The following is a 144,179-nucleotide window of genomic DNA, read 5'->3' on the forward strand; positions in this document are numbered from 1 at the left end:
CAGTCACAGACAACTCTGGGATTGCGGCATTCATCTCGCTTTACAGGCCAAGGGAGCCGGCATTTGTCTGCAGACTGTTTTTCTGGGTCATGTGGCCAGCATTACTAAGCCGCTTCTGGCGAAACCAGAGCAGCACACAGAAATGCCATTTACCTTCCCGCCGGAGAGGTACCTATTTATCTACTTGTACTTTTTGGCGTGCTTTCAAACTACTAGGTGGGCAGGAGCTGGGACAGAGCAATGGGAGCTCACCCCGTCATGGGGATTCAAACCGCCGACCTTCTGATCAGCAAGCCCAAGAGGCTTAGTGGTTTAGACCACAGCACCTTCCTTGTGTAGCAACCCATGAAAGACCATTAAAAGCACAGGGGTGCGTTTCCATCTTAATGTTGCTGAATATCACCTTTCCCAGCTCAGCCCCAGTTTAGGGAGTTTTACAACAAATCATTTAGTGGGTGTTTGAGGCTGAGCACATGCTGTAGCTTTAAAACGCATTAAAAACACCATATCCCTCAAAGAAACTTGGGCACTGTAGTTTGTGAAGGGTTGCTGGGAAGTGTGACTCTGTGAGGGGTAAACGAAATACAGTGCCCATAATTATTTGAGGGAAATAGTTTGTTTGGAATGTGCTTTAAAGGTATATTGCACATGCAGCCTGACTCTCTAAATCGGAGGTTGGAAAATAGTGGTCCTGAAGATGCTGCTGAGGTACAGTTACCCTCAACATTGACCATTGGCCATACAGTGGTACCTCAGGTTACAGACACTTCAGGTTACAGACGCTTCAGGTTACAGACTCCGCTAACCCAGAAATAGTACCTCGGGTTAAGAACTTTGCTTCAGGATGAGAACAGAAATCGCGTGGCAGCAGGAGGCCCCATTAGCTAAAGTGGTACCTCATGTGAAGAACAGTTTCAGGTTAAGAACGGACCTCCGGAACGAATTAAGTTCTTAACCTGAGGTACCACTGTACTGGATGGGGCTGATGGGATTTGGAGCCCAACAACATCTGAGGGAACCAGATTCAAACTCAAAGGAGCAGTCACTACTTGCTGCTGGTACACCTGAAACAGCAGGATCTGCATAAAAGAAGAAGAAAAGCCCTGAGAGATGGAGGGAACAGAAACAATGACAACTGGAAGCCTTTCTGCCACAGCCACATTTGGTATCACTTCAGAGCTTGGCAAACTTTCAATACTCAAATTCAATTTGGAAGTGTTAAGGCCAATTGTTCTTTTTTTAAAAAAAACACAACACAGTAAACTTCTCTCATTCTGAATCAGCATGATCAACATCAGTCCCTTTTCTTTCCCCAAATGAGGAAATGTTTGCTTGAGAATTTTAATGTCCTCCGATTTGTAGCTGCCCTAAGAACAATAGCATGGAATCTGTTCTCAGCAATAGAAGATAAAATGTCAAACTAAACACACAACGACCCTCCCTTGCAGGCGAGCTGAGAAATTAAGAGCCGACCCAACAAGTGGTTAGGCATGTTTGGGGTTTTTTTGTTCCCCACCCGCCACCTGTGGAAGCTCCAATTCTGTAAAAGGAAACGAAAAATTTCCCATCTTAATGGTAGATGCCTTATTGGGGGAGGGAGCTGTTTTGCTCCTGTGATTGACTGACTTTGACCAACTAGACCGAGCTGTAATTATGGGAAAACAATCAAATCTCTATGTGGAGTTGGTGGCAAACCTGTGTGGCCACTTCTTTGTGTTATAGCAGAACCTGTTTAGCAGCTTCAGTACCAGCGAACCTCCTTTCTGCTGCTGGGTTAAAGAAACGCAAACCTGTACAGCAAGTTTGACCGAAATGCAAAAAAAAAAAAAAAAAGGCTTATTGTCTGTGCAAATTTACCCACATTGCTCTCTCCTATCTCTGCCGTGTTCACAACCTCTCTTTTTTGTTTCTCTGTCATCATGACTAGATAGAGCGACAAAGTCACAGGTATCAAGGTGGGAAGGGGAGGGGAAGAGAGAGAAGACTGATGAAGAGAAGCTGATGTGAGTATTTGCTATTGAACCTAAGATGGGTTTTATCTAGTGACTTCCCTTGCTAGCATAGCATATGGCTTGGGAGGGGGGGGGAACCAGAACTGATGCTGGCATTGTGCCCATGTAATGCAAACGGATCCAGGAACTGAGGCTAATGCGTGTTCCACAAGGCACAGGCCATTGAAAATGAAATGTTGGTTTCGTTACCTGCTTGGATGGTCAATATACGCTAGATTTGTCTGAGTGGTTCTGTAGGGGTTCGAGAGATATTCGAAATCTGCTGGTATCAGACGTTGCTCATTGGTTTTGTCTATCTGTTCTTGCACAATGTTATCATCTGTCTGTCCGGCTGTCCACCGTTGGAAACAGGATAGTGGTCTAGGTGGGTCGATCTGACCCTGCAAGGTGATTTCTTCCTTTCTTATTTCTTGCGTATGCTTGGAGCACAGATATTCCTTGATCATGTTAAGGCGATCTTGCCCCTTTTAAGGCACCGAACTGCTTACTGGTTTTCTCATTCTGCTGGGAAACGGATACAAAAGTTTGCATGCTTTTAAATGAGTGGAAGTCGGCATTGAAAACAATATTGCACATCCTACACTGTGTGTCTGTAAATGGGGCAAAGTACGGGTGTGATGGAATGAGCCTTGCATGAAACCAATAGTCCATCCCCTCTTGCGTGCTTTTTCATAGAGTTGTCCGTCAGCCAGATGCTTCCAAGAAGCCCACAATAGGGCTCAAAGGCAACTGTCCCTCTCTCATTATTCCTCTGTCCCGGCAACAAAGGTAAACTGCCTCTGAACTTGGGAGCTTCATTGATGACCAAATAGCCAACTAATAGCAAAAAAAAACCTTTCTGTCAAAAGGATAAAGTGTTCAAGAATTAACATGAACAATCTGTTTCAGTCAAAATCAATTCTGATTTAGATTTTTAGATTTCAGAGTTTCTATAGCTCAGCTAACATGTGGCAGGGAGTAAGGGTTTTTTGAGTGCTGAACTCTTGGGGAATATGCGTTTATCAGACTCAAAGCACCTGTTTTTTAAAAAAATCACAGGAAGGGTTATAGTTCACTGGTGAAATGCATATTTTGCTTTCCAAAGGTCCCAGGTTCTGCCCCAGGTATCTTCAGGTAGAGCCGGGAAAGATACCTGGGCAGCTGTTGCCATTCAGTATAGACGAGTGTTTCTCAAACTTGGGTCCCCAGCTGTTGTTGGACTACAACTCCCATCATCCCTGACCGCTGGTACTGCTAGCTATGGATGATGGGAGTTGTAGTCCAACAACAGCTGGGGACCCAAGTTTGAGAAATACTGGCAGTGTAGACCATATTGCACTACACGGACCAATGGACTGATTTGATATAAGGCAGCTTCCTATGTGGAAAGGTTATGAATCAGTGGTAGGGCCCTTGCTTTGAATGCAGAAGGTCTCAATTTCAATTTTAGAGACCTCTCTCTAAAATTCTGACTTTGGCATGTCAGCTAACCTGTGTGCTCGATATCGTAATCCAAAGCTGTGGTGAACAGGATTGTTGCAAATCCATACTGGGAGAGGCTGTTCCTTGCAACCTATTTTGTTCTGTGCAGAAATAGCAGCGTCCCCAGTCAGCTGAAACTTCATTCATGGGCAGAAGGGCATGAGTCTTCTGCCAATCAGGATATGCCAAGCATCTGAAGCTGCCTTAGGTGGTGCAATGGGTCAGCGCCTCTGGTTGCTAACCAGAAGGCTGGTGGTTCGATCCCAGCCAGGGATGACTGGGCAGGAATCTTGCATTGCTTTTAAAAATTAAAATTTAAAATTTAAGGGTTTCTGCTAACATATAGAATAAGAGAACAAGAAGAACCCAAGTTTAAAGAAGATTGGAAAATATTTATTGAATATAGGGAGGAAAACTGTTTATTTGAAAACGCGGGCAGCATTGAGATAAATTCAACAGCGTAAATAAGTTTTGACAGACGTAATAATGGAATACTGAATGGCTTAGTTTATATAAAATATGCAGGGATTTATGTTTTGTAAAATGAACCATAGAGAGAGAAGAAGGGAAGTCACTGATATTTTAAATGAATATTTTAAAATGTAAAACAGAAAATTTAATAAAAATTATGGGGGGGGGAGATTCCTGCATTGAAGGGGGTTGGACTAGATGACTCTCAGAGTCCCTTCCAACTTTATTCTATGGTTCTAAGTCAGACCACTGGTCCATCTAGCCCAGTTCTGTCTACACTGAGAGTCAGCAGCTCTCCAAGAATTCGGGCAAGGCTCTTTCCTGCTCTGCTACCCAAGGGCCTTTTTAGTGGATGTAGCGCTGTGAGTTAAACCACAGAGCCTAGGGCTTGCCGATCAGAAGGTCAGCGGTTCGAATCCCCGTGATGGGGTGAGCTCCTGTTGCTCGGTCCCTGCTCCTGCCCACCTAGCAGTTCCAAAGCATACCAGTGCAAGTAGATAAATAGGTACCTCTCTGGTGGGAAGGTAAACGGCATTTCCGTGCGCTGCTCTGGTTCGCCAGAAGCGGCTTAGTCATGCTGGCCACATGACCCGGAAGCTGTACGCCGGCTCCCTCAGCCAATAAAGCGAGATGAGCGCCACAACCCCAGAGTCGGCCACGACTGGACGTAATGGTCAGGGATCCCTTTACCTTTACCTTTTACCTAGCCAACCAAACCATCCACACATAAAGCCCATGCTCCATACTGGAGCTAAAGACACACCCACACACTCAGTAGCAACTCATTTTCAGAGGCCAACTGTATCTTTATTCCATTTAGCTGCCATGGTCACGACAGTGAAACCATGCCCTTTGTTTCGAGGAAGGTGGTGCAGAGGCAGTGTGGTGTAGTGGTTAGAATGTTGGACTAGGACCTGGGAGACTAGGGTTCAAATCCCCATTCAGCCACAAAGCTGGCAGGGTGACCTAGGACCAGTCGCCCTCCTCCCCCAGCCGTAACCACCTCACAGGGTCGTTCCTCATGATAAGGGGGGAATCTTGTACACTTGGTTATACTCCTTGGGGGGGGGAGGTGGGGTATATATATATAATAAATTAAGAATTGACACAAGCTCTCCCCCTCAAGGCAGGTTATTTTGCCCTCTCCTTTATTCTGTCCCTTTCCGCTCATCTTCTGTGATCGCCGAGTTTAGATCCTGGGATGATAGCTCAGTTGGTAGAACAGGAGTCTCTTGGGGTCGTGGGTTCGAGCCCATGGGGCGAAAGATTCCTGCATTGCAGGGGTTTGGACTTGTTGTTGGTCCCTTCCAACTCTGCCGTTCTATGATTCTGTGATCCACCCTGTCCATCACTTTGGCTTGATCAGGGCTTGGTTTCAGAAGCAACCGGTCCTGCCGCATTGCGAGTGAGCATGAGTTTTTGGGATGAGGAGGCGGTGGCTCTTGCTGCTTACTCTTGTTCTGAGACTGGCCCTGCAGCTTTCTCTCTCCATCTTGCCTGCCTGGATATCGTTAAGGCAAAAGGGTTGCCCTAGCGCTATAGGCAGTGCCGAGAAAGAGAAAATGCACAGGGTGGGGACCCACGAAATGAGGCCGGTAGTCTCTGCTCTACCTGCTGGGTGACTACTTGGTGCAAGCTGCCTTGATCAACTGCCTCCGTGATGGTGTTGCAGCCAGCTAGCCATCTGCAGCGAGGCAGCTAATGCACATAGCAAGCCACATGCCATTAACCTCCTTTGCCCGTCCTCCTCATAAATAGTGTCAACGCCAACGAAACACCGGTAGGTATAGGAATTGGGCAGCGGACAGATTCAATTCCATCGGCATCTGTCAAATTCTCACCTCCTGCAACCGAAACACAGCCACCCTTCAAATTTCGCACTTATCCTAATTTTGCAAACAGTGTTGGATTGGTGCCAGGGAGTGCTGAATGTTTTCCAGTACACTAGGGAAACTCAAAGCAGCAAATAATTCTGATTGCCTTGCTAGAAATGCAGATTGTAGACAATTTGAGAAGGAGGATGTGTCTACATTTGTGCAAGTCTTTCAAAACAGCTACACACTGGGCAGGCACTACTTGCCCCGTTCACAAGAACAAACACAGCAGGGTAAACATTGATGCCCCGGGGTGTGATCCCACACTGCTGTGGCATTTGTTTTATTTATTATTGCATTTATGTCCTCCTTGTGCAATACATGGGTCTCCCCCTTCCCATCCTCACAACAACCCTGTGAGGTAGGTTAGGCGGAGAGCTAGGCCACTCAACACTAAACATCAGGAGAAACTTAGCCTGGAGAATGTTTAGCCTGGAGAAGAGGAGGTTAAGGGGTGATATGATAGCCATGTTCAAATATATAAAAGGATGTCACATAGAGGAGGGAGAAAGGTTGTTTTCTGCTGCTCCAGAGAAGCGGACACGGAGCAATGGATCCAAACTACAAGAAAGAAGATTCCACCTAAACATTAGGAAGAACTTCCTGACAGTAAGCGCTGTTTGACAGTGGAATTTGCTGCCAAGGAGTGTGTTGGAGTCTCCTTCTTTGGAGGTCTTTAAGCAGAGGCTTGACAACCATATGTCAGGAGTGCTCTGATGGTGTTTCCTGCTTGACAGGGGGTTGGACTCGATGGCCCTTGTGGTCTCTTCCAACTCTATGATTCTATGATTCTAACTTTCTGGAGATAAGAGCTGTTCAACAGTGGAACAGACTCCCTTGGAAGGGAGTGGACTCCCCTTCCTTGGAGGTTTTCAAGCAAAGGATAGATGGCCATCTGGGTCCCTCCCAAATCTACAATTCTATGATTCTACCCCCTGAGCTTCACGGCTGAGGATGGGTTTGAACCCAGGTCTCCCAGGTCCTAGTCCAAGACTCTAACCAATGCAGTGAACAACTGACATGGATGGTCTCTGTCTCCTATTATCACCTGGCTAGAACAACCAGGCAGGTAAGAAGCTGGTCCTGTCCATGTGAGTCACGCCTATACCATGGTGTCCCTGGGATAGCACAGTGTGAAAGTGGTTCACATACCCCAGTGGGAAGAGGGCCTTGATATGTATTCAGCCTCAGCTCTGGATCCTGCTAAACCAGAATCACTTGCGGTTGTAGCTTCTTCATTTGCATAGTCACAGAGCCAGGTTGCTTTGGCAAGCCTGCAACGTTCCTGTTTAAAAGGCCATTATTACTGGTCTTGTTCCACTGTTACTCTTCCTCCACAGTTCATGTCCTTATTGCCAATTAAAGGTGGTTGTGAACATTGAACCCTGTTGGGTGTTTTGTGCAAGAACGGTCCTATCAGGCAGTGTAACCTTTTTGAACTTGCTTTTTCCCTTTCTGCACAAAATCTCAGCTGGTTTATGTAAGAGGAGCAATAATGTGCTATACATGTGGGTTCCAAATCAGGTCAAGTTAAAATAGAAGGTAGACATGTTTGCCAAGCAGTAACAGCCCAATAAAAGTATAATGAACAAATTAAAGCATGCAAAATGAAAAGAAAGGGGGGGGGGAGCCATTATTAATAGCTCCTACAGAGCCACTAGGTAGAATACTTACTTGCCCATTCTCCCAACCCTCGAAAAACAGCCAGAAAGATAAGGAAGAGCTCAGAATATCCCTATGCTATTCTCACAGTCCATGTTTAAAAATAACATACCACTGGGGCGCTGCAGACTTTCCAACATTTCTCAGATAAAAATAGGGAGACCTTGAGCCAATTGCAACCTCTCCACAGACCCTACCTCACAGGATTGCTGTAAAGAAAAAATGTGCGAGGGAAGCAGTGGCGTAGCGTGGGTTGTCAGCACCCGGGGCAAGGCAAGTAATTTGCGCCCCCTAACCCGTGGATTTGTGCCCCCTAACCCTAACCCTAACCCCCCACGCTACGCCACTGGAGGGAAGGGGTTGTGTACAACACATTCCACAGATAAATGGAATGAAGTAAGATTCATGCTGTAAGCTACCTTGAGTCCCTGTCAGGGAAAGAAAGAAAGAAAGAAAGAAAGAAAGAAAGAAAGAAAGAAAGAAAGAAAGAAAGAATAGAAACTGTAAGAATGATCAGGAACAAACCAGGGAGTAAATCCTATTGAACTCAGAGGGACTTAGTGCTGAGTAAAAAATGCTTAGGATTGCAGTATAAGGCTTCACAGTCTTTACCCAGTTACCTAGGAATAAGCTCCATTGAATACTTAACTCCCCACATTTTCTAAGAAATGGCTGGCTATTGCAACGTTGCAATTAAAGAATTTAAAGTGGTTTGGTGGCCTTTTCCTCCAAAATTATAGGAAGGGCTTCACCATTTCCTTCATTTGGTGTAAGGCTTTTATTTTCCATATAAACAGAACTCCCATATAAACAGAACTTTTTTTGCATCTACACCCACCCTACTTTTAATTGCTCTGCGAGACATGGGGGGGGAGGGGGGGAGGAAAACTGGGTCACTCCAGGATGAAATCAGAAACCAGGACAGGTTCTGTAATTCTGGGACTGTCCCTGGAAAATCAGGACACTTGGAGGGTCTGGCGCTGTGGACCATGCAACATTAGGGGCGATTTCAGAGGTGGAGCAGAGATTTGCCCACCTTAAAACCAGACTGTGCCAGCTGTCCCCATAAAGCAGCATGATTTGCCAATGTGTTCAGCGGCAAAAGTTTGTCTCCATGGAGTGGGGAGAGATTCTTTCGCCTGCACAGGAAGTTTCAGATAAAAGCAAAAGAACTCGCTGGGCTGGTATTTTGGTTCCGGATTTTATTTCTTTCTTTCTGGTCAGTTGGCAAGACTAAGGAGCTTGTAAATAATAAAAAAATGCACCCTTTATTTGTCCAGGGCAGCGAAAAGGATCATGCTTCAAAACTGGAACTTGCAGTTCTGTGTTCATTTGATTAAGCCACACCTCAGTCGCCTCTGCCCTCCAGGCAACCTGCGGTAGGGCATGGATGGTGGCATAGCCAGGAACCATTTCTTCCTGAGCCGTCACTGCATGCAAGACACGCCACAATGCATGTGCACACGTTTCGATACAGCCAGTGGCGTAGCGTGGGGAGTGCAGGGGGGGCCGGCCGCACCGGGCGCAACATCTAGGGGTTAGGGTTAGGGGGCGCAAATCCACGGGTTAGGGGGCGCAAATCCACGGGTTAGGGGGCACAAATTACTTGCCTTGCCCCGGGTGCTGACAACCCACGCTACGCCACTGGATACAGCTCACTTGGCGTACAGAGATTTGCGCAGCCGTTCCGAGGCATGGAGGACTTCACCTGAGCCAGAGCGCATGGTTAAGGTCTTAGGGACCCATTTTTCATGCTGAGACTCAGCCCTGGGCCAGCTTGGCCCTGCGGCCATGATTGCCCAGGGCCATGGGTGCCATTCAGCATGCATGGCCCTGGCACTGAAATTTGTGAGTGCCCGGCCCCTTCATGGGGAATGTTGTAGGTGCTTGGGCACCCAGGGCCCCAGAGAGTTGGCACTTATGGCTCTGGGGAAAACATGCAGGAAGACTAAAGGTGAGAGAGCTTTTCTGCCACTTTTGGGGAAAAGCGAATGATAATTTAGATGGTGATGGACCATCTCTGTTCTAAGAATGTACAGTACTCATACCCTCCAAGTGTCCAGATTTTCCAGCAAGCAGTCCTGGAATTACAAACGCCACCCCAGCTTCTGATCTGATCCCAGAATATCCCTATTTCCCCTGCCGGTGCTGCCAAGCTTACTGAGGAAGATGAGCTGGCAGTGGCGTAGCGTGGGTTGTCAGCACCCGGGGCAAGGCAAGTAATTTGCGCCCCCTAACCCATGGATTTGCGCCCCCTAACCCTAACCCCCAGATGTTGCGCCCGGTGCGGCCGGCCCCCCTGCATCCCCCACGCTACGCCACTGTGAGCTGGTGCTCGTCTTGAGTGATGGCAGTGGCAATGGCGGCTGCAAGATAGCACCCCGTTGCCTCTCCATGGCCACCACTGCCAGCCTCCTCTCTTGAGCAGCTCGTAGCAGCTGCTGGAGAGGATGTCACACCGGCTCTGAGGGGCAGGCAGAGGGCCGGGCTTGCCCTGGGTGGAAAGAAAGGGGGAGCGGAGCAAAGTGCAAGGAGTCTTGATTTTTTCTTTTAAAAAAGACATCCACGTCTAATCTTGCCCCTTTCTAAAACTTATTTATTGGTGTGCGGTTTTTTTGTAAATCTACCAAAGGATAAAATAAAATTGAGATGAAGGGGTTTTCTCAGGACGGTGGAGGATGTTTGAGCTGTGTCCTGTTGGTGTAGTAGTGAGATAGGAAGTACTTTGCATGGGGATGGGGGGGAATGGGGAGTCAAGGATGGTGTCAGGCTTTGGGAAAACAGCTTCCTCCCCCATGGCAGTAAATGAGAAGATCAAATGAAGGTACCGTCTTACCAATTAGATTCTTTAATAATCACAGTGAGAGAGAGAAGAACACATCTCCCTAGAAATGGCAGTGTTCCCAAGTAAGGCTCAGTTCCCCCCTTCTGTCCCTATCAATCTATGTCACTCCAACATCTTGTAATCTGAGCTTGTACCCTCTGCACTTTCTGTTCTAACACTTTCTCCATGTCTTTGGAGAAAGGGGTGAATGCTTTCCAGAGACTGTGAATCTGTTAGCTCTCTCTTTCTTCCAGTGTTTCCTCTCCTGGCTGTTCCCCAGCCAGTATTTCCCAGCTACTGCCTTCTGAACTGTGCCCCTCTGCAAACCACTGTTCCAAATCTATACTGTCCTCCTGCTCTTGGGAAGATTCAGGATCAGGGGGACAGAGTGGCTCCCACCATTCCTCCTCACTGCAGCCCTCCTCAGTATGGTCCCTGACATTCAGTTGGGGGGCAGCAGTGTAGTGTTGGTTGCTGCTGGAGTGACCCCCCAGAGCCAAGTGGAGCTGCGCTGAGCCCCCTGCCAGCCTGAGCAGAGCAGAGCTCAGCAGCTTGACACAGCCCTTGGCAGGCAGATAGGAGGACCGGTCTGGGCCACACTGGGGCACCTGCATGGGGGGCACCTGGTTCGCGCTCCCTCAAAAATTGACTGACACACACACACACAATGCTCCAGAAAGTTAGGAAACTCCCAGAACAGTATTTTGGGGGCAGGTAGGTAAGGTAAGAGGACACGGGTGGCACTGTGGGTTAAACCACAGAGCCTAGGACTTGCCAATCAGAAGGTCGGCGGTTCAAATCCCCGCCACAGGGTGAGCTCCCGTTGCTCGGTCCCTGCTCCTGCCAACCTAGCAGTTCAAAAGGACATCAAAGTGCGTGTAGATAAATAGGTACCGCTCCAGCAGGAAGGTAAATGGCGTTTCCGTGCGCTGCTCTGGTTCACCAGAAGCGGCTTAGTCATGCTGGCCACATGACCCAGAAGCTATACGCCGGCTCCCTCGGCCAATAAAGCAAGATAAGCGCCGCAACCTCAGAGTCGGCCACGACTGGACCTAATGGTCAGGGGTCCCTTTACCTTTATATATAGGGTGATTTGGGAGGCTGAGCTCAGCATCCTGGATCTTAATTATGCTGCTTAATGGTAAAGGGACCCCTGACCATTAGGTCCAGTCGTGGCCGACTCTGGGGTTGCGGCGCTCATCTTGCTTTATTGGCCGAGGGAGCCGGCGTACAGCTTCTGGGTCATGTGGCCAGCATGACGAACCAGAGCATCTCATGGAAATGCTGTTTACCTTCCCGCCGGAGTGGTACCTATTTATCTACTTGCACTTTGACGTGCTTTTGAACTGCTAGGTTGGCAGGAGCAGGGACCGAGCAACGGGAGCTCACCCCATCACGGGGATTCGTACTGCCAACCTTCTGATCGGCAAGTCCTAGGCTCTGTGGTTTAACCCACAGTGCCACCCGCGTCCCCTGTGGGCAAGTAGCGCAAGTGGAAATCCTTGCACAAACGAGACAACTCCGTTGGATGTAGCGCTAGGCAATGGCTTCGATCAATAGAGAAAACAGCTACAACTTCCCTTATGCATTGTTTTCTGCGAGCATTGGCGTTGGCACAGAACAAGTTTTAGAAAAACTTTTCATTTTTGCATTCTCCACTAGGAAAGGCCCATTTGGGCTTAGATGGTTAGCAAGGCAAAACATCCTGGCTTCCCCCCACCCCCACCCCCACCCCAGAAGTAACTTACTGCACCTATCAGACACCATTCTTATAAATTATGCTTAAGACAAAAGGCAACTCAATTAAGGACCTCATTATTTGCCTTGGGCCCAGAACTCATAAATAAATCCTCTTTATTTGCATGATCATTATATAAAATGGGGGGGGGGGGCACTGACCCGTCATCACTCAGGAGTGGTTGCAAGTTTATGAGGATATCATTGCAATTCATTTCCAGGGATAATTTGTTTCCCTGCCATTGATTATATGATCCTGTTATCTCGGTTTATAGAATGGAATATGCATCAGGCAAAACAGAGTAAGTGGGGCGGTACTTTGCCATGTCTAAGGGAGACACTTCTCGGTTTTCTGATACGTTCCAAAACAGAAAGCTATACCCTTGCTTTAGCAGGTATTTGTCCTCATTTGCACCACAGAACCTATCTATGTACTGCCTTAAGGTGTCTTGGTAGAGGTTTAACTACCTTCCCCTTGTCTCTTTTTGCCCTCACATTCCAACATGACCTTTGCACATGACCTTTGCTCCTCCAATGCTACCAATCCGGAATATCTCCTGTTTCCTTAAACTACTAGCTAAGTGATGGCTAAGTTTCGGTCAGAGGTCTTTCCCATCTCCTGCTAGCTAGTGCTTTCAACAATCAAATAGAAGAGCGTACGTCCACAACATACGTTCAAAGCATATTACTTCCCCTAAAGGATCCTGGGAACTAGAGATGACCCCTTGCAGAACTTCAGTTCCTTGTACCCTTAAACTACAGTTCCCAGGATTTGGGAGGGGTGAGAGCTGTGTGCTTTGAATCCATTGTATGGACTTTAGCCTAACTGCCAAGCAGGAAGGGTGAATTTTTAGGCAGGTGGGAACTGGAAGAAGGGAAAGATTAACCCTCTCCTCTCCACATACTGATCCCCACCACACCCAAGTGTGGTATGTTATGAAGTGTAGATAATGCGTGTGCAGATTAAATGAATGAAGTTCTTTCTTTTCTTTTCTTTTCTTTTCTTTTCTTTTCTTTTCTTTTCTTTTCTTTTCTTTTCTTTTCTTTTCTTTTCTTTTCTTTTGCAAGAGCACCACTTGGCTGACGAGAGTCATCCTTCCTGTTTAGCAACCGGCTATCAAATGACTTCTCTGGGTAACATAACACACCGCAATTTCATTCGGAAGCCAGAAAACTTCTCCGCTACGGCAAGATTAGGAAAGGCCTGGTGAAAATGCCACAAAAGCAATCCCTAGAGAATGCTTAACGGGCCTCTGAGTTGCTTGAGTGGTGTTGTTTGTGTCTGCATGTAGAAAACGTCAAGATCCTTTCCTAAAAGAAAAAGGAACAGCCCCTTGTTTTCAACTTACTAAACCTACAGATGCACGTGCTACCTTTAAGTGAGCCCCGGGTGTCAGGAGGGTGGTGCTCCGGGCACAGATATCAATGCAATTTGAGCTTCCTGGAAAGATTTGCCTTCATGAAAGCCTTTCTCATCAGAGCCTGCCAATGGTCCTGAATGGGACTTGCAAAGCCTCTGAAACTAATGACACCTTTGGAAAACCACCAGAGAAATAAAACACCACTTAAGGGTAATGATTAAGGCAGGTGTCCAAAGGACATATGTGCAAACGCGATACTTGCCTGTGAGAAACGGGAGGTTTAGAATGTAATCCCGCTTCTAGCCACACAAAGTTTATTTGGAGCCATTTTCCTGTTCACCTATGGTGAGCAAAAGTCTTTCTCTAGGGGACTAGGTAATGATGCCGTTTTTAAAATAGATTTTGATACAATCTGAGCACGGATGAGTTGCTTGTTTTTGTTTTTAAAATACTGCAGATGTGCTGCACCGGACGGAAATACATATAGGGAGGCAGCTGGGCCAGTAAACTTTGAGAGAGGGGGGATGGTGGTTAGGAGCCGTTGCTCACTTATTTACAAGACTGGCTGTGCTACGCCTTGTGGCTGCCATTTTGTGACATGCCTTGCCGCTAGAGCAGCCATTTTGTGCCTGATGCCCATGGCATTTCCTCAAAATTCCAAATGTGCTCATGGGCCCAGACAGGTTGTTGAAACATTCGCCTCCTGATTTTCCTAAGGCTCCACCTTCTTACTCCAGTCATATACCAGTTGGCAATTGCATATGCTGTTACCGAAGAAAGCTTAATGTGATAAGTCCAAGAGGTCGTTTCTAAGCAAGAAACCCATGAGAAACCTCATTTGTGAACAAAATGTGTGTGCCTAAACGGCCTCGGTCCTGTATACCTGAAGGAGCATCTCCACCCCTATCGTTCAGCCCAGCCACTGAGATCCAGCGCTGAGGGCCTTCTGGCAGTTCCCGCCCTGAGAGAAGTGAGGATACAGGGAACCAGGCAAAGGGCCTTCTCGGTAGTGGCACCCGCCCTGTGGAACGCCCTCCCTTCAGATGCCAAGGAAATAAACAGCTATCTGACTTTTAGAAGACATCTGAAAGCAGTCCTGTTTAGGGAAGTTTTTAATATTTAATGCTGTATTGTTTTTCACACTCGACTGGGAGCCACCCAGAGTGGCTGGGGAAACTCAGCCAGATGGGGGCAGGGTATAAATAATAAATTATTATTATTATTATTATTATTATTATTATTATTATTATTATTACATTTTTTTTAGCACAGAAAGAAGGGCCATGCACGTGTTTGTTGGGGGTGGGATTAGGCTTAATAAACTCTGATGCAATGAATTAGCCAGAAGTTTGATGGTTTGAGCCCACCCAAGGACAGCTGTGGACAGGATTCCTATATTGCAGGGGTTGGACTAGATGACCCTCGGGTCCCTTCAGTGCTGTCGGAGCTACATTATTAAAAACCCAATTTGACCCGTTTGATATTATTCATTACATTTATTCATGCTTTCATTATAGACTACAAACTGGATGGTAGAGAAAAAACTGAACAGGAAGCACCTGGTTTCACTTCTGCCCCGCCAAGTTGGGCGCACCCCCGAGACCACGCGGAGATCATGGCCGCAGAAAACTTTGCTGAATTCTTGAACAAACTGAAGGAATTGCATGAGAAGGAAGTCCAAGGTAAGAGAGGCATTTTAAAACAAGTTAAGGGAAAGGTCATTGCTTAATTCAGGAAGAGAAACATGGTCCGTAGAACTTCTGGTGAGGTAAGTACAGCAAGGTTGGGGAACTTCAGACGCAGGAGCCAAATTTAGCCCTTCATGCATGTTACAAATATTATGCCTGAATGTATCCTTTCGACTTGACAGCTCAGGGAAGATACTTAGCTTTAAAAATTACAGTGGGACCTCAGGTTAAGAACTTAATTCGTTCTGGAGCTCCGTTTTTAACCTGAAACTGTTCTTAACCTGAAGCACCACTTTAGCTAATGGGGCCTCCTGCTGCGGCCGCACCGCCGCTTCACAATTTCTGTTCTCATCCTGAAGCAAAGTTCTTAACCCGAGGTACTATTTCTGGGTTAGCGGAGTCTGTAACCTGAAGCGTCTGTAAGCAGAGGTATCACTGTATACAAAATCAACTGCTTTGCCAGTTTCCTCCATTCCAATGCTATTTTGGCCTTGGGAAAAGAAATCCTTTCCCTGCCACCTCCCCAAGTGTGAAGACATGTACAGTGGTACCTCGGGTTACATACGCTTCAGGTTACATACACCTCACGTTACAGACTCCGCTAACCCAGAAATAGTGCTTCAGGTTAAGAACTTTGCTTCATGATGAGAACAGAAATTGTGCTCCAGTGGCGCGGCAGCAGCAGGAGGCCCCATTAGCTAAAGTAGTGCTTCAGGTTAAGAACAGTTTCAGGTTAAGAACGGACCTCCGGAACAAATTGAGTACTTAACCTGAGGTACCACTGTATACACATCTCCTACTCCAGGAAATGCCCAGAGATGACAATTGCTGGGCTCATTGTTAGCCAAGGGAAGCCAAATCTCATCACCGGACTTGCCTCATGCTCCAGACATGCAAAGGAAGTTCTATTGTACTTTTGGGGGGTGGGTACTTGAGACATGCTTGCCTGTGCTCATCTTATACTTGGGTGTTGCCCTGACCCATCTGTCTAGGCTAATCTTGTGTAACCCTCCCCTTTCTGACGTTTCAGTGATGTAGCAATGATGTATTGATGCTGCTGTGCGAACTGTATTCTGGGATATGGTGGGAAAGTTTTAAAAGTCAATGTCGCCCCATGTTCAGGGTTCTTACTGCTGTTGAACCTGTTGCACAACAATAAAGGATCTAAGCCTACTGACTGCAGTTTTGCTCCAAATTGCTTGGCCGGAATTTCCTTCTTTTACTGACCACATGGACCCGTGGGGGACTTGGACCCCAACGGGCTGGGCTGTTGAGTAGTCTCTCAACCCATAATTTTCTTTACCGACATGCTTTGGGCTTATCATGTGACATTCACAGTGTCATGTGACATGAGGCGAGGATCCAGCGTCTCATGCAAACGTTCCTTTAACTCTTTCAGGCCTGCAAACGAAACTGAACGAGCTCACCAATGAGAGATGCCGGTGAGTGAAGCACATATTATGCTCTTTTTTGATGTGGCGACTGGGGCTAAGATGGACTTGAGGCCATTTCAGAAAATCTGGGGCCGGTTCACACAATATGGCCCCCCAAGACAATTGCCGTGGGAACACATTCACAGCTGTGGCTGGGTGCATACAAAATGGCGGGGAGAACATGGCTGCCACAGGTGCTTTGACAATTGGGAGCAGTTTTTCAGCGCCTGTTCCTTATGCGCTTTCTTCAACATGGATTATGCTACAAACTTCCATCAGTCTATTTGTCCACACAGCAAGCATGGGGTGGGGTGTCAGGATGGCCAAATGGTCTTGGGTGTTGCGTTTAGGTCCCTTTCACCCTCAGAGGTGCGGGTTTGAATCCCACTTCTGACAACAATTTGTTTGGGGTTGTAGCTCAGTGGCAGAAAGCCCCAGATTTAATCCCACATTTAAACCCTGCCAGTCAGTGTAAACCAGATGTGGGAAACATTTGGCCCTCCAGATCACTGGCAGGCAAACTAAGGCCCGGGGGCTGGATCCGGCCTAATCGTCTTCTAAATCTGGCCCTCAGACAGTTGGGGAATCAGCGTTTTTACATGAGTAGAATGTTTCCTTTTATTTAAAATGCATCTCTGGGTTATTGTGGGGCATAGGAATTTGTTCCTTTCCCCAAAAAAATATAGTCCAGCCCCCCACAAAGTCTGAGGGACAGTGGACCGGCCCCCTGCTGAAAAAGTTTGCTGACCCCTGCTCCAGATGTTGCTGAACTTCCATCAGTCACAGCAAGCATGGTCAATGGCCAAGGCTGTTGGGGATTGTAGTTCAGCAAAAGCTGGAGGGTCAAAGGTTCCCCAGCTATGAACAGTACTGAGCAAGCTGGATCAACGATGCGACCCTGCCTATAGTAGCTTACTATGTTGTTTAAGGGAGTGGGAATCTGCCGACCTTCTCATTTTGCTCTTTGTGCTGTCCCCGAATCAGAGACACCCAGAGAATTGAAGAGCTGTTCGCCAAAAACCACCAGCTACGAGAGCAACAGAAAGTCCTAAAAGAGAACGTGAAAGTGTTGGAAAACAGGTACAACAGGTGCTAGCTATGCCAACCCAGCTTTTTCTGCTGCCCACCAATGCCACTACCATCACCAGCCTCAATTGCCATCTGAGGATGCTTGAGAAATAAGATCACTGTGAATTCCAGTACGCACTTAACTGATCCCCATCTCCCAAACAGAGGTGTGGATTAGGCATGCGGCAGGTTCTCCATTCATGCTATGCAGTGGCGTAGCGTGGGTTGTCAGCACCCGGGGCAAGGCAAGTAATTTGCGCCCCCTAACCCCTAACCTGCCGCCGCTGCCAGCTTCTTCTTGCTGCTGCCTGGGCTGGGCTGGTGTGGTTCTCTCCTGCGCTCAGCGCTGCGCTGGGCGGCCGCTGCACTGTCCCTCCCCCAGATAGTCCCTCGCTCTCTCTCCGCACCGCACGCCTGGCACCCACCCCCTCCACTGTGGGCGGCGACCCAGCGGCTCGGATCGGATTCGCACAGCCAGCACTGCAGTGAGAGAGAGTGAGTGAGCCAGGTAGGGGCAGAGAGCTGCGAGTGCGAGCACGCGCCCCCCCCCCAGATGTTGCTCCCGGTGCGACTGGCCCCCCCTGCACCCCCCACGCTACGCCACTGATGCTATGCATAGTGATGTAGCACATTTTTTGTTTCCTTGACCTTTTGGCCTCACTTTGTAAAAGGTTTCTGTTTCTCTTTATTTCTCTTTTCTCTCTGTATTCAGGGTATACACACTTTCCCAGATGGGTGATACTTGGTGCATCTTAGATAGCGGCCTATAGCCCATGAGTCCAAAAAACACCCTCTTTATTTATATTCTCATACCAAGCCATAGTAATAGTCGTACCTTGGATCTCAAACGCCTTGGGCTCCCGAACAAATTGACTCCTGAACAATCGAAACCCAGAATTGAGTGTTCTGGTTTTCGAATGATTTTCAGAAACCGAACGTCTGGCGCGGCTTCCTGCAGCCAATCGGAAGCTGTGCTTTGGTTTTCGAATGGTTCCAGGAGTCGAATGGACTGTACTGATTAAAGTGTAAATATAAATGGACCCTGCTTCCACTTTGAACAGTATTTCAGTATTCAGATTACATTTACAGTGGTACCTCGGGTTGAGAACTTAATTCGTTCCGGAGGTCCATTCTTGACCTGAAAATGTTCTTAACCTGAAGCACCACTTTAGCTAATGGGGCCTCCCGCTGCCGCCGCATCACCACCACACAATTTCTCTTCTCATCCTGAAGCAAAGTTCTTAACCCGAGGTACTATTTCTGGGTTAGTGGAGTCTGTAACCTGAAGCGTCTGTAACCTGAAGCGTCTGTAACCTGAGGTACCACTGTATAAGCGCAATAAAGTCTACAAATAGACTTAAGAATCTTCTTTTCAAACATAGCATGCAGTCTTCTGTAATATATATATAACACTATTTTTTCCTTTACAGAGTTCTTTTTTTTTTAATAATCTGTAATTGAAACAAATGACTCCATTCCTTGGATCCACATTCCATTTTTCTTCATTCATCTCACCCTTATTCAATTGATCCTATTTTCCCTTTAAAAGGCCAAACCGTTTTATATATTGCTGGAACTGCTCTGCCAGATTCCTGGCATTTTATTTTTTTAAAAAAAAACGCCAATAAACCCATACCAGTCTACACAAAACTTGCCCATCTTTCTTTGACTCCCTCGGGGCTGTTTTTGGAGAATTCTCCCCTCAGATTTCTTTGCACCTCTGAAAACCTCAACGCTCGCAAATGGTGCTGGGGGGGGGGTTTCTTTCATAAGCAATGGCACTCACAGCCCAAACATTTATTCATTTTTTTTATTTTATTGCATTTATGTGCCGCCTTTTCCTCTAGGGAGCTCAAGATGGAATACACGGTTCTCCCCTTCCTCATTTAATCCCCTCCACAACCCGGAGAGGTAGGCTAGGCTGAGAGGCAGTGACTGGCCCAAAGTCACCCATTGAACTTCATGGCCAAGTGGCGATTTGAGCCCTGGTCTCCTGGGTCTTAGTCCTGTCAGGAGTTCAACCTACACTCGAGTAGGACCCTGGTGGAGACACATGCCCAACTGGCATGTTCTCTCCCTCCTGGTCGATCGTTCGGGAGCTTCATAAGCTTTCTTCAGCCCAAACTTCACAGCGACCGATGCCAACAGACACCGGCACACTTAGGGATCTGCAGAGTCTTCACAGTTTGCGTAACAGACCTCAGCAACTCAGCATTTTGGCTAATCTACTTTATAATACATATAAATACACATGGAGCACTGCAACATGGCTCTCTCTCTCTCTAGCATCAGACAGCAAAGAGAAAAAGAACAAAGGACAATAGTCCCACTTCACGGAACACAGTAACACAAACATCCTGTCTCCGTCACTTCCCACTTTGTTGAGTCAAAACATACACTGTCATGTGATAGACAAAAATCCCATGACTGCAATCATGGAGCAGGAATTCTAACAAGTCCAACACTCTAACCACTGATCCACACTGGCTCTCATTGGAAATCAGAAACTTTGAAAATAGAAGGAATGACTAAGTGTGAAGGGGGGGGGGTATCTCTTTCAGGCCATCCTTCCAGGACAGCCTCTCTGCTCTAAAGATGTGACTTTCTCGTGCCTTTTATTATATGCAGTGTTTGTGTAAGGCAATAAAAGCATTTTGGGAAACGATATATAACGAACTGAAAAAGATTTTAGTAACACTTGTAATGTAAGGAAAATTATGGGCAAGATGGAAAGATACAAAACATGGATTGTGGAATAATATGCAGTTAAGAGGGTGTACAATAGAAACCACTGAGGGGAAGGTGGGAAGTCCAGAGATCTGGAGAAATCTCTAAATATGGATATGTAATTTGGATTGTTATAAACTAATACAGTAGTACCTCAGGTTAAGTACTTAATTCGTTCCAGAGGTCCATTCTTAACCTGACACTGTTCTTAACCTGAAGCACCACTTTAGCTAATGGGGCCTCCCGCTGCTGCTGCACCACTAGAGCACAATTTCTGTTCTCATCCTGAAGCAAAGTTCTTAACCTGAAGCACTATTTCTGGGTTAGCGGAGTCTGTAACCTGAAGCGTATGTAACCCGAGGTACCACTGTATTTGTAAAATCAAATAAAAATTATTACAGAAAAATAAAAATCAAGATGTGACGTTCTCCTTGTCTCTGAATTACTTTTTAAAGGTTGCGAGCTGGTCTCTGCGACAGATGCCAAGTGACCCAGGAGCTTGCAAAGAAGAAGCAACGCGAGTTTGGCAAGGCCCATTTCCAGAGCCTTCAGCACATCTTCATCCTCAGTAAGCGCCGAGGAAATCTGGTGTCTCCTCCCTCACAGTCAGAGAGAGCGATACATGGGAGTCAGATCCCTCTCTCTTTATTTAGTAAAGAATGGGTGGGACATTGTCCTTGAAGCTCAAGTAAGGGGGTGCAACACCGGGAGATGGTTGCAAAATGCCACCTGTGTATGCCCACTTCTGAGGGTTAGAAATCAGAGAATGCGTCCGGCTTCACCTAATACAGAAACCTCTTCCTCTTCCTCCATTACAGGTAATGAAATGAACAAGGTGAGAGAGGAAAACAAGAGCCTGAAAGAAGAAATTAAGAGGCTCTGCGGCACAGAGTAAGTTCTTCACAACACACACACACACACACACACACACACACACATATATATATATATATATATATATATATATATATATATAATATATATATCAATACATTACAAAAGCTATACACACTTGACATTACATTACATATATTACATACAAAACATACACCACATATCTCACCTTCACCACCCCTTCCACCTACCTACCAACAAAGACACCGACATACTGTGGTTATTGACTTCCAACCAGTCTCATTGTGTAATTTTGTCAATCTTTAATCTATGCGCATTACATATTGGTTATTATGTTTATCCTGTATGATGATTACTTCCTTTCTCTCGTCTAACTTTTCTCTTCTTTTTCTCTCGTCTAACTCCTCTATTTATTAGATTTAGTTATACTTCTGTCAGGAGATTTGAGTTTTCTATATAGGTTTTGAGAGAATCATTAAATATTGACCAATCCTTGTTAACTCTTTGTGTGGTGTTTCCTCTTAATCTCCCATACAATTTTGCGAGCTGTGAGTATTCAATCATTTTTTTCTAACCAGTCAGTTTTCGTGGGAATGTTGTTACTTTTCCAGTTTTTGGCTATTAGTGTCCTCGCTATGGTGGTCACGTACATAAATATAGGTCAGGCAGTTTTTGTAACTTCTCGTGACATAATACCAAGTAAAAATGCCTCAGGTTTTTTGTTGAATGAAAATTTAAACATTTTTAAAAATTTCATTATAAAAAACCTCCCAGAATTCTCTTATTTTCTTGCACTCCCACCACATGTGGATAAACGTGTCTATTCCTTCTTTACACCTCCAACAAGTAGTTGTGTTCTTCTTATATATCTTTGCCAATTTGACCAGGGTTAAATACCACCTGTATTGCATTTTCAGTACGTTTTCTCTTAAATTATAACACAGAGTGAATCATCTTCACAACACATTTAAAGCAGTATCATATCACTTTGAAAGAGTTGTAGCTTCTCCCCAAGAAGCCCAGACACAGCTCCCTCCTTGCAATGTGTCCATTTATTAAATAAATAAAACAATAGCTCATGCCTCTGCACCATGAACCTATCACCAGGCCATGACGACAGAAGATTTCACCCAAAGTCCATTAGAGTTAGCTGAACAGCATTATAGAGCACAGAAGTGCATTTTTATTTTTATTTTTGCAGAGAACCTCTGCTATTGAAGGTAACCATAGCTACCAGCAGGTGGAGCTTTTGTATAACTTACGTCTAGACTAAGGAATTCCTGGGAACTGCAGTGATGGGAATGAGACGAGAAGTTTGACTAGCTGCCATTTCCGTTGTGTCCCTGTTTTTTCTTGCAATGGATAATTCTGAACAGTTATCGTAAGCTGCCTTGTTGAGGAGAGATGATAACTGCTGAAAAGTGGGCTTTAAATGTTATAGGTAAAGATTAAGACTTGTTGTTGTTTAGTCGTGTCCGACTCTTTGTGACCCCGTGGACCAGAGCACACCAGGCACTCCTGTCTTCCACTGCCTCCCGCACTTTGGTCATGCTGGTAGCTTCGAGAACACTGTCCAACCATCTCGTCCTCTGTCGTCCCCTTCTCCTTGTGCCCTCCATCTTTCCCAACATCAGGGTCTTTTCCAGGGAGTCTACTCTTCTCATGAGGTGGCCAAAGTACTGGAGTCTCAGCTTCAGGATCTGTCCTTCCAGTGAGCACTCAGGGCTGATTTCCATAAGAATGGAGAGGTTTGATCTTCTTGCAGTCCATGGGACTCTCAAGAGTCTCCTCCAGCACCATAATTCCAAAGCATCAATTCTTCGGCGATTACGATTAAGACAGGCATCCCCAAATTTGGCCCTCCAGATGTTTTGGGACTCTGATTCCCATCATCCTGATCACTGGATCCTGTTAGCTAGGGATGATGGGAGTTGTAGTCCCAAAACATCTGGAGGGCCGAGTTTGGAGATGCCTGGAATAAGAGGATTCTAGCGTTCACTCCTCATGCAAATGGAGCAATTCAGTCAGGTGCCCACATCCCTGCTGTAGTTTCTTTTTTCATTCTTTTCCTTTGTGTTTCCACAGGGACAGACAGAAGCCTCTGAGAGGGTCGTCAAGAGAAGGGAGCTCCAACCCCAACTCCCCGCTGCCCTTGATCTCCACACAGAGCAGGAAATCCAGCGCTGAGAAATCCACAAGCCGAGAAGCAGAAGACGAGTATGACGAACCGTTCGGCCGTCCGCTGGCAGGAGGCATGTTCTCCTGGGGCTGGCCCCAGTTTGGTCTGTGGCAGGGCTAGGGAACCCTTTTAGGCCCAGGGCAGAATTGCCCTCGTAGGCAACCTCCTGAGGTGCTCAGCGGTGGGGGCTGGCGCCCATTGGAACTGGTAGAGAATAAGGCAGAGAGGTCAACAGTAAGTGGAGTCAAAGCAATGACAGACAGATAATTATTATTACAGTGGTACCTCAGGTTACATACGCTTCAGGTTACATACGCTTCAGGTTACAGACTCCTTTAACCCAGACATAGTGCTTCAGGTTAAGAACTTTGCTTCAGGATGAGAACAGAAATCGTGCTCTGGCGGCATGGCAGCAGCAGGAGGCCCCATTAGCTAAAGTGGTGCTTCAGGTTAAGAACAGTTTCAGGTTAAGTACGGACCTCTGGAACGAATTAAGTACTTAACCCGAGGTACCACTGTATTATTATTATTATTATTATTATTATTATTATCTGGCTGGGTTTCCCCAGGCACTCTTAGTGGTTCCCAACAGAATATTAAAAACACGATAAAATATCAAATGTCAAAAATTTTCCTAAACAGGGTTGCCTTCAGATGTCTTCTAAAAGTCAGATAGCTATTTATTTTCTGGACATCTGATGGGAGGGTGTTCCACAGGGCAGGCGCCACCACCGAGAAGGCCCTCTTCCTGGTTCCCTGTAGCTTCACTTCTCGCATTGAGGGAACCACCAGAAAGCCCTCGGAGCTGGACCTCAGTGTCCGGGCAGAACGATGGGGGTGGAGACGCTCCTTCAGGTATACTGAGCAGACTCATTCTCATTTTGTCTCCATCCTCTTCCCTGCTGAGGTCTTTAAGGGCAACACTAAGCCTGGGGGAGAATAAGTTGGCGGCCACTGATGGCCCCTAGACTGCATGTCAGTAAGAAGGCAGGCAGGCAGGGGCTGGTTGAGGATGGTGGGGCAATGTGCCATTTGCCCTCATGAACCAGCCTCCACTGAGCACTGCTCAGGCCCTGCTTGTAGACTTCCTGTGGACATCTTGTTGGCCACCATGAAAACAGATTGCTGGACTAGATGGACCTTTGGACTTAGGTTCTTAAGTTCTGAGGGCAACAGACCAGAGTTGGATGGGTCCTCTGCGTTCAAATACATGGCCCACGTTGGGCAAAAGCTTCTGGCATTGCAGAGGGCTGAACTAGAAGGCCCTCGTGGTCGCTTCCAACTCAAGATTCTATGATTCTTTGAAACATCTGATCCTCTCTTTCCTTCTTCCAGATCAGTCTCCAGGACAGAGAAGCTCCCCAAGTAGCAGGGTCTCTCCGAACATCCTTCTCCAGGGAGAACGTGCTGTGGAGATGGTAAGCATTTCCCTAGCTAACTTGTTATTCTCTATCTTTCCGAAACCAGAAGAAAGAGGAAGGCAATGGATGAAGCAAGGCTGTTGAGACCCATTTGAAGGGGACGGGCCTGTTTCCAACTCCAGAGGCCTTGACAGCTGTTGTAAACAAAATTTACCCTTTTTCCCTTATCCAAGAGCCCGTATAGAGTTCTTACGTGGGTTCCCTATTGATAGGAGAAAATAACAGAGGCCAACCAGAGAATATTTAAAACAAAGCAGCTAGTAAGCCTGATCTTTATTGATCTGTTGCAACAGGGTGCTCCCCTCACACGCAGGAGAAAGGAGAAGGACCCAGAACAAAGGTGTGCCTGCCCTTATATAGACAATTAAAATTCCCTGTCCTGGAGCTCAAGACCACCCCTCCATACATCATACATACGTCACAGAAGGGGTGTAACCCAAGACCAACCCCCACAAACCTACATCACAGAAAAGGTGATCTACAACAGAAATCTGAATGTTGTTGTTTTTCCTGTCTGCCAGGTTATCTGATAATGCCTTATCTGATTGACTTTCCTGGTAGTCTGTCACCCTTTGAGATGGTGATTTCCCAATTCCTGAGACAATGGGAAAGTTCCCTCACCCCTTCCCTCCTTGCAGAGCAAACATTTGGTCAGTTCGGGAGTCAAAATGGTTTCAGGTCAGTCTTCCTGTGCTGACCTATGTACATGCTTGGTTGGTACATTTATGAACATTTATTATATATATATAAGACCTTAAATTTTATTATTACACAGCCTCATGCTACTTTTTTAGCCTGGAATGTGGGATCGGACTTGCAAAGCGGTGCAGCATGAGGAGAAAAATGCACCCTAAAAAAAAAATTGCACCCAGGGCCAGGGCCCCCCTCACCCCTCCTACACCTCTGGCCCTGCCTTTTGAAAATGTTAAACGACACTTTCCCACTCCCTACAGCCTCCTCTTTTTGCCTCCTTCCCCCAGACAATGCAGGCTTGAAATAATGTGAGGAAGCCTTTCTCCTCTTCCTGTCTCCCCTCTGTTATTAGCATTCTTCTCAGAGGATAGCTAACCAGTTGCACGGAACAATTGCGTTACGGAGGCCTGGCTCGAGACCCTGCTCTCAGGAAAGGGATTGCCCAGGAAGTCCCGTCGCACCCCCTGCGAGTGAAACGCCCCCACCCCCAGCATCTGATCGAATTCCCAGCTTTGAAGCGTAAGTAAGAACTCAAGAAATGGCCTCGGTCCAGTATACCTAAAGGAGCATCTCCACCCCCATTGTTCTACCCAGACACTGAGGTCCAGTGCAAAGGGCCTTCTGGTGGTTCCCTTGCTGCGAGAAGTGAGGTTACAGGGAACCAGGCAGAGGGCCTTCTCGGTAGTGGCGCCCGCCCTGTGGAATGCCCTCCCATCAGATGTCAAAGAGAACTACAACTACCAGACTTTTAGACGACATCTGAAGGCAGCCTGTTTAGGGAAACTTTTAATGTTTGATGCATTAGGTAAAGGTAAAGGGACCCCTGACCATTAGGTCCAGTCGTGGCCGACTCTGGGGTTGCGGGGATCATCTCGCTTTACTGGCCGAGGGAGCTGGCGTACAGCTTCCAGGTCATGTGGCCAGCATGACTAAGCCGCTTCTGGCGAACCAGAGCAGCGCACGGAAACGCTGTTTACCTTCCCGCCGGAGCGGTACCTATTTATCTACTTGCACTTTGACGTGCTTTCAAACTGCTAGGTTGGCAGGAGCAGGGACTGAGCAATGGGAGCTCACCCCGTCGTGGGGATTCGAACTGCCGACCTTCTGATTGGCAAGTCCTAGGCTCTGTGGTTTAACCCACAGCGCCACCCTCGCCCCATTGTTTGATGCATTACTTTATTTTAATATTTTGTTGGAAGCCGCCCAGAGTGGCTGGGGAAACCCAGCCAGATGGGCAGGGTATAAATAATAAATTATTATTATTATTATTATTATTATTATTATTATTATTATTATTATTATTATTATTATTAGCAGTCTAGGGTGTGTGAGCTACAAGGGCCTGCCTGGTCTCTCCAAGAATATCCCAGGCCTCTCCCTTGCATTTTCAGCTTTCATCTGAAAGGGTGGGAAAACAAGTTTCTAGACCCTTTGATTTTGGTGGCATACAGAAAAAGTGATCACCAGGGTAAAGAGGGAAACATCCTTGCCACTGGCTTGCAGAGGGAGAAAAGAAGGACAAATCACCATGTGAAACAGCTTTTAGATCTAGATTCCAGTATCGCTACAGCCCACACATCTTATTGAAGTGCTTGCAATGGGATGTGTGCAGTGTGTTGAAACGTGACCAGTGAATTCAGGTCCCACACAGGTAATGTAACTGGTTTATTATCAGGGGTTATATACAGATTTCTGGCATGGCTTCTATTACAGGCCTGCAGCAGGATTTCTCCCAGGACAAAACAAAGGTGAGAGAGGAGTCGGGAAACTAGATGTTGTTAAAGGAACAATGCGCTGTAAGTTCAGTACATCTGAACGTAGCATAGCATGGTGAATCAGGAGCACTTAGATGATGGCTTCACCACCTTGACCTTCTGTCCAGGTTGACCAAAACAAAGTCACTCACTATGGAGTCTAGAGTCATAGAATTGTAGAATTGGAAAGGACCCAAAGCATCATCTAGTCCAATCCCCAGCAGTGCAAGATAATAAATGGAAAGTGAGCACCCAGCTGGAATGCAGCCTGAGCCATTTGAAATTACGGTTTCCAATATAGCACTAAAACTCTTGTTCTGTCAGTGCAAGGGTTGCTGTTTGTGCAATGGAACGTTCTCCCCCATACACCCCCTAAAGCTGTTTAGGGGTTCTCCCAACTGTCTGTAGCAGATTTGGGAAGTGGGGTACATGTGGGTTTGGTGCCCGTGGAGAAAGTAGAAGAGGGGAAGTCTCATTGCATAACCAGAAGTCCTTCCACTAAAGGGACACGTTAGGGCTGGCTCTGTGATGAGACAGAGGGAAGCAGCTGCCTCAGGCAGCAGGTGCTAAGGGGCAGGGAGCAGGGAGAGCTGTGGGTATCATGCTTTGTACCCCCTACACTACCTGGCTGCCCTCAAGCACGGTGGAAGATACTTTCCTTTCACCAGTATTGAGGTAAGACTCAGCTGCCAATCCAATTGGCTTCTGTATGTGCCTTGGGGAAGGGCACCATCTTGTCTTTCGCCTCAGGCAGCAAAACGCCTTGATCCGGCCCTGACAATAGTAGAATACTACCCTGCGACTCTTGGCAGATTTTTGAGTAGTGTTGATGATGACAGTCATGCTTTATTTCAGTTATTTAAGAGCCAGCAAATCGGACTGCCAGGAACTTGCTTCATCTTACAAGGCTCTGAAGTTTGCCGCCAGAAAGGAGCAATCCTGCCTCCCCGGCCAACACTTTGCCTTGCACCATCTTGGGCTCCAGAGTAACTCCAACAGCAGGGAAAGTGGTTTCCCTCACCGCTTACTAATGGCCAGAGAGGCAGAAGGCAGAATGAAGTCACAAGATGACTGGGAAGACCAAGCTGCCATCTTTGATCTTCCAGGCGCTATGGTGTACATGAAGGACCGCCATTTGGAGAATAGACTCCAGTTTCTTAATCATCAAGAGAAGCTCCGTTATTTATTGATGCAACAGCAGGAATGCAATGCCAAGATGGAAGACGGCTTAGATCGCACCGAGCGTCGATCGCCTTCCCCACTGCTGAGGGCAGGCAAGGAGTGCAAAAAGGAAAGGTCCAGTTCGGGAGACTCTAGTGAGGGAACGCTAGGGCGATTTCTTTTGATCGACAGGGAGGAACTGGAGCAAGCAGAGAAGGCAGAAGTCATGAGGGAGTATCTCACAGAAGTACCCCTAGACCTATCAGATTATGGAAGAGGAAGAGAGAAACTGAAGGCAGCCAACTGGCAACCATCCTCAGGGGAGGAGGAGCCTGGAAGTCCGATTAAAAGGTCAGCTGAAGACCCCATCCTTCATAAAAGTGATTTGTCCACCTGGCTCCACGCAGCTGAACGTCTCCACAGGGGCAAAGAGTCAGAGCAGCTCAGTGTGGGAGCCAAGGAGAACCTCGCAGCATCTCTGGTAAGAGAAACTGCTCCAAGAGTTCATGTGTTGGGCTGTTTCTGAACTGTCACTTCTGTTTATAAACAAAACCATTTTCCATTTACTGTTTTTTATGCCACTTTTATCCTTTGCAATATTTTTGCCCTCCTACCAGTCCTATGACCTAGGACAACAGTTAGGCAAGAGCCTCTTTGATTTGCACAGCAGCAAATCACCTTGTTCACCATTGAGGATGGATGGATGGATGGATGGATGGATGGATGGATGGATGGATGGATGGATGGATTTATATGCCACTTAATGCCAAAACAGGCTTCTGAGTGTTTACAAGTATAGAAACCAATTGCATAAGAATTAAAACATATGCATCCATAAATAATATGCAACAATCAAATGGCACAACAAAATACTTGCCAGCCAATCCTACTCCTGTATTGTACATATGTGTGAATACACTTGTCCCTGCATGGGCTCCTCACCTTGAAACAAGCGGGTATACATCTGGTGGAGAGTCAGCTGCCTCAAGGCCTTCTTGCCCCCAGTCCTCCACACATTTTACCTGTTTAGTATATCTGCAAAGGGCTAGGACGAATGTGGCATGCAGATGTTTTGCACATTATGTGTTTAAAGTGTAGATGGCATAGTCACATCTTTAAATACTCACATGAACAGTCAGACCCAATCAGAGTCCCACAATATGTGTGCAAAGATGCTGAAAGATGTGGCTACATCATCCACACTTCATGGGTCCTCTTCAGGAAACATCTGTCTGCTGCATCAGTCATGTCACCTTTGACTGAACATGAGCATCATTCAGTTCATATGTGCTCGTGGGAGCTGTATCCAATGTTAAAAGCAGACCTATTGAGATTAATGGGTGTGACTAACTAAGGTCCATGAATTTCAGTGGGTCTTGTCTGAGCTGGACACAACTTATGGTTCACATTCTGTGAATGCTTACAGTGATGCTTGTGTTTATCAGGACTTGAACACAGGTCTCATGAACATACGAAGCTACCTTACACTGTCAGCATATATAGCCAAGTAGTGTATATTCTGATTCACTGCAGTTCTCCAACACTTAAGAGAGGGGTCACTCCAGCCCCACCAAGGTGCCTTTTGGTGAAAAATGAACCCCAGACCTCCTACATGCAAGATTTGTGCTCTACCACTCAATTACATCCCTTCTCCATCTCATCAAGAAGGAAGGCTAGTCATGTGTGATGTTCCATGGAGGCTGTTTTGGTCCATGGAGATACCACCAAGCATAGCTGATCACCCCAGCTGTGCTGGAGGTGGGTAAGCAGGGGAACATAAGATCAGCGCCTTGGAGAGGTGTCCTGTAGCTGAGGCAGGACATACATGTGGACTCAGAAGTGTCCTGGAGCAACTAACAGGTCTTGATAGGCTAGGCTAGCTATTCATTGACTAGAGATCCCTCCTTGTGCACTACAGCTCCACATATGACAGTCCATGAAATACACCTGTCTCCTTACAGCTGCAGATATTGGAGGAATCTGCCTTTGAGGATTCCTGATCTGTGGCCATGATGGAGGCTGGGTGTTATTGGTGTGAGTGTGTTTGTGTTGAACTGCTATATTTCTGGCCACAAACATCTGTCTGGGCCTTCTGCAGATCTCTTCACTACAAGAACTTCCCACGTGCAAGCCGGCATCTTGCGACGCCACAGCCGATTCAGAGACAAAGGTGCCTTTTGAAGCGCAGAAGCAGAAAATGGACCAGCCAGGTAACCTGCACTTTCAGAGAGACAGTGATAGGGAACAACATTTCTCTAGGTAGGTTGTAGGGTTTTTCTAAGTTAGCAGGCCCCAGATGCATGAAACACGCCCTCATCTTTTCAGACAGACAGACACCAACAACAACATCGTCACCATGATTTGCTCGCTGGGAGATTAGACGGTGTTAACTATTTAAAGGTAAAGGGGTAAAGGGACCCCTGACCATTAGGTCCAGTCATGACCGACTCTGGGCTTGCGGCGCGCATCTCGCTTTATTGGCCGAGGGAGCCGGCGTACAGCTTCCGGGTCATGTGGCCAGCATGACTAAGCTGCTTCTGGTGAACCAGAGCAGCGCACGGAAATGCCGTTTACCTTCCCGTTGGAGTGGTACCTATTTATCTACTTGCACTTTGACATGCTTTCAAACTGCTAGGTTGGCAGGAGCTGGGACCAAGCAACGGGAGCTCACCCCATCGCGGGGATTCAAACCGCCAACCTTCTGATCAGCAAATCCTAGGCTCTGTGGTTTAACCCACAGCGCCACCCGCGTCCCTGTTAACTATTTAGTTAGCATTTAATTTCAACTTTGTTTGTGAGGACACTTTGTTTGTGAGGACACTGGATGAGGTTGCATCAAAGCAAGTGTTAACCTACACTTTGCCATGCATTTTCCGAACACTTTCCTTATCGCCAAAAATCTGGTCTTTTGGGGGAAGTGGGTTTACTGCCCAATACCTCCAAATCAACTGTAACTGCCCAACCTGAATTTGCCTGTATGTGACTGAATCCCACCCAAAAATAGAGACAAACTGGAAGTGCCATTAGCCTTTAAGGTGCCAGAAGACTCTATTTCTGTGGTTGCTGTAACAGGCTGACACAGCTACCATTTCTTTCAGCAAGAAATTTAGACATCCCTTGTTGACCAAACCACTCTTACATCAAACTGCACTCCAAAACTTGAGAAACATTTCCCCTAATGGTTATAATTAATCCTCTCAGTAGCAACATCTAAGTTCTGTGGCTTCCAAAGAAACTTCTATTGCTCAACCGGTAGTTTCACTCCTTATATCCAGGACAACTGCATTGTTTGAACACACTGTGCCTCCAATTTAAGTAAACTTTGATTATAACAGACAGTAGGTCTTTGTGCTCAACCGAAACCTCCAGCACCCTGTAAGGCCTTTCGGACAGCAAGACCAGAAACTTCTCACTTTAGCCTGTGGCCATATCAACCCAAGCAAGCCCCACCTGCTCAAATTATTTGTTCACCTAGATCAGTATTGTCTGCTGTGATTGACAGCAGCTCTCCAAAGTCTCAGGCATTTGCCTCCTGGTCTTTTTACCTGGAGATTCAGATATTTAACCTGCGACTTCCTGCATGCAGACCATGTACTTAACCAGTGAGATATGTACACACGATAGGAAGTTGCAAAGGGAATGATCCCTGATTCAAGACAATGAGGAAATCACAAGCTTTTCCTAATTATAGCCCCCACAGGAAAATCCCCATTTTTAAAATTTTCTCTACATCTGTGATGACTAGAAACTTGACTCTTCCCATCTCCTTCTCAGTGCTTCAGTAAGATGGTTGGTTGGCTCTCCTATCGTATGAGGGGGGAAAGCCCTATTCCTATATCAACAACAACAGCAAAAGTCACATCCATAATACCAACTTTACTGGCTGAGCTGGAAAGTAGAGTTGGCCTGTATGGCTTGATTTTGGGAAGCTCTAGCCCAGACCAGAGAATCAGGATTTTTGTGCTAATGGGAAAGTTTTTGTTTTGTTTTTTAAAGGCAGCTGTGTGCTGATTTGCATATAAGGAGATCAAATCAAGGGAGACGGATCTCTCAATTGATTGACATCTGGGTGGGGTGGGAACAGACACACAGAGAGGTTTTGTTTGCTTGTCATTTGAATATTGGTGTGGCTCCTCGTCTGGAAACTGCAAGTCCTCCAACAGCTGATCTTTCATCTGCCATTGTTTCCTTTAGGTAACAGAGATTCTGAGTCGGTCAATGAAGAATCTGACGAGCCCAATACATCTGATAGCGAGGTTTGTTCCCTTTTGTGTATTTGCTCATCATCCCACACATACACCTGTCTGCCCCGTCCCCCCAACACATACACCAAGTAGAGTCTACCTTCTGGCTAGGCACAAGCCATTCTCAGTATGGGAATCGTTTAGGAGGCAACTGGGCAACACTGGGTTTACTTGGCCGAATGTGCCCACCTGTCATTCAGCTGATTTCACAATGACTATTTTTCGCTTGCACAGTTTGAAATCAAACTGTGCAGGCAAGGCACAGTGTAATGCAAGACCCAAGGAATCAGCTGTTGTTGGCGCTTGCAAAGTACCGTACTTTTCTGTGTACAAGACTAGGGTTTTTTTACTAAAAAATTAATGTTTAAAAAGGGGAGTAGTCTTATACACAGGGGCAATCTCCTCCATTTTCTTAATTTTGAGTCCCCCAAAATAGGGGGACATCTTATACACAGTGGCATGTTGTGCAAAGAAAAATACGGTACATCAAAGCAGCTAGACTGATGACTTTGATTGGCCGCCAAGACCATATAACACCAGTTCTGGAAGAACTACATTGGCTCCCAGTACATTTCCAAGCTCAATTCAAGGTGTTGGTGCTGATCTTTAAAGCACTAAATGGCCTCAGCCCTGTATACCTGAAGGAGTGTCTCCATCCCCATCGTTCAGCCTGGACACTGAGGTCCAGCTCTGAGGGCCTTCTGGCAGTTCCCTCACTGCGAGAAGTGAGGTTACAGGAAACCAGGTAGAGGGCCTTCTCGGCGCCCGCCCTGTGGAACACCCTCCCACCAGATGTTAAGGAAATAACTATCTGCCTGAAGGCAGCCCTGTTTAGGGAAGTTTTTAATGTTTGATGTGTTTGTGTTTTTAATATTCTGTTGGGAATATTCCCTTCTGTTGGGAGTATAAATAATTATATTATATTATTATTATTATTATTATTATTATTATTATTATTATTATTATTATTATTATCACATGGCTTTGAAGCCACTCCTGATCTGCAAACCCCTTTTCCTTTTGGTCCAGCCATGCCTTTACCAAGCCTGGTGTCATATATGACGTTAGGTTGAAGGCTGGTGGGTGTGTCTTAGCCAAAACAGCTCCATGGTTTAAATGGGGAGGTCTGGTGGGTCTGATTAAGCCCACAAACAAGAGATTCCCCACTTCTGAGAACCTTTGGCAATGCTAATCAAACCTTATGCTCTCAACTAAGTCGAGAAACCACTAGAGAAAGGGGGCTCCATGTGGTGTGCCAGGATCCTGCTCCAACGTCGCATGTGGGCAGACAAGTGTAGTAGAGACAAAGTGGGCAGCTCATGAGATGCATGGCCTTATGAGATCCAGCTGGGCTGCAAGCTGGCCCAATCATTAGGCAGAGTGAAGCAACTGCCTCAGGTGGAAGATTCTGATGGACATTAGAGTATTTTCCTCAAGGCATTCCTGCCGAGCCCCTTGTCCATTCCCCTGAGCTGGAGGACAGAGATTTGTGCCGCATCTGACCTGCCCTGTGCCCCCTATGCTAGCCAGCTGGCATCAGCTGCAATTGGCGACACTGCCCCATTGCCAGTTTTCCAGTCAGATTCATCTGCCAGCCCAGCTGGCTTCTGTATGTGCAATGGGGAGCACCAAACGTTTGCCCTCTGCCCCAGGCAGCAGAATGTATTCGGCTGTCCCTGCTAAATCAGTCCCACCAATCACTAAAAGGAAGACTTGCAACAGACACATCCCAAAATGAAATGCTGGTGCCATGGTTAAAATACAGGAGGTGATGGCAGATGAAGGTGATGGACTATATGGAACTGGCGGAAATGACTGGCAGAATCCGAGATCAGGGAGAAGAGTCGGTGGAAGAAGATTGGAAGAAATTTAAAGACTATCTTCAGAAATATTGTAAAATTAATGAATGTTAGAATGATGCTGGATAGAAATTAAGTGATCTTTAGCTGTAATGTTATAAGAGAATACAAGAAAATGGTTATTAACAGGTAAAAACTTAATGTTATGACATTTTAAAATTGAAGATTAAGATGATTGAAGAGGGGAGGGATTTGCTGAATGAAAAATTTGAATTGGAATACAGAGAAAGGAGGCGTAAGGAGGTCCGGGAAATAAGCAAATGAAAATATGTGATGGAAAGACTGAATTGTTTTTAACTATTTTTATTTTGTATTTTTTCTGTTTTTTCCCCCCTTTTATGTTTGGTAACTTTTTTGAAAATCTCAATAAATATCTTTTTAAAAAAAATACAGGAGGTGAAAGCTGGAAGGAATGGAAGCTGTCTTTCCAAAGCTGAGTTTCTCAATTGGTAGAGCATGAGACTAAATCTCAAGGCTGTGGGTTCGAGCCCCACATTGGGCAAAAGATGCCTGCATTGCAGGGGGCTGGAATAGATGATCCTCGTGGTCCCTTCCAACTCTATTATTCAAGTTATGACCTTAATCCTAATATAGCCAGGATAGCCAACTAGCACGGCCAATGGTAAGGGCATCACTCTGGCTAATCCTACACTGTTCACCTAGAACGACCTATGAAAGGACTTGACTTTAATCCAAAATGAGCTGTGTTTGACTTGTAGGCAGGGTTGAAAGAGCGTCTTGTTTGCGGAATACAGAAGGAGGAAAAGAATTTTTCCGATCAGACCTGATTTTTGAGTGCAAAACTTGAGCACAACTGAAGGAAGAAAGGTTGGGTTCCCAAATGCTACGGGACATTTAACTTGCACATCTGAAACTCATGTCTGAATAATTTCCCCCTAATAGGTGATTGGCACTTGTGATGATGAAAGCCTCCAAGCGGCTCCCGTGAAAGAAAAATATTGTTGCACAACTGAGATCACCCAGAGATCGCAAAAGAAGCGGAAAAGGGGACACGATTCGCCGACAAAGGGTACAAACAGGGGGTTCAGAATCATGTATTGTGAGATACAGTCATACCGCAGGTTACAGATGCTTCATGTTGCATTTTTTCGGGTTACGGACCGCCAAAACCCGGAAGTACCAGAACAGGTTACTTCCGGATTTCGGTGGTTGCGCAGGAGCACTAAATCACGCTTTGCACATGCTCCGAAGCACCGAATTGCAACCCACAGATGTGCAGGTGTGGGTTGCAAACGCTGCAGGTTGCGAATGTGCATCCCGCATGGATCACGTTCGCAACCCGAGCATCCACTGTATACTATTTTTCATGTCTTACATAACACTGCACCTGTTTACTTAGGCCACATTCACATTTAAATTGCCTATGTTGCCACTTGTTACATTGTTCGGAGACCCCTATGCCCCTCACAGAGCTATGATTTCCAGAGTAGTTTAGCAATCCATCCCTCTTCACAGAGCTATCTCTGAGAATTGTAGCTCGGGGGGGGGGGGGGGATTTGGGCTTCCTAAGAACTCTCAGCGCCTTTAACAGCTCCCAGAATTCTTGGGGGGAAGACAGTTTAAAATGGCACCATTGTGCTTTAAATGGATGTGGCCCTTGTCCACTGAACTTTGTTTGTTCCGGTGGCTCATTTGAGAAAAGAAAGAACTAACTTTTCCTATGCACAGGCCAGGCACTCTCTTCTGCTCTCTGAATTCCAGGCTATGCAAATGTTTGTTCACAGTGATACAGTCCGCTGTGATAAGGCACGCAGCAGGGAGGACTCCAGAGTCTTGGGGGCCAGGCTGGCTTTCTGGCAAAGGGTTAGCCCAAGCCAACCTGGGAGGGAGAAGAGAGTAGGAGAAAGGCTTTGCAACACGTAAATTGAATAGGTGCACTAGGTACACAGTTCAGTGTTTGCTTAGCCTTTCCGGAGAAATGTTATTGACTTGCAGGGAATGCATTTTCACAAACGGTGTTTATTGTTAAGCCCCATTCCCTGTAGAGGGGGAAACCTCTTAACAATGGAATGTGTTGTGCTGGCGTTTCCTGCAGGTGACAAAGTAGGAAATGGATAAAGGTTGGGCACTTGAAAAAGGGCGGAGGGAACAACCAACAACCCTCCCTTCCTCTTCACAGTTTAAATACTTTTCTCCACCTCCAAAGCACTACCACTGGCTCTGTTTGTGCAGTCAAAAAGTGTGTGCTTGGCTGTGTGTGTATGCGTGTGAGTTAGAGAGAGCAATGTTGACCAAGCATGTGAGAGAGATATTGTTGTTGGCAAGGCAAAAGGGCTTGTTTGACAAGCTTCCGTTCCTATCGCATTGCCTTTCTGACAGGTCTGATGAACCTGGATACAAAATGTCGACAGCTCCTTTTTCTTGTTCTGTCAAAAGGCTCGGCCTTTCCCTGCAAAGCGCTGAGCTCAGAAGGGGTTAAAATTGCAAAGGGCAAGACAATGAATGGTAGGCAGTGGCAGCAGGGGTGGGGTGGACACTGGTATTTTCAAATACCAGTGCTTGCAAATCTAATCCAGGCCTGCAAGCAGCTGCCCATCTGCCTTTACATTACCGCTCTCAAAGGTAATAGGGGAACACGGGTGGCGCTGTGGTCTAAACCACTGAGCCTCTTGGGCTTGCCAATCATAAGGTCGGCAATTCAAATCTGCACAACAGGATGAACTCCCATTGCTCTGTCCCAGCTTCTGCCAACCTAGCAGTTCGAAAGCATACCAGTGCAAGTAGATAAATAGGTACCACTGCGGCGGGAAGGTAAACAGTGTTCCTGTGCGCTCTGGTTTCCATCACAGTGTTCCATTGTACCAGCAATGGTTTAGTCCTGCTGGCCACATGACCCGGAAAGCTGTCTTTAGACAAACGCCAGCTCCCTCGGCCTGCAAGCAAGATGAGCGCCGCACCCCAAAGTCGCCTTTGGCTGGACTTAACCGTCCAGGGGTCCTTTACCTTTTTTTTTTTTTACTGCTCTCAATGCAGCAGGTTCCTGAACTGCTGAATCCAGTGTCTGTGACCAGGATTAGGATTTAGGACAGAATTCTGCCCCAGCTTTTACAGAGCCTGCATCAGGGGCAAGGATAGCCATTTGTAAAACTGAAATTATTGCAACAGGGAAGGATGGGATGGAACGCAAGTCCAGCACCAACAATCAGTCAGGTTGGGCACTGGCCAAGGACTCAGGGGCTTGGAAGGGCCCCCAACCAAGCTGTGTCACCATTCATCACTCTCATTGTCTGTTTTGTGGACGCTGGACGTCGTCTCCCCCCCCCCCAGCTCACAGAGGCCCCTTAGACTTGGCTCCCTCTCCCTGTTTTGTTTTGTTTTGTTTTGTTTTGTTTTGTTTTGTTTTGTTTTGTTGACGGTGGCTCATCTTCGGCACTGTGCCAAAAGTGCCATGAAATCTGGCCCTCGTGCAACCAAGTCATAGACAGGTAGCTGCTCATTTGTGTGGCTCTTAACATGGGAACTGGGCAAAACGTTTTCAGGAAACCCGATCTTTAGACTCCACAAGCTGCTTCAACCAATACTTCTTCCCAGGGATTGGGAATGGTAGCTGTCTAAGGGAATGGGGGTCACCTAACATCTCCCAGCACCCTTAATGAACTACAGTTCCCAGGATTCTTTGGGGGAAGCCAACGACTCTTTAAAGTGGTACAATGCTGTTTTAAGTGTAGATGGTGAATAGGGCCTAAGTTGGATTTCACACTTGGTGATCTATTGCAATCGCTCTCCTGATCTACCTTCAGCCCACCTCTTCTATATGAGGTGCCAGACACTGAAACAAAACTTGCCCAGTTCGTTATCCCAGAATGCACTGCAAACCTGCTAACGCCTTTGTCTGTTTTGTTCTTCACAGCCTTTAAGAAGCCTGTTCAAGGCAGGCGTAATGGCAAAGCAGCCCAGATCCTAGCTGACATGCAAGAAGATCTAAAAGAAGCAGCAAACTGCAGCCCTGCTTCCAGCCACAATGAAGATGAAGAGACATAGCCCGAATGTGCTTTCTTGCTGGAGCAGATCCTACCACTTGAACCAGTGTCAGATATTTCTGCTGTGATATGAAGCCCTTCAGTGGCCAGTTATTCTCATTGACATCAACCAGGACAGCTCAAGCCTGCTCAGGCGCCATTGCTTCACATCCCTGACCGACAAGTGAATTCATGTGGACTAGTACGGTAACTTACTGACAGTCAAGGCACTCTGGAGAGCTTTACAAAATTCTTTGGTTAATTCTCTCGAGATTTGGGCAGTGAGGTGGTTTGTTCTGCTCGGCTATTCTGTGGTTCCTTTTGTCCAGGTCTTGCCAGTTCTCTGGCATTCAACCAGATTGGCCCTGCCATACCTTCGCTGTGATTGATTAAGTGTTGCATCAAGAGACAACTGCAATGTAAGGACAGAGAGACTATGTTCTGCATGCAGGGGGTCCCAAATTCAGTCCCTTGCAATACCAGTTAGAATGATCAGGTCCTGGGGAATACTCTTGCCTGATATTTTGGAGGGCTACTGCAAACCAGAGACGACAACAGTGAGCTACAGCAGACCTGGCAGCTTTCGGTGACTTGCAAAACATGGTGTTTTGTTGCTTCCACGGCCAATACAAGACATCCCTATGGGACCGTTGTCTTTCCTTCCTTTTATAAAATCAGCAACTCTGCAGGGGCCTGGACATCCAATGTCCTGTAGCCTGTGGGTCCACAAGGGAGGGCTGTAGATCAGTGCCAGAGCAACTACTCTGAATCCAAAAGCTTCCAGGTTCAATTTCCAGCCTCTCCAGGTGAGACTGGGAAGACCTTTGCCTGAAATACTAGACACCTGCTGCAATGCAGTGTAGACAATGCTAAACTGGATGGACCAATGTTCTGACTTCCTAGTCATACTCACCAACTGTATGTATTTTCCCAGGACATTCCTGGAATTATAGAATCCATCCCGGCTTCTGATTAAATCCCGGAATGTCCCGGGGATAAGCTGGTGCTTGCAGCCAGCGTTGGCACTTGTAGCAGTGTTGCTGACCCGCATGGCAGCCTGACACCAAAAGACATGCGTCCCGATTTTCTTCAGGGGAATGTTTGAAGGTAGGCTAGGTATCTGTCAGGCATCATTGGTGCGCTGCAAATGCCACCAAAAGCACAGGGTAAACAGCGGCCGGCAGAATAAGGTCGTCCTGCGAGGTGCAAGATAAGAATAAATGGGCTGAACTTTGACAGCAGCTTTCCTTCGTCAAAAGGGTGTATTGGGCCAAGATGGTGAAAGCATGGTTTGACTAGTCCTGGAGCACTTCCCAAAGTGCATCTTAAGATGGTGCTTATTTCAGATATTGTTGCACCTGTGATCCCCTTACACACACATCGGAAGATTCAGCAAGGAGAGGGCTCTAGCTATTGCACATGGCTGATGGGGAAGTCTGAAGGACCAGCGATAAGAAGCAATATCTGCTAGCCACATCCTCATGGTTGCCAGTCTGAAGTAGTCTCAGGGCCAGAAATGAGGGTAGCTTTTGATCTACATCAGTTTTGCAGGTGGTGGGTTCTGGTGACAAGGAAGCTATCACACCTTTGAAGTTAATAGGGGGAAAGGTAAAGGGATCCCTGACCATTAGGTCCAGTCGTCACCGACTCTGGGGTTGCGGCGCTCATCTCGCTCTATAGGCTGAGGGAGCTGGCGTTTGTCCACAGACAGCTTCCAGGTCATGTGGCCAGCATGACTAAGCCGCTTCTAGCGAACCAGAGCAGCGCACGGAAACGCCGTTTACCTTCCAGCCAGAGTGGTACCTATTTATCTACTTGCACTTTGATGTGCTTTCGAACTGCTAGGTTGGCAGGAGCAGGGACCGAGCAACGGGAGCTCACCCCATCGCGGGGATTCGAGGGGAAAGGTGCCACACACTAAACAAAAACTTCTGGATCTTGATATGCACAGCGTACAAAAAACACCTACGTATCGCCAAGTACCCAGTTTGATTGTACATAAATGCTACATTGATTAAACCACTGCATAGTTTACCCTAAAATAAGTGATCTTATTTTATGTGAGCTTTGTGTTAAGGATTTGGGGGGGGGGAGGTTATAGCAGCTGCTCTCCATATTTCAGGGGTGAACAACATGGGAGCTGACTGCAGACTTCCTGTTCAGGGCCATTAAAACTAAAAACTAAAAGAGATTGTGAAGAGCTTCAAAAGGGCCTCTCCAAACTGAGCAAATGGGCAATAAAATGGCCCAGTTCAGTGTAAGCAGCGGTCAAGTGATGCTTGTGGTGGCAATAAATCTTAATTTCACATATACACACATGGGGAATGAGCAGGCAGTGACTGACCAGCGACGAGACCTTCAGGTCGGAGTGGATAGCTCCGTGAAGATGTTGATCCAGTGTACAGCAACTATTTTTAAAAAGGTAAATTGCATTCTAGGAATTCCATGTGCGCTGTTCTACTCACCACTCCCTCAATATAGCAGAGTTGGAAAGGAGCAACTGAAATGTGATCAAGGGGCTGGAGTGCCCCCTGACCCATGTGAGAGAAGGTTGTGACATTTGAGACTTTTTAGTTAGGACAAAAACCAAGTAAGAGGTGAAATGATAGACATTTACAAAATTATACCTGGCTTGGAGAACATGGACTGGGTTTTTCTCTCTCTCCCTCTCTCATGACTCTAGAACTCATAGACATCCAGTGAAGCTAATTGTTGGAATATTTAGGATAGATGAAAGAAAATACTTCTTCACACAATCCAGAGCCCGATCTGAAAGGAAAATTTTTGGGCTCAATGAGTTGAAGAGGACCTGATCTGGGATGACCTTTAAAGGTAAAGGTAAAGGGACCCCTGACCATTAGGTCCGGTTGTGACCGACTCTGGGGTTGCGGCGCTCATCTCGCTTTATTAGCCGGTGTACAGCTTCCGGGTCATGTGGCCAGCATGACTAAGCCGCTTCTGGCGAACCAGAGCAGCGCACGGAAACGCCGTTTACATTCCCGCCAGAGTGGTACCTATTTATCTACTTGCACTTTGATGTGCTTTCGAACTGCTAGGTTGGCAGGAGCAGGGACCGAGCAACGGGAGCTCACCCCGTCGCGGGGATTCGAACCGCTGACCTTCTGATCTGCAAGTCCTAGGCTCTGTGGTTTAACCCACAGCACCACCTGCGTCCCTTTGTCAACCAAAGGATGACCTTTGGCTGGCTGCAAATTAATTGAACATTTGGGGGGGGGGTCATTTGCACGGGAAGTTAGTTGGCTCCTCTTCCATCACACATCTATGCATATAAATTAGCATGGGCAAATGTTATGCACATTTGTGTTCATGAGTCCATGCCCTGAATATTTACATACCGAGCAAATGACTCTGGTGCCCAGAACACAACTCATATACAGAATACTCACAAATGATGTGGATAACACAGGCCTTTGTCGATGGGATTCCAAAACATATTGGCAGCTTAAATGTCAAAGTTAGACAGAGGACAACAAGGTGGCCAAGCTGTAACCATTGCTGGCACTTAGCCTTCGGTTCACACTGACCTTGGGAAGGTCATTCATATCCTGTTGTTCCTGAACCACATCGCCAAACAGAGTCCAGATACTGTCAATTGCTGTGTCAGAGATCATGTTTTCCCACAAGTACAGTTCTTGGTAGTGCCCTGTCCATCACTTCATCTGCTTGCTGTAATCTGTGATGATCTTTCCGGACAAAGGTTTTCAGCAGTGCAGTTTCCCTTGACGGGTTGGTCCAAAGGTTTTCTCCATGCCTTCGTACATTTTGCGAGTGTTGCCCGCGTCAGCAGCGAGTTGGGTGCTCTGACGCAGCTTTAGCCATTAGTCGCTGGCACATGTGGAAATGGTGGGGGCACTGAATCCGTTGTCATTTTTCAAAGGGCCCTTGCCTCTTTTGGTCTGTGCCTGCCACCTAGTGGATACAGAATGGTACTTCTAAGGTTGGCATGTGTCCTCACATAGGAGGGACACTAGCAACACCTTTATCACCTTATGAAACACACACACACACACACACACACACCAGACTTGCAAAATCAGGTTACTAAATGCAGGTTTTGTGAGTGATATCCAGATGCTCCAAACTCAGTGGCCTGGTTTCTCCCAAATCCCCAATTCCCGGCACAGAGGAAGTATGAGATGTTGCTACCTTTCTTTAGTGTGCTCAATAATTTTATGTGCTCCACGGTTCTAGAGGTTCTGCTAAACATGATCAGAAGGGACCAGCTGGTTAAAGGGGTACAGGTCAGAGCTAAACAGTACAAATTGAGAGCATTTGCAGATGACTTGGTACTTACATTACAAGAGCCAGACACTAGTACTAAAAGAGTTTTAGAACTAATTCAAGAGTTTGGTCAAGTTGCAGGATTCAAACTGAACAAACTAAAAACTAAGGTATTAGAGAAAAATTTAACAGCTACTGAAAGGGAGAGGTTCCAGAATGAAACAGGTTTAACTGTGGTTAAGAAAGTGAAATACTTGGGGATTAACATGACAGCTAAAAATGTGAACTTATTTAAAGATAATTATGAGAAATGCTGGGTAGAAGTAAAAAAAGATTTAGAAATATGGTCAAATTTGAAGCTTTCACTGCTAGGCCGCATTGATGTGATTAAAATGAATGTATTGCCTAGAATGTTGTTTTTGTTTCAAACATTGCAAATTGTGGACAAGATGGATTGTTTCAAGAAGTGGCAGAAATATATTTCGAAATTTGTCTGGCAGGGCAAGAAATCTAGAATAAAATTTAAGATTTTAACTGATGCAAAGGAAAAGGGGGATTTGCCCTGCCAGACTTTAAACTTTACTATGAATCAGCAGCATTCTGCTGGTTGAAAGACTGGCTGCTTCTTGAGAACACAGACATTTTGGACCTAGAAGGTTTTAACAACATTTTTGGGTGGCATGCATATTTATGGTATGACAAGGTCAAAGCTCACAAAGCTTTTAAAAATCATATTGTCAGGAAAGCATTATATATATGTTTGGATTAAATATAAAGACTTGTTGGAAAATAAAACCCCAAGGTGGTTGTCGCCAATGGAGGCAAAGGCTGTGGAAAAAACTCAATATGGAGGCCAAATGGCCGAAATATTGGGAAATTTTGGAACAAGAAGGGGACAAACTGAAATTGCAGAGTTTTGAGAAATTAAAAGATAAAGTCCGAGATTGGCTTCATTATCATCAAATAATGGAGGTTTACAAGTTGGACAGGAAAATTGGCTTCCAGGTGGAAAAATCAAAATTAGAAACAGAACTGTTAGAACCTAATACTAAGAACTTGTCAAGAATGTATAACTTGCTGTTGAAATGGAATACACAAGATGAAACAGTGAAATCAGCCATGATAAAGTGGGCACAAGATATTGGTCATAACATTATGTTTGCTGACTGGGAACAGTTGTGGACCACCGGTATGAAATTTACGGCATGTAATGCCTTAAAGGAAAATATTATGAAAATGATTTATAGGTGGTACATGACCCCAGTCAAGCTTGCAAAAATTTACCACTTGTCTGATAATAAATGTTGGAAATGTAAAGAAACGGAAGGTACTTTTTTCATAATTTGTGAAACTTTACTAAATTTTTTTTAAAAAAATAATAATTTTATGTGCTCCAATTGTGACACCACCAGCCTAAAACATGAGGCATTTGGGTGTCCACTGTATTGAAGAATTACCTTCACAAATGGGCTCTGCAAAGTGCAGTTCTCGGATAGGTTTCCTGGAACAGAAGTCAAAGCAAAGGCATCCTTAGTTTTCAAACTGCGGTGTCATGTTTTTTTTTTAAGTTACAGGTAGGTAGCCGTGTTGGTACAGTGTGCATACTGTAGATAGTTTTCACTCAGGTCCACATATGCAAATAAGGGGTTGAAAATGACGTTCAGTGATTGGATAGTTACAGAAAGTGGTTACTGTTGCGTTGTAGTGGAGCGCTATATAAGCAGGCTGGCTGAACCATTCAGTTCAGTTCTGTTCTGGGCCTGTGAATAAATAAGAGCTGTTTGAAGAATCGCTGTGTCGTCTGATATTTTCACCCACATCTTAACAGTAGGCCTCTGAATACCAGTTGCTGGAGGGGAGAATTCCTACATTCCTGCCTCTCAAGCGCCTTCAGAGATCCAGCATGACTCTTATGTTCAGAGTCACCTGATGAACCCCAGCCATCTCATTTTCATGGTTGGGACTCTCCTCATCAGTACAGTGGTACCTCTGGTTAAGAACTTAATTCGTTCCAGAGGTCTATTCTTAACCTGAAACTGTTCTTAACCTGAGATACCACTTTAGCTAATGGGGCCTCCCGTGCCGCCGGCCCGCGATTTCTGTTCTCATCCTGAAGTAAAGTTCTTAACCTGAGGTACTACTTCCGGGTTAGCAGAGTCTGTAACCCGAAGCGTTTGTAACCTGAGGTACCACTGTACACACACCCTTAGGTTCATTTCTTTGTTCTACCACCACTGGGACATGCAAAAGCTCCTTCCTCTCATTTCTGGTTCTTCTTTCTTTGGAAATACTTGTCGTCCCCTTTGACTCCTTTGTAATCTCTCCTTTCTTAATTCACCATGGGCGATGCTCTTTTGCCTTATACCTGCTTCAGTCAATGTCAGGGGTTAGCAAACTTTTTCAGCAGGGGGCTGATCCACTGTCCCCCAGACCTTGTGGGGGGCTGGACTATATGGGGGGTATGAACCAATTCCTATGCCCCACAAATAACCCAGAGATGCATTTTAAATAAAAGGACACATTCTACTCATGTAAATACACGCTGATTCCTGGACCATCAGCAGGCCAGATTGAGAAGGCAATTGGGCCAGATTCGGCCCCTGGGCCGTAGTTTGCCTACCCATGGTCAATGCCTTGCTCCTGTCTCTTGTTACTTTCCCTGGTTTTTGCCTGACTCTGTTTGTTTCTCTGCCTCAGTTTCATGCTCTCTCTTCTCAACGCTCGTTCTTCCTTGCCAGCCTCCTGTCCTACCTTCAAGCACATGCTTTCTTTCACTCTTCTTCTCTTCTTCACAGGCTTCTGTTCGTCCACATTCCCTCTGCCTCTTTCGCTCTCACTTCATCTCCTGTACAGTCGTGACCGACTCTGGGGTTGCGGCGCTCATCTCGCTCTATAGGCCGAGGGAACCGGTGTACAGCTTCTAGGTCATGTGGCCAGCATGACTAAGCCGCTTCTGGTGAACCAGAGCAGTGCACGGAAACACCGTTTACCTTCCCGCCAGAGCAGTACCTATTTATCTATTTGCACTTTGACGTGCTTTTGAACTGCTTGGTTGGCAGGAGCAGGGACCGAGCAACAGGAGCTCACCCCGTCGTGGGGATTCAAACCACCAACCTTCTGATTGGCAAGTCCTAGGCTCTGTGGTTTAACCCACAGCGCCACCCGCGTCCCTTACAGTCATACCTGTACAGTCATACCTCAGGATAAATATGCTTCAGGATAAGTATTTTTGGGTTGCGTCCGCAACGACCCGGAAGTAACGGAGCGTGTTACTTCCAGGTTTCTCTGCTTGCGCATGCACAGACAGTCAAAATGACGTCACGCGCATGCGCGGAAGCAGCGAAACGCAACCTGTGCACGCACAGACATGCAGTCGCATCTTAAGTTCTATTCAGGATGCGAACAGGACCCCGGAACGGATCCCATTCGCATCCCGAGGTACCACTGTATGTCGGTTTCTCTTTCTCAGTGGCAGGTGTAGTGACAGATTCAGAAGTCCAAGCCACACCCCTTCTAAGATTATACAATTACCTTGTGATAATAATAATAATAATAATAATAATAATAATAATAATAATAATATACTCAATAACAGGAAATGAGGTACCACAAGATAGAGATAAAATGTTTCTATATGCAGCTGCAGCAGCCAGGTTACTACTTGCAAAGAATTGGAAAGGAAAGGAAATTACATACTGTACTGGATTTAGGGGTTGCTCGTGCGTAAGTTGCCGCCGCTGCTGGCGAGGTTACCTGGTTAGACCCTTTCTGACTGAACAGCCTCCAGCATCGTGACTGTCTCAGTCGCTGGCAGAATCCGTCAGTGGGCGTTTCTTGAACTTCTTCCAGCACAAAAGTTCTTTGACGCCAAGTCTCCTCCTACTCTCCCTGCGCGGAAGCCTTCTGCGCAGGGAGGGTGTGGGCAGCGGAGGACCCGTGCTCTCCCCACTGGTCTCCGGCGAGGAGTCTTGGAGCCTCCTCTCCGATTCCCCCATCTGCCCCCCTTCTCTACTGGTGTTACGCTGATTTCCTTCCCCAGCGGATGGGCTGCCTCTCTCCCTACTGGGACCCTCTCCGCCATCCCTCTGGAGCCTTCCCTCCGCCTCTAGCTCCGATGGCAGTTCCCTGACAGATACCCACAAAAGAGGATTGGTTATATAAATTATCTGAATTTATAGAATTGGCAAAATTAACTGCAGCAATAAGATAACAAACAAATCAGAAATTAAGGTCACAACGGATATGGTTTGAAGAATATATGAGTAAACACCTGCTCTAAAGATAGCATGCTGATATGCTTAGACTAAGCTGTAAAGCTGACCTAGAAAAAATAACAGTTTAGTAAGAGAAGTAAGGTAGAGATACATGAATTGCAATGTAAATAAGAACTTTAACATAACAAAGATGGCGAGCATTGGCGGAGGGAAGCCACATGAGTGTATTATTATTTACCTATTTTATGTATTTTTCTTTTTCCCTTACCTTTTTTTTGTTTTGTTTGTAAGTGTATGTACATTACTGTTTTGTAGGTATGTCTAAATAAAATAAATATATATAAATATAAAAGAAAAAAGCAATAATAATAATAATAATAGATTCATTGCCACTATCACTGGTTATATCAAGACTGGATTACTGCAGTGCTTTCCACTTGAGGCTTCTTTTGTTCTTTATCTGGAAGCTGCAGTTAGTGCAGAATGCTGCAGCACGATTGCTGACAGGAGTGAGGTCTTGTCAGCATCAGGAATGCCAGCTTGGCCCTGTGAGTGTGGGTGCCTGGGGTTGTGGGTGCCATGCAGCCGAAATTTGTGAGTGCCAGGCCCTTTCATGGGGAATTTTGTGGGTGCTCGAGCCCCCAGGGAGCCGGCACCTATGGACAGCATATAATGCCCGTGCTCACCAATTTGCAACCAGTAAATAATAATAAACTATTCATGCCAATCTCCAAGTATGTGTTTCAGTTAGATCTACTGTTTTCTGGGCACATGCATTTGGAGTTTTCAAACATCTTCTGTCAGAGTGACATTCTGCTAGGGATGCAACTTAACTCATTAACTTTTCCTTTCTTACCTACACGGGCTTTTCCAGACAATCCAACAATCCCAGGTCATGTGATATCATGTCATGTGATGCACCCTTCACACATGCTACACGATATCCAGTCCCCACATCGCCCAGGGACAGCAACCCTGGAAAATTCAGGTTGCGTAAAAACCTAGTTTGTCATCCTTGGGAGAAAAGCAACGACAAACCTAGACAGCATCCTAAAAAGCAGAGATATCATCTTGCCAACAAAGGTCCGTATATTTAAAGCCATGGTTTTCCCAGTAGTGATATATGAAAGTGAGAGCTGGACCATAAAGAAGGCTGATTGCCAAAGAATTGATGTTTTTGAATTATGGTGCTGGAGGAGACTCTTGAGAGTCCCATGGACTGCAAGAAGATCAAACCTCTCCATTCTTAAGGAAATCAGCCCTGAGTGCTCACTGGAAGGACAGATCCTGAAGCTGAGGCTCCAATACTTTGGCCACCTCATGAGAAGAGAAGACTCCCTGGAAAAGACCCTGATGTTGGGAAAGATGGAGGGCACAAGGAGAAGGGGACGACAGAGGACGAGATGGCCGGACAGTGTTCTCGAAGCTACGAACATGAGTTTGACCAAACTGCGGGAGGCAGTGGAAGACAGAAGTGCCTGGCGTACTCTGGTCCATGGGGTCACGAAGAGTCAGACACGACTAAACGACTAAACAACAACAACATAGTTGACCGGAAGCTCTTATGTAACAAACCCACTTCTCCAAAAGATTGGATCTTTTTTGTGATAAGGGGTGACAGGAAAATGCACTGGAAAGTAATGGATGGTGCTTGCTTTGTCATGTCATCTAACAATCTGCAAACAAATCAACTGAATGTTTAATAAACAGGTTGTCTGTGTATCTGCAATGGCTACTAGGTCCAGAGTTCAAGAACAGAAAAGCAACAGAGCCATTTTTATTTTTCTGATTGCCAATGAAGCAGAATGCTGGAAGATTTGGGACAGATAAAAGAAATAACTTCTTCACACAATCCAGAGCCTGATCTGTAGGAATAATAATTTTTATTTCTCTGATGGCTGGAGGTACAATGACTGTGCAGAATTCTTTAAAAAGGAAGATCAATATGTGTATAGCAGCCAGGCTGTTCAGTCATCGCTACCTTGGAAAGAGAGGAAGATGCTAATATGTGACTAAGTTATTTCACCACCACCGAGCTATAGTTTCTCCCCGAGGGTTTGTGCTCCACAATTAAGCAAGCAAACAGCGATGCATTTCTGAAAACTGGTTTCTGTACTGATTTGGAAAATGTATTTCCTTAGCCCCTCACTCTCTGACCTCTCATTGTTTTCCTCTCCTTCCTTCTATGTGACCACGACCACCCACCAAAAAAAGCCCTGCAACTCCTTTGACGATGAGTCACATACAACGGCTTCTGCAGCATGTGGAGAAGAGGGATGTTTTTGATTCATTCGTTCATATCCGTGCTGTATGCCCGTTTCATTAAGAGGATGCATCGCTCTCCGCAGTCTGGAGGGGCATGATTAAATCAATCAGCTCAGTCTTTCTTAAACGCTTAATGTCATAATAAAACTCTGAGTCATTTCCCAAGGCATATAAGCTATTGGCACCATACATGCTGCTGTGTTCATTGGCATTTTCCTTCTCTGGAGCGTGGTACGGAGCCTTTTACAATCACAGAATCACAGAATTGTAGAGTTTGAAGGGAACCCAAGGGTCATCTAGTCCAACCCCCTGCAATGCAGGAAATCTCAACTAAAGCATCCATTTTTAATTAATATTTTATTAGGTTTTATCAGTAAAAAAATTCAGAAAGAATACAAAAACAGAAAAATACAAAGTCAAAATACAAAAATACAAACATTAAGCACAAAAAAGAAGAAAAAAGAAAAACACATAAAGAAAAAAGCAAAACTCCCTCTTTTTTAACTCATCTTTAGTTAACTTATTTTCCTGACTTCCTCACACCTCCCTTTTTTGTATCCCTTTTTTAAAGTTGGTTCAGCAAGTTCATATCCAATTTAGTTTATCTATTATCAATCCCATCTTACATTTTACCTTATTGCTAGATCCCCTTCAATTCATTTCAACGTCATCAACATTCAAAAATTTTACAATGTTTCTGTAAATAAGTTTTAAATTTCCTCCAATCTTCTTCCACCGACTCTTCTCCCTGGTCTCATATTCTGCCAGTCATTTCCGCCATCTCCATATAGTCTATTACGTAGTTGCATCTGCCATTCTTCCAGAGTGGGTAAATCTTATGTCTTCCAGTGCTTTGCGATAAGAATTCTTGCTGCTGCTGTAGCATACATAAAGAAAGTTCTATCCTTCTTTAACACCGATTGGCCGACTATGCCCAAGAGGAAGGCCTCTGGTTTCTTCAGGAAGGTATATTTAAATACCTTCTTCATTTCATTATAGATCATTTCCCAGAAAGCCTTAATCCTTGGGCACGCTCAACTAAAGCATCCAAGGCAGGTCGCCATCCAGCATCTGCTTAAAAAACTCCAAGGAAATCCATTCCGCTGTTGAACAGCTTTTACTGCCAGAAATTCTTCCATTGGTTTGGATCCTAGTGTCTGTAGCAAGAGAAAACAAGCTCGTTTTCTGATCTGGCCACAGTGATCCACGCGACGGTCACCTCCAGACTTGATTATTGTAACTCGCTCTATGCAGGGCTGCCCTTGAAGCTGACCCAGAAACTCCAGCGGGTGCAGAATGCCCCGGCGAGGCTCCTTACGGGGTCCTTGCCGCAGGATCGCATTCATCCAGTACTTTACCAACTGCACTGGCTCCCGGTGGAGTGCAGGGTCAGGTTTAAGGTGCTGGTTTTGACTTTTAAAGCCCTATGCCGCCTAGGACCCACGTACCTATGGGACCACCTCTCCTGGTATGCCCCGCGGAGGACCTTAAGGTCCACAAATGACAACATTTTGGAGGTCCCAGGTCGCAAGGTGGTTAGATTGGTCTCAACTAGGGCCAGGGCCTTTTCAGTACTGGCCCCGGCTTGGTGGAAAGCTCTATCACAAGAGATTAGGGCCCTGTGGGACTTGCTATCTTTCCGCAGGGCCTGCGAGACAGAGCTGTTCCGCCTGGCCTTTGGTTTCGACTCAGTGTGACCCTTGTGTTTCCCTCCCCTTATGGTTTTGATCTATGGGCTACTTTTAAAAAGAGGCTGCATCTTAAATTGCATTTTAACCTGTATTTTAAATTGGTTTCCCCCCTCCCATTATGTTTTTAGTGTGATTTTATTGGTGTTAGCCGCCCTGAGCCCAGCTCTGGCAGGGGAGGGCGGGGTATAAATAAATTTTATTATTATTATTATTATTATTATTATTATTATTATTATTATTTCCTCTTCCATGAGACAGCCCTTGAGATATTTGAAGATGGCTATCATATCTCCCCAGTCTCCACTTTTCCAGGCTAAACATAATCAACTCTGGCTTGGTTTCCAGACACTGATCATCTTGGTTGCCCTCCTTTGCACACGTTCAAGCTTGTCAATATCCTTCGTATGTTGTGATGCCCAGAACTGGACACAGTATTCCCTTGATGTGGAATTATACTTCTGTTGATGCAGCCTATAATCGCATTTGGGTTTCCCCCCTGCTGTATCACACTGTTGACTGCAATGCTTGTGGTCTATTAAGACACCCAGATCTTCTGAAGGCTTGCACCTGTGCTCATTGAGAAATTTGCCTTTATCTCTTCCTCCCAAGGCTGGCCTGCTCATGAGTTGGACTGATGCAGCCACCTCGGGCAGCAGGAATCCTGTTGGGGCTTCTCACCAGAAGCCACTGTTGTGCAGCCCTAGTAAGACACACTCCAGCAGCCAGGAGGTGGCGGGATGAGGTGGCCCCTGTCTCCTCTTAATGTAAGGGTGAGGAACCTCAGGCCACTAGGCCTCCCTATTTGGCCTGCCCACCTGCCCTATAAAAAGGTAAAGGGAACCCTGACCATTAGGTCCAGTTGTGACCGACTCTGGGGTTGCGGCACTCATCTCGCTTTATTGGCCGAGGGAGCCGGTGTACAGCTTCCGGGTCATGTGGCCAGCATGACTAAGCTGCTTCTGGCGAAACCAGAGCAGTGCACGGAAACGCCATTTACCTTCCCGCCGGAGCGGTACCTATTTATCTACTTGCACTTTGACGTGCTTTCGAACTGCTAGGTTGGCAGGAGTAGGGACTGAGCAACGGGAGCTCACCCCATCGCAGCGATTCGAACCGCCGACCTTCTGATCGGCAAGTCCTAGGCTCTGTGGTTTAACCCACAACGCCACCTGCGTCCCTTTACCTGATGTCAAAATGGTAAAGGCAAAACAGAGCTGAAAGCGGGGTTGCAAAACTCTGTCCACAGGGCATGTCAAGAGTCAACAATCAGCTGATACAGTAGTTGGGCCTTCCATGCACAATGCTATGCAAAAATGGATCCCCTGCCATCATTGTGACACCAGGTGATTGACAGGAGAGTGGTCCTGTCCAACTCTCAAATGTGACCTGCAGGGGCGGGACCCAGATCCACCAGTCGGATCCAGCTCCTTATGCCACCCTAGGAGTAGTGGCAAAGCCACCTATGTTTATAAGAACCTTGCATTTAGAACTCTTCATTCTCACAACTGTCCTCACAAATAATGAAGAAGGCAGATAAAGGCAACGTTCATGAGTCTCTAGCTCCCGCCCTTTCTGTTTTCCCAACAACGCTCTTCCCCATTTTATTTGCCCTGTGAGGTAGGTTAGGTTGAGAGTGAGTGACTGGGCCACGCTCAAAAAAAGAAGGCATCCAAGTATGGAATTTTTGCCCTGGTGTGCCTCAGGGCACTATTTTGTCCCCTGTGCCATTTAGCAGCTGTATGTGGGGGATTTGGAGCAAAATGTCGTCCTCATGGCGACGGCACTCGGCTCTTCTTCTCCATAATATCTGAAGCAGGTGTGGTCATGCACGCCCTGCAGGAAGTGGATGAAGGGCCTATAAACTGAGTTTAAATCCTTTGTTGTTGTTGTTGTTTAGTCGTTTAGTCATGTCCGACTCTTTGTGATCCCATGGACCAGAGCACGCCAGGCCCTCCTGTCTTCCACTGCCTCCCGCAGTTTGGTCAAACTCATGTTAGTAGCTTTGAGAACACTGTCCAACCATCTCGTCCTCTCTCATCCTCTTCTCCTTGTGCCCTCCATCTTTCCCAACATCAGGGTCTTTTAAAGGGAGTCTTCTCTTCTCATGAGGTGGCCAAAGTATTGGAGCCTCAGCTTCAGGATCTGTCCTTCCAGTGAGCACTCAGGGCTGATTTCCTTCAGAATGGATAGGGTTGATCTGCTTGCAGTCCATGGGACTCTCAAGAGTCTCCCATAATTAAAAAAGCATCAATTCTTCTTTATGGTTCAGCTCTCACTTCCATACGTTACTACTGGGAAAACCATAGCTTTAACTGATCACTGCCTTGCCGTGGCGAAGGGGCTTGAATAACTCAGAGAAGCTATGAGATATGCCGTGCAGTTTAAATCCTGGAAAGGCATAATCCCTGTGGGTATCTGGAGGATAGATCGCCTTACCTGTATTGGATGGGGTTGCACTCCTTCTAAAGGAACAGGTGCATAGTCCGGGGTGCTCTTTGATCTATCATTATTGTTGGAGGCCTGATGAGCTCAGTGATCAGGCTACAGCAGTTCCTGGACTAGGATAACCTGGCCACCAATGTTTCAGCCATTGGTAACTCCAATATATGATTTCTGCAATGTTCTCCCTGCTCTTAATGTTGGCCTGGAAGCTGCAGTTGGCACAGGATGATGCAGGTAAGCTGTTGACTGGAGGAGCCTACCAACTTCGCATGGCACAACCAGTGAAGGAGCTGCAGTCCACCTTTCCAGTGTGGTGTACTGGTTAAGAGCAGTGGACTCGTAATCTGGTGAACCGGGTTCGATTCCCTGCTCCTCCACATGCAGCTGCTGGGTGACCTTGGGCCAGTCACACTTCTCTGAAGTCTCTCAGCCCCACTCATCTCACAGAGTGTTTGTTGTGGGGGAGGAAGGGAAAGGAGAATGTTAGCCGCTTTGAGACTCCTTAGGGTAGTGATAAAGCGGGATATCAAATCCAAACTCTTCTTCTTCTTCTTTCCACTGGTGGTAAGAGCCCCATGGTCTCCCCTATGGCGCATTACCTTAGGACCACAGCCAGCGCAGCTGCTGGTTGCGCTGGCTTAACAATGGACACTGTGTGTATTTTATGTGTATCTTAATGATCACAAGTCATGGGGTCGTGGAGAACGTTTATATGAACTTAACAGTGCTTAGGTTAGGTTTTTTTCAGCTGCTCTTCTGTTAATGCTGTTAGTATTATTTTAGATTATAAACGCCATATTGATATGCTAACCATATAATATGGATTTTGCTCTAATGGTGATGTTCAGCTTATTTTTCAGCTGCTGTTTTGTTAATAGTGTTTAGCTGTGATTATTTTTTGTTGTTGCTTTGTTAACAGTGTCATATAGATGGTTTCATTTTAAATTGTAATTGTGTCATTGATTATTTGTTCATTATTTCATACAATTCAAGCTGCCTCTGCAAGGGCACGAGGAGAAGGGGACGACAGAGGACGAGATGGTTGGATAGTGTTCTGGAAGCTACCAGCATGAGTTTGACCAAACTGCGGGAGGGTTTTGCGCGAAAAGTGGTTGCTGCTTGTAGTTATTTAATTGCAGTGTTTCATTAGCTGGTGTCTTGAGCAGCAACCTCTGGAAACAAAGGGCTAAAAACCGGCGCTGCTCTCCCAAATTATCTGGTTCCTTTTAACTTTGTATTTCAGCCGGTTGACTAAAATCCCTTATTTTGGCTGCTGATCCCTTATTTTCGAGGCTGCTGGTCCCTTATTTTCCAATCTGTAAGTTGACAGCTATGCTCTAGGATTCATTTGCACTAAAAACGGCACAGAAATACAATAAACCAAACCAAACCCAGCGATACATCTGCAGCGCCGCCGGCTTTCCCCCTCCCGCCCCTGATTCAACAAGGATAAGAAAGAGGAAAAACCCCACGATCCTCCATGAGGACTAGCCTCGTCCCCTCGCCCTGCCCATTAATAAACGCAGGTCCCGGAACCCGGCGCGCTTTAGGACCCGGCCGGCTACGTTCGGCAAGAGGGAGGAAGAGGCGGAGCCGAGGGAGAAAGAAAAACGCTTTTGCAGCCGGGCGGAAGGAGGCGACGGGGCGGCGCCAGGCAGACAATGGGGAAGCGCGGCAGCCAATGGGCTGGTCGGCGGGGCCGCCTCGAGTATTTGCATAGCGGCGCGCCGCGGCCAATGGCCTTGCGAGCCGCCTGGGCGAGCGCCCTCTCGCTGGGCAGCGCGGAGAAGAGGGCTCCACCCGGCCGGGCTTGGGGCGGCCGCGACGGCTGCCCGGGCGGCCGCTGGTGGCAGCAGCAGCAGCAGCAGCGAGCGGAGAGAATGGCTGCGGCTGCGTGCGGCTCGTCCGCGGACCGGGAGCCCCCGGAGCCTCCTCCTCCGCCGCCCGGGGAGCCCGCGCCGCCTCCGCCGGCGAGGAAGCGCGGCGGGGATTCTCGCCGGCGGCAGGCCGCCCTCTTCTTCCTCAACAACATCTCCCTGGACGGGCGGCCGCCGTGCCTGGCCCCGGGCAAGACGCCGCTGCAGTCTCCGCAGCAGCCGCCGCCTCCGCCGCGCCCGCCGCCCTCGTCCTCCGCCGCGGCCCCCGGGGAGCGGCCCGACGACGATGCTTTGCCCCCCTCGAGGCTCCTGCTCGCCACCCCGCCGGGGCTGCTGCTGCCTGCCGCCGCCGCCGCCGAGCTGGACCCTTCCCGCGGGCTGGGCGCCGCCGCCGCCGCCCTCCTGCCCCAGCTGCTGCTGGGCAGCCCGCTCTGCCCCGTGGTGCCCGGCCCGGCCGTCGCAGCCGCGGGGGTCTTGGCGAAGCCGGGCGTCGCCCCCGCGGGGCTGCTGAGCCCCACCCAGAGCATCGCCGCCGCCGCCGCCGGAGGAGGGTTCCCCTTGGAAGTGCAGAGGCAAAGGTGAGGAGGGCCCCGGGGGGGGAGGTGTGTCTCGGATTCCTGTGTCCTTTTTGGAAAAAGCGGGGTGGGAAGGGGAGTTCGGGCAGGTGCCTGCGTTTGACCAGTTTCCGGATCTAAATGTACATATATACATATGTGTCCTGTCTTCAGTCTTCTTGCGCTGCGCAAACGCTTTCCCTCTTTACGTCGGGTTTTGTCTCCGAAGGCAATCGGTTCCTCTTACACCTACTCAGAGTCGCCCATTTCTTCCTTGTTCCCCACGCCCACCTGTCCGTTTTATTGGATTGCTGGGCAGATATAATCGGTCCCTTGCAGGCTGGAGATCCTGTCGTCGGTGTGTGTTTTTATTGTTTTGTTTTATAGCTAGCTAAAGGCTGCCCCAGCGGCGTCATTTGTAAACGCTGCAATAAACAAACGAGCACGAAGGGGTTAAAAAGGCCCACCTGCTTTTATATGGTTGACTTTTTCTTTATGGAAGAAGAGCCGCCCTAAGACTACAGCCATAACTTACCTGGCCGGACTTTTCCTCTTTTTTTAAGTCTATGTAGCTTAATATTGTCTACACTGGCTGGCAGCAGCTCTCCAGCGTTTCATGCAGGGTTCATGCGCCGCCGAATCCCTCCCAGCTCCAAGGGCTGAACGTGAGACAAAACAGATCTTCTATCACTGAGCTAGGGCCCTTTTCCATTGCAGGCTTCAGTGTAGTATATTTGTGAGTAAACATCCAAACAGCTGCACCGTAAACAGTGCTTACTCTAAAGCAAGTCTGTGCAGGATTGCAGACTAGCTCCAACAAGTCTCTTTATCTTAAGTGTGTAAAGGATGAGAGAGTCTTCCTGGCATCTTTACTTTTGATGAGGATTCTTCTCCTCTTCCCTTTCCCTGACCCCCAAAAAGCATTTGGTCTTAGATGCTAATAAGGTATCTAATTGGCTAATAGGGTTTATGAGGCTTATCTGGGAATGGGGTTGCTGCTATTGTTGATGTTATTTTATTCTATCATTATTTTGGTTCTTGGGAATTATGTGGAAATTGTTCAGTTTGACTGTGTGCTTTCTGGTGTCTTGTTTCATGTTTATGACTAGTATTATTATGCTTGTGACTTTTTTTAAATATGTGGTATGGCCGCCTTGAGAAAGGTTTTAACTTTGGCATACAGATAAAGTGACTGATGATAAACTTACATGCCTATGTCTTACAACATTTTAATGTCCTATTAACATAAGTCCATCTTTTCTTTTAATTTCTTGCTGGGAAATTAATGTTCTGCTGGGAACTAAGCTTCTGCTTCCCCCAAACCCTAGGGAATATCTCCCGCTCTGCTTATGGACCTCACTGCCCTATGGAGAGGCTGGGTGATGAGTCCAAATTAACACCCTACCTCTTTCCCTATCATATTATGAGAGTCTAAGTAACTTCTCCTGGGAGTCATAACTCGACTGTGCTTTGAGGATGCTCTTGAGAATTCCACTAGTGGAATTCTGGTTCTGCGTGGACCTTATGGGACTTAGCAAAAGGTGGCATGAGCTGTGCCTTTGTTTTGCTAGGTCTGTTGGGGATGCTCTTTAATTGGCTGCTCAAAAAAAATCAGCTGCTCAAGAGTCCTTAACATTATTGTGCATATGTTGAGAGAAAAAGCAGATTTTACCAAAGGTCATGTAGGGTTGTGCTTGTGTGTTCAAGGCATGGTGCACAGTGGTGACCCAAGCCCCGTGTCGTGCTTAGAGAAGAGTCAAGTGGTTTTAGCTCTGTTGAGTTTATGATAATGACCCATTCGAAGATTTGGGAGTAGTCTTCCCTCAGCCCATCATTCCAGAAGCCCAACTTTCTTCTGGACCCGTCTCCCACCTCAGATTTTCCCTGTGTGTTGTCTAGCCACACAGAAACGACATTACAGAGGGGGGTACCTTACAACACTACAATTCTATGATTCCCAAACCGACAGTTATTCATGGCTGCCTGCAGGAGCGGCTGAAGGCTCTTAGCCAACAGTAAATAAATTTAGCAGCAGCATCTCTGTAGGAAGAAACATATTAAGAAAGTAAATAAAGATAGGGTGCTGATCCTCTTGCAGTATATTATATGCCACTTTTTTGACCCGAAGTCCACACACCCACACACACCCCTGAAAGGAGTGAATAGCCTATTAAAAACCATAAAATATATACGAGGGGGTGCAATAGAATGGCATAAATCCATCAGCTAGCAAAACAATACAAGACAGCGACAGTGGGCCGATGGATTAAAGGATGCTCCTTCCAACCCAATATCTATCTTTTAGGGGCTAGAAACCTAAGCAGGCAATAAGAAATGCTATGTTTTGTTTTACAGCAAGCTTTGCACAACTAAGGAGTCTCATCACACACATACAATCCATTTCAACTGTTCAGGGCAAACAAGTGAAAATGTCAAAGAACACCCCCCCCCCCAAAAAAATCCCCTAACAACTAGGAATAATTACAGTATTAATAAATATTGAGCAATAGCAAAAGGCCATGAGAGTCGGAGTGTTCCATTTACAACAGAAATCTTTTGCTTTTAGTGTTTATTACTACATGAAGCTTTTTGGCAACGGCCTGGGAGAATGAGTGGCCCAAAGGGGTTATTGAGATGCAGTTGGGACTTGGGACACAGGATGCAAATGGGATGCGATAAATTCAAGCCAGTATTTGCTTTCCCCTTCCTCCAAAGTCTGCCCATGTCAATATAGGAAGGCAAGGCAAGAGAGGCTTATTAAAAGGCTATTATTATTTTGTCATGGCCCGCACACTACCAGACATTCCATATAATCAAGAACATAAATAAGTATATGTGTATTGTGGTGTCATCTGATAACAATGGGACCCTTAGATTCCGGTCCACTGTGTGCTTCACAATGGTGCGTGAATACAACTCTCATTCAGGTGTTGGCAATCCCTGAAACTCTTGTCTAGGGTGCTGCAGTGTGGTGTAGTGGTTAAGAGCGGTTGTCTCCTAATCTGGGGAACTGGGTTCGTGTCTCTGCTCCTCCACATGCAGCTGCTGGGTGACCTTGGGCCAGTCACACTTCTTTGAAGTCTCTCAGCCCCACTCACCTCACAGAGTGTTTGTTGTGGGGGCGGAAGGGAAAGGAGAATGTTAGCCGCTTTGAGACTCCTTAAAGGGAGTGAAAGGCGGGATATCAAATCCAAACTCCTCTTCTTCTTCTTCTGCATGCCACATTTAATTCGCATAACATTGAGTCTCCTAGAGTACCTGGCGGTTGTGTCCGTGACCCGTATGCAGGGTCCAGGAGGAAGCAGGAAGCAAATGCATCGAGCTGGTCAGAATAATGGCGTTTTGATTACCCAGTGTTCAGGAGCTTAAGTCCATCACGCTTGCTGAGTGTGGCCTGGTATGGTGCTCCATAAATCAGGGGTGGGGATGATCTGTCTCCCAGTTGTTGTGGAATTCCTGTCGTCGGTGACCATTGGCCATGTAGGATGAAGTCGATGGAGTCAAGAGACCTTCAAGGAGAACCATAGATGGCCTTCCACCAAGTTTCTGAGAGGACCTGCATTTGAGTCTTCTAAAGTCCCTCACTTTTGTCATTAGTATGTTTTTCTCTAGGTTCACTGTCAACTGCTTTTAACACATTAATAACTTACATATTTTACTCATCAGTTGACCAGTTAGGGTTGGGAGAAGGGGTTGTTATGTGTAGTTTAATCCACCAAATGGCAGCCCTGGGAGAGCAGAGCAAACTTCTCTTATTGTGCTCTTCTAACCTGGGCACAATGCGTTCCCGGTAGGCCTGTAAATTCCTTGATCCGGCCTGTAAATTACCCTGCCCAGACAAAAACTATTTCCCTTGTATGTTTGTGTTGCTTCACTGCCCTGTCTTTGTTTGTTTGCCCTGGCTCTTCGGTTATAATAGGCTTGTTGTGCGCTGTCGAGCTTTGAGGGTGAGCCTCCGGAGAAGAGGAACGCCAAGTGTTTTGCAGGGAAGAATTAAGAATTGCTGCTTTTAATGAAAGTCAGGCTGTCGGGTTCAGAAATTTCCAGCCTGAGCCTGTGGCATCCCAGAGTTCGTGTTTACCAAAAGCATAATTATTCCTGTTCTGCTTGCAAAAGTGATGTTGCTGACTAACCTCTCTGCTAGCATCTCAGTTGATTTTCTTTTTAAGCAAGGATCATTACATGACAGTGCATCTGGGATGTGCATGCCAGTGCATAATTTAGTACTACTGTATAGATGTGCAATAATTGAGAGAGCTGTAGCTCAGTTAGTAGGGAATGTGTTGTGCATGTGTGGGGTCTGTTCCATTTAAGATCTTGGGATGCAAAACTGTTGGGGGTGGGTTGGATCCTGTGATCCTATCTCTCTTCCCACAATCCAGCCTGCATGTTCAATCAATGCCTGGAGAGGGGTGGCATCATAGCCATGCTCCTCTTCCCTGGGTCTATGTTCAGCTTCAGGTCATGCCCGTCTGACCTCCAAGCTTTGGGTAGACTGTAGCAAAGGGTTCTGTGTGCATAAAATCTCTGTCTACCATTAGGAACTCTGTAACCAGTTGTGCTTCCACGCTGTCCAGAATGTGGAGCCTGGGCACCAGGCAAGTGAGAAAGGTCATAACTCGGTGGTGCAGCACGTTCTTTGTGTGCAAAAGATCCCGGGTCCAATCACCGACATCTCCAGAAAGGGCTGGAAAAAGACTCCACTCTGAACCCCTGGAAAGCTGCTGGCAGTCAGAGCCGACAGTATCCTGAGCTAGGTGGGTCAGTGGTGTGGCTTGGTATAAGGGAGATTCCTACATACCATCGGTTGAGATTCTGCTCCCTACTATGTGTTTTCTGAGCCAGGGTGTGAGGAAATGGCTCCAAAGAAGCTGGATTTGGGCTAACATGGAGAGCGTATTGGATTTTTCAACTTTCAGCTTCCAAAAACGAGGGGTGGTAAAAGGTTGTAGCATGACTTGGGAATTCAAAGGATATTTTTGTGAAATTAATATAATTAAGTTTTGCTTGGGAAGTAAAATGTGTGTGAAATTGCATAGAAATAATTAAAAATGACTGGCAGTTATAGTGTATGTTACTATTATTGCTCATTATTGTTATTTAGCATTACCTGACGTTTTCAGAAAGAAAAATTAAAATGCTTTGGTTTTCCAAAAGCATGTCATGTGCTTCTCCTTCAAAGAAAGACTTAGCGAGCCAAATGTTGTCCAATCACAAAAATAATAGCAGATTTGAATTTCTCACACCCCAAAGCATATTTATAAAACCCCTCACTGAAGAAATTTGGAACAATTAAGTTGCACCCCCTGAAATGACACGCCCTAGGCTAACAGTGTGGCAGGGTTCGCAGCACATTGATACTGGTCTTCCACAGTTGGAGGCAGCATGCACTTGTGGGATTTTCAAGTGGGGAGAGCTCAGTTGCACTCAAGTCTTGCTTGCATGCGTCCCATGGGCTTCTGGTGAGCCACTGTGAGAACAGGATTCTGGAGCAGATATTCATTTGTCCTGTCACAGCAGCCCTCTTCTGATGTTCTTCTATCCATAGATGGCACCTTCTTCTCTGAGCTGGCACAACTGCACCGTTGTGTGTGCGCGTACTGCAATTCTTGTTAGCCCTAAGATGGAACAAAACAAGCTCTTGGAAGCGGAATTCAGTTTCCTGAATACCAACCTTTTATTATTTTGCAAAGCGTAGGCTTCTCGCAGCTGCAGTGATATGCCTGAGAACTGTGTGGGCAATCGTTCTCTCAGAGCCCCGAGCGATGGCCAAATAAGATTTCTGGGGTTTGGGGAGGAGTAGCCAATGCCCTGCATCTTTCCCTTCACTTCTCTATGGCAGGCAGAATAAATGATGCAAGCAAAAACATTGAAATGAATCAGAGTTGCTTTGTGGGGTGAGAAGGGAGCACATACACCATCTAGCAAACGCCCTTGCTCAGAGCAGGAAGTTTGGATCCTGAGCATCCCCAACAGAGGCTATCCAGCCTCTGCTTCAAAATCCTGCGCTGCAGGTGAAGCCACCATCTCTAGCAATCCATGGTTGGAAAACCCTTGCAGTTAAGGAGTTTCTCCTAGTGTTCATCCAAAATCCATTCTCCTGTTATATAAACCTGTTAGTTCTAGTACAGTGACATGGCTTGTTTATCTGCCCCTTGCTTCGTCCAGCTATTGGTTGGTTTGTCTCATTGGAATTATTTGTCATTGTGGCATTAGTAATTCCTTCTTCAGGAACAACCACCCATCACAGTCTCCTTTCCCTGTTTATCTAGTCATTGAATCCTTCCTTCCATTACTTGAGGAAGGGTTCTGTTGCCTAGGTTGTATATGTTGGGATACTGCCAGGGAGATAAAGTCCATCATGGCCCCAAGCCGTTTGCTGGACGATCCATCGATCTCCCGTAGGCACGCAGTATCATCGATTAGCGACATGAGTTTCTAGAAAATATCTTGCCACATTCTAGAGCTCATGCACACTCTATCAGCAGATAATGCACAGCCAAAAGTTGCACTCAGGAGAGCATTATTTACAAGCTTTATTCAGCGTTGATCAGAACAAAGAAAGACATGACTGCCTGCGACAGTGTCTCCGACAGAGAGAGAAACGAAAGCAATAGCAAACATAAACATCCTGTGAACAGGAAATGCGCAGGCTGTGACACAAACATCCTGCTCCCTTTTAAGGTGGAACGGAAATATCCTAACAGTATATTGGACTGCCTGGGTAGGGCACACTTAAAGCGGGGTTTTTTCCCCAGCATTGAGTGCTAAAAATGCAACGGTGGTGGCGTTGCCTTAGACATTTTGGCATTGCAATTAGTTCATTGGTAGAAGGGTGCACCCTTCTCCCTTCCCCTTTGGCCCCCTCGCAAAGCCTTTTGCTCTGTGACCTCTTCCTGTAGTCCTCTTGAGATCAGCGTGCAAAATTTGCCAGGTGCATTTTGCTCCTGGCTATCGTTCACTTGTGACCAAGTGAAGATGCCCAGGTGCCAGGATGCTGCCTGACATCTTCACCATCTGGAGGTGCGTGCCTGGGGATCCTTGGATCTTGCCTGTTTTCACACACTAAAAACACATCCTGTAGAATTCTGCCTGTTATATTCTATCTGCACAATCAGCACAAATTTCAGGAACCAAAAAGTTGTGCTGAAAAATGCGACTTTCAAGCCGCCTGGCCTCCGAATGGCAATGACACATTCCGTTCTGGCGACTGTAACTCTGCTTTAAAGAGCCATTTGGTGCCTAGCTTATATATCTGAGTTTCTAACGCTGGTTGTGATTCCCTTTCAATGCTGGCATAAACAGGATTAAAGTTCCAGGCTTCCCGTTGTGACTGACGTTGCATCAGTCCTCCGTGTCTGAGAATGAGCCCAGAATTTCTGGAGATCAACCCTTTGGCTCAGCCCGTATAAGCAAACCAGGTGCTTTGGTGACCCCTCTTGCAGATCTAGAACAACCCTGTCCTAAAATATACAGGCTGCAGCAGCATCCAGGCTCTGCCTGCATCATATAAATCATAATTCAGCCTCTTCTTGTGCCAAGCCACATTCAAAAGGAGCTGTCACAGCATGGTTGCTGCGCAATGTCCTTGCTGTGACCCTTTGAACAAGCTTCTCTTTCTTGCCAGATCTCCTTCCAGTTTGCCAGATGCACGTAACTGGCAGAAAATGCAAGGCTGGAAGCTTGTCAGGTAAAGGCAGCAGGTGTGCCTCCTGTCTGTATTGTGGATTGTACTTCTCCGGTGTTGCTTAAACAACTAGATGCAGCCCTTAAAGGCTCAGAACAGAGAGAACTGCCCTACACCAGGATCAGACTGTTCCTCCATTTAGTTTTTGGTTTTCTGTGCATCAATGGGCAGTTCTTTCTCCAAACCTTATCCTCTTAGCTGCAGATTGAACCTGCATGCGCAAAGCACAGACTCCAACACTGAGTCTCGTTCCTGACCCATTTGTTTGCTTTCATTAATGATATGCTGTAGTATAGCTACCCAGTGTCCTCCACGTTAGCCCTAGGCAGCCTGGCACCGGGTAGGATAGAACAGGGCCATTGTAGTAGTAGCTGGTGGGTTTTAGCCTCTAAGGAAGGGACCGCCTTGGGACTGATTTTTTGCAAGCCCTTTCTTGGCTAAAGGACAGGGTATAAATGCTGTAAAAATGAAATTCATAGTATGAGCTAGCTGGTGATTTGTAATAAACCAAACTAAACCTAGACAGCATCTTGCCAACAAAGGTCCGTATAGTTAAAGCTATGGTTTTCCCAGTAGTGATGCATGGAAGTGAGAGCTGGACAATAAAGAAGGCTGATCGCCGAAGAATTGATGCTTTTGAATTATGGTGCTGCAGGAGACTCTTGATAGTCCCATGTACTGCAAGAAGATCAAACCTCTCCATTCTGAAGGAAATCAGCTCTGAGTGCTCACTGGAAGGACAGATCCTGAAACTGAGGCTCCAATACTTTGGCCACCTCATGAGAAGAGAAGACTCCGTGGAAAAGACCCTGATGTTGGGAAAGATGGAGGGCACAAGGAAAAGGGGACGACAAAGGACGAGATGGTTGGACAGTGTTCTCGAAGCTACCAGCATGAGTTTGAACAAACTGCGGGAGGCAGTGGAAGACAGGACTGCCTGGCGTGCTCTGGTCTATGGGGTCACGAAGAGTCGGACACGACTAAATGACTAAACAACAACAACCCTCAGCTGAGATTTCTTCCAGAAACATTAATCAGGGGAGCAGGTAGCCTCTCTTATTGCCTTGCTTTCCTTAGTTTCTCCATCCTCTGGAATCAATGGAAGGAGCAAAGTGGCATTGCTAGGTAAACATCCCGTAATATTATCCCTTTCTGGTGATAGGGAAGACAGAGAATCATATGAAGCTGCCTTTATATCAGGTCACCCCACCTAGCTCAGTATAGCCTACACTGACTGCCAGCAGCTGCCCAGGCTTTCAGGAAAGCAGCCCATCCCTACCTGCCAATGCCAAGGATTGAACCCGGGACCTTTGGTGTGGAAAGCAGATTCTGTACCACTGAGCCACAGCCCTGTCCCAGGGAAGGCTACAAGACCTCCTCTCCCATGCACAGTAAATATCACAGGAAGGAACATGGGCACAGGAAGTACATGAGGAACGTGGAGGAACACCTGCCCAACCCCACTGCCTGTGCTGTGATTGGGTCTTGGAAACCTTGTTGTCGCCCCTGTACCTGAATTCCATGGTGCAGCAGACCATAATTCCAGCTGTGTGATCCAGGGGGATTGAAGTGTGGTGGAGGTCAATTTGTGCCTCATTAATGAGCAGCTGACAGCAAAGTTTTTGCAGTTGCAAAAGAGCCTGCTCTCCAGCTGAGGCTTGGAGGTGGTCTTGCCCTTCTGGGGCAAGCCAGCTAAGTTTAGACTGAAAGGTCTTTGGGGCAGGTGAACTTTGTTGGCTTTGTGGTGCTGATGTGTATCCCTGGAAGTGCAAGCAAGATCCAGTGTGAGAAACTTCACATCATTTATATCTGAACCCCTTTAGGGGGTGGAGAGAGGAGCTGGAGAATAGCTGCTCAGCATCAAATAAAGAAAAGAGCATTAAAACCTTGTCCCTGCAGGCTTCAAAATTAATGACTTGTAGGGCTGACACGATATTGACTCAGGCTGTTCTTACATAAGAGGTCAGGGTAGCTTTATTTAGTATGTGGTGTTTGACTCTCTTCTTCTTTTTTGGGTGTCTTTTGAGAGCAAATATTCGGAACTCAAATGGCATGTTGACATTTCAAGAGAATCAGTTACACAATTAGGAAAGGGTACAGCAAAAGCCATAATTAGGAATTGCACTTTTGAAACAGAATCTAAAAGCCGTTCTTCCGAAGGAGGGCAGATCACTTGGCTTCAGCATTTTCTTGGCAGGAGTTTTCTTGGAGCACAATCACAGCAGCGAGTGAAAAAGATAATAGTAGTATTTTTAGCCTTTTGAGAGATGGGGGTGCCTTTATCTGGTTAGAAAAAGCCAAACCACAAAGCAAAGGAAGAGAAAAGGGGCAGGTTGTAACTAGGACCAAGCATTTGTTCTAAATGCTAAAACATGGGGATGTGTGCAAGAAAACTCTTAGTACATATCTAGCTTGTAAGCTCCGGGACGCGGGTGGCGGTGTCGGTTAAACCACAGAGCCTAAGACTTGCCAATCAGAAGGTTGGCGGTTCAAATCCCCACGAAGGGGTGAGCTGCCGTTGCTCGGTCCCTGCTCCTGCCAACCTAGCAGTTCGAAAGCTTGTCAAAAGTGCAAGTAGATAAATAGGTACCACTCCGGCGGGAAGGTAAACGGCGTTTCCGTGCGCTGCTCTGGTTTTGCCAGAAGCGGCTTAGTCATGCTGGCCACATGACCCGGAAGCTGTACGCCGGCTTCCTCGGCCAATAAAGCGAGATGAGTGTCGCAACCCCAGAGTCGGTAACGACTGGACCTAATGGTCAGGGGTCCCTTTACGTTTACTTTACATTGTAAGCTCAGTGGGGCAGGGACTTATATGCTGCTTTGTTACTCCATTAGTGGGCCTTGGTGCCCCAAAGTTCAGCAGTGCTCTGTGCGACTCCAAAATCCGGCACCCCATACCACCTCTCGCCTTCCACTGGACATAATAGGTAATATATAGGTAATACATATTCAACTCTGTTTGGCCTAGTCATCAATCTGAAAGCCTTGTGCATTTTCCTGTTTTGTGATCACCTCTGCACAGGCCCCTTTCTGGTTATCCATATGCAGTTATGCTGTCAATATACCTCAGAAGAAAAACGTTTCATAGGAGAGGCAAAGTGAATGCCAAACGCTGGATCTTTTCAAAGCCCTCGGGGTTTTTGCTTAGCCATTCTCACTTATTCCTTGCATGGGATGCTACTGGAAGTGTGCAGGGAGACTTGGGATGCTGCTGGGAGGGGAAAGGTGGGGTTTTGTGTTAGGGGAGCAAGCAAGTGAGCTGTGTGTGTCTAAACAGAAACCAAAAGTGTTCGAGCCCCACCACATTGGGCAAAAGTTTCCTGCATTGCAGGGGGTTGGGCTAGAATGCTAGATGATCCTCATGGTCCCTTCCAACTCTTATGATTCCACAAAGTTCAAAAGAGCCACTGCCCAGGTCACACCTTGCAGAATGCATTGATAATCTAAGACTTGTATATGTGGACTTTGTGCACACCATACATTTAATGTGCATTGCTTCTTCCATGGGAACTGTAGTTTGTTAAGGACACTGGGAATTGCATCTTGGGGGGGGGGGAACCACACATTCCCAGACTCCTTTGGCAGAAGTCATGTGCTTGAAACTTGAAGCTCATGGCATCTATGCAGGCTTCCCTGACACAGTTTTCCACGCTAATCGGGAAATGCCAATCTCCCAGGTGAGAGGAAGAAGAAGAAGAGTTTGGATTTGATATCCCGCCTTTCACTCCCTTTAAGGAGTCTCAAAGCGGCTAACATTCTCCTTTTCCTTCCTCCCCCACAACACACACTCTGTGAGGTGAGTGGGGCTGAGAGACTTCAGAGAAGTATGAATAGCCCAAGGTCACCCAGCAGCTGCATGTGGAGGAGCGGAGACGCAAACCCAGTTCCCCAGATTACGAGACTACCGCTCTTAACCACTGCACCACACTGGCTCCTATGGGACTCTGGGAGGGTCCCTCACTTCCTGTGTGAGACAAGAGCTACCTTTGAGAGCGGACTCTGCATTCCCCCCCCCCTTGGGTTACGAATGCTGTGGGTTGTGCGTTTTCGGGTTGCAGACCACGTCGAACCCAGAAGTACCGTTACTTCCAGGTTTTGGTGCATGTGCAGAAGCGCAAAATGATGTCATGTGCAGAAGCACTGAATCGCGTCATGCGCGTACGCAGACGCAGCGCTTCAGGCTATGAACGCTGTGGGTTGTGAACGTGCCTCCCGCACGCATCACGTTCACAACCAGAGGTAAGACTGTATTTGGATTAGTTCCTTTTATCTTGTTGTACCAGGAAAAAGCTTTAATAATAAGGAGAAAAATGTCACCTGCCTTAAGCCCTCCTGGCAAGAAATGAGAACAGTGGGTTTGTCGCTGCACACCTTCCCATAGGCAACACGCTTGCTACGATTGCCAAATAAAAGAACCCCCGGCGTGCTCTACCTTTTCTTCTCCTCTCGCCACTCCTTTTTTAAATTAGCTTCCTTTTAGGTTTTGATCCCTCTGCTTTCTGCTCCTGCTTTCGGTCCCTTGGTTTTCTCAAAGGGAAAGGTGTGGAGAGAAGGGGGGAGCGCATTGCGGCAGGGCTAGATTTAAAATGAATTTCTGCAACTGGTCCGGGGTGGGGGGGGAAGAGGCCAGATTCTCTCAGTGGCATCCAAGATAGCTGAAGGGCTTTGAAAACTTGACAGGTTATGAAAGCTCGGAGAAATCTGAGGAAGGCAAAGACATCTGCCTGACTACGCAGCTTTTGATTATGTTCTTCTGAAGTCCCAGTGCGGCCTTGAAGGGGGTGGAGGGAGAGAGACGCATCTGGGTAAGCAAATAGATCAGCAGCAGCAGATGTAAATGGCTCTAGATTTTAGCTTCCTGCTAGAAAGACACTGCCATTTAGGATGTTTGAAAGGCCGTGACTGGTTTGGGGACCCTGGCTCCGAAGACCAGGACACTACGTTCCTTCAGAATAGAAATTGAGCTGGGAGGACCCAATAGGACAGCTGGTGAGGGGAAGGCCGATCCCTATCTACTGGTAGTTCAGCGCATGAATTGCAGCAGAATTGCAAAGGGTTTCTGACCCTTGGCTGTTCAGTCGCTGCAAAAAGCTTTCTACCGCTTACCTTCTAGGATACTCAAGGATGGGTTGGTGAAATGAAATCTGCTTCATAGAGGCAGGTGAAAAGATGGTGAGCAGGGTTCGAAATTAGCAGGGTTCCAGGTGCCTTTTGCACCTGAAGGTTCTCCATTTCCAAGCACCTCAAGAAGTCTGGGTGCCATTTTTTGCGCTTGGCTAACACTCAAGGATTGCTGAAATGCATGTGCTTTGAAGCCTCAAACTATATGTTAAGGATAGACGAGATGTTAAGGAGTTTAACAATAAAGAGAGGAGTGTTTTGAAAACTGAAGTATGATACCAATATTTTTATTGTCAACACCAAATGAAACACGTATTAACAATTTCTGATAAAATTGTAATATTAACAATGTGCCACTTATGTGAATTGTATATTAATGGGAATTGTATGCTTACAAAAATGATAAATAAAAAGTGTTGCCGACCTCCTCCCACCCCACCCCCCGGTGGTGACCAGACATTCTGTTTTGGCGCCCACAACCCAGGTCCCAGAAGCCATTTGGCTCCTAGGTTTTCTATCCCAGTTTCTAACACAGACGGTGAGTTCAGTTCTCAAAACATTTCGCTTTGCTGCTTCTGTACAAATGAGGGAGTCCCTGTGTTAAAGAGCGTGCAGTCTAGAAGCAAGACTGGAGAGAGAGAACAGAGGACTTGGTGAAAGAGCAACACGGGGTTGTTGTGAACAAATGAATGCAGTGGCACAGAGTTAGACTTTGCTGCGCTTCAAGACTTTTGCATTGCTTGCTTTTTTTGCAAGAGCATAATAGAAAAGGTGTGTTTGGAGGGATTTGAAGGAGGGGAGGGGTGGCTTTCCGTTGTAGGTGAAGAAGAGAGGTTCATGCTGGCGGGGGCGACAATAAAAAGCTGTAACAGCAACGGCAAGCTTTATTGGGGATGCTGCAAGCAGTGCCCCCAGCTTAGTGCTCTGATTTTGTGTTGGCTGTCAGGTTGCTCGCTGCTTAAAGTGTTGCTCAGTGCAGTTCTGCTACCCAACAGGGACAGGACTGGGAGTTGTAACATGCTTGATAGTGGAGATGACAGCAGATGCCTCCGGGCTAGAAATGTGAGTTCGGTTACCTGCGAAATGGCTGATTGCTGCACAATTCCAGAGGCTGTTGCATTGTGCCGTGGAAATAGGATCTCTGCCTCGCTGGGCGTGTGAGAAGGAAAGGGGACTTTTGTTTCCTGCAGTGAGTCACAACCGTGCTACCGAAACTACCAAAATAGAAATGGCCGGATAATCCTTCATAAATTGTGTAACATCCAGGCGTAATTCAGGGGGTTGACTTTTGCCCCAAGAGGCCCAGTGGAATGGGCAAGCTTTGGGCTTCCAGATGTTGTTGATCTCCAGCTCCCATCCAGTGTTCGAAATTAGCCAGGTGTGTTTTGCTACTGGTGCATGTCCAGTTGCAACTACATGGAGATTTCTGGGCACCAGGTTGGCGACCAGTTTAAAAACCTGTGCCTTGGTCCTTCATTAATTCAATTTCCACTGTGTGTGTTTCCCCATCTTCCATACTGGAACCAGTGAATTGAGAGCAAGCTACAGATAAAGCAAGGGACGCGGGTGGCGCTGTGGTCTAAACCCCAGAGCCTGGGACTTGCCGATCAGAAGGTCAGCGGTTCGAATCCCCGCGACGGAGTGAGCTCCCGTTGTTCAGTCCCTGCTCCTGCCAACCTAGCAGTTTGAAAGCACGTCGAGTGCAAGTGGATAAATAGGTACCACTCCGGCAGGAAAGTAAACGGCGTTTCCGTGCGCTGCTCTGGTTCGTCAGAAGCGGCTTAGCCCTGCTGGCCACATGACCCAGAAGCTGTCTGTGGACAAACGCCGGCTCCCTCGGCCTATAGAGCGAGATGCGCTCACAACCCCAGAGTCCGCGACTGGACCTAATGGTCAGGGGTACCTTTACAGATCAAGCAATGTAGTTGAGATCATAGAATTCTGGCACTGGAAGGGAACCCCAGTGGCCATTTAGTCCAACTCCATGGTGAATAGACATTCCATTTTGGCGACCACAACCTAGATTCAAGGTACCATTTGGCGCCTAGCTTATATACCTGAGTTTCTAATACTGTTCCTATCAGCCCCAGATAGCAAGAACAGTATTTGGGTATGATGGTAGTTATGGTCCCTGTAACATTATAGCTCTCAGAGGCTAGGATTAGGCCAGTGTGGGATGACTCTTCCTATAACTGGGTATTGTTGGGGCTGTCGCCTGATTAAGGAAACCTCATTTGATTTGATCTGATTCAATCTGCATATGAGCAAAACTGCCCTAGCAAGAAGCATTCTCTCTGTGTGACTATATAAAATTAACCGCTGCCAATCCATTATGCAGCTTTCTTCACTGGTGTGCATTTTGGTGGTTTTGTGATCAGATTCCTGGCAATGGTGTGTGCTAGAAACTGAACACATAATACATATCTGTCCCTTGAACTCTGTAAATCCTTTTGTTGCTGTTTCTTGACTTTAAACTGGCAGAGGAGCAAGCTCTGCTTCTTGAGTTCTGTAAAGGGGCCAGTTGCATCCATTTCAGAGCTGTCTGCGCCGTAATTCAGTGGCAGTGCACATTCGGTGCATGCAAAAGGTTCTGTCCCTGACATCTTCAGGCAGCGTGGAGAGGATACCTCTTGGAGATCCATTCTCAAAGTGGACAGTACTGTGCTGAATGGAACAGTGGTCTGAAATCTTTAGAAGGCAGCTCCCTACATACAACAGCAGCAGCTGCTGCCACTCTAAATTATTGTGATGCTTGGTTTGGTCACTTAGCCAGCAGTATACCACATGTTGAAAAATCAGTCTTCAGTACTCGCTTCCAGGATCACCGCAATTGGAACTTGAGTGACCTCTTGGAGATAAAATGATTGTGCTTTATAAGTCATCTGTGTGATGTCTGAGGGCCACAAATACCCTCCGTCCTTCTCTCAAATGAGTGGGAAGCTTGTAACGGATGACCGTGAATGTGCTTTTATTTCTCAGAGATGGATATTTTTCTAAGCACTTTCCGGGGGGTTTCACAGCCCACTTCTTCTCGAAATGTCAAATATCTCCGCTTCCTGCCATGTGAAATAGTATGGAGTGTTTTTAAGCTGTCATGATTTGTAAAGAACTCTGAAAGAGGCACAACTGCAATATTTGCTCAGAGCAAAACGCAAATGAAAAGGAGCCTATGTTTTGCCACTTCCCAGGTCCCATAATTTTGGAGGTGTTGATTTATGAGGTTTCCGCCTTTCTTACTCTGTAACAATTCAGGAATTGAGTTTTTCAATAATAATAATAATAAATCATAGGCATCAGTTGTAGCCTAGTTAGAGCTGATGAAGTGTAACAAAGGAAGCTGCCTTATACCGATCTTTCCCTATGATCTTTCCCTAGATGTTTATTCTGTTATTACTATTATTATTATTATTATTATTATTATTATTATTCATTACGTTTGTATACCACCTTTCATCTGAAGATCACAGGGCAATTCACAGCAGAAAAAATGAGAACACAAAATACATAATAAAACAAAAACAAACCAAAAACCCTCTTCCAACAAATATTTGAAAGCTCATATAATGTTAATCAGCCAAAGGCCTGGGTATAGAGAAATGTTTTCACCTGGCACGCAAAGATATATAATGAAGGCACCAGGCAAACGCCAAAATGGAATGTCTAGTTGCCACAGTTGTGAAGAATATTCTTGTGTCATAAATGGTCCATGTCACCATTAAGGGGGAAAAAGGTTGGAATATATGTGGGCTGTCCCTGGGTCAAGTGACTTTTTTTTTCTAAGTTCTCAAAGTTCTTAGCCTAGCTTAAGGTTGTCATTTGAACTAGCCAGATGTTTAACAGATAATCCATCACAGTCAATCCCAACATTTGAAAAATAAGACTTTAGAGCCATTTTGCCAAAAAAGAAAAAGAAAGAAGGGGGCAACTAGACATTCTGTTCTGGCAATGGTAACCTTGGTTTCAGGAGCCATTTGGAACCTAGCTTATATATCTGAGTTTCTAATACTCCCTGCCAGATATGTAACAGGAAGGAGTTGGAAAGGGTGGGTATTGCCACCAAAGGCCTGATTCCTGCAGCATTGGGAGTGGACCTCCTGATGTGATGAAATCTGCGGGAGGCCTTCTCCTGCAGAGCACAGTGATCAGTTGCAGATATATGGGGGTGAGGAATTTTATTTAATTTTATGCCAATATGGGTACAGTAATCCTAGCCTAACTCACAGGGTGGCATTTGCAAAACCTTTTCAGTAAGATGGTAGCATGTGAAGCTCTTTGCACGCTGTATAACACAACACAAATGCTAAGTACTATGATTTGGGTGCCAGCTGTTCAGAGGGAGAAATTCAGCGTCCCACTGGGATGGTTTGAGCCCCTTTCCACGATCCTCGACAGTTCTCTGGCTCGCAGCCAAGACATCCAGCCCTAAATCATGGCTCTACAATCACACATAGTTTAGGTGGAGGAGATCTGCCAGTAATCTGTAATAAGGTGGAACAGAGATAAAAATAACGTGTGCTTAATTGGGTGGTGACATTGGTACAATGACTCAGCTATCAAGGAAGTTTTTGAGAAGGGAGGCTACGTGCATCTGCTGCCGTGTAAAGCATATGAGATCCAAAGCAGCAGTTTTAAAGGCTCTTTGGTGACGGTTGGTTCAAACTAGTCAAGATCATGTTACAGGGAGGAGGATATTATTTTGCCTTTTGCTTTTAAAAGATCTTGCAGATATGTTTCTGTGAGACTTGATTGTCGCATGTTTCATCTGTAAGATGTTCATAACAGGAATGTGTTGATGATGGGCCATCTAAGACTACCTTCTGATTGCTGGGATTCTTGCAAAGAATACTGGACTAGCTAGATCAGCGGTTCTCAACCTGTGGGTCCCCAGATGTTGTTGGACTACAACTCCCATCAACCCTGAGCCTTCCTAGCTAGGGGTGATGGGAGTTGTAGTTCAACAACATCTGGGGACCCACAGGTTGAGAAAGGCTGAGCTAGATGAATGCCTGATCCTGCCAAGCACTTAACACATACTTGAGCAGAAGTGTATTCTCCTTCCTGCTCGGTGCAGATTAGTTATGCCTTGGCAACTAAACTAAATGTGTATTTTTCGTTAATTTAAAGCACAGCGGTGAACTGCAGGCAGTACAAGATGATTGCACGACATAATTCCATAGCTCAGGGGCAGAGCATCTGTGTTGCACACAGAAAGTTCCAGGTTCGATCCCCCGGCATCTCCACATGCAGCACTGGCAATGACTGAGCTGGATAGGCCCATGGTCTGACTCGGTACAAGGCAAATCCCTGTCTTCCTTCTTTGGGTTGGCTACAGCAAGGTCCTAGGTGCTGCAGTTGCCGCATGGGTGTCGTCAACCCACATCTGCTATTGTTGTTGTCTGCCTCCAGCAGAGAGCAAGAACAAGTAAAATAGGTGGTGGTAAAGATTCCTGCAGGATAAGACTTAATTTTAGAGTGGAGAGGAGGGGATGACATCACAAAAGGGATTATGTCCCTGGGAAAGAACTGCCTGTTCCAGTCTATGAAGTCAAAGTCCTTCTGTGACCTCCAGTGTGGCATTGTCCTTATGTCTCCACCCAACTATTTTTATTGCAACCTATCCACAGGGTTCTCATAACCCTGGCAGGGACAGACTCGGCCAGTTTTAATCTCCTGGTTAAAATGTTCAGAATACAGGCGTACTTTTACAAGATTAGAGGAGGTTTGCTGGGTCATACGCAAGGCCTGTGTAGTCTAGCATCCTGTTCCCACAGTGGCTAACCACATGCCAGTGGGATGAATAAAGACCTAGGGAATTTAAAAGGCAACCAAAGCTGGATTCAGCCTTGTTAGTGCTCTTCAGCAGAGAAACAGGCTGTATCCTGAAATACATGTTGACTTAGGACTCAGATGCACAAACCTTTAGCCCAATATTCACATGCCCATCAGTCCCATGCATCTTATTGTTGCTGTTTAGTCGTTTAGTTGTGTCCGACTCTTCGTGACCCCATGGACCAGAGCACGCCAGGCACTCCTGTCTTCCAATGCCTCCCGCAGTTTGGTCAAACTCATGTTCGTAGCTTCGAGAACACTGTCCAACCATCTTGTCCTCTGTCGTCCCCTGCATCTTATTAGAGGTGATAAAAAGTATGGTATTGTTGTTTTCACTTGTTTTCCTTCATCATCATCATCATCATTATTATTATTATTATTTTACATTTTATGGTTCCTAGTGATGGTGATTCGTGATTAATACATGTTGATTATATATTTGCATTTCTTGACTCTATTTTATTTGCATTTCTAGGGATTTGGGTTGGGGTTGGTGACAACTTTGTAATATCATCAAGGGCTCAAGGAACTCAGATGTTTGGGAATCCCTGTGTATCTAGTATAGGATAATATTCAAAAATTACCCTACACAGTTAAATGTGGGTCATTTCAACCTGCAACGTTAAAGGTTATCATCTACTTCTAAAAGTTTGTATTTTAACAACATATTTTTAAGGTGTTTTATTTTGTGAGCTTCAACACTTCAGGTATGTTGCAGAGTTTATTTAACTATTCCTTTGACTGCTGGCATTCATTAATACCTTCTGGCCCTTTTTGCTGTGCTTAAATCTGTGTTCATTCTGTAACCTCCTTCTTAACAGTCCCATAAATATAACCAAAAGTTCAAGAACAGATGAAGATGATGTGGGCTGTCGTCTTTGATTATCGGAGCCTGTGGCCCAGTTCCTCCCTGTAGCCATCTCTTACTAAAGTCTTAATTCTTCATGAAACCTGACATTTATATCTACTGTACAATATGCCATTAAACTTGATGAGCGAAAGCTTCATTACAGATAGGGCTTTCCATGTCTTCAAATAAAAATCCCCGTTGATTTTTAATGCTTCGCTTCCCAGAATTGCAGAGCCATAACCATGGTATATTGGCACCGTCGCCTGGTATTTAATTAATATATAGATACTACTTGAAATCCATCCTTCATCTTCCTACCTCAGCCTTCTGGCATCTGCTTGTAAAAGACTATATAGATAGGCCATATTATTGCTGTAACAATATACCAGATTTTGACGCCCCTGTCACAAATGGGGATTTTTTTGCAACAGGCATCTCTTAGGTTTACAGGATTTCACTTTTGGGGAGCCCTTTGTGTGTGTGTGCTTGCAATATATATTAATTCTTACTTAATCATAGAATTGTAGAGTTGGGAGGGACCACAAGGGTCATCTAGTCCACCCCCTGCAATTCTGGAATCTCAGCTGAAGCATCCATGACAGGTGGCCATCCAGCCTCTGCTTAAAAACTTCCAAGGAAGGAGACTTCACCACCGCCCAAGGGCGTCTGTTCCACTGTCTAAATCTCTTGGTGCTGCAGCAGCTGTACTTTGAAACCGAGACCATATAACACCAGTCCTGAAAGATCTTCATTGGCTCCCGGTACGTTTCCGAGCACAATTCAAAGTGTTGGTGCTGACCTTTAAAGCCCTAAACGGCCTCGGTCCTGTGTACCTGAAGGAGCGTCTCCACCCCCATCATCCAGCCTGGACACTGAGGTCCAGCTCCGAGGGCCTTCTGGTAGTTCCCTCACTGCAAGAAGTGAGGTTACAGGGAACCTGGCAGAGGGCCTTCTCCGTTGTAGCACCCGCCCTGTGGAACGCCCTCCCATCAGATGTCAATGAAATATACAACTATTTTACTTTTAAAAGACAACGAAGGCAGCCCTGTTTAGGAAAGTTTTTAATGTCTGAAGCTGTATTGTTTTTAATATTCGGTTGGAAGCCGCCTAGAGTGGCTGGGGAAACCCAGCCAGATAGGCAGGGTGGTATTATTATTATTAATATTATTATTATTATTAACGTCTTTATACCAGACAGGAACCTTTGTTGTGTGGTTTTGACACCTGCTAACAACATTTTCGTTGAGGCAAGCCTACCCAGACATGTTGTTTTATTATTTGTGGGCCCAAGACTGCAATACCTCAAGGACTGCCTCTCCCCATATGAACCGACCTGGGCCCTGCGATCATCATCTGAGGCCTTTCATCTTGTGCCCCCTCTGCAAGAGGTCCGGAGGGTGGGAACACGTGAACAGGCCTTTTCTGCAGTGGCTCCCCATTTGTGGAATGCTCTCCCCAGGGTGGCTTGTATAAAATGCAATGGTTGGAAAGGTCATTCCCAGCACTACCCCTACTCCTGCACATTCAAGTGGAAAAATACATCAGGCCACAATATCTCCCTAAGGACAGTTTCGCCAGTACTGATCTAGGGAGTCCAGAGTTCCTCGCAACCATCATTTGCAAAACAAACTTAACTACTCTTCTGAGCCACAGGGCTTTACCACTTGGAGCACAGCCACTGCCACTGCAGTGGTAGCATCCAACCTTATAAATATATAATATAATTACATTATGTAGAATCCTATTCCATTTTCGAACCCTAGTCTTAAAAGGCTGAAGACTAATATTCTGGATTGATGACCGAGGGTCACACCTATGGTTTCTATTCTGTGTCTGTCAATAAAACACACAAGCTCCACGCACATTCTGTTTTTAGATGTGCACTCTTAAGGAGTGCCAGCAGTGTGGGTGGAAGCCCGAGGGCGGAAAACTGGTACACAGAGTAGACCTTGTGATTCTAGTAGTGTACGTTGGAATTGATTTGCCACGGATGGGCTTCTGTCAGGAGACTTGGCTGGCAACTCTTAGTGGGGAATCCTCAAATTTCTCAATGGCTTCTGTTGAATTTTAGATTTCTGCGACTTTCCAGATTTTGCTCACTGTGATCCCATTTGCAAACACTTTTGAACTCTGACATAGTGATTTGTCACATACCAGGCTCATCGGTTGCCAGTACATTTTGTTGTGTGAATTTTGCGTGATTCGCTGCATCCGGGGTTCTGTTTACTGAATTTAGATGACTAAACCCAGACCCATAGTTTGCATGGGAGGGGGGGGTTTCTCTCTTTAAAAAAAAGCCCCTAAACAAACCAGGTTGTTAGCAGTCTGTGGTATCCATGCTGCATGTATCTTGGTAAATCCCTTTTTGTAATAAGATATTTGGGGGAGCAGGTAGACCGCACAATAACTCCTAGTTTTGCTAGGTTTATGAATGCAACTTGAATCTGAATATCCAAATACCTGGGACTTAACCAGTGCAGCAGATGGTGGCGCGGAAGTCAGAAAGGTTATCTGATCTGCTGTGTGTGCCTCAGTTGGAGGAAGTCTCAGGTTTCACATGCTAACAAGGCACCGGGGTCTCTCGAATCTTGCATCATGGTGGTGCCAACCAGCCTTAGAGCACAACACAAATAGAAATAGGAATTATTAGCTTAAGCAAAGGCGGACGTGTAGAGATGCTGAAATTTCATTCATTAATGAAACGATGATGGTGATTCACTCTTTCACATGGTTTTACTTCAGTGAAATCTAGTGAGAGAGAAAGTGGGACAAGGATGTTTTGTTTTATTTGCAGTAGTTATAGGTCACTGTGATTGTAGGAGGGGCTTTGGTTGCGGGCTGACCCCCTTTTTGTATAAATATCCCTCCCTACACCACGTAATTACTATATGCTCCCCAAGGATAAATATCCTGAAACAGATGTAAAACTTAATGAAACCTTGTGAGATATTCTAAAAACACAAGGTCATAGCTTACATGCCCATCTAATCTAGCTTTCGGAGAAGATTTCAGTAGGGAGGGGGATATCCTCTTTAAACCAACAGACTGGAAAATACCAGCCTATTTGGGAAGATAAACAGATACTTCCAGTTGAAATAAAGCCAGTCTCAGGCTTTCTTAGCTAGATTGTTCAGAGTTACTTGCAAAAAAGAGCGAGGGAGGCAACCTCAGCAGCACCTTCCGTGGAGATGCTTTTGTCCAATGGTAAGAGATACTCTATATTCTTACGCCAGTTTATGCAGCCAATGAAACTTTGAAGGCTAGATCCATCTCCCTAATGACTTTCAACTTGGATTACAAAAGAGCTTGCCAGTTAGCTTTTGTGGGGGCGAAGCAAGGGAAGGATTAACAAGGATGCATATTCAGAACTGGAACACTGGATAGCTCTCGCTATTTAGGATTCACTTCTGTGGCATGAAATCCCAAGTGCTGTAGGTGAGCTGGATCAGAATATCACAGCTGCCCTGTTGCAAAGTACTCCACATGGCTTTCAACAAGGAATAAAAATATAACATTTGGTAACAACAGAAACTATAAGTATAAATATAGCAGAAAAACAATTGGGGGGTCTTTTCCTAAACACATTCTTTACACCTGCCTGATCTGCTAATTCCTATATTCCCATTCTAGCTTGTAAAATTTCCTTGTAGGACCAGCTATTGGTGTTACCTATTGTCCCATTTGCCTCATTCTTGCCCATGCCAGATTCCTAATTATTTCTTTGACTTGTCCCTAGGTATGACTGCTTTTGGCAGCCCTTTATTCAGTAATATTAAAGCCTGACAGACAATGATAGAGGGGTTGCATTTCATATTGCAGGAGTCCTGTGGAATTCCTTTATCCGCTTCTGAAGTGTTGGTCTTGGCATATCCCTATATATAAAGTTGGACACCTGGTGCTTTGCATTCTTCCAAGTTAAATACAGGCTGTACTAAAGAATCGTATCAGTAGCTGTGTGTAGCTGCTTTTTATTGCAGGTAGTGCTTGAAACTTGTGCTTTGTGTACTTTTCAAAGAGCATTGGAACCTAATTTTAGCCAGATGCACGCACTGGGGGCTGTGTGGGTGTGAGTACAGCAGCAATCCATTCTCCCTGTAGTCAAAGCGAGCTAAAAAGCGTCCCCTGGGGGAGCCAATCTGTATCTTTTTATCCATATGCCTGGAGGGGTTTGATGGGCAGCTGTGTGCAATTCTGATCTCTGAATGAGCTCACTGCCTGCCCTTGTTGCATAGCAAAGGGATCAAGTTCCCACGAGTTGCCTTGGCCTCCAACTAGGCCACCAATAAGAAAAACAAAACAAAACAAAAAGTACCAGCATTTTTCACCTTTGTTTTGGGTTTTGACCATGCTGGTTGTGTGTATTACAGAAAGGAATTGGCACTGGGTGAGATCTGAGCGTACTAAGATTCCCAACTTGCTTTTTTCCTTTAGATTTATAAAGGCAGTACCTGACTAAGGAAGGAGGCCTGAGTGACCTCATGGCCCTGCATCAAAAAAGCGGGCTGTTAATGCAAAATAAGCAGACACATGCAGATTATAAAAGTCACAGAGACCAACATTTATCAGTGTTAAACTTTTAGTGCCGAATATAAACATTCCTTGCATAGATGCCCTTGAGAGATTGTTTTCCCGCACACCACCATAATGCGGTTGCCAAAGTTGAAGTACATGCGCAAGACTTTTGACTTTTGAAAGTGTTCAACCCTTGTTCCTCTTGGCTTGTGTGCAAGTGGCAAAGGAAGTTGTTGACGGGATTCTGCTGTAGTAAAGGTAAAGAACCCCTGACAGTTATATCCAGTCACAGACGACTCTGGGGTTGCGACGCTCATCTCACTTTACAGGCTGAGGAAGCCGGCGTTTGTCCAGACAGTTTTCCCAGGTCATGTGGCCAGCATGACTAAGCTGCTTCTGGCGAAACCAGAGCAGCACACGGAAACGCTGTTTACCTTCCCGCCAGAGAGGTACCTATTTATCTACTTGCACTTTGACGTGCTTTCGAACTGCTAGGTTGGCAGGAGCTGGGACTGAGCAAAGGGAGCTCACCCCATCACGGGGATTCGAACCACCGACCTTCTGATCGACAAGCCTAAGAGGCTCAATGGTTTAGATAAGCATTTAGCAATATGGCTGCTAGCCACAAGAGTTATGTTCTACCTCCGCTGTATGCCTTTGGAGACCAGTTCCTGGGAATCACAGGTGGGAAGAACATCATTGCACTCAGGTTCCGCTTTCAGGCTTCCTACAGGTATCTCGTTGGCCTCTGTGAGAACAGGATGCTGGACGAGATGGCCCTTCAGCCTGGCCCAGCAAATTATGATAGCAAATGACCACCAACTAGGCATAATGCTGTTACATCGCACTGCAGCTGGTGCGTCATGGTGGCATCATTGGATTAACTGGTAAAACTTACTACTGGGAGCATTTCTCCCAGTAGTAAAGCAATCATATCAGTGCATAGTTGTTTTAGCATCGGCATGAACATGCAATATTGCCGGACAGATCTTGTCCAGCTTTCTCGATGGGCTTTGGGTTTTCTTAACTACTATTCTTTCAGTGGGTGTTAGTGATCAGATGCACAGCTTATTATATCCCAGTTGAGTTTGTGCCCTAAATCCACAGAACATTGCTGAGAAAATAGGCAGAAATAAGCTGACATAGTCCAGTGAACTATAAGCCAAGAGCTAATCCTGACACCGTTGACCCAGTATATGGCCTGTTCTTGGGATAATTCCATTAGTCGATAAAATGAGGATTATGATTGCTATCTGTGAAACAGAGATCATGACAGATGATCGGGTGTGTTTGTGGTAACATACTATTTTGTTTTGTTTTTAAGTAGGCTTGTTGGACAAAAAAGTAAGTTTTCAAATGATACCTTTAGAATTTCCCAAGACTGAAGTTCATGGAGTGCCAGGGATGATGGATAAACACCCATATTTGGAGAAAGAATTATACTGCAAAGATACATGTACAGTCTCATGTACAGTATCTATATATTAGATGTGCTAATCATTCTTAAACACCATTTTTTTGTTGAATTGTCAGGGCATCTCTATATGTGTAAGATTGCAGAGTGAGAATAGTATTGGTAATTTAAGTACACAGGTGAATTTTGCAAATCAACTGTAATTGATTTTCCATGTGCATAGATATTTTGTGGTCTTACATGTTTAAGTTTTCACAAAGAGAAGGTTGCAAGCAGGGTGCATTTGATTTAAATCAAATTAATTTAAATCACTAGTCAGTAAGACTTGATTTAAATAATATTTTTTTTACAGAAAGACTCATTCTTGCTGGTATATTTACATTTACAACCAGATGGAAGTTTAATTTTTGGAATACAGTAATAAATTTTCAGAGTAGTTTTTACAATTTTATCAAAAATTACTGATTTCGTTATACTATTAGAAATACATAGACCGATAATTATGACATTATTGTCAGGTTTAATAAGTGAACTGTTTATATTTGGTCAACCCTTCTGCTGTACTTTATCAGAAGGAGAAAAATAATCATTTCCTTAATAACAATTTAAACAATTTATTTAACTAAATCAATAACATAGCATATGTATCCATGTTTGTTAATTGATGTGGTTCATAGAATCATAGAGTTGGAAGAGACCACAAGGGCCATTGAGTCCAACCCCCTGCCAAGCAGGAAACACCATCAGAGCACTCCTGACATATGGTTGTCAAGCCTCTGCTTAAAGACCTCCAAAGTAGGAGACTCCACCACACTCCTTGGCAGCAAATTCCACTGTCGAACAGCTCTTACTGTCAGGAAGTTCTTCCTAATGTTTAGGTGGAATCTTCTTTCTTGTAGTTTGGATCCATTGCTCCGTGTCTGCTTCTCTGGAGCAGCAGAAAACAACCTTTCTCCCTCCTCTATGTGGCATCCTTTTATATATTTGAACATGGCTATCATATCACCCCTTAACCTCCTCTTCTCCAGGCTAAACATGCCCAGCTCCCTTAGTCGTTCCTCGTAAGGCATCGTTTCCAGGCCTTTGACCATTTTGGTTGCCCTCCTCTGGACGCGTTCCAGTTTGTCAGTGTCCTTCTTGAACTGTGGTGCCCAGAACTGGACACAGTACTCCAGGTGAGGTCTGACCAGAGCAGAATACAGTGGCACTATTCCTTCCCTTGATCTAGATCAGTGTTTCCCAACCGGTGTTCCGCGGCACACTAGTGTGCCGCGAGACGTTGCCTGGTGTGCCGCGGGAGGGAGGCGGGCGAGGCGGGCGGCGAGAGGCGAGAGGATCGGGCGCGGCGGAGGCCAGCCCCGCGCTTGGAGAGGACGCAGCAGCCGTCACCAAACCCGATCCTCCTCCTCCTGCTCCGCCGCCGTCCTCTGGCTCTCGGCCGGGAGGAGCCTGCGGCGACGGGGCGGGCGCCGAAGTTGGCAGAAGTTGGCGCGCCTCCTCGGCAGCGCCTTCGTCCTCCACCTCCTGCCTCTGCTCTCCTCCGGCGGCGGGGGCGCGCCGCCGCCGGATCCGCGCGCAGCCTCTCGCCTCTGCCCCTCGCCGCGCCGGCCCAGCCAGTCAGCCAGCCGAGGGCGGGCGCGCTCTCGCTCCTCGCTCGCTCTGTCCGTGGCCGCGCCCGGTGCCAGCCCCGCGGGACGACGCTGCGACGGGTGGCCCTGTGTCGCGAGGGGCGGAGCCCAGGGGAAAGGACCGCCCAGCAGGCGCGGCTGAGGCGCGCATGCGTGGCTGGGGGGGTGCGCGCCCTCTGCTCTCTGCCTCTCACCCCCTCCCCCCTCTGGACCCCGCGCGCGAGGCTCTCCGGGGGCGGGAAAAGGGTCTCTCTCGGGCGGAAGGCCCCGTGGGAGCCGGGAGGGGGGCAGCCGCTGCTCTGGCTCCCCCCCGCCCCGAACCGGCTCTTCCTTTCGGTTCTGGCGGGGAGCGCGCTCTCCCCCCCCCTTGCGCTCCGCTTTCCCCTCAGAAGAGCCCCCTGCTCCCCGTAATCGAGGGTGATCGTGCCCAGGGGCTCGCCAGATCCCCCTCCGGCCGTCTCTTAGTCCCCACACGATCCCAGGAGCGCGACGTGGAAGTGTGTGGACACCCGCAAAGGTCAGGGATGCTTCTCAAACCGCCAAGAGGCAAAGCCAACGTCCCTCTCACCTGGCCCAGGAGTCCCAGATGCGCCAGTTCTCAACAACAAATGCATAGAACAGGGTGTGCAACCCAAGTGAATCACTATTTTAAGCCATTCCGGGGGGGGGGGAGATGCAACCCATTCTTAAATCTTTCCTACTGAAAATGACCTAAAAGTGTTACATTTGGACGGATCGCCCCCATAACTAATGTTGCATCATCTCACTATTTGCAGCAAGCATATACATTCTTTTCCACGGTTAACTTTTGTATACCTCAGAGCACCAAAGTTTATTTCCTAATTGCTTACTGATCTGCTGGTGAAGCAAGTTTTCTCTTGACTCCCCTTTGAACCATCAACATATCCTTTAACATCCTTTTGACACTAATCAATAAGTTACATTTTTTATCTTTTTTATTTAGCTATAAATGCCAGGCCATCTCTTTTCTCTTCCTGGAGAGGAACAGATTGCTCTTGCCAGAGGTCGGATGTGATGGACTTGAGAGGATTCCCTGCTTTCCACCATTCTGTCTGTCTTGACTGCCCCCCCCCCCGTTTCTTTTTCAACTTTCTCTCCAGACTTCCCCTATCAGCATAAAATTAGGCAGAAGAAGCTTGGTTCCCTACCCCTGATCCAGTGCAGGGGGGGACGACGACAAGCAGTTGTAGACAACCTTATTTTAAAAGTTCTCTTCATGTAACTTTAGTACAATTACATCCTCTGTATATCATTTATATCAGAAGTGGGGAGATGATAAATTATGCTGTACCATGCAGCACTAGGGACGCGGGTGGCGCTGTGGGTAAAACCTCAGCACCTAGGGGTTGCCGATCGCATGGTTGGCGGTTCGAATCCCCGCGGCGGGGCAAGCTCCAGTCGTTCAGTCCCAGCTTCTGCCAACCTAGCAGTTCGAAAGCACCCTTATGTGCAAGTAGATAAATAGGGACCGTTTCCGTGTGATGCGCTGCTGCTGGCTCACCAGAGCAGCTTCGTCATGCTGGCCACGTGACTCGGCCGGGAGGAGCCTGCGGCGACGGGGCGGGCGCCTCCTCGGCAGCGCCTTCGTCCTCCTCCTCCTGCCTCTGCTCTCCTCCGGCGGCGGGGGCGCGCCGCCCTCCCCGGCCGGGGGGCTCGGTGGGGCCCGCGGGGAAGGAGGCCATGTTCGCGGCGCGCGGGATCGCGGCCCCCCTCGCCCGCCTCCGGCCCGCTCCCCTCCCCCTGCGCGCTGCCCTAGCCGTGCGGGTCTCCTCCCCCTGCGCCGCCGTCCCCTTTCCACATCCTAGGAGCCGCGGTCCGCCTACCGCCCCCGGGCCGCGGCGCGGCTCCCAGCCCGGGCTGGCCTCCGCCTCCTGGGACGCGCGCCCACCCCCGCGGCCCCCCAAACTTCGGAGCAACTCTCCAGACGCTTCTCCCCCGCCTCGGTCTCCCTCCTTTCCACTTCTCTTCCCCCCTTCCTTCCCTCTTTCTTTCTCTTTCTCTCCCACCCGCCTTTCCTTCTATTAACTTTCCTTTCCCCTCCCTTCGTCCTTCCTACTTTTACTCCTGGGCTCCTCCCCCCTTTGCGCAGCCACAAATCAATCTCTCTCTCCTTTTTCCCCTCTCTCTCTTCTTTGCTCAGACGCAAAAAAGCGCCGCTTTTTGGAAATCCGGACTGCTGTCCCCGCTGAAACGATACTTTAAAAAAGGAAGAACCCACTGGCTCTTATTTCTGTTTAAAGCAGTAGATCCCGAACTCTTTTGGCCCACTGCCCCCTTGGTTCCACATCCCCCAGTGTCCCCTATGCTTACTCTATAGAAAGCATTACAGGGGTTAACGCGGCTCGCTAAGGAAGATATTAATAGAATTCTGCATTTGGGGGGAGACCCTAACAGTCATCTACCATTACCTTCTATGCTGTTACTATTTTTTATTTTTTTTTACATAAGTAAAAAGTGACCTTTCCCCATCTGGCATGGTGGTGTGCCTCGAGATTTTTTTCATGAAACAAGTGTGCCTTTGCCCAAAAAAGGTTGGGAAACACTGATCTAGATGCTATACTCCTATTGATGCAGCCCAGAATTGCATTGGCTTTTTTAGCTGCCGCGTCACACTGTTGGCTCATGTCAAGTTTGTGGTCAACCAAGACTCCTAGATCCTTTTCACATGTACTGCTCTCAAGCCAGGTGTCACCCATCTTGTATTTGTGCCTCTCATTTTTTTTTGCCCAAGTGCAATACTTTACATTTCTCCCTGTTAAAATTCATCTTGTTTGTTTTTGCCCAGTTCTCTAATCTGTCAATGTCCAACATGTCCAATGGCCAGGGATAATGAGAGTTGCAGACCAGTTGTATCTGGAGGGCACCACAATGGCTATTCCTGCAGCACACCATACAGAGTTGGATGGGCCCATGGCCTGACTTGGTATAAGCCAGTTTCCTATATTCTTACATTTTCATCTGATGATTCACCGATAAAGTAGTGAATGCAAGCTAGCATTGGTGGGGCTTGTTTTAAGGATACGATTGACTGACGTTCCTTTTCCAAGTTTCAGCCAAAGTCAGCACTTGCACCGCAACTGATAGTTGTTGAGTTTGATGTGAAAATCCCCCGCAGTTCTTTCTTGGGCCCAGAGCTCATTGTAACCTTGAACAAATCCCGTGGTGTCTCATCTTTGTTCAACTCCACTTGCTTTGCTAAAAATAATTGCCAAGCGAATTTTGTACGCAAGGTTGTAGAAATTAATTAAGGTTAGGTAAATGTTAGGTTAGGCTTATTAAACGTATTAATCTCTTCTCACAACAGAGGCCCCCCAAGCTGTCAAGGATATAATACAGTAGTTTCTAGCTCTGATCGAGATCTTGGCGAGAGGTGTGCAGTGATGAAAAGTGTCCTGTGTTCCTTTATGTGGGGTGTGTTCTCTGAAACAGAGGTGCTTTATCGCGAGAAAATTGTTCCAAGCTATTTCCGTTTATTTATATTCTAAACTAAAAAGTTTGTGGAGAGGAACGTAAGATTTTTCCAGCTGCTTAACTTGCTTGCTTGTTCCTGAACAACATTTTGCCGTCCTGTTGCAAGAGTGTCTGCAGGCAGTTGGAGGATGGATGGCGGCTAACAGATTGAGGTTGAATCCTGACAAGACAGAAGTACTGTTTTGGGGGGACAGGAGGCGGGCAGGTGTGGAGGATTCCCTGGTCCTGAATGGGGTAACTGTGCCCCTGAAGGACCAGGTGCGCAGCCTGAGAGTCATTTTGGACTCACAGCTGTCCATGGAGACACAGGTCAAATCCGTGTCCAGGGCAGCTGTTTACCAGCTCCATCTGGTACGCAGGCTGAGACCCTATCTGCCTGTGGACTGCCTCGCCAGAGTGGTGCATGCTCTGGTTATTTCCCGCTTGGACTATTGCAATGTGCTCTATGTGGGGCTAATTTTGAAGGTGACCCGGAAACTACAACTAATCCAAAACGCGGCAGCCAGACTGGTGACTGGGAGCGGCCGCCCAGACCATATAGCACTGGTCTTGAAAGACCTACATTGGCTACCAGTATGTGTCCGAGCACAATTCAAAGTGTTGGTGCTGACCTTTAAAGCCCTAAACGGCCTCGGTCCAGTATATCTGAAGGAGCGTCTCCACCCCCATTGTTCTACCCAGACACTGAGGTCCAGCACTGAGGGCCTTCTGGCGGTTCCCTCACTGCAAGAAGCCAAGTTACAGGGAACCAGGCAGAGGGCCTTCTCGGTAGTGGCACCCGCCCTGTGGAACGCCCTCCCACCAGATGTCAAAGAGAACAACAACTACCAGACTTTTAGAAGACATCTGAAGGCAGCCCTGTTTAGGGAAGCTTTTAATGTTTGATGTATTACAGTATTTTAATATTTTTTTGGAAGCCGCCCAGAGTGGCTGAGGATGCCCAGTCAGATGTTCAGGGTATAAATAATAAATTATTATTATTATTATTATTATTATTATTATTATTATTATTATTATTAAAAGTTTTGTTGCTGTTTGCTTGAAGAGGCCACATTTCCTCCTAGGCAACCTTTGGCCAGGGTGAGGTGGGAGAAGCCAGGAGCAAAAAGTGGGTGGAGCAACTAATGTTAATTTCCCCTTTGGACAGTAGATTCCTTTCTACACACACACTCAAGCATCCCTCTTCTGGGCAAGCAAGAAGAATTATCGGAGTGCAAGGGCACATTCTAACCAGGCACACAATTCTAGCAGTGTGTGAAGCAAGACCAGTGAGAGGTTTAGCTTATGAGGGGGTGTGGCCTGGGGAAAAACTCGAGGGCCAGATAGAGAGGCCTGGAGGGCCACATCGGATCCCCAGGCTTGAGGCTTCCCACCTTTACCAATTGAAATTAGAAATGGATTTATTTATTTTTGCCAGAAAGTAAAAGCAACCAAGATCCACACCAGAGGAAGATCCCTTTGCAAATTCCCAGGATACTTGTTAAGCACATTTGCTTTCTTTGCCCTTTTACTGCTGAAGGAACAGAATTTCCATTAGCTTGTTCTTAAGAGAAGGGCAGTGTTAGAAAGGACATTCCAAAAGGCTTTCCAAAACAGATGGTTTTCAAGTATAGTTACACGGGATTTTAATAACTTGGACACAGCAAATGGATGTGGTGGCAGTGACTGATTGTGGAAATAGCTCCTGTGCAGCTTTCGTTCCAGAGACTAGTTTTTATGTAATTTCATATGCTAATTCGGAGGCTATCACTCTCAGTGCAGAGGCAAGATGGGAGTTATAATAAACCATTTCCAGGATGGATGGATGGACGGACGGATGGTTGTTTACAAGCAGCATTTAGTGCCGTGAATTATATAGAGAACAAGTGACACGTTAGTTGCAAGGCACAAATAACTTCATTTTAGAAAGGCTTGTCCTGAATATGTGAGAAGGAAGGTTTGTAATTTGGATTTGGCATTATATAACAATTTACTGTTTTAAGATGGCTATAATTAAATATACCCTCTGGCGCTTGTTTCCCAGAACTGGATGTGTTAAGACCAAGCCATCACATGGTGGTGAAAACCTGATTTTTGGATTAACTGATAAGGAACCTGAGATGGATTAGCTGATAAGGAAAGGCAGGATTACCTGGCATCTTAAATAAGCCACAGAGGAGATGGTCCCAGCCAGCTGAGATGTTTTGTGGTGGCATTAGTTATCTGGGGTTTCCAGAGTGTACAGGCTGCTTGCCCTGTTCATTTAAACTTCTTGGATCTCTGAATGCCATAATAGAGATGAGCTTCACATTACACAGAAGGAAGTGGCAGAAGTTTTAAGCTGCAGGTGGGAGACCCTGTTTTTGAATGCTTAGACTTTTAATCAGCTAATAATTAATCAAGAGAGATTTAGAGTAGCACTATCCATAATTTGCTATGCGCCTTTTTGTTTTGTTTTTTGTTACATGGGGATGCATTAAAAAAAAATCCACTAGCAGTATCTCTATTGGGAAGACATTCCAACCTTCATACTAAGTTTTTCTTGCAGGCAAGTCTTCTCTTCTTCTTTTTTACGTAGAGGATTTTCTGAGCATGAGCCTGCAGTCCAAAACTGTATGATCCACCCGCCTCATTCCCATCTTCAGACCAGGAGAGTCACTTGCACGTAGAAGGTGCTGGCAACCCACACTTTAGTTACAGTGCAGGCCCAGAATAAACCATTTTAGTATGGGTAAAGTTGGGGTGCTGTAAGCCTCCCCCTGTTCATGTTTGAAGAGGGGGAGCAGTAATCTCCCAGCAGCACCTGGCTTCCAGGAAGAGCACCGTGGCCAGGGCCAACTCAGTGAAGGACCAGATCACACAAACTGTGCTGCTGCCACACAGAAGCTGACTGGACTGGCCGTTCAGCACTGGCAGTGTGCTGCACCTCATAGCACACACTACTGCTGGCCACCTCACTCTGCCTAATGGTAGAGCCGGTCCTCACTCGCACACTACCATAGCTGCCTCGCCCAGCCTTAAAAGAAGTGGAATGAGGACAGCAGGCATGTTGTAAATAGTTGCTCTGCAAGCCTAGGCAAAATAATATATTGAGCCGATTTCTGATCGGGTACAAGCTGAATCCTTCATTGGCATGGTGGGCGGTTGTTTTTTGGTGGTTGTTTTTTACCCATGACCAAAAAATATTCAGAGTTTCCACGAACGACCCTTGGAAATTCCTCAGCAGATCCGTATGAAAGGTGTTCCCTGAAAGTTGAAAGCGACAGCTCGGGAAAGAAAGCTTGCATGCCGGGCCACTGTTGTGCTTGAGACGGCTTGCTGATCTCGGAGACCATGAACTAATATTGTTCGCTCTTCGTGGTGTTGTGCATTTTTGCAGAAGGCGTTTTATCTCCCAGCGCTGCTCTCTAGAGTTTTTAGAAGACATAGTGGAATGTGCCAGTGTGCGAAGGTACTTGTTCAAAAGCGGCATTAACCTTCTCTTGTTGCATGCGTTGCAAGTCCTTTCCCTCCTGCACCCTTTTCCAAGACAAATTCCTCAGGTCCTGCATGTGTACTCATTCCGACTCCGACATGTGCATCCTTTTTATTACCCTCTTATTTTGCATTTTGCCCGGATCTTACTCGCATTTCCCCCTACCCTCTTAAATCGCAGAACCAAGCACGTATCTGGATCACCAAGACATAAAGGCTTGAAGAAGATCCACTTCATCAAGAACATGAGGCAGTATGACACAAGGAACAGCAGGTAACTTTTCTGTAACTGGAGGAATCCCTATCCACCTTGCAGTTAAATTATGGCAAATGTCTTTACACTAGCTGTGGCCTATATGTTCACAAGTGACCATGTTTGGTGCAAAACACCTTGATGTGTAAACCTTGCTAACGGGGGATTATGGGTGGCATTCATCTAAATCAGTGTTACCCAAACTTGGGGCTTCAGCTGTTGTTGGACTACAACTCCCATCATCCCTAGCAAGCAGGACCAGTGGTCAGAGATGATGGGAACTGTAGTCTGAAAACAGCTGGAGACCTAAGTTTGGGAAACACTGACAAATCTTACTCTGCATAAACACGGAGATTAATTTTTTAAAAAAATATATTGAAAATTTTACAGTGCAGTAGATTAGAGTAAATGATAAAGAAGAAATTAGAGAGGAAAAAAGGGGGAAAGGAAGATGAAGAAAAGCAAGAGAATTCATTATATAATAGCAATAACGAAGTGTCATTAAAATGTAATTAGGATTATAAAAATATACAATATATACATAGATAGACTTATTGTATTCCTGTATACATTGATTCATGAGTCACTATGGTTTAAATAAATCAAAGGAAGCCATATTTTTGTCTTTCCAATGTATCGGTATTAATCTTTTTGCAGATGTAAGGGAGAGTCCATTTACGTTGACCATTTGTTAAGCCCCAAATATTAGGAATATAGTTTAAGGTGATGTTATCTTCTGAAATTTTTAACTCACTGAATTTAATGGACTTAACTTAGTTGCGCTCGTTAATTCCAATGGGCCTACTCACAAGTAAAACTATCTGACACCAACAGCACCACGTAGCCAACTGGGTTGGCCTACGCAGTGCCATCATGGAGGTCAAATTCAGTGCCTATGCTTCTTTCTCATCTCTGCCCAATAGGCAGTTGATATTTCTGTGCCCTATTGGAGCAGATACTTGGAGGACTGGTAGAGAACTCATGGCTAATGGGAAAGTTAGAGCAAAATACACTTGGTTTTCAAGATAGCTTCCTAGGTCATTGTATTCTTACGTGGGAATAATCTCTGTGAAAACAGATGTAGTGTTGCTTCAAAAGCAGGCTTCCCCGACCTGATGCCCTCCAGATGTTGTGGACTAAACCACCAAGAATGTAGTCAAAAACATATGGGTTGCTAGGGCTAAGAATTACTTTTAAGAGAGGGCTTCATATTCTATTTATTCTATTTGTATTTTTGGTAGCCGTTTTTTAATTGTATTATGAAAATCTTTACTGAAAATATTGTTTATTTGTGTGTGTTTTTTAAAGGAAGGTTTCCCGAAATGTGGCTGTTGGGCTAAAAAAGCAAGGAGAAAATGGCTAAGTTGTGTATGTGTGTCTTACAAAGTTAGGTTCTCGCCGCTCCCAGAGAGCTCTTCTAACTCAAGATAGGAAGGCTAGATATGAATGCAATTTATTTTCCATGATTCACTGTACCCTGTCTGTATTTCTTTTTAGGATAGTATTAATTTGTGCTAAACGAAGTTTGTGTGTGGCTTTTTCTATCATGCCCTATGGGGAGAATTTTCGGATCAGGTGAGTAGCTGCTATTTTTGTCAGACCGATAACTTTTAATTGGTTATTTCTTTATTATTACATTTGGATCCCCACTTTTTCTCCAAGGAGCTTCATGGTGCTTCTCCATTTTAACCTCGCAATATCCCTGTGAGGTAGGTTGGGCTAAGAGACAATGACTGGCCCAAGGCAACCCAGCTAGCTTCATGGCTGGGTGAAGATTTGAACCCTGGTTTCCCTGCTATTTCCTTATGTTCTATGGTTTTTACTGATGCTCTAACATCATCACTGGTTTGCTTTTATGCCACTTTTCCAGAAAACTGGGCCCAAAGTGGTTCACAATGTGCCAAAGAAACGAGAAGTTCAACGGTCCTAAACACATTGGGAACAATTATAAACCATAATATCAACACAAGCACAAAAACAATCAGTGCAAAACAATACAAATAAGCTAACTTAAGAGTTTAAAGTGAACACTGTATGAAACAATACAAATTCCACCGATATGATTTAAATTAAGTAACCAAAACTGGGCAGAAGATAAAATAAAGCAGCTACAAATAAAAAGAACGGTATCATTGAAGGCAATGCCATTGATTTCATGATTACCATTTGCTTTTCACTATTTATTTCCTATAAATCGTTTTCCGAGCTCTGCCTGAAAAACTGGTGTATGAATACTGTAAATAAAAATTACACATTTGGTTTCACTAGTGGGTTGTTTTTCAAAAGGGTGTCAGCGTAAGCAGACATTTACTTTCCAGCTCTTTGGGCATGTCCTACTTATAACCGATAAAAATGTTCCAGTTCTCCTCTGCATATATCTAACGCTTAATCAGGCCTGGCCAAACACAGAACAAACAGAACACAATTTCTGTTGTCACTCAAGCTCATATGCATAGCACACTGAAGAAGGAAACGGATATTTTTATGACAGAACTTGACATACAGATGTGCCTTCCATAAATAGACTATGGGAAACTTTCTTTCCAGCTCAGTGGGAACACTGCAAGGTCACTCAGAAGAGCATTTGCTGAAAACTAGATGAATGATAGGGGTGGGGTGGGGGAGTTGAAACAAGGCGAGGTATCGGATAGTGCAGTTATGAACTAGAAATCCCAGAAGACTGTAAAACATGTCATCTGGCAGCTACTGATAGATAATTTAGGAAAGGAATACATTTTTCTGTATATTTTATATACCTAGCTAGTAAGACTTAAATACACATGCCTACTTCAGATACATGTGCGCATTAAGATGATAAACAGTATGTTTGGGTACAGTGGTGCCTCGCAAGACGAAATTAATTCGTTCTGCGAGTTTTTTCGTCTTGCGAAGCACGGTTTCAATTTTTTCAAAAAAATCTTCAAAAACCTCAAAAAAGGCTACCACACCGCGTGCTATGAGTTGCTCCCCGAAGTCAAGTCGCAACTGCACCTCTTCAAGCAATGCACCCTGTATTACTGTAAAAGTTTTAAGAAAAAGGAAACAAACTTGCAAGACGTTTCCGTCTTGCGAAGCAAGCCCATAGGGAAATTCGTCTCGCGAAGCAACTCAAAAACGAAAAACTCTTTTGTCTTGCGAGTTTTTCGTCTTGAGAGGCATTCGTCTTGCGAGGTACCACTGTATCTCTTCAAATCTTGTTGACTGAATTTTTTAGCGCTGAAATCCCAAGGTCATTGATGTGTTGCTTATGTCTGAAACTGATTTGTACATAATCATTGAACACATTCAATCCATTGTTGGCTTTGGATTTAAAGAGCCTATAAATGGATTAGCGAACACAAGAAAATTTATTTTGTGCAGATTTTAATTTTTTTTTTTAAAAAAAAAAGGTCAAGGACAGAGTAGACAAAGTAGTCAAATGGGTTCCCACAGCTGGATTCACATCCATGTGGATTTTGCAATACGTAGTTGAAGCTCATGGTCTTCTTCCTGAGAATCCCACGTACCCCCAGAATTGCAGTTCAGGGATCGCGTCCAAAACCAGCAATAATGTGTTCAGAATTCTGTGTCCAATCATGGGAATTCCTTGCAAAGTCGAGCTCTCTCTGTGTGTGTGTAAATAAAGTATGAATTACCCTCGAGTTAAATTACTTTAAAAATAGGAAGATCTCAGGGCCATTGCTTACATCCCCTTTGCTGGTTCAGTGAGTTTTTATGTCTTGAGCCTTTTAAGAACAAATGTTTATGGCAGCAGAGAAGACGTGGGAATTGGCCTCCTAATCTCTAGCTGTGTTGAGGGGCTTGTTTTTATTTTGTTTCTTTTTTTGATTTTTTTACTACGGAGCTAGGATGAGAAGAAACAGCTTTAATTCCTGTCTTGCCAATTCTGCCCTTAACAGTGAACTGAGAATAGAGGGGCAGAAGCAGAGACATCCTTCTGGTGGCGTTTCGGTCTCTACAGAGATGGTGCTAGGAATGGAAGGGGTCGAGCTAGGAGCTGATGGCAAGGTAAGCTCGTTGGCGAACGGTGGATCTCTTTGCTTGTTCTTGGAAGTTGTGGGGCTTCATCAGTTCCGATACAAAAATCAAGAGCAAGCCTGGTGGTTTAAGCCCACATGTGCCGTTCATGGTTGCTCATACATCCTCCCACGGATCCTTCAGCTCTCTCTTGATGCAATTCAGACAAACTCTTTTGACTTCTTCTGATACTGTTTGGGCTGGGGTAGTCAACACGGCACCCACACAAGCTGTTGGACTCCCATCAGCCCCAAGCAGCACAGCCATGAGCCCCATTCTCTGAACGAGAGATCTGGAGAAAGTAGCAGAATATCTGAGCAATGCCATGAAACTACGTTGTCATAAGACTTGGGTGGTACTTTAACTTCCTGGGCCTGTATAGTTTGATCTCAAAGCGTCTCCTCCTGTGAGCAGATGCCAATTCTCTGTTTCGATTCATGTATTCTTATTTTCTTTGTATGCCAATAAAGGTTGATTGAACTGATTAGGGCTAATGGGTTAGAGGACGGCAGCAATTGAAAGGAAGCCTATTGGCAACCTCTGGTCTAGACGTTTGGCTGGTTGCATGTGATCGTAGGTAAGGTTGTTTAGTACTTTCTGCTTCTCTGGCTGATGGGAAGACTTTTGCATTGTCGGTTTCCACATGGGGAGCATGTGCAGTAATCAGCTTGAGTATGGCAGGAATCCTGTTATTTCACAGCAGCGTCAGTTTCCCCCAATGGAAATGGCATGTGGTTTGAAACTCTCAAGGCTCCTCCACACAGCCAGGGAAGTATCTAAATCGGTGTTTCCCAAACTTGGGTCTCCATTTGTGTTTGGACTACAATTCCCATCATCCCTGACCGCCCATCCTGCTAGTTAGGGATGATGGGAACTGTAGTCCAACAACAGATGGAGACCCAAGGTTGGGAAACACTGATCTAGATATTGCAAAACTGTCAGCCTGGTGCCCTTCAAAGGTTTTGGGCTACAACTCCCATCAGCACCAGCACCAATGAGAGTTGTAGTCCAAAACCCCTGGAGACAGCAGATTGGTGAAGTCTGTGTCCAGACTCTATTTCTTCCTCCAGGCCCCATCCACGCAGGTGTAGCGAGTTTGGTAGCTAAAAGATAGGGTCTGTTAATCTTCAATTAACCAAGGATCATGTTCCCATCAGAGCCCATTGAAGAGGCATCCCTGACTGTTAGTTAAACCAAAGCCCAAGATATGGGGAAATCTCATTTGATCACCAGAACACAGTGAGCCTAGTTGATAGAGTATTTGTCCAGTGCAATAACACTTTGGTGCATTAGGTTCTGAGAATCCATTTGTGGAGCATTTTGAAAGTTATTCCAGAAAGATGTTAAAAGCAGCAGTTCAATTCAACCTGAAACTATAACAGAGCATTAACGTAATCTCTTGTCTCCCTTTCCCCTATTGCTTTTTAGAATTCTGGATGAAAGCTATTAGGTGTGTGTGTGTGTGTGCGCGCGCGCGCGTGCAATTCATCAGATTTACTCTAACTGTAAACACAGTGAATTGGGGTCCAGCTGCTATCTGGGGAAATGGCAGCTATTTGTTTTTTAAATAGCTCCCCGGTTCTCCCCAAACTATCGGTTGCATTTAAAGACACAGCAGTTAAACTAAGACAGACAGTCTGTGTCTTCAGAGTTGATTCTAAGGGGCTTCCTATCACAAGAGAAGAAATTTTAAACTTGCAGTCCAGAGTTCAAAAGATCCCTGCAAAAATCATAAGGTGACTATGCTAACGTTAATTGGGACTGGCTATCTTGCAGGTTGTGTCTTACGCGAAGTTCTTGTATCCGACGAATGCTCTTGTTGGCCGCAAAAATGACGTCCATGGTCCTGTCCCTGTGTGCCGAGCCTCCGTTCTGCGGAGTACTGGTGGATCGAGATACAAAACTGCAACAGCCAAACCAATACCTTCCACAGCAGATATTGGTAAACGCCATGTGACTCCTCTATGCCCTTCTGTGGTCCTTCTGTGCTGACGTTGTTGTTGTTTTAAAAAGGCAAAGGTGATGATGAAATAGTGTCAGCGATAGGTTTTGATTGGCCAAAATGAGATTAGGAGGAATCAGAATATAAATTCCATTTAGAGAATTTGAATTCCATTTAGAGTATGTTAGAGGATTCTGAGCTTTCAAAGGTTCAGGGCCCTTTGTTATTAATAGAATGCCTTTAGTGTACATGATACTTTAGAATAATGAGCGTAGGAAGGACAGGTCCTTGCTCAGAAGATATACATTCCCATCTCACAATCTCCACTTGTATCACTGCCTGGTTCATGTGCATGTTTTCAACCAATTGTTGTTAAGGAAGAATGGATAACTGGGCTCCTTCAGCAGGAAAGATGGGAAAGTTGTTGTTGTTGTTGTTGTTGTTGTTGTTATCATCATCATCATCAACAATTTTGTGCAAAGTCAGACAAACTGACCAATCTGCTGAATTTCTCCCATCTTGTTATTTTTTTTAGTTATTCATTTAATAATTCCAAGAAGTTCCCAGGGCAGTAGTCCCTCAATAAGGGCTACAGACTTGTATTTTTATAATCAAAAGGGTAACAATTTCAAAAAGCAAAACTCTGCCTAGATAAGATACCAGCTTCCATTCCCCTGCAGGAAATGTTCAGGCATGCTGAATATTCAGAAAGCCGCTCTTAAATGCTACCAATTTAATCAGATTTCCTTGGGGTTGAGTGGAATATTTCATTCCTAGATGTTGCTTAATTTCAGTACTGAAATATCAGGACCATCTAAAAAGAACTATTTATTTGGGCTTCATAACCATATGTAGGCATAAGGATACAAGCAAGACATTTTCTGAGAATCAGAGCAATGCCTTAAATGGGTTTTATAAGAATCTGGGCAGAGTGCCAACAACTTTACTGTAACACTGAGCTGGCATTTAATAAATATCCTATCCCGCCAACATTTGGCTTTCGCAAACTGTTTCAAAAGTCCTAATTTATGAATGCCACCTTTTGAATTTGAAACTAGGAAGCCAGTTCCGCTTAAAATGCAGACAGTTATAGAAATATAAGTGAGACCAGTAAGAAAACCATGTAATATATAATGCTTCTGTTCAGGGTTCTAGGATTGTCCTCTTTCAGGATACGCCATTCCATCTAGTTTCCATTTGCTCTCCCCTCAAGTTGTCAGCATTCTGTGCCCAGTAAGGCCCCATCTGCCCTATATATTTAAAGCCACATAATACCACTTCAAACAGTAACGGCTTTCCTCAAAGAATCCTGGGAACTGTAGTTTGTTAAGGGTACTGAAACTTATTGGAATGCCCCATTGCAGTTCCCAGAATTCCCAGGGAAGAGGGGTTGGCTGTTGAACCAGTTTGGGAATTATAGGTCTGGGAAGGAAATAGGGGTCTCCCAGGGGCAGCGCATCCTGCTTCACCGCCTGAGGCAAAATGGGAAAGTGTCACCCTGCCCTGCCACCACCCCTGCCAAAGTCTCCCTTATATGGGTTGCAAGTTCTCACAGAGATCTCACGAGATCTTGCAGAGTGCTCATGTTGAGATTCCTGGGCCCTGTGAAATGGGTAGTAATTCTGCCATGCAGAGATGTGTTTTATTATGTTTGTTCTACGTATCAGAGCTTCTGAATATAGAGGGCTTATTATTCATCGTAGTGCAGAAACAAGGTAGACTTTGGGTTGAAGTGGTACAGCTGGCGATGGGTCCATCTACTGATCTGCTCTGATAAATGGGTTCATTTATCTGCGTGGATAAAGTCTTCTTGAATGCTAATACTTTGTTTCCTAAAACCTTCCTTGGTTTTTACCTGAACCTTCTCGAAACCACTTCTTCACAGAAAATGCTTTGTTCGCACAGCACAAAATTGAGCTGTGGAATTTGTTTCCAGATGATGTAGTGATGACCACTTAGAAGGGCTTTCTTGCATGTTTTTTTCTTTAAAGCTGTCCTTTACTGTGCCAGCGAACTCCTAGTACATTTCTTTTCTTTTTTTACTTCTAGGAAATGAAGTTGGCGAGTTAGCAGAGTACAACCCCAATCTCCTGGAAGATCCTCAGTGGCCCTGTGGGAAGCACAAACGTGTCCTCATCTTTGCATCGTACATGGTGCGAAGCTGGTGTAGAGCAAATTAATTTGCAAATAAGGCATTGTAGCCGTAGTGTAGTACAGATCCTGGGTTCTGACTTCGTACGACCCCGTGCAAATAAAAATGTCTCCTTTTCCAAATTTTGCATGTTTCATTTAAATTTGGAACTATAGCCACCCATCAATAAACATTCCTCGGGCAGCTTCCACACAAGATTAAAAATACAATATATCCTGTTTTCTGTGTGGGGGTGTAATGCAAGTTATAAATACAAGTGAGAGGTGGTGCTTATTCCATTCTTCTGGAAGCGCAATGTAGCTTTCGGTACTTAGCTGTCTACACGAGCTGTTGTGGGAGGTGGTGTCAGCATTCTTGTCTCAACGCAAGGCTGAGCGGGTGATTGATTTATTTTTAATCATTTTTTAAAAATATAATTTATTTGCTGAATCACCTTGGCGTGAATTTACCAAGTGGCTTTGGGCAAGCCACCATCCTTCAGAGTTTCCTCTTCAACCCAATCTCCAGTATAGGGATAATAGTGATCTGCCATAACAAGATTGTTGCAAGGATTGCTGAGAACGTGTATGAAGTGTTTTAAACCCATTAAAGGTGAACACAAATGCTAAGTATTTCCAGTTCCTAGAGGTACACACTGGGGGATCCTTAATCATGTGTGGCTCATGACCTTTCCAGGGGTATTTGACAGGTCACCATTGGAGAACAGGTGGTAGGCTAGACAGAGCCCTTGTCTAATCCAGCGAGTAAATCCTAATGAACTCAAAAAGTCCCACATTTCATCTAGCCAATTATACGGGCTCAAAGTGAACTGTTGCTTCACTGCATCAAAAGGTCAAGGCATGGGAGGGAGGGATTTGCCACCTTCCCTCACTCTCCAGTCAACCTCTAACATTACCTTCTAGGCTCCTTGGGAATTTGCTAATAGTCCCTAGGGCGTGCTGCCGTAGAGAAAACCTGTTCAGGTTCCCAGTCCTGCACCACTCTTGAAGTGCCAAGTATTACAGGATTAAGAGATTACCCAAGAGCTTTGAAAACCTTCTGTCCTCGGAGAGATTAAACTTTTCTCATCGAGGATTCTGCAATGATGGCCTAGATACAGGAGTACTTGGCTGTAATCCTGTACAAGGGCAAATGATGATTAATAGCAGAAACTTCCCATAGCAGGATACCATCTCAAGCCATCGTGCTCTGAAGAGGTGGTGTGGATGAAGCTAAGCTTTCAACTCTGCTGAGATCATTTGCAGTCTGGCCTAATAATGTGTGGAAGACAAGACTTGATCTATGATTGACAAGACAAAGGCTAATAGTCAAAACCCAGGCTCATGGGCTGTTGGTCACAGAAGAAGGCTGTGCATCTTGTTAAAAAAGATGTTCAGCGCTGTGAGTTGTGATAGCTGGGATGAGAGAGTTGGAAGGAGACCCTGAATTCAGCCTTCTAAGCACCACCTAATTTGCCCATTACTGTAGATTAGTTTCTCATGGAGACACTTTGAATCCTTAATCCTTATTCTCATTCTCTTTCAGTAAAGGCAGCGTAAGGATCTGTAAACCCCTTTCCTTTATTTTATTTTAGACCACAATAATAGAATACGTGAAACCATCGGACCTTAAGAAGGATATGAACGAGACCTTTAAAGAGAAGTTTCCTCACATCAAGCTGACGCTAAGCAAAATCAGAAGGTAAATTAAAACAGGGATGGTAAATATGATAGGAGGGTGCATTACTGTGTTTCTAAACCACTTTGAAACATGGTTCTTTCCTCCCAAACAGTAATTAATATATATGATTAAAATACTTTCAGACCACTCTTATGTAGGTTTACTCAGGTGTATCCCAATACGTTCACTGGGTAAGTAAGTGCGCCACAATGACCTGGTAAACTTGGCTTGACATCTTGCACCATAACTTGTCAAGATCCTATTAGAAAGCAGTGTATGATGCTGGGGTGTGATATAATAGTTCTGTAGGTGATAGGGACTCCTTGATCATTGAAATCAGGGGTGTAAAACCTCAGGCTTAGGCCTCTGTTTGGCCCTTGATACTCTCCCCGAGGCCACACACTTTACCTGCTCTGCTTCACAGCCTCAAGTTATTTTGCCTGGCTGGAAGACACCCTTTCACTCTGATAATGCCTCTTGCTTGCCTGGAGGGCAGACAAGAGGCATATGTGAGCACGCGGATAAACCAAAACTAACATTTACATCCATTGCCTCATTCACTTTTGTCCACTGGCATCCAGCCCTTGAAAGGTTGCCCAGAAAGGAATATGTCCCCCTCAAGCTGAAGAAGTTTCCAACCCCTGAGCTAGGAAGGAGGGGTTTCTTGATTTTGTGTCTTCCTTCCTCTTCCCATTTGGGTTAACACTTCTTTGGGAACCTGAAGATCGCTACTTGGTCACACCACATCCCCCATCTTTCTGCTGATAAAGAGCCGTGCATGTTCTTTCCTCAACCCCAAAGCCTTCAAACATCAGCCAAGAACAAACACTGCAGTCTTAAGCAACTTCTCACTATGGCAGCTATGTACCCATATCTTCGCTTAACGCCCATCTGCAAGATTAGAATGAGTTCTGCTTTCTCCAGATGCAAATAAAGTCAGAGAGGACACTCCAATTAATCCAGCCATGTGTTTGCAATTCATATGTTACTGGGGCCTAATTCATATCATGTTGCTTGATCCACATCACAATGGATGTGTGCAAAAACGAGCCCTCTTTTTCCTCCTCCTAAGCATACAAAACATCAGCTACCTTCTGCAGTGAACACAGACCATCTGACAAGAAGCAGAAATGAGAATTCAAGAATTAAGAGTCTTGTTTCCTAAGTTGTGGTAACCTTTTTTATATACTAAGCAAAATTAGCTTTCTTTCCCTCTTCCTGTGCCCACAGTTTAAAGCGGGAGATGCGGAACCTGAGTATGGAATGCAACCTGGAGCCAGTAACTGTGTCTATGGCTTACGTTTACTTCGAAAAGCTTGTCCTGCAAGGCAAGCTCAACAAACAGAACCGAAAACTGTGTGCTGGTGCTTGTGTGCTGCTTGCAGCCAAGATTAGTAGTGATCTCAAGAAACACGAGGTCAAACACCTTATAGATGTAAGTATCACCAGAAGAACATCCCAAGTGTCCAGATCCGTGGAAAATGCTGGTTCTTGCAAGTCACATTGTTTTCTAAAACTATGCATATAATTTTTGAATGAAAACATGTAATGGTTTTTAGCACTGAGACCAGAAGTAGGCTTGTACCCTTTTGACAGCAGAGATGTTTCAGGGTGATTGGCAGGGGTGGAGGGTGGAGAGAGAAACTTGCACCTTTTTCATGTGTCTGAAATGTCAACTCTGCAGTAGAAAGGGAAGAGTCATAGATTACTCTTGTCAGGGAAGAGATGAAGAGTTGCAACCCTGTTCATTTTGCTTGATCTCTTGGCAGCTTTTTAATACCGTTGACCATGGCTCAGGGACTCAGGGTTAGGGACACTGTACTTCAGTGGTTCTGCTCCTACCTCCAAGGCCATTTCCATAATGCAGTTATTAGAGGACCCTTGTTTGATGCCATGGGAGTGGTCCTGTCACATCCCAAAAGGTTTTATCTTGTCCCCTGTGCTATTCAGCACATAACTGAAACCATTGGGAGCTTTTATCAGGAGATTTGGAGCGAGGTGTCATGTGACTGATACTCAGCTCAATCTCTCAGTTGTGTCTGAATTAGGAGAGGCAATTGAAGTGACCAGTGCTCAGAGGTGGTGATGGGCTACATGTACGACAAGTTGAAGGTGAATCCTGAACAGACAGATGTGTGATGTGTCCCGTGTTGTCAAGTCTCGGAGACAGGTTGTTCTAGATGGGGTTGTGCTCACCTGGAAGGAGCAGGACCATAACTTGGGAGATCCAGTGCTGTCACTGGAGTCTTAGATAGCCTCAGTGGCTAGGAGCGCCTTTTTCCAGCTATGGCTGGTTCATCACTGGAAGCTCTTTTGGACTTAGAAGGCATGGCCACTGTACCCCATGGTCTCATAACTTCCAGGGTGGATTGTTGCAACATGCTCTATGTGGGGCTTCCCAATGTGGAAACTTCAGCTGGTCCAGAATTCAGCAAGCAGGTTACTGGCCAAGTTTTCATACAGAACTCACATAACCCCTGTTCTAAAACAGCGGCAGAGATTGCAAGTTTGTTTTCAGACCCAGTTCAAGTTGCTTACATTCTTGTTTAAAGTCCTAAATGACTTTGGTTGCAAGTATCCAAAAGACAACCTCCTTACCTACAGACCCTTTCAGGTGTTAAACTGAATTTTAATGTTGCATCTTTAAATCGTCATAATCTGCTCCAGGTTTTGCCCTTGGGGCAGGTAAGGTATCTAATATAATAATAGTGCCACAGCAGCTTTTACTTCTAGCCCTAGCCACCACTAGCGCATGGCCCCCGAAAGGTTGCACACAAAAGAATGCGACCCTCTGGTTGAAAAAGATTGGTCAAAATACCATTAAACATCTGCAAAACATACTAAATACTGGTGTAATCTGTAACAACCAGCTCATGTTCTGTTTCACTGGTTTTATGTCCTTACAGAAGTTAGAAGAAAGATTCAGATTCAACAGAAGAGATCTCATTGGATTTGAATTTACCGTGCTTGTAGCTTTGGAACTAGCCCTTTACCTTCCTGACAACCAAGTGTTACCTCACTTCCGACGTCTTACACAGCAATCCTAGCCAAAGCTGCATTCTAGCAGAAGTGCCAGTACTTAGACGCTGATTTTTGGGGGTTGGCCTCTGGTCCTTTCCGGTGCCACAATATTGAACAATGTTGTGTATATACCCAACATGAAGACTGCAGTGGGATTTTTGTGGCGCTACCAAGATGGTGCAGACACCACAGATTCCATGTGTGAGAAGTGGCAGAAGTGAGACATTGAACTTTGGACACTAAAGCACAAATTGTTTGCCGCCATTTGCCACAAATGCTGCTGGTCATAACCTAATTTACCTTCCCACCCCCCACCCCGTTTTTTCCCCTTGGATATAATCTGTTCTTCCCTTCAAATACTGCTACTTTTTCATTTCCTTAAACTTTTACCATTCTCCCCCCACACCCCTTCCTTGAATTTAAAAGAGCATCATTTCCATTCCAAAACGTCATATGCTTCCAATAGCATTTCTGAGAATTCTTGCATTTTAAAACCATGGAAACTTGTCTTCTTTTGCGGGGAGGGGAGGTGGGTGCGGGGCAGAAAGAAAGACGTGCCTAAGACTTAGCTGGGCTGGTACCAGTCAGTCTCTCTCTTGCTCTCTTTTTGTTGCTTAGTGGCAAATTCTGAACTTAAACAGCAATTTATCCTTTTGCCTTTGTTCACCTTGTGCTGTAAGGAAAAGAATTCCATTGTATCTCTACTATCATTTCCAGAAGAGATGTATATTTGAAAACAATATTCTACTTGGTTCATGATTTAAAAAACTTTTCTTTTTTATTGAAACATTTCCCAAACATTGCACTTGTTGATCAAGGCAGCTATAGCAAAACAATTTCCATTTTATCTTGTCCTTCAGAGTGTGACTGAAGGCCCGTTGATTTTTATGGTGGTAATTTGGTCTTGTAGCTCCCAAAGGTGGCATCTTTTTGTCACAGCTTGGCTGTAGGCTTGAATGATGAACTGTTTTATTTATAAACAATGTATTCCATGTATTGTCTTTCCTGTGTGCTCTTGACGAGTGTGTGTGTCTCAGCTTGTGCAGCTGTCATTTTCTAAATTAAGCCGGTGAGACTAAATAGGCATGTCTGACTTCGATAATCTTTTGTAAAAAAACAAACAGAAAAATTGGTTCTTCCAAGCTTCTTGCCACTGTGATGGTTCTCATGAACCTGACTTTTCATTGCACATTCAGACAGCCAAACTCATTGAGGTTAATATCCAACACAGTGGCATTGATAAAAATGATGCAAGTTCTACCACTGTTAGCCAGGTGTTTTTGGCTTAACCAGATGTTGAGGATGAACAACATTAACTTCTTGTGCTGTGACAGAAAAGTTGACGGCTGCTGAATTTCTTTTCTAAGCAATATTGTGATACAAGTCAGTGTGTGTGCGTGTGTGTGTGTATGATACTTGCCAGGGAACAAAATGAATATTCTTGGGTGTTGTGATTTGATATGTTCATAGATTTATTTATTTTTAACTGTGACTTTGGCCAGTTCTAGACATCATGCAGAATGAAATAGTAGACAAAGGTGGAAGAATTGTGGACTGTACCAGTGCAGACACAGAATCATGTTTTCAAGCACACAGTACACCCCAATGTGTAGTAAACCAGCACACTGGTGAAAAGCCACGTACAGTATAAAGCGTTCTTCCTGATGTGCTCTTTTATTAAATACAGGGAGTTTCTCACACAAGAGATCATTCAAAGATTAATAGCTACCACCACAGCTGCAGTCTGAAGTGGTATAGTCCACAATTTTTAATATCTCTGCCTGTAGATTGTCTCTCAAAAATGGTTAAGTCAAGAGGGCTATATGACTTCCAGTACCCAGAATGCCATAAATTCTAACTTGGGTATATGTATTGAGTAGCCACAAAATAAACCAGAGAAGGGGAGAGAGAATAGCAAAGTTTGGTGCTAGAAACATTTGAAAAAGGGTGTGCAGTGTTCAATGCCAAACTCCAGATAAGATTATTGTACATGAAGAGACCTTCCTTGGCTTTTTGGTTCCTGTTTCTAGCACCTATGCATGAATATAAAACCATTTGGATAAGTATTTTAGATAAGGCCAGCTTGACGTCACTGAAATTGCAGCAAACCTAGTTAAGAACGCTTCTCTGACCAAGGCTTGTGTGTTAATACATCTAGCTATAATAACACCAGTCATAGTTATAGCATCTTTTTGTATAATGTAGTACAAGGAGCTATATAGCTTACTAACTAGTGCTGTTCAAAATGTGAGCTGTAGTATGTTTATTTCCCAGTAAACTTTGCCAATGCAGGACAACATCCTAACTGTTCCCATGATAAAGTTTAGAAATGGCTTCACAGAGTGTTAAAACATTTAATCCTCTGCCTGAAACTGAAAGAATTTGCTTTTATAAAAACCTATCAGTCTTGTATCATGAACACAATTGACTTGTATTAACACACTGTGTTTGAGTTGAAATAGTTGCCAACTTATCCCATCCCCCAGCTGAAGCAATCATTACCTTGTCCAACCAAAAACAGGGGTGATGAGGTGAGAAGTAGATTGATTCTTTTGGGATATATTTGAGCTTCTGGAGGCTGTAAATTTCCAATATGACGTATGTGAATTTTGGATAATGTATTATCATATATTTAATTTGCACAGAATATTATTCAGGATGTGGGGCAGAAAGATAAATTATTTTACATCTTTTAAGGCTTGATCTTCACTCAGAGCATGTTCATTGTTCTGAATACCCAAGGGAAAGTGCATGGGTGTATCAGTTCTGTTAGTGAACTGGATTTATAATTCTTCAAAGTAGTGAGTTCTAGGATGAAGACTGTAGCCTCCAATCAAGATCTGGACTCCTTTTTCCTCTCATCTCTGCACAAATGTACCTACAGATAACAGCTGGCCCATGTGTTAAGCAAAGGATTACCAGCGCCCTTTTATCATATATAGGGTATGTGCTTGTATTAAGCCTTCAAAGATGTCCATGGTCCAGCATCATATACATAACTCAAGAGAAATGTTGTTTCAAGGGACCTAAAGATGAAGAACTGAGTATCAAATTGTCCATTTTGAACTTTGCAAATTGACTTGTATGTTGAGAATCTTATTGCTGTGACTTAACCTGTATAGAAACAGTTTGGCTCTTGAATCCTGTTGTGTATGTGAATTGAGGGGTGGGGTGGAAGGGTGCTGTTCACATTTTCTTACCTTATCTTTTTTGGTTCATATTCTCAATCAGCTATGCCTCTTTGTGTTCCTTTTTCATGCAAAAGCTGCCACTGTGTGGTAAAAAATATTATTACAACCAAACATAGATCCACTGTAAAATCCCAGGCTTTCGTTGGAGAGAGATACTAGTAACAGTTGAGGTTTAAATTATGTAATCTTATGTAAATAATGGTGCTTGTCTACCTTCAGCCCAAGAAAACACTGGACTGAAGTTTGTATATTTATGTAAATAATATTTTTGTGCTGTCGTAAATTTTAAGTTCCTGCTTTGTATATTGTCTGATTATGTTCTTCCAAGGAAATGAATGGATTTGTTAATAAGATGCTGTGTAATTGAATGTTTTGATACCCATTTTATAACCAAGCACACCTGAAGATACTTCAGGTTAGTGTCATAAATATTCCTTTAAAAAACAGTTTGCATGTCTTTTTCTTCTTTTCCCCTCCACCTATGCAAAATAAGTAAGTAAGTTAAGTAAGTTAGGACTACTATGGGGAAAATGACTAGATTTTGGAACATATACCAGAGATACAAAGATAAGTTACATTGGGGTGGGTTACCTAGAATTCTAAATAACCAGCTACATGCAGTTTTCTTATACATTCCTGTTTTTTACAGAGATGATCAGATTTCAATTGACACAATTTGTGGCAAAACTTTGAAAAATGTAAACAAAATAAGGCTATAGCAGACATTCACATTTTTTTCTGCTATATTTGTGCTTTTTAGTGAAACTTTGAATTATACTCTACCTTGAAGATACAAGCTTGCAGATTTGTAGGTTTTTTTAAAGCACATGCCATAAACTTGTAAAGTAAGCATTTTATGTTTAAAAATCCACCAGTATAAAATATACTTTGCATTATTCTAGATTTAGTAGTGTTGGAAGTTGGCACACTTACTTTAACACAAGGTTTCCCAACTTGGTGCCCTCCAGATGTTTTGGACTAAAACTCCTATCATCCCTGGCTATTGGCCATTCTGCTGGAATTGCAGTCCACATCTGAGCTAGCCCTGCGTTAGCATATCTAGTCTACAGTACCAGAGTACAGTATTTCTAATTTTTGCAGTGCTCTACTGATTTCCTGAGGCCAAAATGCCACTAGAGCCTGCTGTTCCTACTTCGTTTGAATTTTTTGGCAGTGTGATACAGATGTAAAAGTAAACTACATCATAATTACTTTGCAGTAAATATTTGAAACAAAGTTCAGTTCTGATGGGCTTGAAGAAAACTTCATGTACATAAGCATGATAAATTAGTTACACATTTCATTCCTCAGCTGATGAGAAGTTGACTCTTCTCAGCAGCTGTATAAATAGAAAAAAAATCCACAAATAGCTCATTACGACTGTTCCAGTTATAAGTACAAACAGGGCATCTGTTTCAGTGCCTGCCTTTTTATGCCAGTTGATCAGCGATATATTTAGATAAGTGACCAGAGTTGAGTTGCCCATTCAAAATGTTACAGAAGCAAGCAGCTTGAGAAGGCTTGGGAGCACAATAATTGCAACCCTTATTATATGTGCCTGCGTTTGCAGATAATTTTTTAAGGATCTGCCTGTAGTAATGGGGGGTGCTATTCCTTTTTCTGGACTAGCTAGAGCTCTGCTTTCGTAATGTTGGGGTCCAGATAGAAAAAAATTCTCTGGATCTGGGGTCTTGCCATGTAGCATTGCATCCATTATTTTTATTCAATTAACAAAAAACCTTTGGTTTAACATCCAGCAATGTAGCATCGAGCTCATGCACTGTGGCAAATTTAAAACGACAGCTTGTAGTCACTAAGTATGGAGTTGCAGGACAAGTGTCAGCCGTAGCAGGCCATGCTTGGCGGGCGGGTTCCTAGGCCCAGTAACTCCCAAGAATACTGTATCCCAAATTTTTCATAGAAGAGGTTACTAAAACGGACTTGATAAATTTCCTTTCAGAACTTTCCTCTAGCAGCCTAGGGTACAGTGTGCATCACAGCTAGGTGCATGGAGCACTGGAGCATATACTAATTAAAAGCATGTATATGCATTTCACAACCGTCTACAAATGCAAATAAAATGCAAAGCACATGTGCTACAGAGCTGGCTAGTCGACAGCTAGGGTTGCCATATTCACTTAAGGACTCAATTTTAAAACTGTGTTGATGGAAGGCAATCTTACTCGGCTATGAGTGATCGCCAGAGAATATGATTCCCAAAATCCGGACAAGGTTGTTGAGTTGCTTTGTCACCAACCCCCGAAGTTGTTGTTTATTTTGGGAACATCTGTTGAAATTACAGTTTTTGGGGCTTTGGAATTTTTAAGGCATTTACTTCTCATACATGCGGGTTTTCTCAGACATTTTACCTATTACCCAAAAATTGCCTGTAAATGCCATTTTGCAGCCCGATTACCAGACATAAACCCAGACGTATACCACACTCTGCTCTACTATATCTGATAGCAAACAGGCAACTGCAAACATGAGTGTACCCAGTGCTATTCTTCTAGAAAAAGAGGTGCCAGAATTCACCATGAACGCCTCCCTTTTTCTATTATAATGGCAATGGCGCCCACCTGAGAAGTGCTGGAATGGAGTTCCTGTGAGCTAACAAAAAAGGCCCCGAGTGTACCAACACCTGAGCAGAATAATAATTTTCAGTGGGTATTTTCCTTCTCTTGCCAGGGGCAGACTTCGGTCTTTCAAATTTCAGTGGCGCCCTCTGCAAGGCCAAAATTTGGGCAGGGGGTATCCTTCGCCCACTAGGCTTGTGGCGGAAAGGGTTCTTGTACGCCTTAAACCCACCTCCTCTGCCCTCACACACCAACATGGAACTCTGCGCACTGCAATGTACTCCTCTTGCTCTTGCCAGCGACATTTAAACCAACTTGATGGGAGCGAACATGTGCTCCAAATGCGCTTTAAAGCTCTAGCTGCAGTTTGTGCGCACTGTCCATTATTTTCATTGTCGTGATATAAGAGGGAATGTGGGAAATACAAGTGAACCGTCGTCTCTTGCTTGTATCTTTTCCCTGCCTATTGAGATCAAGCAGAAGCCTTTTGCCCGGCCTGCTGAAAACATTTTTGTTCAGACAAGTCTACCCAGGTACTTAGGAAGTGATTTTAATCTGTTTTCAATATTTTAACTTGTGTAGGTTTTGAAAGCACGGTTCTGAATCTTTCTCGATTTTATCTTCTCCCTGTAAACCGCTTTGGGTTTTCTTCTCAGTCAAAAGGCGCGTTAAATGTTAAATAATAATAATATCATTTGCTCCTTTCATTCTCCTCAGCGAGGAGCCTCTCCAAATTCCCGCCTTTTTGCGCACAGCCCCGAAACGCCCCCCCAACACTCACCCTCTTTAGCCACGCCCATTTCATTACGGCTCCTTCTGCCCCGCCCACTCGAAAGCCGACACTCTTCACGGCGCCGCCCTCCTTAGAAACCTTGTGTGCGCGTGACGTCGCCGCGCACGCCTCGTGGTCCCTTGCGCCTGCGCGCTGCCGCCGCTGCGGGCTTTGTAGTCGCCTCTGAGTGACGTTCGGTCTCTCTTTCCGGCCTGGGCTCGCGGCGTGTGAGGAGGTGAGGTGAGGCCTGCTCCGTGTTCCCGGGCGGGCGGGCGGGCCGTGATTTCTCCCTCGCTGAGGTGGCCGATTGAAAGCGGGGGTGGGGGGGGGGGAGGCGCGTACTCGGTTGAGCTGATTCCTCCGCCCGCTCCCAGCTTCCCCTCTTCCCGGGGGTCGCCTGCTTCCTCTGCCCCGAGGTGGGAGCCCCGGGGGTGAGGGGACATGAAGGAGACCCTTTTCCTACATATATATATATACACACTTTTTTATTTTACTTACTATTGTGTATATATATTAGTATAGTAGTATATTAGTATATAAAATTTATATATATATATATATATATATATATAGTCGCTTGTGTGCCTCAGGGCGCTTTAGATTTCCACACACCCTACTTGACTCCCCCCCCCCCCCAGCGACTCTGGGTCTTGCAGGGATCCCCGTCGGAAAGCCTAGAAAGCTGCTGCCAGCAGGCGATCCGGTTCTTTTTTTGTTGCCCCCGAATTGCTAACCTCAGCCTTTCACTTAACATACCTTGATTTCCGGGCAGCAACAGGTTGTCTGTGCAAATAACGGCCAAGGTGGCAATTCAGCTGGTGCAGAATTCATCGGCCGGCTTGCAAGACGGTGTGAGCATATGACACCGATCTGTGGCCTGACTCCACTGGCTGCCAGTTAAGTTTCTGGTCCCAATTTAAAGTGCTGGTATAAAGCCTGATGCACCTATAACCACCCCTTTTGATGTACCATACCATAACCAGTCCAAATGGGACGCGGGTCGCGCTGTGGGTTAAACCACAGAGCCTAGGGCTTGCCGATCAGAAGGTCAGCGGTTTGAATCCTCATGATGGGGTGAGCTCCCATTGCTCGGTCCCAGCTCCTGCCAACCTAGCAGTTTGAAAGCACATCAAAGTGCAAGTAGATAAATAGGTACCGCTCTGGCAGGTAGGTAAACAGTGTTTCCGTGCGCTGCTGCTCTGGTTCTCCAGAAGCGGCTTAGTCATGCTGGCCACATGACTCGGAAGCTGTACGCCGGCTCCCTCGGCCAATAAAGCGAGATGAGCGCCGCAACCCCAGGTGTCCCTTTACCTTTATAAAGCCTTAAATGGATCAGGACCACAATACCCTCAAGGGCTGCCTTTCCTCATATGAACAGACCCAGACCCTGCGATCATCCTCCGAGGCCCTTCATGTGCCTCCTCCATTAGAGGTCCAGAGGGTGATAACATGAGAACGGGCCTTTTCTGCGGTGGCTCCCCATTTGTGGAATGCTCTCCCCAGGGAGGCTCAACTTGCACTTTTGTTACATACCTTTAGGTGCCAGGCCAAATCTTTCCTCTTCTCCCAGGCTTTTGGCTAAACAATCTGGCCTTTTAAACTGGGGGGGGGGTGTTTGTTTGTTACTGCATTATGCACTTTTGTGTTTTTATATTGTAAACTGCCCTGTGATCCTCAGATGAAGGGGGCGGTGTAGAAATTTAATAAATAAGTAATAATTGCCTTCTTGGCTGTGCTGCCATTTCCCTGTTTACAAACAGTTCCTGCATTAAGAGAGGTGTGAATAGTCAAAGGCTTTACAGTACACTGGGATTGGTTATTGTCATGATTCAAGAGGGATGTTTAATGCATAATGCACTCATAGATGCCAGTGTCTGCACACGCACACACATTGTATGGCAGGTGCAATAAATGCAAAATATTTTAAATATATATATACATACTCCTCGATTTCAGCTGCAGACTAGCAATTTCAGAATTTCTTCAAACAAATAGGCATGTGGATGAGCGGAGTTGGTACTGGCTTTTGCCTAAAAGCAGGATTTCATAGCCAATTTGCTCGGTAGACATATCCAAGGAATTTTGAGAAAATAGAAATTAGAGTTTATTGTGGGGCTTTTGTGTGCATCTTACCTGTGTTGCAGGAAATGAATCCAGGTAGCAGAGCATCTGCTTTGCATGCAGATATCCCAGATTCTATCTCCAGCATATCTGAGTAGAGCTGGGAAAGAACCCTGTCTAAAATCCTGGAAAGCTGCTGCCAGCCAGTGTAGGTAGAGCTGAGCTACATGGACTAAAGGTCTGGTGCTGCGTAACGCAGCTCCGTATCCGGAAAGTTAAGTGTGAATTGAGAATTGCAGCCTGAAATGGAGCATTTTTTTAAAGGTAAAACCTGTTGTGTTCAATTTGCAAACACCCTTGTTTCGGAGTCCGTACAAGGCAATTTCCTGTACTCTTAATATTTGGCAGGTAGAAATTGTTGCTTTGAGGAGGGGCTGTTCATGTACTTACTTTCCGTTTATTGGAAGTGCAGTAAATGCACAAATGTGTTTGTTTTCCATCTGTTAATCGTTGAACGATATCTTCCACTTAAGTAGGAGATGGAATTGGCTCCTCTCTCCACCCCTCCTCAAATTCAGTAGAGGTGAGATTTAGTGGGATTTAGGTGAGAGAATGTATTTAGATAAGTCTAGGCTGCCATACAGTGTGGAGTGGGTGTGTAATTCTAAATCTTACATTTCTTATTCATGGATTATTCATTTACATGTTATGAATGTCTTTTCTGAGTTTTACTAAGAGTAGACACAACTCTGGCTGTAAAGATAGTATGTCGCTGTTAAAATAATCTCATCTCTGAAAATTTGAAGGCAATCTACTCTGACTTAGTTGAGTACCACCTCCCTGATACATTAAATAATTTTGCATTGTTTTCAAGTAAACAGACCCTACTTTGCATTAAAGAGGCTTACTGCTGCTAAAATGGAAAACACCCATTGATCATTATAGCATTAGAAATATCATACGACAGCAGTTAATTTGAACATAAAAAAGATTGTCCAGTATCTGAAGAACTGTGCATGCACACGAAAGCTTATACACAGAATGAACTTAGCTGGTCTCTAAGGTGCTACTGGACAATTTTTTTAAAAAAATTATTTATTTTGACTGCACCTGAAAATAAAAAATATTGTTATAATTTAATATTCTAGGGAAGTGCTCCTGCTTACAACTGAGAGTTTAAATAGAAATAAACACTTCAAAAGAAATATTCCTGCTTCATTAAATTAATACACACAATGTAGTTTTAAATAGGTGCATAACTGAGATGGGAAGATGCTGGAAGATAAGGACTCCGATAGGTTGCAGAGATTGCTGGGGGTGAGGCTTTTTCTGTAATTTTCAGTCACAACCATCTGCTAAGTACTGATCTTTTAACATATCTTGTCAGATATATCCTGTTGCACGTCACTTGTGGCAAAACCCTAGAAAAACACAATGCAGAACGACGCTGGAGAATTTGTGGATCTCTACGTTCCTCGTAAATGGTGTGTATTAATTTATCCATGGAAATTACCAGTCTGCTTTGGGCAACTTGAAGAAAATCATGGCATATTCAGGCATGTGGTTAAATCATGGCTTTAGCCATACAATAACACTCCTTGGGCTCAAGTGCTCCCAACCTGACTTCCTAGCATGACTGGGGGAAGAGCACAGGAGCTTCCACAGTTCAGTGTGTCATCCAACCTAAGACAAGCTGGTTAATACTAAGTACAGATACAGTGGTACCTCTGGATGTGAACAGGATCTGTTCCGGAGCCCCATTCGCATCCTGAAGCGAACGCAACGGGCATTTGTGCAGGTCGCGGTTCGCCGCTTCTGCACATGTGTGGGATGTCATTTTGAGCGTCTGCGCGAGCGGTGAAACCCAGAAGTAACGCGTTCCGTTACTTCCGGGTCGCCATGGAGCGCAACCCAAAAACGCTCAACCTGAAGCAACTTTAACCCAAGGTATGACTGTACTTGAAGCAAGCTAGCTTGATGAAGTATAACTTGAAGTTGACTTTGTTTCAACTGTCCTTAGTTTAGATTGTGCACAGTATGTCCAGGTTTGGGTGACATAGCAAGCTGCAGTTACCCGTATTTTTCGCTCTATAACACGCACCTGACCATAACACGCACATCGTTTTTAGAGGAGGAAAACAAGGGAAAAAATATTCTGAATGAAACAGTGGACGTATCATTTTTGTGCTTCATGCTGTGGCCACAGACATGTGCTCTGATGGTGAATTTGGGGTGACCCAATGCAAAGATCCTGAGGATCCATGTGGATCCATGCTTTGTAACCACGTTTTTGCACCATTGCAGCCCCAGGCAACAGTGGGTGCGTGATTTTTTGGGGGGCAGGCTGTAGCCATGGACATGCTATGTGCTCTGATGGTGAATTTGAGGTGACCCAATGCAAAGATCCTGTGGATCCATGCTTTGTAACCACATTTTAAGTGGGGAGGGAAGGAAAAACACAGAAGGCTAAGAATGCAGGAGAGGGCTATAACGTGAGGAAAGGAAGGCAAAAGTTTTTCCCCACCCACCCACACAAGCCCGCCAGCTCTCTCTCTCTCTCTCTCTCTCCCTCCCACCTGCATGTTTTCCGGCTGCCTGATATATATTTTTTTAAATTGCCTTGACAGAAGAAAGCATTTTAACTGCATTAAGAACTATTTAGCAGCGAAACCTAAGCTTTGCCATCCCTTAAGAGGTACAGACACTGTAATCTTCCAGATCGCATGAATTTACAGGCAAAACACTGTTTAAGGATTTCATCCTTTTAAATGGAAGAAAGCATATTTGAATGCTGTGTGTCCCCAAAAACAAAAAGCAGGAAGTCAAATCAGAATTTTAAGCTGAACCTGTAATCTCTCTTCCCTTCACAAACATTGTTCCCTCCGGAGCATGGAGAGGAATTAGAAGGACGCTCTGCTCTTTCCCCTCTGCTTGCCTGGAGGGGAGGGGCTTTCCCTGCTCTTTGTTCCGTTTGAGCAAACACAGGAAACAGAGGAGAGTGGGCAGTAAGACCCTGAGACAGAATGCAGGAAAGCAGCCACTTCCTCTTTTCAGGTTTCCCTTCTCCCTGAAGCGCGGTTTGATTTTTGCCTGATTTTTCGGCTCCAGGGACCACACATTCGCTCTATAACACGCACAGACATTTCCCCTTCCTTTTTAGGAGAAAAAAATCTGCGTGTTATGGAGAGAAAAATACGGTAATCTTAAACAGAAACAAAAGTTTCCAAACTTCTACTTGTGCCCATGCTGATTGAGGGAGTGTGTGAGCCCAAGGCTCACTGGGGTTCATTCTTAGAATACCAAACTATGATTTACTGATTTGTCAGTTGCTATGTTAGCATGGAGCTGTGGGTTTTGGGGGGAGGGTGTGGGGGTTACACCAAGCCTTTGGCTGATTAACATCTGATAACCTCAAAGGGGGGTTCTTGGTTTGTTCTTGTTTTTTATATTGTATTTTTACGTTGTGAACCACCTTGCGATCTACAGATGAAGGGTGGTATGCAAATTTAATAAACAAGAATAATAAGATTGAGCTATTTGGCTGCTACAGCAGAAAAAAAGATGATCGCATAGATAGGTGCATACACCTGCCAGCTCAACTGTAGTAAAGGTAAGGTGGTTACAAGCAGGATTTAAAATACAGAAAGGCTAAGTTGAGGATTCCACAAAGAGCTATGCCCAGGGCTTAAGTTCCATGTATTTCCAGAGTGCAGGGGTTTTTCCCACGCATGCCAAGAGTGGGTGCAGCTGCTGTAAGACAATGGTGGTTGTCTTCAGTGCAAGATTTTCTAGCCGTGAACTTTTATATATTTTCATGGGGCTTCTTTTCTTCCCTTCAGCTCTGCTAGCAACCGGATAATTGGTGCTAAAGACCATGCCTCCATCCAGATGAATATTTCTGAGGTGAGTAAAATATAATTAATTAGAATATACACGTTGAAAGGCGTTAATGAATGTGTTTTCTTTTTGGTACTGGATTTCATTTTAATGAGGCTTGTAACCTGCCACTTGCCTGGGTTGGTGACTTTATGTAAAGAATGCATTCCTAGCTCCAGAGGCCTATGGGCTTATTAGGGTTACAGTAGGAAGAAGCCTAAGTGTAAAAAGTTGGCTAAGCATTGATCTAACACAAGGTCGCATGGGGTTGACTGCAGTCACAAAGAGAACCAGTGTTGGTTACAACATGGTGTCCCTGCATAATGTGCAGTTTTCTTTCACTCCTTTCTGCCTTTCAGGATCTGGCCCTGAGTATTAAAAGTTACAGCAGCATAGCAATAATCACGGTTGCTTCTCTCAGGCTCTTGGGTCCAGAGCGCATGGGACTGTAGAATTACTTTCTTTGCTAGACTTCCTGCTACAGGTGAAAATAAATTACAGGGGCTGCTTCCTGGAGCAAGTGAGGCAAGGAAGAAGGGCTACCCCTATGCTAGCCATATAATCAGTTATCAGTAATCAATATACTCATATATGCTTACACATAATCAAGGCTTACAGTATTTTATAATCCATTTTGAATCAAAGGGAAGCTGTGCCTTAGCTAACTGCAAACTGCTTGAAACAGCAAAGTTAGGAGCCGACCTTTCCCCTACAAACATCCGTGTACCCTGGACAAGGGGAAGACGTGAATCAGAGATACTGGTACAAAATCCCCTCAGATACAGGCTAAATTAATCCACAGAATAGGAAGAGCAAAACCACAAAATCTCCAAACTCACTGTCCTGTCATAACTAGGGGAGAGGTTAGACAGAGCGTCACTGCAAGCAACGGAAAGCAGAACTGGAACTCCGTGCTTGACCAGTGCTTGACCAGGAGCTGGTAGCGTGGCAAGAAGCTTGCTAATTGGCTAATTTTTGCTGACAATATCGTGACTGCCTCATGGTTGTCTCATGATCTATGATTTGCTGTGATCTGCTCAGGTATAAAGACCTCTGGATTTCTGTCAATCGGGGTCCCAGTTCCTTTTGGAAGAGATTCCAAGCTGGGTCCTTACTGCCTGGCAATAAACCTTACCTTCTTATTCTCCATTGCTGAGTCTGCTTGATCCTTATTTAACACCAAGCGAGTACCTGCTTACGTTCACGTGCTTCACAAGCAGTATTGAGAGAACAGCATTCATGGTCCAAAGAAAGCACATGGGGGGTATTTATTTATTTAAACATAAACCTTGAAGCAGTTTATAAAAAGATAAGACAATAAAAGCAAGGGGTAGGTCACATTCTTTCCCTGCCATTCTTTTGCTTTAGACCCTGGGTGCTGTTGGTCTAATACTGCTTGCTGCATGACTTTTTGTTTTTATTCATAAAGGTTAGTATCATCTGTTCCGTTGCTTCCCTTTGTGTTTTAAACAAATTCCTATTAATTTTTGAATGTATTGTGGATTAATAGAAATGGAAAATTAATCCTTTTGTGTACATGGGACATGGCTGACATTTGTCCCAGATTTCAATAATCCAGTAAATCTGGGCAAACACATTTTTTCATACAGGCATTTAAACTATTAATTTGCTTTCTGTAAACTCCCTGGTTAGATTTGTAAGGGGTTCACTGCCTATAGTTGATATCTTCTATGCATTGTGTTTTCCAGTATAACTGCACAACAGTTGAAATGTTGAAATGCAATCTTGATTCCCATTTCAGGTTGATAAAGTCACAGGCAGAGTCAATGGCCAATGCAAAACTTATGCAATTTGTGGAGCAATTCGCAGAATGGTAAGTATGTACTTAAAATGGTTTCTCTTCCCCAGTAGTATAACTTCTGTTGTCTTTCCACCTCAGTGTTTGGCTGTTGTGGGAGGTGGTCTCACTACATGTTGGGTTTCTGCATTTATATAAACTGCAGTTTGCAATTTAATTTGACATATTTTACCCTATGAGTAGCAGCTCATTTAAGGTTAAGAGACTAGGTCTTGGAGTTAATTCTGTTTTAAATAAGGAAATTGTCATCCTCTGGGTTGTGAGAGTAATGTAAAGGGGCTCTTTACACTAATAACATTTAAACATCCTTTCCTCAGGACTTTCGGTTGCTGGACTGCAATGCTAGGCACATTTACTTAGAAGTAACACACATGGAAATCAATAAATATATTAATGATTGGGCTTTTAGTCTTTCATGTTTAGCTCATGAGGCGTGTATGGAAAACAGTTTTGCAAGCGGTATCACATTCTTGCATGAACTTGTACTAGATTAACATAAGCAAATATGAACAGAGCAAGATACCACTGCAGGGATTACTGAGTACCATCTTCCTGGACTATTCTGAAGCTTTTCATTTGTCTCAAAATATGGTTGATGAATTAACTCACAGCGGCATTCAAGAGTTCACTGTTCTCTGTGTGTGCAATAATTCTTTGCAAGCTCCATCTATCAGTAAATGAATAGGCTACCATGGGCAGTTGCTCCTGAAAGAAGCAATCATTCCTTCTGTATTACACACCATCATTCTGGAATGAATAGAGCGAGCCTTAATTTGAAGTCATCTCAAGGCTGGGCTACACTACTACTTAGTAATGTAATTCTGTCATAGGGAGGTAAGCAGTGTTGAGAACTGATAGTTACCATCTTAGAGTAACATTTAGTGACCAAACCACATCTGGTTAGCCACTGTGAGAATGGGATACTGGATTAGATGGGCCATTGGCCTGATCCTACTGGTTATTCTTACGTTTTTGTAAGAATCTGACAAAAGCACCCATTAAAAAATTGTTAAGCAGGCTAGTATTGTGAAAATAGCCTAACCACATTGTGTCCAAGTTTATTCAAAAGCAAGATCCATAGTATTAAGTTGTGCTTACTCGTGGGTAAGTATTCATAAGAATCGTTGCCTCCCCTTCTATTGAGGAAAAAGGAAAGCAAATCAGTTGTGTACCCTACCCTGGTCAAGTGTTGGCTTGTGCATTCCAAAAACCAATTGCAGGAGAGCGTCTTAAAGCTCTGTATGTAGAGCACTTTGAACAGGCCTTTCCCACTCAGTTAAACTTATTTTTTCTGTTTCAGGGGGAATCTGATGACTCAATCCTGCGCCTTGCAAAGAACGATGGTATAATATCCAAGTAAGTTTTGTTGAATCTCATATCTCTCTCTCGGGTACTAATGCAGCTGTGCATTCTCAGTTTGCCAGCTTCTTGTGCTGTTTTGCTAAGCTTAATATGTACGTTTGTAACTGTTTCTTTTCCTTTTCCAGGAATTTCTAAAGCATGATGAAGAAGCATGATGTGAAATTTGTTATAAAATAAAACTGTTGGAAAGCACCTAAAGTTCAGCGTGTCATTTCAGCTCGTAACAGGTGAAACTGTTAAAAGAGGCTAATTCTGAAGATAACAGCATTGTTGATATGGATTACATAGGGCAATTTAAATGGATTCTTTTTATATTTAAAAAAAATAGGCTTGTGTTTGTGATAGATTGCAATGGTAATACTTAACAGCTAAAATAGACCACAGATTCTTAGTCACCAAACTTTTGTCCCAGATTCTTAAACTTTACATCATTCTTGCCATGAGATGCAAGATGACGTTTGTCTCTCTACTTAGAACTCTAAAACACAGGGATGGAGACCCTGAATACCATCTGCAAAGCTGCAGGTTTTCTCTCCATCCCTGTTCTCACACGTTTTGCCTTCATTTATATGTGGTTTGCAGAGGGCACACCTAACTGGCTAGAAAGATGCAGAAATGGTTTTGCTACATTTATCTGTGAATTACGTTTGTCTCTAGGGTTCTCATTCTTTATATATTTTCCCACGAGAAAGCAAATTATGTGTATTTCTTGGCAGGTTTTTTCCTGAACAGCAAGAAGCCAATAGTTAAGAGAACTTCCCTTTGCTCGTTAAGATCTCAAATGTGAGGAAATGCAGTACATTGATATCCTGTGATAAATATAATTATTCTGAAGTATGTAAACAAGTTGTCATAAGGATCGTAGGAGCTTGAACTGGCTGATTTTTAAGCACTCGCTTTAGTAAGCTTAGAAGAAAGTTTTTGTGTTTAGAGTTCAGTTTGATTTGGGTAGGTGGTTCAAGGAGCTGTACACACATCCAGGCTCACCAAATGTCACACCCCAGGATGAGAGGTGTGTGCTGCCCTCATCCCGACGCCACCTGATGTGGGTGGTTATTTTTAGAACTCCATTTGTTCGCCTCTTTTCACTGGAGACCTGAAGTGAATTACAAAAAATTAAAAATCCAAAGCGCAGAGTACAATGGCTTGTTTCTGGAGAGATTTGATTGGAGCCGCTATTTCTTTTTCTGGTATTCCAAAATTTGAGAACTTACTTTATTAGAAAAGCTGACCATGTTTTTCTAAGGGGAACAATGTAAAAAGATTCCTGCATTGTGGGGGGGGGGGGTGGACTAGAATTCAGGGGTCGGCAAGGTTTATCGGCCATGGGCCGGATCACTCCCACAGAGATCATCCGTGGGCCGGACTGGCGCAGTGTGATGCCGGAAATCACGTCTGCACATGTCCACAGTGCTAGAAATCTCTTTGTGCATGCCCAGACGCTGAAAATTGCACCTGCGCAGAAGTGATTTTCAGTGTCTGGACCTGTGCAGAAGTGATTTTCGGTATCTACGCGTGTGCAGAAGCGATTTTCAGTATCTGCGCGTGTGCAGACGTGATTTCCGTCGCTGCTCAGCAAGTCCCCGCATGCTGCGCTGCTTTAGCGCAGCGCACAGGGGACTTGTTGCCAACCCCTGGGCTAGATGGCCCTTGGGTTCCCTTCCACCTCTGCAGTTCTGTGATTCTAAGTTTTACCCAGTAGCTGAGCAAACACAATTCTGCAAGTCTATTCTAATAACCTATTAACTTGGCAGCAGGTAGAAAGGCTTATATTCTATCTGCCTCACAGAGCCCTAGGGGAAACCACAGCTTGAATAGATTGAGAAGACAGACACATGCTGACGCCACTTTTGTTATCTGTCACTCCCCTGATTCTGGCTAACATCCACTATGCTGCACTTTTGACCTGATGTGCACAGCTGTTTTACCTTTTAGATTTCCAAAGGCTTATTTTTAAACTTAGAGATAGCAGCAGCCAGGTATATTAAAACATCATGGCAAACCTGAGGTGGTAGTGGCATTCCCATATAGGATGAGACTTCCATTTTAAATCCAGGTATATTCTGGAGGCTGTGCCAGTAGTTTGCTGCAGTAGGTAGGAATTTTAGGTAAATACAGGGGCTCCGACTTATAAAAAATATTGGGGGGGCCCATTCCGGGGTCCTGCCCCGGGAAGTTGTCAGTCAGCCGGGGCTGAAAGGCAGACTTTCTCCCTCGGCTCGTCGTTTGCCTGGCCGCCCGTGCGGGATCCCACCGGGGAGGCGGAGTGCTGAATGCCGTTACAGTTTTATTTTGGGCGCCTCCGGTCTCCTCCTCCTGCTTTTCCCCATAAATGGTGACGGAGGCGACAGAAGGTAGCGGCGCGCGTCACCTTCTATCCGAGGCGCGTGGAAGCAGAATGAAGCGGCTGGCAGAGAATCGCCGGGGGGGCGTAATGAGACCGAACTAATAATTTTCTTAAATTATTGGGGCGGCAGAGCCCCCCCAAACGAATTTTTGAGGGGGCTCGAGCCCCCTCAGGCCCCATGGAGTCGGCGCCTATGGGTAAATATGTATATGGCAGCAGCTTCTCAGGACAGTGCCTCACTTGAGAGGCAGAGGCACTTAGCAGAAGACAGCTGGTTTAATACAGTTTCATCAGTAGGAATGACGAAAAGGCATCTGAAGAAGTTGTAGGAAAAAAACCTCCTTTTCCCTTATCCAAGAGCCCATATAGAGTCCTCAAGTGGGTTCCCTATCAGTAGGAGAAAATAACAGAGGCCAACCAGAGAATATTGTGAAGCAGCTAGTAAGCCTGATCTTTATTAAACTTGCAACAGGGTCCTCACTCACCACATGCAGGAGGGAGGAGGAACCCAGAACAATGGTGTGCAAGCCCTTATATATACTTTTGAAATTGCCCACCCTGTAGCTCATAACCACCCCCAAAAACATCATACATACATCACAGAAGGAGGCGGTCTACAACAGAAATCCTGTCTGCCAGGATCATAGCTGTCAACTTCCCTTTTCTTGCGAGGAATCCTATTTGGAATAATGGAATTTCCCTTTAAAAAAGGGAAACGTCGACAGCTATGGCCAGGATACCTTGACATTGGCCAGCTATTGCATTACTTGGGCATCCCCAGCCATTCTTTTGTGATGGTAAATACTTTAATTCCTGAATCCAGGTCTCGGGCACACCCTGTTCATACGCCTAAAGACTTACCTGCTTACCTGCCCTAAAGACAGGTAAGCAAAAGACAATGGAGAGGCTTTCCAATTTCCTTCCTCCTTGCAGAGAAACATTTGAAGGTCCATTTGGGAGGGTCAAAATGGTTTCAGGATAGCTCTCCTGTACTATTTCAGACACGTGGTTTATATACTTAGGTATGTGTTTGCCTTGTAAATTTATGAACATTTAATTTATATATATAATTTATATATTTGAGACCTTAAATTCTTAGAACAAAGTGGAGACAGAGGATGTTGTGAAAAGCACAAGTAGCTTTCTTAAAACTATGCACCATTTTTCATTTTACACCATAAATAGCATCTCCTCACATGTCTGCCAAATTACAGGTGAAGACTGCATACTTTAGAAAGCTAGCCAAAAGTGTTGATATTTAAACTACTGCTTACCTCTTGGTGTTCCAATTATCCAGATTAAGAATTATGATTGGCAAGCATTTTGCATAACTCATGGGTCAATAAGCATTAGCGCCTGCTATAATTGCTTATAGAAATAGAAATTATATAAAAATGAGCATTCTACTGCTGTAACTGGCAACAGGTGTTAAAACATTATACAGCTCAGGCACAAAGCTGAGCCATAATGTGCATAGATTTGGCTAAATATTCAGTTCATTTTAGAGGATTAATACTAGTGGGATCAGGAATGGCGAACTTAATGGCATTTCATTTGTTCAGGATTTATGTCAGACAAGCTACCGTACTTTTCCGTGTATAAGACACCCCCATGTATAAGACACCCCCTTTTGGGGGGGACTCAAATTTAAGAAAATGGGGGAGATGGCACAGAGTTGAGCTTTTTTGTGGATAACCCAGTGTTGTTGACCTTTTTTTAGGGGGGATTGCAGAAAACCGCTCACCCACATGCATCACAAAATCCTCCTCTCGTCTGTCCCACCAGCAGAAGCTGCCAATCACCTCCCCAATTGCCGCAGCATCAGCCAATCAACACCACCAACTGACACAGCAACCAATAACACACAAAAGCCACTAACAGCCATGGCAGCAACAAATCAAACATCCACTCTATGCACTACCCGTGTATAAGACAACCCCCATTTTTTAGCATGCTTCTTGAAATAAAAAACCTAGTCTTATACATGGAAAAGTACAGTAACTATAAAATAGGCAGAAATACATAGTTCTGCCATCCTAGAACAAGAATATATTAGAACTAATATTTTTCCTTGACCCATAACTCACACTCCATCATAACTTGTGTTAGCTGCTCAATTTGACATCTGATGGGAGGGTGTTCCACAGGGCGGGCACCACTACCAAGAAGGCCCTCTGCCTGGTTTCCTGTAACCTCCCTTCTTGCAGGGAGGGAATCGCCAGAAGGCCATCGGAGCTGGACCTCAGTGTCAGGACTAAACAATGGGGCTGGAGACACTTCTTCAGGTATACTGGGCCAAGGCTGTTTAGGGCTTTAAAGGTCAGCACGAACACTGCATTGTGCTCGGAAATGTACTATTCATGCAGTTACTTTGTTTCCTGTATTTTAAAGGTAAAGGTACCCCTGCCCATACGGGCCAGTCTTGACAGACTCTAGGGTTGTGCGCTCATCTCACTCTAGAGGCCAGGAGCCAGCGCTGTCCGCAGACACTTCCGGGTCACGTGGCCAGCGTGACAAAGCTGCTCTGGCGAGCCAGAGCTGCACACGGAAACGCCATTTACCTTCCCGCTAGTAAGCGATCCCTATTTATCTACTTGCACCCGAGGGTGCTTTCGAACTGCTAGGTTGGCAGGCGCTGGGACCGAGCAATGGGAGCGCACCCCGCTGCGGGGATTCGAACCGCCGACCATGCGATCGGCAAGTCCTAGGCACTGAGGTTTTACCCACAGCGCCACCCACGTCCCTTCCTGTATTTTATGTATGTTCAATTCACTATTTGCATTGGGGAAAGGTGAAGAAATCTATTCAACTAAGTTGTGCTCCGAGTAGACTCACTGAAATTAATAGACCTCTGTCCCAGCTAAATTTCACTCAAGAAATGCTTCTGTGAGGCTGAACTAGTTCTGTTAAAGATTGTTTATCTTTATTTCAAATAATACAAACCATTAAGTACCATATTTTTCGCTCTATAAGACACACCAGACCACAAGACGCACCTAGTTTTGGGAGGAGGAAAACAAGGAGAAAAAATATTCTGAATCTCAGAAGCCAGAACAGCAAGAGGGATCGCTGTGCAGTGAAAGCAGCAATCCCTCTTGCTGTTCTGGCTTCTGTGATAGCTGTGCAGCCTGCATTCGCTCCATAAGACGCACACACATTTCCCCTTACTTTTTAGGAGGGAAAAAGTGAGTCTTATAGAGCAAAAAATGCGGTAATCCAAGTCTCGGCCCAAGATGTCCCATTGTCTGTTTCCATGTCCTTAATGTATATCCTAATCAGTGTGACATCTAGCTGGATTTTAACCTACATCTGAGGATTGGTAATAAATTCCAACCAGGATATGACTCTTTTCTTCTTTGAAGTATTGTTTCTGCTTACATCAGGGTCTCTAAAATTCTTGCCCGGCTAAAAGAGTATGGCCAGCCTAGAAAGCTTTTCTAGATGTATTTTTAAGACTCTTTCCAGTGTGCAGTTAAATCGCCTGTGCCGTTCTCGGATAAGAATAGTTCAGATCTCAAAAGAGCCATGAAAGGGAAGGAACTAGAGTTTGATTGTACAAGTGGTGCCCTATTGCCCTTACATGGTTACATTACACCAGCTTGTGAAATTCTCCTCTGTCACTTACAGTTGGAAAGGCAGCTGACTTGAATTGAGCTGTTTCAGCTAAAACTTCACATTGCTTGCCTGAGTGCAAAACAGGCTAAGATTCCTTCTTTTGGAACAGAATCCTGTTGCTTAATGAAGCCTTTTGTTTCTGTTTCATTGCTGGGAAAGGGGTCCTTAAAAGGGGGGGGGGGGAGAGACTGAATGGCTAAAACTTCACGAAGATGGCATATGAGTACAAACCTTCACACAAGCTGGCATTCGCCCGAATGGCTTATTTGTTGTGTTGCAGTCCCTGTTATTTAACTTCCTGCCATCAGCTGTTGTGGGACTGCTGTCACAGTCTGTTTCTTTAGATGATATACAGTGGTGCCCCGCAAGACGAATGCCTCGCAAGACGAAAAACTCGCTAGACGAAAGGGTTTTGCAGTTTTTTAGCTGCTTCGCAAGATGAATTTCCCTATGGGCTTGCTTCGCAAGACGAAAACGTCTTGCAAGTTTGTTTCCTTTTTCTTAACACCGTTAATACAGTTGCGACTTGACTTCGAGGAGCAACTCATAGAACGCGGTGTGGTAGCCTTTTTTGAGGTTTTTGGTGATTTTTGAAGCTTTTCCAAAACTTTTCCGACACTGTGCTTCGCAAGACGAAAAATTCGCTAGACGAAAAAACTCACAGAACGAATTAATTTCGTCTTGCGAGGCACCACTGTACCTGCCTTTTGCTCGTGTGGTTTACAACAAAGTCAAGAAAGATGAGTACATTAAATCCATAAAATAACACAGTCCTTAAAATACACAACTTACTGAGATAAATCTTGGAGGGGGGCAATTCTGCCCAGGACCTTTTGGGTGAAAACATTTGGGCAAAACGACTACAGTGGTACCTCTGGTTATGTACTTAATTCGTTCCGGAGGTCCATTCTTAACCTGAAACTGTTCTTAACCTGAAGCACCACTTTAGCTAATGGGGCCTCCCACTGATGCCGCGCCGCCACCACACGATTTGTTTTCATCCTGAAGCAAAGTTCTTAACCTGAAGCACTATTTCTGGGTTAGCGGAGTCTGTAACCTGAAGCGTATGTAACGTGAAGTGTATGTAACCCGAGGTGCCACTGTATCTTCATAGATTCCAAGTATGTCTGCCTACACATGGGAGAGCATCTCTCTACAGGTAAGCTTGGTTCAAGTGAGCTGCAAACGATAATTATTGTTTCTAGTTAACAATTTGTATCTTGTGTATAGAGATGCAGATGGTTTCTTTTTCATCTGCAGTGTGCATCCTTCACAACCTGAGATAGCTTGTGGAATCTGGAACTTGTGATTAACCCTTCCATCATCTGTGGGACTAATCAGCTTGAAGTAAACAAAGGAATACCAATTAAACACTTTTTCCAACAAGGAAGCAAACTATTATTTGACAGCAGGCAGCAGTTCCTTCTAATAACGCCCCCCCCCCAAAAAAAACTGGAAGCAAATTTCATGCTGTTCGATTAAGCTTGCCGGTGTGAGCTCTGATTTATAACAAAAGGTCTGCTTTTCTGTTTTAAATCCGTGCCAATAGGGACATGTAGAGCAATTCAGAGACCAGGCACCTTGAGGACAGAGTCTCGTTTTCTCAGGGTACAGAAATGTTCTGGACATTTCCAGTTCCTTTCACTAATCTATGGAGGCACCATTTAGGGGAGGGATCAATTTCTTCCCTTCTCTTCCATATTCCACACCACAGGTAGTTTATGCATTGGTAGCTAGCACTCTGTGTAGCATGGGTAGGCAAACTAAGTCCCAGGGGCCGGATCCGGCCCAATCGCCTTCTAAATCCAGCCTGCGGACGGTCCAGGAATCAGAGTGTTTTTACATGAGTAGAATGTATCCTTTAATTTAAAATGCATCTCTGGGTTATTTGTGCGGCCTGCCTGGTGTTTTTACATGAGTAGAATGTGTGCTTTTATTTAAAATGCATCTCTGGGTTATTTGTGGGGCATAGGAATTGGTTCATTTCCCCCAAAAAGATATAGTCCGGCCCCCCACAAGGTCTGAGGGACAGTGGATTTAGAAAGCGATTGGTCCAGATCCGGGCCCCGGCCCTTAGTTTGCCTACCCATGCTGTAGTGCCTAAACTGCCTTCTTGACCTCAGCAATCAGTTTTGCATTACTTCTCTTGGCCACTGTGTGGTCCCAGAGAGCTGTCTACATCATTGCACCTGTAAAACAGGTGAGGCAGTTTGAGATGTCCTCAAAGCCTACAGAGCCCATGCAACAGGATTGCAACCCTGCTCAGGCCCATGCAAGACCTTGTGGTAAGTTATCCTAAACCTCCTTGGTTTCTTTTTTTCTAATCAAGTTGAAAATGTTATACCATCACTCTCTGAATTTATTTATATTTGATTTTCAGATGTTTGTCTATGCCTTCTTCAAAGTGGGTAGATGTTGTGCATCTTTTTTTTTAAAAAAAAACACAGCGTTACCAAGTTGAGGTAGCTATACAGTGGTACCTTGGGTTACATACACTTCAGGTTACAGACTCCACTAACCCAGAAATAGTGCTTCAGGTTAAGAACTTTGCTTCAGGATGAGAACAGAAATTGTGCTCCAGCAGCGCGGCAGCAGCAGGAGGCCCCATTAGCTAAAGCGGTGCTTCAGGTTAAGAACAGTTTCAGGTTAAGTATGGGCCTCCGGAACGAATAAAGTACCGGTACTTAACCCGAGGTACCACTGTATGTAAGTGCTTTCTTCAAAACAATAGGACTTCACTTCTAAACAAACTTGGTTCTTGTCTGCACTATGCTTTTAAAACTGTGTCATACCACTTTAAACAGCAATGACTTCTCCCAAAGAACCCTGGGAATTGTAGTTTGCTAAGGGTGCTGAGAGTTATTAGGTGACTTCTAGTCCCCTCACAGAGCTACAATTCCCAGAGTTCCCTGGGAAGAAAGAGGGATTGCTTGTTAAACCATTAATTAGTAAATGTTATCTATGTAAATAGACACAACATTTACCATGGGTTTTTTTTGGGGGGGGGCGACCCTTGAATCAAAGACCCCGGGCAAGGACCCTGATCACCCCACCCTCGTTCCAGCCCTGCCTATGTGGCAGATGAGGTTGAGAGCTGGCAACTAGCCCAAAGTCACCCAGTAAATTTTATGGCCAAGTAGGGCTTTAAAAGGGACGCGGGTGGCGCTGTGGGTTAAACCACAGAGTCTAGGACTTGCCGATTAGAAGGTCGGCAGTTCGAATCCCCACAACGGGGTGAGCTCCTGTTGCTCGGTCCCTGCTCCTGCCAACCTAGCAGTTCGAAAGCATGTCAAAGTGCAAGTAGATAAATAGGTACCACTCCGGCGGGAAGGTAAACGGCGTTTCCGTGTGCTGCTCTGGTTCGCCAGAAGCGGCTTAGTCATGCTGGCCACATGACCCAGAAGCTGTACACCGGCTCCCTTGGCCAATGAAGCGAGATGAGCTCCGCAACCTCAGAGTCGGTCACGACTGGACCTAATGGTCAGGGGTCCCTTTACCTTTTAGGGCTTTAAGCACTGGCCTCCCATTCCTACGCTTTTGTTGTTGTTGTTTAGTCGTTTAGTCGTGTCCGACTCTTCATCACCCCATGGACCAGAGCATGCCAGGCACTCCTGTCTTCCACTGCCTCCCGCAGTTTGGTCAGACTCATGTTGGTAGCTTCAAGAACACTGTCCAACCATATCGTCCTCTGTCGTCCCCTTCTCCTTGTGCCCTCCATCTTTCCCAACATAAGGGTCTTTTCCAGGGAGTCTTCTCTTCTCATGAGGTGGCCAAATGAGGTGGCCTACACTTTTAGTATTAATCTATTAAGCATTGACAGAGGAAATCATGGCTGTGCTATTTTGGGATTGACACTTTAGTAAGGGGAAACTGTGCCATGTTGTTGTGCATAATTTTTCCACTCCACTTTTTAAAGGAAGCAGTTGTTTTCTATTTTTCCATCCCACGTTTTAAAGTAAGCAGATGGCACCTGTGTGGCAAACAGACAAAACGAAATGAAGAGACAGAAGGAATTGACTCCCTTTGTATGTGCATCATGACTGAATTAAGGCCACTTGACCATCGCAGTTGAAAAAGCTCTGCCTGCAGAAACCATAGTCCAGGGATGGTGACTCCCTGTGTAAAATCCTGGAGAGCAATGGCCATTCAGTGTAGACTCCATCTCCTCAGAGTATTGCGAAAGAACGATATCAATCAACATTTGATGATCTCCTACAATAGAAAGTGTCCTTTCATACTGCATCACAGTGTGGTACGCTGGTTTGACATCAACTGATAGGAAGTGCCTACAGACGGTGGTGAATACAGCACAAGATATTATGGGCTGTCCCGTGAATCTGCTGGATGACATCATGGAAGAACTTTGCCTCAGGAGAGTGAGGAAAATTCTCAGGGATGATTCATACCCTGGCCGGCACTTTCTTGATCTCCTGCCCTCGGGCAGAAGATATAGAAGCATGATTAGTCGCACCAACAGGGTAAAGAACAGCTTCTATCTGTGCGCTGTTAGGCTGCTGAATGAAAAGAGAACAACAGGGCAACTGACTTTTGGGTTTGGTGAGTGTGCGTCAGTAAACGAGGGGAATTAAGACTAAGAGAGCTGAGTGGGGGGTGCTCGTGTGATCTCACTGTATACAAGTTGTACAAGTGACAATAAAATACAGTGGTACCTCAGGTTACATACACTTCGGGTTACAGACTCTGCTAACCCAGAAATAGTGCTTCAGGTTAAGAACTTTGCTTCAGGATAAGAATAGAAATCGTGCTCTGGCGGCACAGTGGCAGCAGGAGACCCCATTAGCTAAAGTGGTGCTTCAGGTTAAGAACAGTTTCAGGTTAAGAACGGACCTCCGGAACGAATTAAGTACTTAACCTAAGGTACCACTGTATTTCAATTTCAATTTCAATTCAATAATGCTGAGCTGTATGGACCCAATGGTCTGATTCAGTATAAAGCAGGGGAAGGCTATGGGGTGCCCTCCCAGATGTTGTTGAACAACAATTCCCTGACCATGTGCAATGCTGGTTGGGGTTTGATGGGAGGAGGAAGCCTCCATTAGCTACCCCTCCTCTAAGCAATGCAGAAAGTAATACAGATGTTGACTTGATCCTGACAACACGGGGTGGGGGATATTCTTACATTTTTCCAGAGTCTTATGCCTGTTAGGTCACTTGTGGTTATAAAAGCATTCATTTGTGTCAGTGGACACAGGACAGTAAACGGAAAAACACAACTGAACACAGAAAACTTCCAAGTTAAAAATTGTACAAATGAAGACTCGGAGAACGCCATGTTGGTCGTTTTTCTTATTTCATTTCTTTTCATCACAGCCACTGAGAATTCTGTGGACTTTGCTGCTGTGAGGGACCTGCAAGGAGAAGTTCCATAAACACTAGATGGACACATTAGACAAGATAGTAATTGAGTGATTAGCCGTTTGTGTGAATCTATGAACATAGGGCACTGCCTGTCTATAGGAAGCCAAGTCAGATCATGGGCCCATAGAGTACAGTGTTGTCTGCACTGATTGGCAGTGGCTTCCCCAGGCCTACCCAGAGATGCCATTCATTGAAACTGGGATCTCCTGCATGCAAGGCCGATGCTCTCTCTCACTCTCCATAAAAAGAGCAAAATGACAATACACAAAAATATTTTGAGTCACTTCATAGAATTGTATGGGACCCTAAGGGTCATCTAGTCCAACCCCCCTGCAACACAGGAATATGCAGCTTTCGCATCCAGAGGTTGAACCCACAACCATGGAATTATCAGCACCATTATCTGTTATTATATAGAGATGTAAAGCCCCGGAGGATAAAATGACCACTTTGTTGTTGTTTCAGTTTTTTGTTTGTTTTTCCCTGGACCTACTCATGAATATTGATAAATGCAAGTTTAAAAAAACACACAGGAGAACACCATATTTTGAAATCCACTGATAGGGATTAGAGAAAAAGGAAAATGCTATAGCCAGCCTAACATCACTTGTGAAAGGGGACTAAAGTTTGCCAGTTCTTCCTCCCCAATTCGATGCTCTCTGAAATGTAAATAGAGAAGATAACAGCTAAACCATTTAAGATTCCAATCTTGGCCCATCTTTGCAAAACGCCATAACAAAAAGCCTTCCAGTTAAGCCCTCCAGAAGCAAATGTCCTGGGAACTGCTATGGAGAAACCAAGGGAAATTCCATCCACCCCGGGGGGCGGTAACTGATTGGAGATAAAAAGCTTATCAGGGGTCCCCATAAATCCGCACACTTTTTAAACAAAATGTCAGGCTACAGCAGCATCCATCCGGATCTGTGTCTGATTTAGCTGCTCAACCCATCGGAGAATTGCAGCTGCATCCTAGAAGATAGCATTTCCTGTGTTCTGTTGTGAAGTAACCGGCTGATGAGTTTCACATATGCAGCCATGATTGGTATCACTTTTAACAGTGTCTGCATGGCCCCAGTATTGTTGAGAACTGCTGGGAGTGTTTATAAATGGCGGCAATGTCCCTGCTAGATAAACACAAAGGCCCACTGGGTGCAAAGAGAAGTTTCTGAGAAGCTTTCAAGCAGAGGGCATGCCTTTAAAACCCCTTGCAGTTCAGAGATCCACTGACTCGAAGCAGGGCTGTTCTTCTGTTTACCTACCACAACTAAATGGCGGTTGATAGACCAATAAATTTGTCTAAACCCTTGTAAATGCTCACCCTGAGTTAACAGCCTTGCACACATCTTGTTGTGGTGAATGCCATAAGTGAGTTATGTGTGTGCTTGAGGACTTTCATGCCTCTCTGTGTTCTGAACCCTACCAGCAGCCAACGTCAAGACAAACAAAGGGCTTTGCATCCATCTGTCCCTGGAGACAATGGAGGAATCCACCTTTGGAGGTGAGGTCAAGCTGTTGGAAGGTTGCATTTCCTGCTGTGACTGTAGGGACTGATGCAGAAGAGACATGTTTTGTTGCAGCTGTGCAAATTTGAATCCAGATTGCTGACTTGTTCCTTCAAAGGGAATGTCCTTTGTTGTTGTTGTTGTTTAGTCATTTAGTCGTGTCCGACTCTTCGTGACCCCATGGACCAGAGTACGTCAGGCACTCCTGTCCTCCACTGCCTCCCACAGTTTGGTCAAACTCATGCTGGTAGCTTCGAGAACACTGTCCAACCATCTCGTCCTCTGTCGTCCCCTTTCTCCTTGTGCCCTCCATCTTTCCCAACATCAGGGTCTTTTCCAGGGAGTCCTCTCTTCTCATGAGGTGGCCAGAGTATTGGAGCCTCAGCTTCAGGTTTAGAAAAAAAAACCCATACCCTAGAGGAAAAAGAAAATGGGGAAAGGAGGAGGAGGAGGCAGAAAAACCACTTTCTGTATCCTCGATGGCAGCCAAGCATAAGCCTCCAGATGTAACTGGCTGTACTTTTGAATAAATAAAGTATACTATTCATTGTACCAAATTGTAGATTTCAACGGTCTCATAAAGTTCAACAAAAAAAGCAGAAGACCCAGTGGATCAGTTCATTCTCTAATCAGTTCATGCATAAGGTCCATACATGTAAATGTGGCTATTCCACCTGTCTGGTCATAAGAGTCCAATAATCCACATGAAGGGTTGTTACAGTTCCACAGAACCCTTTCACAGAGTCTTTAAGTTTTTAAGTGTGGGCATTGCTCCTACTGCAGATATGCTTTGCAGGTAAAAAGAGTTTAACAATAAAGAAGGTTTGAATTTTACGAGACTGTTGAAATTTGAAATTTGATACAATGAATAGTATACTTTATTCAAAAGTACAGCCAGTTAACGTCTTGTGTTTTTATTGAGTATGTTTCACCTAACCATAGGTTTATTATTGTTTTGTTAAAGAAGAAGCCTCTAGCTAAATGTGAATGAACCTGAATATAATTTGGGGGTGGAGGGGAGAGAACTTGGTATGTTGGCCTCTTGATGAACAAAAAGTTATTGTTCGTAGGCCCTGTGAATCCTGCACCAAACTGGCTTGGTTGCTTCGTGAGAAGCCGGAAAAGAACTATGCAAACTGAAGCGTCAAGAGGAGTGTTCACATGTTGCGTGCAACAAGCAGTTGTTTTTGTTAAGTTGTGGGTGAACATATCAGATGACACAGCAATTCTGCAGACAGCTCTTGTTTATTCACAGGCCAGAACTGAACTGAAGGGTTCAGCCAACCTGCTTATACAGAGCTCAACTACAACGCAACAGTAACAACTTTCTGTAACTATCAAATCACTGAATGTCACTTTCCATCCCTTATTTGCATATGTGGACCTGAGTGAAAACTACCCGTATCTACAGTATCCCCCTGCTGGCCCAGGGTGAGAACTTCAGGACATAACAGTTTTGGCACTCACTCGACTTCCCATCGCCAGTGTCATTGCAGCTCACAGGGAAGGTGAACCAGTGAGGAGATCAACATGGTGCACATGCGCTGATGGAACCAACCTAGGTTGGGATGCTTCCAACAGCTGGAGCGCAAAGGCTAGCCATCCCAGTTTTACAAAATCCATTGCTCTCCCCACCCCACCACACTTATTAAATTTAGCTTTTCAGGAAATAACAGTAGCAACAATAGTGTTTTTTATAGCAATAGTTTAGAGAGAGAGAGAGAGAGAGAGAGAGAGAGAGAGAGAGTTTTATTGATTTCCAATATATAACAATTACTAAAAAGAGATAAAAATATGCAAAAACAAAATCCCAACTGGCCCACTCCCCGCTCCAGGACAGATCAATCTGGTTAAATTTGCCAGAATCCAATCTGTGATTTCGGTAGTTGCTATTCTTCAGGGTTATCAGTAAAGTATTTTATAAAATACTTGATGCTCCCAGTTTTAAGCTCATTGGTTACCGGAACAATAAACTGAATTATCGAGAAATCCTAACATCCTAAGTCCTCGATCTATTTACATGAAAGTTAATGCTAATAAATTCCATTGATTGGTGAGACTTATTCCCAGATTTCCTTTTTAATTATGGGAACACTGCCTCTACCATCATTAAATTTATATACTACTGTTCACAAATAAATCCCAGAGGCTGCTTTTTTGTGTGGCTTCTTTGTGTGATCTTCAATTGGCATTATGCAAGAAGAGCCCTGATGGATCACCTAGCCCATAATCCTGTTCTCACAGTGGTCAGCTAAATGCCCGTGGGAAAACCGCAAGCAGGACCCAACACAACTCTACCCCCTTGGTTTTTTTTTGTTTTTAAAAACTTATTTAACATAATCATTACAAAATATAAGCAAAATATTGCAAATACATACATACATACATACATACATGTATGTTTCAGATAAGCACACATATATAAAAAAGAACAAAAGTGGGGGAGAAGAAAAGAAAAAAGAAGAAAAAATAGAGAAAAGAAGAAGAAAAGTTGGAAGAGTTTCTTCCAAATTTATTCTACCAATATCCCAATATGTAAATATTAATAACATTTCATTGACTTCCATTGCTTACACTGCACTTCCTATATACATCTTAAGCAAGATTGTATCTGTTATTCTGTATTATTCCCATACAATCTCACACAAATATCAATAAGTTTTCTAAATCTATTCTAAACACAACCAATACTTTACAATACAACCAATACTTTACATTTAATCTTTGTCTACATAAATAACATAAATGTAGGCAAAGATTTTTTTATATACCTGTTGTCTTTGTCCATGGAGTTTTCTTGGCAGGGATACTGGAGTGGCTTGCCGGTTCCTGCTCCAGGTGGATCACGTTTGGTCAAAACTCTCCACTATGACCTGTCCATCTTGGGTGGCCCTGCACGGCAAAGCTCATAGCTTCTCTTGAGTTATTCAAGCCCCTTCGCCACGGCAAGGCAGTGATCCAAGAAGGGGTGATGCTTCTGAATTAAAGTGCTGGAGGAGACTCTTGAGAGTCCCATGGATTACAAGAAGATCAAACCTATCCATTCTGAAGGAAATCAGCCCTGAGTGCTCACTGGAAGGACAAATCCTGAAGCTGAGGCTCCAATACTTTGGCCACCTCATGAGAAGAGAAGACTCCTTGGAAAAGACCCTGATGTTGGGAAAGATGGAGGGCACAAGGAGAAGGGGACGAAAGAGGACGAGATGGTTGGACAGTGTTCTCGAAGCTACCAGCATGAGTTTGACCAAACTACGGGAGGCGGTGGAAGACAGGAGTGCCTGGCGTGCTCTGGTCCATGGGGTCATGAAGAGTCGGACACGACTAAATGACTAAACAACAACAAGACAAAGATTATTTATTTATTATCTACCCACTTGTGTTTCCCAGAAACTGGCATTCAGAGACATATTGCCTCCAAAAGTGGACGTGAAACACAGCCATCATGGACTGCCAACAGCCAATGTATACCTCAGGCCAGAAAGAGTCATCCTGCGGCTGCACACTGAATGAGTGTACAACTCGTTCTAGCTAGCCAGAGAGATTATAATTTTTAATGGGCCCGCATTGTTTCCCTGCAACTCCGTCCTCACCCAAGTTGCTGCCACAAATGTCATGATGGTTTCCACTGAAGATGCTTCTTCTAGATGTCTTGGGGTTACATTTTGTGTTTTGAAGAGTTTGATCTTGTGTTTTTAAAAGGCTTAAGGGTTTGAATGTATTTTTATGGCATGTTTGTGTTAAGAAGGAATCTCACTCTGAGCTTTGAAGAAGGGCAAAGTAAATCAAATAAAGCCATGCAGTAAATAATTCACTACTGCTGCCTCTGCTTTTTATATATAAAGAGAATTGTCTTGTTTCTGGGATCAAGAGACCACATAAAATAAGAAGAGATCTGCTGGATCAGAGCAATGATCCATTTGTTTTCAACTAGATCAGGGGTCGGCAACCTAAGGCCCATGGGCCACAAGCGGCCGGCCCACAGGGATCATTTAACCGGCCCACGAGCCACCCGCAAACCGAGCCGTCCGCTTGGCGAATCCCCACGCACTGTGCTAAACCAGCACAGCGTGGCGCGGCGACTCACTTTCGTGGTGCTGAAAATTGCTTCTGCGCAGACACAGACACCGGAAATCTCCACTGGAATGAACCGGCCCAGGCAGGGTAAACTTTGCTGACCCCTGAACTAGATGGCTTCAGGAAAGTAGGGCACAGAGACAATTTGTCTTATCCACTCTTAATGCCATTTAAGCCAATGGCTATTACCACATCTTGTGACAGCGAGTTCCATAGATAATTTCCTGTAATTGCTTGTTTCCATCTTAGAGCTGATTCATGCCTTGTTTAAGAACAATGAAGCAAAAGGTACTTTAGTTCAATGGTCAAGCTATGTCCTTGGTTTGCATTTAACACTAAGCCAAAGCTTGGTTTAGCATTAACAGGCCCGTTCCTGCAGAGGAGATTGCAGCTGCTGTCGTCCTCCCCTGATCCAACTGGTGCTGTGAGCGAAGTCATGTCACCTGAACCTGGGCTTGTGGTCTGTCTCATGAACCGCACTCTGTAACCATGGTTTGTTCTCCAATACAGCTTGCAGCTAGTCTGGAGGAGACAAACCATAGCCTGGGTTTGGACGACATGCTAAGCTGAAGCATAACATATCTCATAGTGGGAGCAGGACTGAAAGAGGAGGGAAATGGTTGTGCTCTCTCCAGGAGAATGCATGTGTGTTCATTCACATGAAGTACAGTGGTGCCTCGCAAGACGAAATTAATCCGTTCCGCGAGCTTCTTCGTCTAGCGGTTTTTTCGTCTTGCGAAGCAACCCTATTAGCGGCTTAGCGGATTAGCACTATTAGCGGTTTAGCGGCTATTAAAGGCTTAGCGGCTATTAAAGGCTTAGCGGATTAGCGGCTAAAAGGCTATTAGCGGCTATTAAAGGCTTAGCGGATTAGCGGCTAAAAGGCTATTAGCGGCTTAGAAAAAGGGAGGGGGAAGCAAAAAAAAAATCGGAACACTTGCAAGACATTTTTGTCTTGCAAAGCAAGCCCATAGGGAAAATCGTCTTGCGAAGCAGCTCAAAAACGGAAAACCCTTTCGTCTAGTGGGTTTTCCGTCTTGCGAGACATTCGTCTTGCGGGGCACCACTGTAATGGTTTGGCTTAGCACTACAGTCGTACCTCAGGTTACAGACGCTTCAGGTTACAGACACTTCAGGTTACAGACTCCGCTAATCCAGAAATAGTACCTTGGGTTAAGAACTTTGCTTCAGGATGAGAACAGAAATCGTGCAGCAGCGGTGCAGCGGCAGCAGGAGGCCCCATTGGCTAAAGTGATACCTCAGGTTAAGAACAGTTTCAGGTTATGCAATGGACCCTCCGGATACGAATTAAATTCGTTCTGGGGGTCCGTACTTAACCTGAAAAGTCCGTACCTGGAGGTGCTGCTTTTGCGCATACGTGCAGTGCGCAGAGTGGTGAAACCTGGAAGTATACACTTCCGGATTTACCGCGTTCACAACCCGGAAGTTACGTATCCAGAGCGGTATGTAACTCGAGGGTCCACTGTATGTGCTTGATGTCAGTTGTGAATGGTGTGTGATCAGCTTTCCTGTGATAAACAGAGAGGCAGGGGCCCGTTCCTCTCCTAGTTGCCACTGCTGCTGTCTATAATTCAAGTGTGGATTTGGGGGAGACGTATCCATACCCTAAAGGTAAAGGTAAAGGACCCCTGGCAGTTAAGTCCAGTCTCAGATGACTCTGGGTTTGCGGTGCTCATCTCTCTTTACTGGCCGAGGGAGCCGGTGTTTGTCCGCAGACAGCTTCCAGGTCATGTGGCCAGCAGGACTAAACTGCTTCTCGTGCAACGGAACACTGAGACCAGAGCAGTGCACAGAAATGCCGTTTACCTTCCCGCCAGAGCGGTACCTATTTATCTACTTGCACTGGCGTGCTTTTGAACTTCTCAGTTGGCAGGGGCTGGGACCGAGCAACGGGAGCTCACCCCATTGCAGGGATTCGAACCACCAATCTTCTGATCGGCAAGCCCAAGAGGCTCAGTGGTTTAGAGGAGTGATAACCAATAGGGTGCAACTCCCATCAGTGCCTGCCAGTTTGATAAGGATAGTGGGAGTTACTCACAGACATCTGGAGGGCAGCATGTCGTATGCCCTGGCCCTCGAAGATACATCTCTCTAACAGTTGCTAGCCTTCTTTCTACAAAACTATAACTTTCATATTCAGTTAAAATCTGCAACTTCCATATGCCCATGGGGTTAGAGGGGGAGACTCTCCAGAAATTAATATGGAAAGCAATAGTTAAATTCTCCCTCCCAAGCCTTGTGATTTCCCCCTAAATTTGCAGCCTGGCTGTGCAACATTAAGTCTAACTTTTAAAATGTCACTGACAGGGACTTCTTAAGCTGCGGCCAATATTGAAAACGAATTGGGTCAGAATCTGTGTGATTTTAAGGGGAAAGGGTTGTTTACTCAACCCAGTGCCAGAAAAAAACCCATGAATCCACCCACTTCATTCTCATTCAAATGGCCTCCGTGCTTGTAGTTAAACTGGCACACGCACACAGACACTGGAATAAATTCCAAGTCCACCAATAATATCATTTTAACCATATCTCCAGTCATCTCTGTTGTTCCTTGGGAAAGATTTAGATGGAAAGAGCAGTGTGAGGGTAGGCGTGAGCTACTGTTCAGTTATCTGGATTCAATCCCTTTCTTCGCTTGAAAGTTCCCACGTCTATGTCCAGCTCACCCGTTACAGTTTCCAGGGTCACTCTTGCAAATGTTCCCTATTTCCTGATGCTTATGAAATTCAAGTGCTGAATGCCTCCGGCAGAAGACTTTATTCCTGACCAGTCCATAGTCAGCAAGCCTGGAGACCATTAACATCTTCAGATAAAATCTGAGTCGGAAAAATTGTGTTCCTTCTAAGTGTGTGAAGGTGCATCTGAGTGTCTGCGAAAAGGCTTCCTCCAGGAATGAAACTGGGATGTTATGTGTGTGAATTTTTAGGAGGTGAAGGATGAGGTCTTGCACCCTTGGGGAATGTAGGTTCAGGCTATACATCTCCTTGGTTAGATATTAGAAACTTAAATTTAATTAAAGCTAGCTATATTCACAGCCTTCTTGATACATGACTGCAATCTTCTGCTTTTAATTTGGCACAGCCCTGTGAATGAACTTCTCGAATGCAGGTCGTTTATTTTCTGTTGTTCCTGCTGCATCTGATACCTGTTCCATATTTTCAGTTTATATATTCATTCAGCCTGCCAGCCATTTATCCATTAATATAAATCAGGCAGCTGGGTTGCAGGAAACAGAACAACAAGATCAGGCTAAAATGTGGGTGGGTGGGTGTTAATTAAAAGAAATACAAAACTGTATTTGAAGAGTTGTTCTTCCAGACTGGGGTGTGTTAAAACAATTCATAAGGATTTTGGGTAGGGATGGAGGAGAAATGCAGTTCACATTTAAAGGCAAACCTATCTACACAGCACTTTCTTTCTTTTTTGAATCAATTTTATTAAGCTTTATAAAGAAAAATACAAATATATTTTCCTTTTATTTTTTTTAAACTAAACCAAGACTTTTATCCAAGTACAAGAAAAACACAAAAAAGGGGAGGGGCAGAGGAAGGAAGGAAGGAAGGAAGGAAGGAAGGAAGGAAGGAAGGAAGGAAGGAAGGAAGGAAGGAAGGAAGAAAGAAAGAAAGAAAGAAAGAAAGAAAGAAAGAAAGAAAAGAAGAAGAAAAAGAAGAAGAAGAAGAAGAAGAAGAAGAAGAAGAAGAAGAGAAAAGAGGTTAAAAGAGAAAGATAGAAAAATAAGATTTGGAAAATAAGTTTCTGCACTTTCTGAAGCAATACAAGAACCGAAGCAGCCTTCCTTTGAAATTCGCCTTTCTCCAAATCTTACAGTACGATGAGGACCCTTGTGCTGAACCCTTTTTCTGCCATTGTGTATAATAGACACTTTGTTTGAACTTCTTCAGTGATCAATTTCTGGTTTTGCCCAGGCAAGTCAGCTATCTGAGTTAAGTAATTTGGACAGCTTCCTGCTTAATCGCCAGCCATTCTTAAAAATGCACATAGCCTAATCTTCAAACATGCCTACAAAGCAACTGATGGTTAAAGGGATCAAAGCAATCTGCTGAGAGTGGAGCCCCAAATATTTCCTTCACAAGCATTGAAGGGAGACTTCTCCCCCCCCCCCCAGCTATGCTCTGCAAGTTTTTCATCTCCAGAGAGACTAATTAGTATTATTATATCTTTGGTTTTAGTGCATACGGGGATTTTGTGGCAGGGGTAAAACCTCTGGCTAAGCAGTGGTGATATCACAAAGCAGCAACGATGTCACAGAAGACGACTGATGTCACCCAGGCCGTGCAACGGCGATGTCACAGACAGAGGGAGCAGCAGTCAGAGCTTTCAGGCAGAAAGCCCTGAAGCTGAGCTGTGCAGGAAGCAAGCAATTCCAGGAAACAGGAAATTCTCATGAAAAGGGTAGGTGGAGTGTGAAAAATGAACCCTCAGGGGAAAGGAGCCTTTAAGGAAGGATGAGCTGAAGAAGCCAGTGATTTTAGGGAAAGAATCAGCATGGCCAGAGAAGCAGGAGATGGGTGGGGGAGGGCACCACTATGTAAGACTGGGGGCACAAACCTGTGATGTAAAGGTAAAGGTAAAGGAACCCCTGACCATTAGGTCAAGTCGTGACCAACTCTGGGGTTGTGGCACTCATCTCCCCTTATTGGCCAAGGGAGCCAGTGTACAGTGTCCGGGTCATGTGGCCAACATGACTAAGCCGCTTCTGGCGAACCAGAGCAGCGCACGGAAACACTATTTACCTTCCCACCGGAGCGGTACCTATTTATCTACTTGCACTTTGATGTGCTTTCGAACTGCTAGGTTGACAGGAGCAGGGACTGAGCAACAGGAGCTCACCCCGTCGCGGGGATTTGAACTGCCAACTTTCTGATCGGCAAGTCCTAGGCTCTGTGGTTTAACCCACAGCGCCACCCGTGTCCCACTGTACAAACCTACAATTCTGTGAAAGGATCCATGGTCTATGGGTGTCATCCATACCCACCCCAGTAGCTCGAGACAATGAGTCCACAGTTGACACAGTACTATCAAGTATATTCCCCTCCCCAAAGGCCAGGACCTTGCCTCAGTTGGCCTTACAGGTAAAAGTCATAGTGACTGGTTAATGGGGCTGTTCCAGGGTAGATGGGCAGTGAAAAGTGCCCTCTAATTTGGATAAGCTCATAGGCGGTGGAGGTTTACAAATGCTTTTTTGCTTCACTTTCAAATGACAGGTTTCTTCCTTAGCTGTCATCTCAGTCACGAAGACTGCTTTGGATAACTGTGAGGTAATATAAAAAAATACCTTCCAGTAGCACCTTAAAGACCAACTTAGTTCTTGGAGAACTAACCAAGAACTAACTTACCGTAGTTGGTCTTTAAGGTGCTACTGGAAGGAATTTTTTTATTTTGACTATGGCAGACCAACACGGCTACCTATCTGTAACTGTGAGGTAATAGTTATAGAACAGTCACTGTTATACCAACGGTCCCTGTGAGGTAGAATCAAATGGCCATTGTGAGGTAATAGTTGTAACCAACAGTCACTGTGAGGTAAAACAGAGCAGGTGCCCTCATAGGTTTTGTGAATTTCTCGAACAATTTGAAGGGTAGCATTTTGTGAGGGACCGTTGTGGTGTGTTGGGCAAACTAGAGAGACTTGAGACCAAATTCCTTCTCATCCATGAAGATTACTGGACGTTCCTGGCCCAGACCCTGTAACCCCTTTCAATTGCTGGCATCCATCTGTCTCAAAAGACAATGGAGTGCGCCTCCGAGGGTGAAGCCAAACCACTGTGACCGCAGAGATCAGTAACTCATAACTGCTGCCTCCAGTGTTGTTTTTGCTGTGTTAGATGTAAGTGACCTCCCTGGGATGCAAGCCTGGGCAAGGTGTATGAAGGTCTTGGGTTGCCCAGACAACAAGACACACACACCCCTTGGTCTCACTGATATGGTCCAAAGGAAAACAGAGCAATATGTTGGGTACCGACTTGGCTGCAGGAGTTGCTGGAAGGAGGTGTCCAAGACACCACCCAAGACACCATCAGTTACATGAAATCTTTAAATTAGATTGGAAAAAAATGGTTTTTCAGACCAAAGCTCACAATTTGAAAAAGAACATTTACAAAACAAAGATAAACTTTTGTCCAAAATGTGTAATTTGTTATTAGAGTGGGAAACAAAAGACGAGCTGGTCAAAGCCCCAGTGACACACTGGGCAATAGATATCAGTCACATTATAGATTTTAACCTCTGGGGAAAACTCTGGAAAAGTGATCTGAATTTCACTACATGTTATTCTTTGATGGAGAACTACTTGAAATTGATTTCCAGATGGTATCTAACTCAGGTAGGCTTCGCTAAGATGTATAAGACTGAATCAGGTAAGTGCTGGAGATGCAAAGAGGTTGAGGGAACATTCTTTCATATGTGGTGGACTTGTAAAAGGGTAAAAAGAGTATTGGGAAATGATCCATAATGAATGGAAAAAAATGTTTAAAAATACTTTCCCCCCCAAAAAAAAAACCAGAGTCCTTTCTGTTGGGGATAATTCAGACTGAAATTCCCAGGTGTCAAAAAAGGTTATTTATGTATGCCACTACTGCAGCCCATGTTTCGTTAGCCCAAAAATGGAAAACGAGTGAGTTCCTAACCAAAGAAGAATGGCAACTTAAGTTAACAGAATATGCACAACTTGCAGACTTAACATATAGAATAAGAAAACAAGAAGAACATACGTTTAGAGAAGATTCGAAAACGTTTATTGAATATATGGGAAATAATTGTGTACAGCTGAAAACGCTGGCAGCATTAAGATAAATTCAACGGTGTGAATAAGTGTTGATGGATGCAATAATGGAATACTGAATGGTATAGTTTTTGTAAAATACACAGGGATTTATGATATGTAAAATGAACCATGGAAAGAGAAGGGAAGTCAATTATATCTTAAGGATATAAAAATGAGTACTTAAAATTGTAAAACAGAAAATTTAATAAAAATTATATACAAAAAGAAGAAGAAGACACCACTCAACTGTTTAAGGGACTCCACTCTGGATTTGTGTCCTTAGACTTTTCTTCTCCCAAAGATGTCCCACAAAGGAGCGGGTATGGATTTTTCCTTGGGGTTTACTCCCAAAGCCTTTCTCACAAACAAGTATAACTGTAAGGCAGCAGAGCTTTAGGATTAGAGGATACTCTGCATACAGTCAACACGAAGGGTCACATCTCCAACATACCACTGATGAAAATCGGGACAATTGTCTTTTGGTCCTGAGATCTTGCAGGAGCTAGCTGATTTGTGTGAGAGTGCGAAACCAAAAAAGGAGCTTCTTTTGGTCTGGTAGTCTGGCATGAGCCAGCTGATTTGTGCCAGAATGCCAGACCCCAAAACAAGACATTCCATGATTCAGTCAGAAGCTGGAATGTCTTCCGTAATTCGGGAATGTCCTGCTTAAATTGAGAGGGGTATGAGGAATGTGTTCTCGCCCTGAACTTCACCCTTTGGGGATTTACAGTCGTACCTCGGGTTACAGACGCTTCAGGTTACAGACGCTTCAGGTTACAGACTCCACTAACCGAGAAATAGTACCTCAGGGTAAGAACTTTGCTTCAGGATGGGAACAGAAATCGTGTGGTGGTGGCAGTGGGAGGCCCCATTAGCTAAAGTGGTACCTCAGGTTAAGAACAGTTTCAGGTTAAGAACGGACCTCTGGAACGAATTAAGTTCTTAACCCGAGGTAGCAGTGTAGTTGTTTATCTCCTTGACATCTGATGGGAGGGCATTCCACAGGGAGAACACCTGCTGAGAAGGCCCTCTGCCTGGTTCCCTGTAACTTCACTTCTCGCAGCGAGGGAACCGCCAGAAGGCCCTCAGAGCTGGACCTCAGCTGAACGATGTGGTCAGAGAAACTCCTTCAGGTATACTGGGCCAAGGCCATTCAGGGCTTTAAAGGTCAGCACTAACACTTTGAATTATATTCGGAAACGTACTTTGTGTGCTGAGGGGAGCACCCCTACGCAAGGCTTGGTGCCAACAAGGTTAGTCAAGATTGCTCACTCCCCCATGCTGGCAGGGACCCAATGGATGAGAATCATCGCAAGAGCAATGTCACACTTTGGTTCTGCTTAAAGGCTTCCCACAGACATCTGGCTGGCCACCATGAGACAGGATGCTCAAATCAATGGTCCTTTGGCATGACCCAGCAGGGCTTTTCTTGTTTGAAATGTCTGAATGAAGTGCTTTTGTCATGATAAAAGTGGGGTGCATAGGTACAGAGGGGGCCTCAAATGAGAGAAACAGCTGCCCATTGTCAATGAGTCTCCTTCTTTCTTTCTGTGTGCAATGTTTTACATTTCCTTTTTTTAAAAAAAAGGAGCAAAAACTGTCTGCTCACAAATGCCTGTGTTTAGAGCAGCTTTCGATGAAACAGGCCCAGCAGCTATGAATTCCAGAGGTGCTTCCTGCCACAGAGGAATGCCCAGCCTTTTCATCTCTGCTGCTCCCCTCTTCGTCACCTTGCCATCCTTAACAGAACTAGGATGTTTGCCAGGCTCAGCCTAGGCAAGGGTAAAAAATGACACAAAAAACAGCATTCCGGGATTCCTCTTATCTGGGATATTTCAGAGGGTAAAACCTGAAGGAGGGAGGAGGAGGAGGAGGAAAATAGTAGGCCAGCAGGCACAGGGGAGTGATTTCAGAGCAGAAATATGTGCCCGGAACACTCCCTCTTTGCCTCCAAGGCAAGGAATTTGCCATCCCTAAACAGGCAGCCGTTTATCAGTCCATCCCCCTGTCACCTGAGGGGT

At 45.1% G+C, this 144,179-nt stretch overlaps 3 protein-coding genes and 2 long non-coding RNA genes across 9 annotated transcripts; 4 read left to right on the plus strand and 1 right to left on the minus strand.

Annotated features, from left to right (window-relative positions):
- The first annotated feature begins 14,919 nt into the window (after positions 1-14,919).
- RBBP8NL (RBBP8 N-terminal like) lies at positions 14,920-39,111 on the plus strand. The gene is made up of 13 exons (XM_083507433.1): positions 14,920-15,084; positions 16,490-16,532; positions 17,508-17,603; positions 20,774-20,886; positions 21,137-21,209; positions 23,259-23,425; positions 24,688-24,770; positions 25,819-25,985; positions 28,076-28,862; positions 30,480-30,591; positions 32,576-32,637; positions 35,388-35,514; positions 38,356-39,111. Exons 1-13 carry the CDS (start codon positions 15,018-15,020, stop codon positions 38,484-38,486), a joined length of 2,028 nt encoding a protein of 675 aa, XP_083363559.1. The 5' UTR covers positions 14,920-15,017; the 3' UTR covers positions 38,487-39,111.
- Positions 39,112-54,979: 15,868 nt separating this feature from the next.
- On the plus strand, positions 54,980-106,416 carry CABLES2 (Cdk5 and Abl enzyme substrate 2; the record flags this gene model as incomplete). Its single annotated transcript, XM_083507464.1, has 9 exons — positions 54,980-55,773; positions 89,917-90,009; positions 91,486-91,563; positions 93,888-93,996; positions 95,782-95,947; positions 97,997-98,100; positions 99,673-99,779; positions 100,989-101,193; positions 102,665-106,416. 9 exons carry the CDS (start codon positions 54,980-54,982, stop codon positions 102,803-102,805), a joined length of 1,797 nt encoding a protein of 598 aa, XP_083363590.1. The 3' UTR covers positions 102,806-106,416.
- On the minus strand, positions 70,262-106,086 carry LOC310708913. Of its 2 annotated transcripts, XR_014527205.1 has the most exons (4): positions 105,980-106,086; positions 101,344-101,436; positions 77,697-77,849; positions 70,262-71,613 (listed from the first exon to the last, which is right to left on the minus strand). It is a non-coding gene; the product is annotated as an uncharacterized lncRNA (long non-coding RNA). The 2 variants fall into 2 exon arrangements; XR_014527206.1 differs by lacking the exons at positions 70,262-71,613; positions 77,697-77,849 and adding an exon at positions 99,802-100,872.
- A 3,012-nt stretch (positions 106,417-109,428) lies between the features above and the next one.
- Positions 109,429-118,628, plus strand: RPS21 (ribosomal protein S21; the record flags this gene model as incomplete). Of its 4 annotated transcripts, none has more annotated exons than XM_083507824.1 (6): positions 109,429-109,553; positions 112,767-112,863; positions 115,219-115,282; positions 117,018-117,089; positions 118,375-118,430; positions 118,562-118,628. In XM_083507824.1, exons 2-6 carry the CDS (start codon positions 112,814-112,816, stop codon positions 118,569-118,571), a joined length of 252 nt encoding a protein of 83 aa, XP_083363950.1. In that variant the 5' UTR covers positions 109,429-109,553; positions 112,767-112,813. The 4 variants fall into 4 exon arrangements, with proteins under 4 accessions (XP_083363950.1, XP_083363953.1, XP_083363951.1 ...); XM_083507825.1 differs by having other exon boundaries at positions 109,490-109,558; XM_083507826.1 differs by lacking the exon at positions 109,429-109,553 and adding an exon at positions 111,468-111,703.
- Positions 118,629-139,574: 20,946 nt separating this feature from the next.
- LOC310708957 lies at positions 139,575-141,362 on the plus strand. Its single transcript, XR_014527258.1, has 3 exons — positions 139,575-139,787; positions 140,600-140,653; positions 140,819-141,362. It is a non-coding gene; the product is annotated as an uncharacterized lncRNA (long non-coding RNA).
- The last annotated feature ends 2,817 nt before the right edge of the window (positions 141,363-144,179 follow it).

This window comes from Podarcis liolepis, assembly GCF_965112155.1.
Source record: "Podarcis liolepis genome assembly, chromosome: 6".
NCBI lineage: Eukaryota > Metazoa > Chordata > Lepidosauria > Squamata > Lacertidae > Podarcis > Podarcis liolepis.

What these genes read in the sequence shown, in the direction of transcription:
- RBBP8NL (XM_083507433.1), top strand. Translation starts at nt 15,018, where the DNA reads ATGGCCGCAGAAAACTTTGCTGAATTCTTGAACAAACTGAAGGAATTG. An exon ending in TCAGCACATCTTCATCCTCA is followed by an intron (nt 20,887 to 21,136) that starts GTAAGCGCCGAG and finishes CCTCCATTACAG; the next exon opens with GTAATGAAATGAACAAGGTG. An exon ending in GAGAACGTGCTGTGGAGATG is followed by an intron (nt 24,771 to 25,818) that starts GTAAGCATTTCC and finishes CTCTGTTATTAG; the next exon opens with CATTCTTCTCAGAGGATAGC.